The sequence below is a fragment of the Antechinus flavipes genome, chromosome 2, assembly GCF_016432865.1.
Source record: "Antechinus flavipes isolate AdamAnt ecotype Samford, QLD, Australia chromosome 2, AdamAnt_v2, whole genome shotgun sequence".
NCBI classification, from domain to species: Eukaryota; Metazoa; Chordata; class Mammalia; order Dasyuromorphia; family Dasyuridae; genus Antechinus; species Antechinus flavipes.
Genome location: NC_067399.1, coordinates 568,531,616 through 568,675,794, shown reverse-complemented (window position 1 = coordinate 568,675,794; position 144,179 = coordinate 568,531,616). Strand labels below are relative to the sequence as shown.

General features: G+C 35.7%; 2 protein-coding genes and 1 non-coding gene across 4 annotated transcripts; 1 reads left to right on the top strand and 2 right to left on the bottom strand.

Annotated features, from left to right (window-relative positions):
• Positions 1-48,717: 48,717 nt before the first annotated feature.
• Positions 48,718-48,790, bottom strand: TRNAR-UCG (transfer RNA arginine (anticodon UCG)). The gene has a single exon. It is a non-coding gene; the product is annotated as a tRNA-Arg (tRNA).
• Positions 48,791-48,886: 96 nt separating this feature from the next.
• On the top strand, positions 48,887-79,207 carry POLG (DNA polymerase gamma, catalytic subunit). 2 transcript variants are annotated; one of them, XM_051981082.1, is made up of 24 exons: positions 48,887-49,250; positions 50,123-50,176; positions 50,246-50,841; positions 51,624-51,819; positions 52,512-52,679; positions 52,857-53,003; positions 53,296-53,375; positions 53,908-54,090; positions 54,195-54,343; positions 54,569-54,695; positions 55,474-55,698; positions 58,024-58,141; positions 58,931-58,990; positions 59,806-59,913; positions 60,565-60,725; positions 62,455-62,508; positions 62,764-62,881; positions 63,255-63,390; positions 63,524-63,770; positions 68,135-68,254; positions 69,156-69,324; positions 69,564-69,772; positions 78,749-78,909; positions 79,109-79,207. In XM_051981082.1, the coding sequence occupies exons 3-24, from the start codon at positions 50,246-50,248 to the stop codon at positions 79,171-79,173; spliced, it is 3,597 nt and encodes a 1,198-aa protein (XP_051837042.1). In that variant the 5' UTR covers positions 48,887-49,250; positions 50,123-50,176; the 3' UTR covers positions 79,174-79,207. The 2 variants fall into 2 exon arrangements, with proteins under 2 accessions (XP_051837042.1, XP_051837043.1); XM_051981083.1 differs by having other exon boundaries at positions 50,123-50,841.
• A 93-nt stretch (positions 79,208-79,300) lies between these two features.
• On the bottom strand, positions 79,301-143,958 carry FANCI (FA complementation group I). Its single transcript, XM_051981084.1, has 38 exons — positions 143,824-143,958; positions 141,460-141,562; positions 140,349-140,421; positions 136,455-136,585; positions 135,883-136,039; positions 134,813-134,870; positions 132,971-133,012; positions 132,285-132,408; positions 131,730-131,815; positions 128,926-129,052; positions 127,850-127,942; positions 126,559-126,695; positions 117,946-118,126; positions 116,147-116,234; positions 113,085-113,215; positions 111,049-111,119; positions 110,431-110,545; positions 107,591-107,713; positions 106,442-106,510; positions 104,300-104,401; positions 103,127-103,294; positions 102,920-103,041; positions 102,258-102,422; positions 100,601-100,780; positions 100,108-100,274; positions 97,626-97,702; positions 95,154-95,270; positions 89,647-89,698; positions 89,222-89,349; positions 89,041-89,109; positions 88,805-88,898; positions 88,352-88,536; positions 82,027-82,080; positions 81,888-81,947; positions 81,266-81,340; positions 80,755-80,850; positions 80,224-80,346; positions 79,301-79,546 (listed from the first exon to the last, which is right to left on the bottom strand). Exons 2-38 carry the CDS (start codon positions 141,541-141,543, stop codon positions 79,475-79,477), a joined length of 3,996 nt encoding a protein of 1,331 aa, XP_051837044.1. The 5' UTR covers positions 141,544-141,562; positions 143,824-143,958; the 3' UTR covers positions 79,301-79,474.
• Between the last annotated feature and the right edge of the window lie 221 nt (positions 143,959-144,179).

Genomic DNA, 144,179 nt, shown 5'->3' with positions numbered 1-144,179 from the left:
TCTGAGAGCAGGGGTATCTTTTACCTTTATTTGTATTCTTAGAGTTTAGCACATAGCCTGGCATTTGATAAATTTAATTGAATAACTGACTGACATTTCTTTGTTGTTTTCCCCCTCAGAACTAAAGTTGGTCACAATCACATTTTTTCAATTATTCAAATTGTTATTTTATTTGATTAATTATTGTTCAGTTTTGTATTTCAGGTTTTGCAATTTTTATTATATATCAGTTTACACAAATCTACCCATGTTTTCTTGAATTTTTGCATTTACCATTTGTTAGAGTAAAATTACATTCCATTACATTCAGAAACTATTGTTTGTTAATTATTCCCAATAGAAGAGTGTTTTCTTGATTTGCAGTTCTGTGTTACCACAAAAAAAAAAAATGCTGCTATGAATATTTTAGTGTGTGAGAACTTTATGTTAATGATCTTCTTGTAGTATATGCAAGACACTAAGATCTTTGGGTCAAAGGCTACAAATAATTTTTTTTTGTCTGGTTGTAAAATGTTTTCTGGCATTGTTGGACCAATTTACAATATCATCAATAATAGCCACTTCAACTAGGACCATTTCCATATTTTGTTATGGCCAATTATTTTGAATTGAAACTTTGACATCATCTGTCTGCTCATATATTCTTTGAGCATTTATCAGTTGGGGAATGGCTCTTATTCTTACAAATTTGAATAATTTCTTGGTGCATTTTAGGAATGTAACTTATCAGAGAACTTTGCTACATATCTTCTCCCCCTGCTTTGGTACCTAAATTCTTTCTAGTTTTTTGTGCAAAAACTTTGATTTTATGTAATCAAAATTGTTCATTTTATTTTCTTTTGTTCTCTCTAGCTCTTGTTTGATCATGAATTATTCCACTATCTGTAGAACAGAAAGGAAACGACTTCTTTGTCTTTCTAATTTGTCACCTTTTATGTATCTTTCAATTTTTAAACATTTGCAGGTAATTTTGATGATTACTGTTTTAGAATATAATTTGAAGTCTCTAAAATCTTTTTATCCTGCATTCCTATTTTTCATTATTTCCCTTGAAAATCTGGATTTTTATTCCATAAATCATTTTTGCTATTTTTTTATTATGTAAAGTGATTTTTTGATGGTTTAATCAACATAACACTAAATCTGTAAGTTGATTTAGGTAGCATCATTATTTTTTATTATATTGGAGCAGCCCCACAATAAGGAATTACTTTCTAAATACTTAGGCCTTTATTTAAAAAGGATTTTTAAAACTATATGTTTATGGCATTTCTTAATTATTTTCTCCTATTACATAAAAATGCTGATAATTTTTGTGAATTTATTTTGTATACTTTTACTTTACTGAAGCTATACATTGTTCATTTGCAGATTCTTTGGGGTTTTCTAAGTAAATCATCATATAGTCAGTAAAGGGGGATTATTTATCATTGTTCATATCTTCCTTTCTATTTTATTTCTTTCTATAATCTTATTATAATTACTAGAATTTCCAAGACTATGCTAGATAGCAATGTGGGGGAAGGGGAAGCTTATTTTATTCTTTTGTTTAAACAGGAAAGATTCTAGTATTTCCTCATTGTAAATAATATGGTCTTGCTTTGAATATGTTTTTATCATATTAAAATTTGTCCTTCTGTGTTAATGTTTTGTAATTTTTTTTTTTTTTTAGCATACATGAGTTTTGGACTTTACTTAAGCATTTTCTGTATCTTTTGATATATAGTCATGTGATCTGGGGTTTTGAAATTTTTAATATGATTAATTATGTGGCTTGTTTTCATAACAGCTTTGCTTCTCTCATTTTTGGGACTTTACAGTCAGCCATTCTCTCTGCTTCAAGTTAGCTCTTAAGACTTCAGAAATATATAGCTCTTCCTCACTTCAAGATTAGCTGTTTTTGTCATAAATAGTAGTTGAAAGGTGGAAAGAGAAGGGTACAAGACACAGGCAAATGAACAACATCTGCATATCTGGGGATCAAGAATTGGAATTGTCTGTAGCAGCCACTGTTTCTAAGCAAAACGTTTCTCCTTTCTCAAACTTTCAAGTGCCTTTCTTTTGCTTGTTTTGCCAATTAATGGGCTAGAAGAGAGTTGTTTCTATTCATCTTCCACTTATCATTGACTTTTCCTACTTTTTGTCTGGTTTTTATTCAGTCACTAACTACTTCCTTTGGGAGAAAAAAAATAGTCTCCAAAAGATTCCTATGACCCCTAGATGAAACATAAAAATTGTGCTCCCTACAAGTTACTCTTCCCAGTAAGAGTTTTTTGTAGCCTATAAAACCTGACTTGTTGAAGAGTCATTTTTTCCATTATGTCCAATTCTCCGTACCCCGTTCTAGGATAATTTGGCAAAGATACTGAAGTAGTTTGCCACTTCCTTCTCCAGTGAGGAAACTGAGACAAACAGGATTAAATGACTTGCCTAGGATCACACAATATTAATGTCTGAGGCTGGATTAGAACCCAGAACCTCCTGACTTTAGGGTTAATCTCTATTCACCACATCACTAACTGCTCCATAACCTTAACAAAAGGTAAAGATTTATATGTCCTAAAAATGGAGTTTTCTGACATGAAAAATAAATGAATTTATAATGGACTTGCCCCTTTTCTTTAAAGAGGTGTTTATGAGATTTTTGTCTAGGAGTATAGCATATTGCATATACTATCAGAAATGATTGACTATATTTCTTGATATATATGTATTACTTGATTTTGTAAACTCCCCCCCTTTTTTAAGATATGTAAAAGAATCCTTTGAGATATGTTCAGAATTTAAATTGATATAAAATGAAATATGTAATTAAATAAGGTAAAAGTGTACACTAAAAAAAATTATACAATATCAAAGCATCTTGTGTTTCATGTCTCTACATGTCATGCAAAAAATTCTCCTATAAATATTTTGGAATCTTCCCCTCTGTCTTTGCTCTCCTTGTGTTAAATTCTTCACACTGGTATTAAATTTAGTTTTTTTTCACATAATTATAACTTTCTCTGAATTATTGGATCAATAAATGGCCTTACTAACAGTGTAGTAAGAATCATAATGATGCCTAAAAAGGGCAGTATTCCTAATCCTTGGAAAATGCTTGATTTCTTTAGGATATTTGAACTAAATACAATGAGCATGAGGCTACAAAGTGGGATTATTCATTGTCTAAAGCTATCTAAGTGTATTGTATAGAGAAATAATTATTAAAAAGGTAATTGCAGGACAATTGTGTGCAATTGAAAGAATATTGTATAAAGCTCTCTAGTGTTACCTCAGTCACTGAGCATTGCTAAATAAATTTTCTGAACAATCTGAATGACTCTGATTCTGGCTTCTGGAGGCAAGATGGTAGTCAAAAGGAATTTACTCACTCAAATTAAAATGAGTCTGGGAAAAGTCCCATTGTGGAAAAAGAAAAGTGAGACAAAAAATATTTGACTCAAAGGATGACTTCAATGCTGACTGGAAGTAGCTATGGATCTGACTCACAAAAGAACTGAAATAACCCTATGGCTATGTAGTAATTTATGAGTTGTTAAAACTCCCTTGTAAGAAACAGTCTACCTAGTAATTGCAATTCAGGGAAATGGCAACTAGTAGCAGCAGCTTATCAAAAAGTTGCTTATAGCAACAAGGGAGAAAGCACTTTAGCAGATGAATTTGTTAAAACAATGTTACATTGTTTTATCCAGGAAGACAGACAAGGATTTTGTTAAGCACATCTCTTTGCAACAGAAGCCATTGATTGCTACACCCCACTGTCTAGTGAGAACTTAAATTAATAAGTCACTCAGAACAAAGTGTGAACAAGGTCTGGAGACTTCTTTTGTCCAAAGGTAGAGTGGTGGTAAAGAGTAATTGCTGTTCTGCTTACAAAGTGGTTCCTTTTCAGTGGTTTGGCTGAACACTTTCTTCTCTCTGTATTTCAGCCACTCAGATCTCTTGGGTTCTGAACTAGCTTCTTAGTATATTGTCAAATTCCTCAAGTAAATAAGCAAGCTTTCAGTCATACCATATTAAAGTGTCTGTGATATATTCAGAGGTGGTCAGTCCTTGTTCACATCAACTTCTGTATGATTGATTCAATTAAGATCATCCTCACTTTTAAAATGAATGTAATAAAGGCCCTCTTCCCCAATTTTACATTTTAAAAATTCATTTTGACTTGGTTTATTCCTCTGTTTTTAACACAGAGGCTATGTTGCATTTTTTTAAATAAGAAAAATTGGTGCATTTCCTATGAGACAAAATCCATGTTAGGTTGTCCTCAATTTTTATTCAGAGTTTTCCTCACTGAGAAGCCTGTGAATGAATACATCTCTGAATGGGACCTGGCTTTTGAGTTTTAGATTTATTGGATAGTCTTTTGGATGATATGGGAGAAAAGATTTTTGTTCCTTTATGATGAAAATAATGGTATTTGGGAAAAATTAATGTCTTAATGGATTGGGGGTTGGCAGGCTTGTATCCATAAAGTACAACCCAGATCCCCATCAGCTTTAGTGAGAGCATGTTGTCTTCAACATCTGGTTCTGGTTGCCCCAAAGAGCCAATGAGAGTTTGATGATATGATAATATTCCTGTAATGTATGCAACTATAAGACTCCATCCACAGATATGTGAAGTCCTGAGAATGATGAGAGAGTTGGAAGTTTAGAAAAAAATGAGCTAGAATTGTTTAGATTTTTGTGAAAATATCAGCATCGGGTCATTTTGGGAGCAGGAAATCCCTAGCCCTACTATAGCTACTGGCATGTGTTGTCTTGGAGGCAAGGAGATTCCCCTCCCCTAGAAGAATTTAGAACATCTGCCTGCTTACCTGATGATAGATACTAAAAGGATCAATAAAAAATATTCCATTCTTTGCAAATTGTCATTAGCACATTTTTTGTTACTGAGGCTGTCTACATTTGCACTATAATTTGGTTGCCAGGACTACAGATAATGAAGAACACCCTGCAGCTAGCTATGGTGACCTGCTGCTCATTGTGTGAGCATCTAACTCAGAATCACAATTTTCAGCCAGTGGTTAAAGATAGAGTTGTCTTGTCCATATCTCTTAGACAAAGGAAGTATTATGAGTTGTGGGTTAATAATAATAATATATCATATTCATATTAATACTATCTAGCACTTATGTAACACTAAGATTTACAAAGCACTTTATAAATGTTATCTCATTTGATTCTCACAACAACACTATGAGGTAGATGTTATCATTATCCCCATTTAGTAGATGAGAAAAGTGAGGCTGAGAAAAGTAAGTAGCTTGCCAAGGCTTACTCAGCTAGTGAAAATCTGAGTTAGAATTTAAATTCAGTTTTTCTTCATTTCTAATATAGTGTACTATCTATTCTGCCAAGATGTTTCTATTTCAAATCAAGCCAACAAGCATTTATTAAGTGCTTAATAAATACCAAGCATTGTGCTAATTGTTGGGGACTCAAAAAAAGACAAAAACCATCTTTACAATCAAGGAATTCACAATCTAATGGGAAGACAACATTCCATCAACTATATAAAAACAACATATGTACAGGATAACCACAGAGAGAAAGCATTAGTATTAATGGAGAGTAAGAAAGGCTTCTTGCAGAAGATGAAATTTTATTTAAGATTTGAAGGAAGCTAGGAAGCAAGCATGCAGAGACATAGAGGGAAAGCATTTCAGGCAGAGGAGAAATCAATGAAAATGCCTGAAGACAGAAGATGGAGAGTCTTGTTCCACAAAGAGCAAGGAGACCAGTGTCACTGGATCATAGAATAGATTTTTTTTTTACAGAGTACTCAATGATTTATGATGTAAAGTGTTTTTTAAAAATGTGTCACAAAACTCATGACAACCTTGCAAGTATTATTTACTTCATTTATAGATGAAGAACTTGAAACTCAGATCGACTAAATAATTTGCCTAGTCAATGAGATAGAAAGTATCACAGAAACAGAAAATATTAGATGTGTATATGTAGGTCCTCCAGTTCCATATTCAGTGTTCCTTCTTCTATACTACATCATATTTGTGAAGAAATCAGAAATATTTTCCACCACTGAAACTAGTCTGCTCCTGGAGGTTATTTCCCTTCCTATTTCCCATAGCTGCCCAGCAAAACTTCACTTTTGAAGAAATGTGCTTGTTGTTGTGAGTCCGGATTGAGTACTGCTGATCCTTTCTCCACTTAATTCACCTGAATCAAGGTTAGGGTTTCACACACACACACATACACATCACAAACATACACACACACACACACACACACACACACACACACACTCCTTTACTGATATATTAAAGCAAAAGGAAGCAAAATAAATATCACAAGTTTACAATCTCCAAATTACAAAGATATACTGATATTTTTCAATTTAACTGTCTCTAGAGTTATGTTTTTTTTTTTCTAATCTGCCTTTCCTTAAAGCCCAGCCTAAGTGTGGATAAGGAGAATTCTCTCTCTGAGGTAAAGCTCAGTTCTGCAGCTTTTTAAATGGCATCATAATGTAATTCAAGCCTACTTTTTGTGAGTCTAAATGTCTGTACTATTTGTATTATCTTTAAGGTCCTTTTAAGGGCTATTTCCTTTTTGAAAATGGATGCCCTGAACTAAGCCTAAAGCCCCTGTATCCCAAGGAAATCATAAAGGAGGAAAAAAAAAAACCCACATGTGCAAAAATATTTGTAGCAGCTCTTTTTTGTGGTAGCAATGAATTGGAAAATGAGTAAATGCTCATCAATTGGAGAATGACTGAATAAGTTATATTATATGAAAGGAACAATATTGTTCTATAAAAAATGAGGAACAAGTTGATTTTAGAAAAACCTGGAAAGATTTATATGAAAGCATGCAGAGTAAAACAAGCAGAATCAGGAATATATTGTATACAATAACAGCAAGAATTTGTGATGATTATGAAAGACATGGTTCTTCTCAGTGGTTCAGTAATCCAAAGCAATCCCGATAGACTTTGGACAGAAAATGCTATCTGCATCCAGAAAAAGAACTATGGAGATTGAATGTAAATCAATATATGCTATGTTCACTTCTTTTTTCTGTTTGTTTTTTTTTTTTTCCTTTCCAGGGTTTTTCCCTTTTGTTCTGATTTTTCTCTCCCAATATGATTCATAAAGCAATTTGTATTAAAAATAAATTAAGAAAAGAAAAAAATGGAGTTCCTCTATTATTTCCTATCAAGTGACAGCTATAGAGAACTTCTGGCAGAACTTTGTGCTGATAAGACTGATGGATCCAATTAAGATTTGAGATCTGGCTTTGGTCTAGTTGTTAATACTTCACCTATTTCATTATGCTATTAATTGATAACTCATTTTTGAGTTGCCTCTCAACCCTTCTCCACAAGAGAAACAAATTCTTGAATGGAATTGTTACACTTATGCAATATTTTATATAGTGGTTAACCTGAAATCCCATATTCTGAGTTAATCCAGACTTGGTTCAACCTGGATGTCTTTTTCACTCCCAGTCACATTGTTGACTAATTTTTCTACCACTCAAAAGTTTCTTCTGGCAACTTCAAATTATATCTCTTGTATAGATCTATCCTCGTGTCAGTAAAATGATCTCGGCTCCCATGTAACCCAATGTAGCAGTATACATGAGGTACGGGGCAGCTTTTATTTCATCCCACAGATGTCATTCAAAATGGACAATTGATGCAATTCTCCCCATTCCAGTAAATCCTGATTTCTTCACCAGGACATACAAGTCTCTCCCTAATTTTACAATACTAGTGTAAGGGATTGGACCCTCCAAAAAAGTAAATGAACATGAAGTTGTTTGAAACAGCCAGATACTCTGACAGACAGACAGGAAGTACCATGTCAAACCATTCTCCTGAGATCCCAATGGCGACAGCTCAAGACTCAGAAGTCTAAGTCCTTTGGAATAGCAGTTCTGTCGCTATTCTGTTCCCCCTAAATACCAGCCCTGCATCCAGCTTGGCTCTTGTAGCCATCACTGAGAACTATCATTCTTGTGAAGAGATCTGTCACTAATCCCTAACCAGCTGCTACTTTAAGGCAAGGAAACCCAAGAGCCACAGGAATACCAAGGCTCTTCCCTCCTCCCCTTTGCTGAACACTGGTTCTGCTTTCAGCTCAGCCCCCAAATCATCATCTCAGGAATCTGCCCTTCTGGAAATCTGATCTGCCAATTGTTTCTTACAGGTACTGAAGTCTTCACCTTCACAGCAGCCCCAGCTACTGAAGACCCAGAGAAGCTCTCAAAGTCAACTAATTCAAAACTAGAAACAGATGATTTTATCCATGGAAACAACATTAAAGAAGATACATTGCTCCTGCATCCTGAGGAGCATAAGACCTTTTGATGGGACACTTCTTGTATGGGTTGTCTTGCCCATTAAAATGTAAGTGCCTTAAGAACAAGGACTTTCTGCTCTTTTACTTGTATTTCCAGCACTTAGCTAAGATGCTCTTAGCTCTGCTATCATCCTCCTTTCTGAGCTCCGCTCTTTGAGAATCCTCAAGACTCCCTTTTATAGCCTAGTACAAAGTGGGTGGGCCCAGTCCATAATAGATCAACGAATGTTTAATAAATGCTTTTTAATTCATTTATTTAATTTATCTCTCCTATATATATGAATAACTAATAGTAGTAATAGTTTTTGCTCTTTCATGTTGTGGCTCAATCTCTTGCTGCCCCAGACTCACATACTGGTTCCTTATTCTAAGAACCTTTAGAATTTCTTCAGAAGATCGGGATTTAGTAGACACATTACTCAGACACATACTCCACTTCCTAGAGGTTGGTAAGTGGCACAGTGGGTAGAGCAGCAGGCCTGGAATCATTTAAATTTCAGCTTTCATTGAGAGTGGGAATGTTTAGAAAGTTCTGTTGTCTGGCTTATTGTTCCTACAAAGCAATTTGTGCTTCTTAGATAAGGTTGTTTCCTTCTTTCTTTTAGATATCCACTTCCTTAACCCCTGCTCCTTGTCTGAAAACCTCTGGAAACTATAGTATTTCATCCTTTTTCCACTTCTCTTTGAGGAGCTGAGAATTCTCTTGCTCTGCTCCCTTGCAGAATCTTCTCTCCCTTACACATCTTTTCTCAGATAATAAATGCTTTTAATTGGTGTTTTGAACTCTTGTTTCATTTCAGGTTCCTTTATGGACTTTGGGATGTGTGTCTTTAGTTCAAAGACTTCAGATTCAGCCCCAGACACTTACAAGCTGTGTCACTTAGACAAGTAACTTAAACTCTTTCTGATTTAGTAAAATAGTGATAAAACTAGCACCAACTTCACAGCGTTGTTGTGACGATCAAATGAAATTTGTATAAAGTGCTTAGCACCGTGCCTGGCACATAGTAGGTGCTTAATAAATGCTTGTTTCCTTCCTTCCTTCTCTATAGCAGCCATTGCAGAACGAAAAGTTACATAATTTCTGGGCTGTGCAGATGCATAGTCTCCCCCTCCCTTTCTGGGATCCAGGTCTGCTCTGGCTTTGCTATCATCCTCTCTATGCTCTGCTCTCTGAGAACCTCCAAGACTCCCTTTTATAGGCCCAGGACGAAGGGGGTGGTACCAGTCCATAATAGATCAAATTATCCACAATCACGGAGACTTACTTAATCACTCACCCTTAATGAGTTATGAATAGGTTGACAAGCACCCAAGCCCAGGAGATGTCTTCAACCATCTCAACAAGGTTTTAATGGGCATCCCCACACTCTTCATAGGGAAATGCAATCAAAGTCCCAAACAAAGGCTCACCCCCAGGAAACCACATCAGGCTGATGAGTATCCCCTGCTCAACCCCCTACAATTATGCATGCTGCAATAACACAGACAATTTACATTTCAACCAGAGAAGGATTACTTCGTCACATGGTGTCTTGTGGGTCCACCTGTGCTGTCAGGGGTAAGCAGAGATGAGACAAAGCAATTTGTACTTCTTAGACAAGGTTTTTTTCTCCTTCTAAAAATGTTTCATTTATTTTTATGAGCATTTTTTCCTCATTGCCTCAGCTCCAATGAAAATGTTACAAAATTAAAAATAAAATCCTTATAACAAACATGCATAATCCAAAAAACTAGATCACCGCATTAGCCATGCACAAAAATGTTTGTTTCATTCTACCGTTTAAATCTACTACCTCTTTAGTAGGAGATTGGTGATATATTTCATTTTCAGTTCTATGGACCCATGGTTTATCATTACACTGTTCAGAGCTCTAAAGTCTTTCAAAGTTGTTTTTTTTTTTTTTATACTTTGTTGTCACTGTCTGAATTATTCTCTTAGTTTTGATCACTTCATTCTATACCACTTCTTAAAAGTCTTCTCAGTTTCCTCTGAAAAGATCCATTTCATTATTTCTCATGGCACAATTAATATCCATGGGAAAGATTTAAATAATTTTGCTCTAACCAGTCAGAACTTTTGAACTTTTTTTCTGTTAAGACATACAATTTTACTTAGTTCAAAATAAATACTGATAAATGAATGGAAAAATAATTTATTAAGCTGTGATTATATACTAGATATTGTACTGACTGTTGAGGATATAAATAAAAAATGAGAAAGCTTCTTCTCAAGGAACTTAACTTTCTGATAAGTAAAGGAAAGAAATTTAGGAAAGTGGTGGTCAGCAATTGACATTTAATCCGGAAAGTTATGTCTTGTGCTTTTCCATTTTTTTCTTTGTATGATCCTCAAATTCAGTTCTTTAGATACTATGACATTCTATGACTCATAGTCATTCAAAATCATATAAAGAAAAGTTGGTATAAAAAAGATAAATCTCTGTTTCAAAAAGAAACATTTTTTGGCCATTTTTTTTTATCATGTCCAACTTTTCATGACTCCATTGGGGTTTTCTAGATACTGAAATAGTTTGACCTTTTTTTCTTCAGCTCATTTTATAGATGAGAAAACAAAGTTAAATAATTTGCCTAAGTTCACACAGCTAGTAATTGTCTTAAGGCCAGATTTGAACTTTCAGAGATAAGTCTTCCTGACTCCAGGTCCAGTACTCTATACATTTGTTGTTTATCCTTTGTTTTCAAAAAGGATCATGACTTCTGGGAGTGATAAGTGAATTGGATTTAAGTGAGGGAGGGCTATTCAAATCACCAGTCTCACTTTCTCCTCTGGAGTTATCTGAGTCTACTAGCCAGGACAAGATTTGGACAAGTGGAAATGGCCCTGGATGCAGTGGGAGACTTTGGTCTTTTTAAACTAAGGTCTTTCCCAAGTCTCATTTTGTCTGAGGAAACATCCATTCAGTGTTTAAGAATAAGTAAGAAATAAAGCAAAAAATGGCCTCTTTTACCTAATAAAAATAGTCTTTTGGATTTTTTCTGCAATGAGGTGATTTGAACCAGTTCAAATAGACTTGTGATGGAGAGAGCTAGAGAGAAGACCATAGGGATTGGATGTAGATCATAACATTGTATTTTCACCTTTGTTGTTGTTGCTTGCTTGCTTATTTTTTCTTTTTCATTCCCCCCCCCCCTTTTTAATCTGATTTTTCTTGTGCAGGATGATAAATGTGGAAATATGTTTAGAAGAATTGCACAAGTTTAACTTATATTGATTACTTGCTGTCTGAGGAAGGCGTAAAGGAGGGAGAGAGAAAATTTTGGAAAATGAGATTTTGCAAGGGTAAATGTTGAAAACTATCTTTACATTTATTTTGACAAAATAAAAAGCTATTACAAAAAAGTCTGAGAGGGGAAGAAACAATTGCTATGTATATATGTCACCAAGCCTCCCAAAAGAAACTTAAGAGTCGTCATAAGAAATGGAAATTATCTACAAGTAATCTAGCCTCTTCTCCTTTCCATTATCAAGCTTAGGCCTAATTCATCTTATATTTGCATAGTGTCTCTACCAAGTAGAGGCATTGTATAGGTTGGACATCCAAGTGCAAGGTCACTGTCTGGACAACAGTTATTCTTCATCCATTTGATTTTTCTGGGGTCTATAGTTAGGCAGAATTCCTTTGAACAACTCTGGATCTCATTTAGAAAATTCTGCAGTACTCCTTAAGACTTGATCAGTGCAAGATCATCCATAAATAGGAACACTTACAGGGACCTCATCAAGCTTGGGGAATGCTTCAATTTGGAATCTGCTCTGAACTTCCTCTATGACAATGGAAAATAGTTTTGGCAAACCCAGTTCTCTCTGTTTTATGATTAATTTTGATTAATATTGAAAATCAACTTGTTGAGGCAGATTATCTTTGGTGTTATAAATTTAAAATAAAATCAATTTTTCCTTCCTTAATGAGTCCAATGCAAAGGGAAGGGGCAACTAAAATCTTTCAGAAATAGGCTTCAGGAGCAAGGAATGAGATAAGCCAAAGCTTATACAATATATAGAAGTCTTATATCTATAAAACAGGATTACTTTCTTTAAGGAACTCAGTCAGCTTACATTCTTAAAAGCCATGCACGAGGGAAACAAACAAAACACTTTCTGCTCTTCAGGAGCTAACATTTTTTCCAGGGAAAACTATATATATATACATACACAGATGTGTGTATGTGTGTGTGTGTGTGTGTGTGTGTGTGTGTGTATACACACATATATATATGTATACATATATACATATATATACATATATATGTATATACACACACACATTATATATATATACACACATATATACATGGATGTATATAGGGGTGTGTATTTATACATGTATACATATACATATATACATACATATACATACAAATATGTATGTATATATAAAGCAGATACAAATTAACATGAGATAATTTAATGGTGGAAGGCACAGATAAAGAGAATCAAGAAAAGCCTCATGAACTTTAACGCAAGACAAGCAAAGGATACTGAGGAGCTGTCAAAGAGATTGTAGAAAACCAAGACAGAATACAATTATCTCTTCTACTTCTCAGAGGTTAGGTTGAGGCACTCTCAACATGTGAAAAATTCACATAAAATTTTTTGGCTTTCCCTTTGTACCAGAGAAGTCTGAATTATTTTGGTATTAAAAGATGCTAATATATTGGTCAATATTATGGTATAAAATATGTTAACAGACAATACAATACATATATTTTGTGCATTTCAGAGTTTCTAAATATTTTCTGTATTGTCTACTGGCCTTTGTATCATCTGTGGCTTCTGCAAAACTCCCCCCAAATTCCTATTTCTTATGCTGCCCTGTGATATATCAAAACCTCAGTGGGGAAAGTCTCAATGTGGAAGGCATAATTTTAGTATCATGAAAGCCAAAAAAGGAGAGAGTGATCAACAATGTCTGATTCTGCAGAAAAGTCATAAAGGATCAGCAATTAGAAGATCAAAGGATTTGATAATTAAGAGATCACTGTCAGCTTTGGGGAAAACAGTTTCAGTTGAGTGGTGAGGTCAGAAGCCAGGCAGCAAACATTTAAGAAGTAAACAAAAGAAGAGGGAATGGAGGCATTGAATGGAGAAAAATTGTTCCTCTGGGAAAAGGAGGGGGGATATGAGGGATAGGAAGATCAAGGGAAGCATTTGGACTTTTTATTTCCTTAAGGATAGCAGAGACATACATACATATATAGGCAGCAAGAAAGAAGCCAAGAGATGGGGAGAGACTGGGAATTAGGGGGGAAAAAGAGGGATAATTAAGGCAGCAATCTACTTGGGGAACTGAAATGGGTTGGGATTAGGGGTAGAAGTAGAAGGGTTGGATCTGACAAGGTTAAAAGTCACCTCTTCATCACAAGAGAATAAATGATAATATTAAAGAATTTTGAGGGTAATTCAATTGACATTCAATTAAGGAATAGAAAATGGATTGTTTTATGTCAATAAAGGCCCAATTGAGATTGTGATTATTGATCATGGAAATAGAACATAGTGGATGATGATGAGATCAAAAGTGTAACCATCTCTGTGAGACTGAGATGAAAGAAGGTATAGGTCAGGATGCCCACTTTGTTTTGGTCCTCACATCTCTTGGTTTTTTAGAAAACATTCTGTTACCCTGCCCTGTTACTGAATGGCCTCCATTCAGTAGAAAAAGAAATTAATCCTAGAGTTTCCATGCACATAAGAAATAAAATAAAGAGATTACTTTTTCTTCTCCAATAAATTATAAGGTTCTTAAGGACAGGTATTATTTTTTTTCTGCATTCCTAGCACTTGTGCTGTCCTTCTTGAGTAATGAATGACCAGTACATAATAGCTACTTAATAAATGATTGTTGACTTACTGGCTTGACTTGACCTGATTTAATTTTTCTAAGGGTACACCAAAATCATTGGAATTACATTGTTTAAAAAAATTCTCTATACTTCCTTGAGGAGCTTCTTATACTTCCTGGGTGTATGCATTCATACCTTAGGCTGGAAATCCCTGATATAGATCATGGAAAGTAAGGAGGCTGTTAAAGTGGAAAGTCAGGGTATTTGAGGGATAAATGGGGTAGGGGAGACTAATTAATACAACTGGTTAGGTGGAAAAGAGTTGAGAGATCCTTTTTCTGGAAAGGCACAGTAACTTGTCATGGAAGTGCTTTGCTTCTGTAGTTGAAGAATGTAAAATTCTTCTGTGAATTCTTTTGTGAATTGTTCCACACTATTCGCCACATGGTAAAGATATGCCTTTTTAATGACTGACGAGTTGGAACTAGAGCACATTCAAAAGACACTAGTTATGGGGCAGCTAGGTGATACAGTGAACAGAGCACCAGCCCTGAAGTCAGGAGGATCTGAGTTCAAATCCAGCCTTGGACACTTAATGCTGCCTAGCTGTGTGACCCTGGGCAAGTCACTTAAAACCCCAATTGCCTCAGCAAAAGGAGAGAAAAAAAGACACCAATTAGCTAGAGCCAATCATTTGGTCAGACTTATGTTGAGAGAAGAGGAAAAATGCTGTAAAGGGAGAGTCCTCATGTTCTCTCCATCAAATTTGACATGGTTCTATTCTTTGCTTCTGGATTTATTTCCCGGAAATTACTATGATCCCACAACCTTAAAACAGTCAGGAAGCAGAGTTTATGACAGATTTAGTGCAAACTAGTTTAGTACTATTGGCCGAGGAATTACTTTTGGGAGCCAGCCTCAGTCACAGTTGAGATGTGCACTTGTCTAGCTGCATCTGGACGTAAACTTTGTGGGACCAATTCTATTTAGTGACTGTTAAATCTGACCCTTATGCTCAGAAAGCTCTCAGATGTTAGAGCTATGCTTCTTTCTTTACTACAAATCAAATATCCCTTTATAAAAGCTAATCAGGCAGTTGTATGGATAGTGGATAGAGTGTCTGCCCTGAAGTCAAGATATCCTGAGTTTAAATCTGACCTCAGACACTGATTTAGCAAGTCACTTAATCCTGTTTACCTCAGTTTCCTCTGTTGTAAAATGAGTGGGAGAAGGGAATGTCAAACCACTCTAATATCTTTGCTAGGAAAACCCCAAATGGGGTGATGAGGTGTTGGTATGACTGATCAACCACAAAAGCTAATCAATGTTGATTGGATAAAGCTAACTGGGGGGCTAATCCTTGGAGATGGACAGAAGCACACAGAAATGAAGTTTAGGAAGATAACATTGTAGAAAGCCATTTCTTAACCTTATCCAGATGTCCTAAGAACTCTGAGAGGAAGATAGTCACTAACCTAGTTCTGTGTGAGTAAGAACAGAGAGCCCTTTTCTTGGGGAGAAGCACCAACATGTAGATTGAAGGCCATTTGTATTGGTGCAGAAGTTGAGGAAGAGAAGTACTCTCTGTGAAAGAAGGGAGAATGACCTAGCCACTGATAAATAGCTGTCTTGAGGTTCTGGTTAGAGTGAAATATCTGAATGGATTGAATCTTAGAAGAAAAGAGGATCTTGAGTGATGGCAACTCATGGAGGGTCTGGAGGAGTTTATTGAGCACAAGTTTTAAGCTCTCTACTCCTGGTTCAGTGAGCTTGAGAATACACGCGTTCAGTGCTAAAAAGATCAATAAGCACACAGTGTCTTCAAGGGGACTCCAGGTCTCCATGACTGTAGGCAGAGTAAGAAGGAAAGTTTGTTAATCAAATGGCTTTCTCAGAAAATACAGCAGAAGGCTCAGGGGCCCTGGGATTGGGACTTGAGTAGAGATGAATTGCATGAAGATGAAAGGTTAAAAATGGTGACAAGGGAGAAGGCAGTTTTTGCCTGGGAAATCAGTGATAAAGAAACACACTAATTGTGAGAGTAAGAAATAAGTATGCTAGTCACTAGTAAGTGTTTGAGGTCAGATTTAAACTCAGTTCTTCCTGATGCCAGGGCCTGTGCTCTATCCACTCCACCACCTAGGTGCCCCCTGGATATTGCACTTTTAAAATGTAGTGTCCACTCTCATAAAGTGATCTTCAAAAGCCAGAGGTCAGCAACAGTTCCCTTTCATGTATCAACAAGGAAGGAAGAAGTATTGGGCATGGAATTAGTGTAGATGAGGTCCTAGTAACAAGAGATTTGCCACCTGAGTCTGTGATTTATATAAGACTAAGTTTATAAATCCTAGTATTGAAGGCTCTGGTCCTAGGGTAAAAATGGGAGACATTGGACTTGACAAATACCAAGATAACATCACACACAAAAATAATACTGTGTACATTTTTACAAATAGGAAATGAGTACTGATCTGGGAATCATTCCTAAATCAGGTATCTGTAGAGTCAAGCTATTTGTTAGAGTAACAGCTAAAAACAATATAAAACTAGAAAAATAAAAACAAGAAAAAAGATGTGGAATGAAATTTTAAATAACTGCTACCCCCTTTTACTAATAAAATTATTGATGCTAAGAAAAGAGAAATGGATAGAGGGGAAGGACCACAATATTGAATATAACCATTTTCTCAAGCAGTTTAAGCCATATAAACCTATTGCCAAAAAAGCCTAGATACTGTTATGGTCAATAAATATGTACTTTATTTCATTGCTAAACACAGAAATAGGTTATCCAGAGTTAATACTGGTATAAAATATAAACTTTAAAAAAATAATAATAGCTTTTAATTTTCAAAATATATGTAAAAATAGTTTTCAGCATTCACCCTTGCAAAACTCTGTGTTCTGTTTTTTCCCTTCTCTTCGCCCCCATCTCTCCCTTAGACTGCAAGCAATCCAAATATGTTAAACATATGCAATTCTTCTAAATCTGTTCCCACATTTATCATGCTGCACAAGAAAAAAATCGCATCAAAAAGGAAATAAATGAGAAAGAAAGAAAAAAAAAAGCAAGCGAATAACCACAAAAACAGTGCAAATGCTATGTTGTGATCCCACATTCAGTCCCCATAGTCTTCATTCTGGATGGAGTTGGCCCTAAACCCTTTTTAAAAAAAAAAAACAAAAAATGGTGGAAACTTACAGGAAGCATAATTCGAAAAAACAAGAAACAAAAGCATAAGGGGACAAACAAGTTTTTAAAAAAGCTTAGTAAGAGACGCTACTAGAACACAGAGGAGAAATTAAGGATGAACTTGACTAGAGGACAACAAATGGTAAAGATCTGTCAAAATTTTTACTTAGCAAATAGATTTTCACCATCAATAATAATAAAGCCACTACATTTGGTGTCTAACATTAATGGCCCTTCCACGTGCAATACAAGACACACCAAAGACAACAAAGGTGGAGAATACTAGATGAGACATAAACAGAAAAGATCCATACTGGAAGAGGAGCTGATCCTCTTTAAAATATTTTTTCACTTGCCATGTTTTGATAATAAATAACTGATCAGACACTGTACTATTGAAATAGAAATGTGTCCATATTGCAGTGACTTTTGTATCTGGCAGTGGCAGAAATCCTTGGGAAGCACCAATAACATTATTCACAGCTTTTCCATGTAGATCTAATATATATCACAAAGATCTGAGGAAGCAGTTCATGTTTTGGTTAAAAATACACTGTATCTCTCATTACTATATTTTTCTGTGGTTTTCCCACTGGGAAAAGAAGAAATAGGAAATCTCTTGAAAGATATTCTTAACTTTTGGCAGTCGTTAGGCAGCGTGACTATAATATAGAAACAGTAACCCAAAGCAATATCACCCCCCACTCGACCCTACCTTACCTTGCCCTCACCCCAAACAGTATTTCAAGTAAACAGGTGCTGACCTAAATATCAATCCAGAGGGCAAATAATGATTTCTAATGTAACCATTTAATTCAGTGCAACAAGTATTTACTAGATGTCTACTTTGTGCAATGTTAATCATTGATGGAGATATAAAGATATAAAACTTCAAGGAGCTTATCGAATAGGAGGACTGACAGAAGGATGTGTATAACAACAGCACAAGTTCCAATATCATATGGAATATTATTGTCCTATAAGAAATGATGAACAGGCTGATTTCAGAAAAACCTGGAAAGACTTATATGAACTGATGCTTGTTTTGATTTTTCTTTCACAACATCATTACTATGGAAATATATTTAAAATGATTGTACATGTATAAGCTATATCAGATTGCTTGCTGTCTTAGGAAGGAGGGAGGGAGAGGAGGGAGAAAGAAAAAAAACTGGAACTCAAAATCTTAACAAAAATGGATGTTGATAACCACCTTTACATGTAACTGGAAAAAATAAATACTATTTGATCAAAAAAAAAAAAAAAAGAAAATTTGAGTCTAAATTCTCTCTTTCCCTCCAGTGCCCCCTTCACTCATTAAGAAGGTAAGCAATGTGATATTCATTATATGAGAAATCATATAAAATGTATTTCCATATGAGCAATGTTGGAAAAAAATCAAGAAAAATGAAGAAATATGTTTTCATCTACACTGAATTCCCTTGGAGATGGGTGGCGTTTTTTATCTTAAGATTTTTGGAATTGTCACAGATCATTGTATTGATCAGAAACAATAAAATTTTCACTGATGATCATCATTCCAATATTGCTGTTATTGTGCACAATGTTTTTTGGTCTCTGCTCATTTCACTTTGCATCAATTCATATGTCTTCCCAGGTTTTTCTGGGAAGTCTCTCCATTTCTTATATTGTGTGTGTTCCATACAATGATCATCCTTGAAAATATACTTTATGCACTTGTTAGGAGATAGTTGACTTAATTCTGGAAATGTGTTTAGTTACTGCTTTCATTATAGTTCTTAAATTTTTCAAAGTTGTTTTTCTTTACAATTTTTGTTATTGTTATATAAGTTATTCTTCTGGTTCTTTTTCCTTTACTCTGTATCAGTTTTTAGAATTCTTCTTTGAAGTCACTTCTTTTGTCATTTCTTATGCTGCAAGGATATTACATTATATTCTTGTATTGTGGTACAATCTGTTCAGCCATTCCCCAATTGATGGGCACCCCCATTGTTTAGATTTTGATTGCTAAAAATGAGAGTAAATAGCAATTGTTTTTTATTCTGGCCAGAAATTCTAAAAAGTTTCCCCACCCAGACTGATAGTTTTGTGAAAACAAATTGTGCCATCTTTTGTCTCAATTCTTATCTAGCCCTTTGTCATGGAATTGCTTCAAACAAACTGAGACCTGGGAAAGATCTTAATTTATAAAGGTCAAGACCATCCACTTCAGCCAAGGACATCTTAATGATAACTCTGGAGGAGAGAATAAGGTACTGCCTCACTTAAATCCAGTTCACAAACAAGGCACAGTATCATCCTCATAATGTCATTGGTCCTCTTCAAGAACAAAGATATGAACAACAGCCCAGTAGTTCCCAATTCTTTTCTTTTTTTTTTTTCCTTTTAATTTTCCAACCTCTGAAAGTGAAATTTGTCTTGCTTATGACAATTTCCTCCCCATGTTATTTCTCTCTTGACCTCACTTTTTTTCCTGTTAATTCCTGCCTATTAATTCTTTGGTTTAATATATTTCTATATCAAATTCAGTGTGTTTTCACTCTTCCTTTGTTGGTTGCAAGTTAGAGTAGGATTCATCTTGTGCTTACTCTCCTTATCCCTTCTTCTCTGGTTGTATTGTCTTCTCATGGACCCCAAGTCTGAAAAATAATGCGTTCTGCCCCTCTTTTTTTTTCTTTTCTCTCTTAAAATCTTCAGAACAGACACAATCTGTTAAGGACCATACTTAAGTGAAGGAACAGGTCAATTCTCTGAGAGCCTCCATGGCTGTGAATCATAACACTTGAAGGAGTTGCAAAGCAGCCTTTGCAGGTGTTCCTTGTGGATTGGGAATGAAATAAATTGGAGGCAGAGGGAAGAAGAGAGAAATCAGACAAAGCACCTGCCTCTCAGTCTCCTTGTATCATCATCATCCTCTCACATGAAGAGATCCATTCTACAGGTCTAAGTGAGACCTCCAGCAGCGACAGGCAGGTGCCTCCTCTATTGCAATAACAATCCACTCCCAAGTTCTTTGTTTGTCTCAATATTCTTTGAAGACATTAAGATTCTAAAGGGAAGTCATTTCTTCTTTATTAGAATGAAGGTATTTCACAGTTATAGAATCCTTTCCAATTGTTTAAATAAATTTCCCTTTTTAAAGTTTGAATCTCTTGATTCTTTTTGTTTACATTTTAAGCTTTCTATTCAGTTCCAGGCTTCTCTTTTCATCTTCATCTCACTTCCATTGCATATATATCTTCCCTCCCATAAGAATATACTCCCATAAGAATAATTGTAGGATGTTATTTGTGTTACGTCTAAATTTTTTACCTTTTGGAATATTATATTTCAAGATCTTTTCTTGTTTACAGTAGACGCTGCTGGATCTTATGTGATGCTGATTGTAGCTGGTACTTGAAATATTCCTTATTCAATTATTGCAATATTTTTCTTTGACGTGGGAATTCTGGATTGTGGCTCTGACTCTTCCAGGACATTGCCTTTTGAGATTCCTGTTAGCAGGTGATTTATGGGTCTTTTCTATATTTACCTTTACTTTTCTTCAATTATACAGGTATGGGTAATTTTTAAAATTAAATTTTGAAATGTAGTATCTAGGTGTTAAAGGGAAAAAAAAATCTTGGCTTTTAGGGAGCTTGGTGGATCCTTAAATTATCTCTCCTTAATGTATTTTCCAAGATATTTACTTTTGATTTCAGATAGCTTACATTTTGTTCTTTTGTAAATAATATTTTGATTTGATTCTAATATTTTTTGTCTCATGAAAATGCTTTGTGCTCTTAGTTGGAGAATTTGTAGACATTCTATAAATAACTCCATTGAACTAACCACATGATAAAAGAATGCTTTTTTAATGTTTATTCTACATGATTTATTCTAATTTTTAGGGAATTGAATTCTTGAGTAATGTTTATCACTTTGTTTTCCAAGATATTTGTTTTATTTTAATTCTTTCCTCTAGAGTTTTTGTTCTATTTTTAAATTTTCTTCATTTTTTTCCCCTAGATCTTCATATAATGCTTGTCAAAAAAGCTAATTTTTTTCTTTTGAGGTTTTCTTACAGTTGCCATGGAATTATACTCTCTTCTTTTAGCTTAGATTTTGAGATGTCTTTGGATCTATAATAATTTTATATAGTGGCCATTTTTTTTTTTTACTTATATCTCCATTCTGAGGAACTGATTGGGCTTTTGTGCCAGGACTTGGTTCCACCTCTTGCTGCCCTTTTGATTGGAGCAGTTATCCTTGCTTTTTCTTGACCTGCTGACCTTAACCTGCAAGGATAAAGGTAGGATTTAGGCTCACTTATAACTCTGACGTTCAATGTACTGATCTTTAGGACCTTCTAGGACCATTAGAGGTCATAGGTTTCCTGGTCTGAGTGCTATAACATGTCACTCCCAGTTTCTTCCAAAGTCCATGTTATTTATTTTTTACTACTGTGGGACTTTCTCGTGGGAGCTCTCTCTTCTTGCTGACTTTGGATTAATGTTGCAAGCTATAGCTATCTGTAGTCCATTCTAATCATATTAGTCTCCTAAGACTTACATTTTGTTTGTATACCCTGGCACTGGGTTTTTTTTGTTGGAACTACTTTACTATTGTTTGTGGACTTCTGTTTGATTTTGTATAGTTCTGGGGTTGGATTAAGTTACATACTATAGTTTCTCCTTGTATTTTTTGATCATCCTTAAGTTTTGTGCTATTTTTAAGTTTTTGCTGGAGTAGGAGAAAAAGAGACTTGAGGTATCTGTCTTTGTTCAAGAAACTATCTCGGCCAGAGGTTTCTGGGAGCAATCTTTTGTAGATAGGAACAAGTTGGGCAGTAAAGAAGAAATCAGGAAAGATGAGGTAGTACTCAAGTTGGGATCTGAAGGAAAGAAAGCATTTTGACACTCGTATTCCTGTTTCTAAAGATTAGTTTGTAGGTATGAGTCACTTGGAAATTATATAAAGAAATAGAGGGGAAAAAAGTATTTCCCCCATAGTAGGAACACTTCACAAAAGTCCTTCTTTGATGTCTACTGTGGAATAAAAGTAACTCTGAATTGCCTAAGACTGTGCTAACAGAAGCTAAACTTAGGAAGGTTTACTAAGCTGGAAAGGCCTCCCCAGCCAGATTACATACTGTCCAAAGACCATCCTAGCTTAGTCCAAAGCAGTTAATCACCTGCAGATTGTACACAAGATGATGGATTCTTAGTCTTGACAATCCATGAAACAAAGAAAAAATGCAAACAGCTTTCATTCTTGTGTGACCCATCCTTACCCCTCGCTTTTGCAGTGTTGGTAGTAAAATGGCAGAATAGGTAAGGAGGAGGTGCCAATATTTGCACAGTTTTAAGAGCATATATAAACAGTTAGATTAACTGTTGATATTTTAAATAAGAGTTACTTATCCAAGAATAAAGTTGTCAATATTCTATTGGAGGAAATGAAAACCAAATCCATAAGACATTCTTGTCATAAGTGATGGTTCACTTGTGTTTCTCAGAGAGATAAATACAATGTTCTTAATGAGCATAATAAAAAAAAAAGACCACCAAGAAGATAATTGCAGATTATGTGAAAATATCTGCTATAAAACACTGAGAGGAAAGGAATTCTCCTAAGAATTTGATAAGATTCTCAAAACCAAGTTGATACTGTCTCTCTGGTCAAGGTTTTTTGTTTGTTTGTTTGTTTACTGGTTTTCATTGCTCTTTGAGGGTTAAACTGAAGTGAAGAATTTCAGTTTTCCTCATCACTTCATTTTTCTTTGAAAAGATGAAATTATCAGTAAAATACGATATGAAACTAATAGTTTTTTTTTGTTTTGGGGAAAGAGAGATAAAGAAAAAGATGGATAGAAAGCTGTGATCATTTAAATCTCTCAATCTCAAATCTCCAGGTTTGTGATCTGCTTCCTAAATTCTTCATCTATTCATGATGTTTGTAACTCTATATAATCTACTCCCATGATAATATCACTTCTCTTTCTGTTAATCTTCATCAAATATCATTTATCATATTTTCTTCTTCTGGCACCTGAATTTCTTCACATGAAATTATTCTTTATATAGAATGTTTCTCTGATATTGTCTTCCTTTCCCTTTATCTAGTCTGTTTTCTTGTTTTTTGAGTTGTTTTGGAATAAAGTATATACCCTTCCAGATTCATATATGAATTATGGTTCCTGGTTCAGAGATATATCTATGAAGTCAAAATTACTTTGTAGTGTTAGGGTCTCTAAGTCTAGGGTCTTGAATGTGAATAAAAAGCACAAAAGCAGATGAGAAGATGCTAATGAGTGGTGAAGACTAACACAGATGAAAAAAAGATATAAATGGCTTATGATCCATAACATTGGTTGGAGTACCCACCTAAATGGGATCATGAATCCTTTGAGAATAAGTTGAGGACAAAGTAGAGAACTTTACTATAAAAACTTTTTAAAGCAGCTATAAATAACTATTTTTGGGAGACATAATGGATAATCTGTTTATAAGTCAGTCCATTATTAGTCTTCATTAAAGAAAAGGACAAAACCATCATATTCATCTAGGTCAGCAGACTGCCTCTCAATCACACACAACCCACATAATATTTTTCTCAATCTCCAAAGGAAAATTAGAACATACTGTAAATTCCTTGAAATTGAGGATATCTTTCTTTTCTTTTTCTCTTATTTTTCTCAATTACATGAAAAAGTTAATACTTGTTTTTTTTAATTTGAGTTCCACATTATTTCTCTTCCTCCCTCCCCTTCTTGACAAGGCAATCAATTTGATATAAATTATACACATGATGTCAAACATATTTCCTTATTCGCTATATTTTCCTTATTGCAAAAGGGAACACTGACCAAAATAATCCAAGAAAAAAAGAAATACTTTTAAAAGTGTGATTTGACCTGCATTCGAACCCCATTGTTCTTCCTTTGGATGTAGATAGCATTTTTCATCATTAATTCTTCTGAATTGTCTTGAATCATTATATAGCTCAGAATATCTAAGTCATTCATAGTTGATCATCTTATAATTACTATTCTCCTGCTTCTGCTCACTTCATTTTGCATCAGTTCATATAAGTCTTCCCAGATTTTTCTGAAAGCATTCTGCTTATTATTTTTAGTAACACAATTGTATTCTGTCAAAATCATATACCATAGTTTGTTTAGTCATTCCCTGATTTATGAGTATCCCCTTAATCTCCCATTTTTTGCCACCACAAAAGAACTGCTATCAATATTTTTGGTACTATAGATTCTTTTCCTTTTCTTTTGATATCTTTGGGATACAGACCAAATAGCTGGCTCAAAGGTTATATATAGTTTGATAGCCCTTTGGGTATAGTACCAAATTGTTCTCCAGAATGGTACATAATTCTACCAATAGTGCATTACTGTCCCAATTTTTCCACATCCTTCCCAAGAGTTGTCATTTTCCTTTTTTGTCATATTAACAAATCTAACAGGTATGAGATGGTACTTGAGAATTATTTTAATTTGCATTTTTCTAACTAATAATAATTTAGAACTTTTTTCCACATGGTTATGGGTACCTTTGATTTCTTTATTTGAAAACTGCCCATTCATATCCTTTGACCAGTTATCAATTAGGGAATGACTTGTATTCTTATAAATTTGACTCTGTTCTTTATATATTTGAGAAATAATTCTATACATATATAATTCTATATATATTTGAGAAATAAAATATTTTATTTTATTATGTTTTAGTTATTATTTTTTTTTTGCTGAGGCAATTGGGGTTAAGTGACACAGCTAAGAAGTGTTAAGTGTTTGAGGTCAGATTTGAACTCAGATCTTCCTGATTTCAGGGCTGTTGCTCTATCCACTGTACCACCTAGCTGCTCCTATAAGGCCTTTATTAAAAAAAAAAAAAACTTGATGTAAACTTTTTTTTTCCATTTCCTATTTTCCTTCTGATCTTGGGTACATTGTTTCTGTTTGTACAAACCCTTTTTAAGTTAATGTATTCAAAATTATTCATTTTATATCCCATAATGGTTTATCTCTTGTTTGATCATAAATTCTTTCATTATCCATATTTCTGATAGGTAAAATTTCCATGGTGCCCTAATTTGTTTATGAAGATGATTTCTTTCTTAGTTAATGTACCATGATAAAAGCAATATCTGCCGTATAAGCTTGACTAGTTTTTCCTTAAAAAATATCAAAACAATTTTTTACTGATGTCGGGGATTAGGGCTCTGGTCATTGACATGACTTCTTAGTGCCCTAAGAAAAATCAGCCTTAAAAAGGCAAGCATTGCTCTTTTCCCTCAGTTTTCTGACCTTTGGACCACCAATGCCAATCCAAAGGCAAAGAAGTCATGCCTAACTGAATGGACATTGTATCTTTGTTGAATATCCTTTCTTCACTATGGCTAAGTAAAACTCCTCTTGTTAATCATTAGGTAGCTTATGAATATCTTGTTTTGCACCAACTAGAAACTTCAAGCACCAGACTGTAATGAATCAGGCCTCGCCAGTAATATATGGTATTTCTTTCAAACTATCATAATAACTTATGTATGACAGATGCTTAATAAAGGAATAAATGAATTCTGATATTTAGCAATTCCAATAGCTCAGTTAATGCTACTGGAAGGCCCTTATGTGGGATGATCACAAGGTATTGTGCCAGTTCAGTAATTAATAAGTTAACACATTTATTAAACATCTACTTCAAGTTTAGGTTCTGGAAGGATACCACAGAGATAAATGTGTGGTTAAAAAACAAAATCATAGAAGAACTTCAGAACTTAAAGGAACCAAAGACATTATTTAGGCTTAACTTTTAAGGATAATGAACTTAGCCAAGGTTACAGACAATGCTTATAAAAATTCAGCAAAGGCAAAGATTGTTGTGAGCTGGGGAAGTCAGAGAAGGCACAATGGAATAAATTGGTTTTGAAATGGACCTTGAAGGAAGAATAGAGCTGATTTGGTGAAGAGGAATAGATCAGGTTTGGTTTTTTTAGTTAGGAAAGAATGCATTTGACACAATATATGGGAGAAGGGCACTGAGGAGGTTAGTTCAGCTGGAAAGATTTTGGGGTAGGAAGCATTAGGGGACAATTGGGATAATGGTGTAATCCTTTCCAAAAATATTTATTGAATATCTATTGTGCCTTAAGCTAATATAGAAGGATAAAATTAGAAGTAAAAATGTCCAGTTGATAGAAAGTAACATATATATATATGTACATATATTATATATGTTATATATAATTTATCATTTAATATGGTGCCTTCATATAATAGATGCTTAATAAATATCACAATAAAAGTCAATAAATATTATTTAAGCATCTATTATGTGCCAAGCACTATACCAGAGATACCCCCCAAAAAAAAAACATAAGATAGTCTCTGCTCTCAAGAAGTTCCTAATGTAATGGAGGAAGACAATACATAAGACGCAGTTAAAAGGCAATTTCTAGGGGTTTGTCAAATGCCGTCTCACATGCATGTTATAGAATATTCCACTACCCAAAGGAGCAAAATGTGTAGGCTGTTCACTTGGTTACTATAGAATTATAGAACCTTAGCATTGGAAGAGACCTTTGATATTACTTAACAACAAAGCAAGTGACTGGTACTGCTCAGTCATGGAAACTAGACTCTTCCCCATCCCCAAAGTCCTCGGCTTTCTTCTTTTTATTTCAACACTCCTCGCTTTTTACCTTCCTTTGATCTATTCTGTGCTCTCTCAGAAGCCCCTGGGAGAAAGTTGTCTTACCCTAAGATCCAATTCCTCTTTTCCCCTTTCATAATTATGCTAAATATTCTTCCTTTAGCTGGAGGAACTGTGCTCAGAAAATGGCCTGATGAATTTATTACTTTTTGTGTGTCAATAATAATAGATGACACTTTTATGCAAAAGCTTAATGTGCTTTCCTTACATTATCTTATTCGATCTTCATTCTAACCTCCAACTCTTTAAGATTTACAAAGTGCAAATATTATCATCATTTTACACATGTAGAAACTGAGGCACAACTGCATTACAATTCTCCAAATCAATCAACAAATAATTAATTTCCAAATGGCTGCTTTCTGGACTTAATAATCTTCAGAAGCCTTTCTGAAAGATGAAATTGATTTTGAAATTCATATCTCTTTGGTACTCCATACCCCTAAAGTCCCTCCCTCCCTCTGATTGGAGAGGGGGAAGAAGTGACATTAAAGAGTTCCTCCCAGGTTTTTTTCTATTTATTGAAGACTTTCCTTTCCCACTAGGCTTCTTTCTTAGACTTCATGATCTACAGATAGTCATCATTCTGCCAGATGGATTTAACTCTATAACTCACACCTCTTCAGATCATTTCCCATACAGGTCTTCTCTTGCTCTTCCCCACACCTTTCAGCTTCTTTTCATGTATGGTCTTCCTCTATTACATTCCTCTCCTTGAGAGCAGAGACTATCTTATGCTTTTCTTTGTATCTCTGGTATCTAGTATAGTGCCTGGAACACAATAGATGCTTAATTAATATTTACAAAAAATATTTGATTCTGATATTTATTAAGTGCCTATTATACAAAGGCACTCTATTAAAGAATGATCAATGATATATGAATCAGAATGTTGTGAATGAAGTGCTATGTGAGGCTGGAGACTGATGACTAGAGGATTTGGGAAAACTTCCTGAGGTAATATTTGAGTTGGATTTTAAACAATTCATGGAATAAAAAAACAATAACATTGAATTAATAAATAAAACTAAGAGTTGTAAAAAAAAAAAAGCTAAGAAAATATGTAAATCATTAACTAATAAAATTTTGTTTTGTGTGAGGCAATTGGGGTTAAGTGATCTGTCCAGGGTCACATGGCTGGTGCCTGTTTCGTGTTTGAGGTCAGATTTGAACTCAGGACCTCTTGATTATGCAGCTAGTGCTTTATCCACTACACCATATAGTTGCCCCACTGTGTATAATTTTTTTTAAAAGAATAAAACAAAATCACCAGTTGTACTAATGAAGATGAAATCAAAACAATCATAAGGAATAATTTTGCTCAATTATATGCCTACAAACTTAACAATTTAAGTGAAATGGAAGAATACTTACAAAAATTTTAAATGACTAAATTAACAAAAGAGGAAATAGAATATCTAAATAAGCCATTTTAGACAAAGAAATTGAAGAGGTTATAAATGAGCTTCTTAAGAAAAGAACATCAAGATCAAATAGATTTACAAGTGAATTTTACTAGACAGCTAACGATCAACTAATTCCAATATTAAATAAATATTTGGAATAATAGAAAGAGTCCTACCAATTTCCTTTTGTAAAATAAAATGATGCTAATACCTAAATTAAGAAAAGGAAAAACAGAGAAAGAAAATTATAGACCAGTTTGACTAATGAATTTGAATGCAAAAATCTCAAATAAAATACAAACTAGGAAACTACAACAATATATCACAAAGACTATACATTGTTATCAAGTGGGATTTATACCAGGAATGTAGGAATGATTTAACATAAGGAAAACTATTAACATAATTGATTATATCAATAAAAAATAACAAAATAATGTGATTCATGTCACTAGATGCAGAAAAAGCTTTTGACAAAATACAATACTTATTCCTACTTAAAAAAAAAACATTTGAAAGCATCGATACAAGTGAATTTTTCCTTAAAATAATAAGAAGCATCTACCTAACACCATTAGCAAGAATTATTTATAATAGGGATAAGCTCGAAGCCTTCCGAATAGAATCAGGAATGAAAAAAGAATGCCTATTATCATCAATGTGAACAATAGCAATAAGATAAGAAAAGGAAATTGAAGGGATCAGAAGAGATAATGAGTTAAAACTTTCTTTTTGCAGATAATATGATGATATTCTTGGAAGATCCTAAAGATTCAATTAAAAAGCTAGATGAAACTATTAATAATTTTATCAAAGTATAAGGATATACTATAAATCCATGTACATTATTAACACATCTACATGTCACTAACAAAACCCTCCATTTAAAATAATCATAAGGGCAGCTAGATGGAGCACCAGACCTAAAGTCAGGAGGACTTGACTTTAAAATTGACCTCAGATACTTGACATTTCCTAGTTGTCTAACCCAATTGCCTCACAATAAAATAAAATAATCATAGACAGCACACAATACTCAGGAGTGAACCTGACAAGACAAACCTAGGAACTAAGTGAACATAATTATAAAATGTTTTTATACAAATAAAGTAAGATATAATTAGAGAAATGTTGATTGTTCATGGATGGGCATTGCCAAAAATCAAGAGTTAATATCAAAGGAATTAATTTAAAAATGTAAAGGAAAGAGGTTTAATAGTACTAAATATTACTCTATATTATATGGCAGTAATTATCAAAATTTTCTGGTACTGACTAGGAAATAGAAAGGTAAATTAATGAAACAAAGTAGATATAGAATACACAGTAGTAAATGATTATAGTAGAGTTGTTTGACAAATGTGAACATTTAATCTTTGAGGATAAGAATTCAATATTTGTTTTTTAAAAATATTGTGAAAACTAGAAAGTAATCTGGCAGAAATTGGATATAGATCATTATCTTACACTATTTATCAAGATTAGGTTAAAGTGGATGTATGACCAAGATAAAAAGGGAGATATAAATAAATTAGAAGACATGGAACATATTACCTATCATACTTGTGTATAGGAGAAGAATTTCTGAATAAACAAGAAACAGAAAGCATGGTGAATATAAAATGGATAATCGTGATTACATTAAATTTAAAAAAAGTTTGTACAAGTAAAAGTAAGATAGCCTAGATTAGAAGGAAAGCAGAAAATTGGGGAAGGTAAGGAGATTTTATAGACAATTTTTCAGATGGAGGTGTCATATCTCACATATATAGAGAAGATTGTCAAATTTGTAAGAATATTATGTCATTCCCCAATTAATAAACAATGAAAGGATATGATCATTTTTTAAAAATTTTTTATTTAATAATTACTTTATATTGACACTCGTTTCTGTTCCGATTTTTTTTCCCCTCCCTCCCTCCACCCCCTCCCCTAGATGGCAAGCAGTCCTTTATATGTTGGATATGTTGCAGTATATCCTAGATACAATATATGTTTGCAGAACCGAACAGTTCTCTTGTTGCTTAGGGAGAATTGGATTCAGAAGGTATAAATAACCCGGGAAGAAAAACAAAAATGCAGATAGTTTACATTCGTTTCCCAGTGTTCTTTCTTTGGGTGTAGCTGCTTTTGTCCGTCATTTATCAATTGAAACTCAGGTCTCTTTGTCAAAGAAATCCACTTCCATCAAAATATGTCCTCATACAACATCGTTGTCGAAGTGTATAATGATCTCTTGGTTCTGCTCATTTCACTTAGCATCAGTTCATGTAAGTCTCGCCAGTCCTCTCTGTATTCATCCTGCTGGTCATTTCTTACAGAACAATAATATTCCATAACATTCATATACCACAATTTACCCAGCCATTCTCCAATTGATGGGCATCCATTCATTTTCCAGTTTCTAGACACTACAAACAGGGCTGCTACAAACATTTTGGCACATACAGGTCCCTTTCCCTTCTTTAGTATTTCTTTGGGATATAAGCCCAATAGAAACACTGCTGGATCAAAGGGTATGCACAATTTGATAATTTTTTGGGCATAATTCCAGATTGCTCTCCAGAATGGTTGGATTCGTTCACAACTCCACCAACAATGCATTAGTGTCCCAGTTTTCCCGCATCCCCTCCAACATTCATCATTATTTTTTCCTGTCATCTTAGCCAATCTGACAGGTGTGTAGTGGTATCTCAGAGTTGTCTTAATTTGCATTTCTCTGATCAATAATGATTTGGAACACTCTTTCCTATGAGTGGTAATAGTTTCAATTTCATCCTCTGAAAATTGTCTGTTCATATCCTTTGACCATTTATCAATTGGAGAATGGCTTGATTTCTTATAAATTTGAGTCAGTTCTCTATATATTTTGGAAATGAGGCCTTTATCAGAACCTTTAACTGTGAAAATGTTTTCCCAGTTTGTTGCTTCCCTTCTAATCTTGTTTGCATTAGTTTTATTTGTACAGAGGCTTTTTAATTTGATGTAATCGAAATTTTCTATTCTGTGATCAGTAATGGTCTCTAGTTCATCTTTGGTCACAAATTTCTTTCTCCTCCACAAGTCTGAGAGATAAACTATTCTATGTTCCTCTAATTTATTTATAATCTCGTTCTTTATGCCTAGGTCATAGACCCATTTTGATCTTATCTTGGTATATGGTGTTAAGTGTGGGTCCATGCCTAATTTCTGCCATACTAATTTCCAATTATCCCAGCAGTTTTTATCAAATAATGAATTCTTTTCCCAGAAGTTAGGGGCTTTGGGTTTGTCAAACACTAGATTGCTATAATTGACTATTCTGTCTTGTGAGCCTAGCCTTTTCCACTGATTCACTAATCTATTTCTTAGCCAATACCAAATGGTTTTGGTGACTGCTGCTTTATAATATAATTTTAGATCAGGTACAGCTAGGCCACCTTCATTTGATTTTTTTTTCATTAATTCCCTTGAGATTCTCGACTTTTTATTGTTCCATATGAATTTTGTTGTTATTTTTTCTAGATCAATAAAATATTTTCTTGGAAGTCTGATTGGTATAGCACTAAATAAATAGATTAGTTTAGGGAGTATTGTCATCTTTATTATGTTCGCTCGGCCGATCCAAGAGCACTTAATATTTTTCCAATTATTTAAGTCTGACTTTATTTGTGTGGAGACTTTTTTATAATTTTGCTCATATAGTTCCTGACTTTCCTTTGGTAGATAGATTCCCAAATATTTTATGGTATCAACAGTTATTCTGAATGGAATTTCTCTTTGTATCTCTTGCTGTTGGGTTTTGTTGGTGATGTATAAAAATGCTGAGGATTTATGGGGATTTATTTTGTAGCCAGCTACTTGCTAAAATTATGAATTATTTCCAATAGCTTTTTGGTAGAATCTCTGGGGTTCTCTAGGTATACCATCATATCATCTGCAAAGAGTGATAGTTTGGTTTCCTCATTGCCTACTCTAATTCCTTTAATATCTTTCTCGACTCTTATTGGATATGATCATTTTTAAAAATCACTTTTTTTAAAATAAAGAAATCAAAGCTACATGTAATCACATTAAAATGCTCTAAATTATTATTTATTAGAGAAATACAAAATAAAACTATGAGATATCTTCTCATATCTACAAGATTGTCTAAAATGATAGGAGAAAATGAAAAATGTTAGAGAATATGTGGAAAAATTAGGACAGTAATATACCATTGGTGGAACTGTGAATTGATGCAACTATTTTGGAGAGCAACCTGTAATTATGCCCAAAGAGTTACAAAACTGTACATGTTTTGACCTAGCAATACCACTATTAGATCTGTTTCTGAAAGTGATCAGGGAAAAGGAAAAGAACTTATATGTTTTAAAATACTTATAGCAGTTCTCTTTGTAATAGCCAAAAACTGGACTTTGAAGGGATGGCTATCAGCTGGGGATTGTCTAAACAAATTGTAGGTATATGGTTATGATGGAATGCTACTGTGTAGTAAGATATGATGAGTAAGTTGATTTTAGAAATACATGGAAAGACTTACATGAAATAATGCAGTTAAATGAGCAGAATCAAATAAAGTAATAGCAGCATTGTTGAAAGAATAACAGTTAATGCATGTATTGGTCAACCTGCCATCTGGGGGAGGGGATGGGTGGAAGGAGGGGAAAATTGGAACAAAAGGTTTGGCAATTGTCAGTGCTGTAAAATTACTCATGCATATAACTTGTAAATAAAAAGCTATATTTAAAAAAATACAAAAAAGAATAACAGTTAATGACTAAGTTATTCTTACTATTATATTCAAATCTACTATGAAGAACCAATGAAGGAAAATGCTATTCACCTCCAGAGAAAGGACCAACAAATAGAAGTATACAAAGCACATTTTATATACATATAGATATATATATCTATACTTCTCTCTCTCTCTCTCTTTCTATATATATATATGTATATATATATGTGCATATATATATATACACACATACATATCTTTCTCTCTCTCTGTCAAAGGATGACTTCTTTAGTGTATGGTAGAAATGGAGGGAGACAATTTGGAATTTAAAAATGTAACAAAAATTTAAATTAAAAAATCATCCAAACATTAAAAAAACACTCATGAGGAATTCTATAGGTTTTGGTAGAGATTAAATATAGAAGAGAGAATATTCTAGGCATAAAGAATTGTATGTAAATATGTGAAAGTTTAGCAAGTATATTGAATAGTGAATGGCCTAGTTTGGCTGGACTGCTGAGTACACAGAGAGGAATGGTATGAGATAAGGCTGGAGGAATAGGAGTATCAGATTATTGAAGAACTTGAATGCTCAGAAAATGAATTTGAACTTAGCTGGAGATAGAGAACCATTGAATATTGTTGAACCAAGGAGTTATATGACCAGACCTGTCTATAAAGTAAATAAATTAGGCCAGATAATGAAGAATTTTTTTTTTTTTTTGGCTTTTGTGGGGAAAGAGGGATTGGGAAATGCTAAAAGGAGAGTAGAAGCATGAAGAAGTTAGAAGGTTATTCCAGTTGTCTAGGCTAGTGGTCATGAGCGCCTGTGAAAATAAGAGTTGAGATTTATATACCATTTTACACACCTTATTTCATTTAATCCTCACAACTCTTTGAAATATATATTGCAGTTATTATTAGCCTCATTAAATAGATGAGGAAATTCAATGTTAAAGAGGATAAGTGACTCATTCATGGTATCATAGCCACTAGACAGAGACTGTAATTGAATCCTTGATTTCAAGTCCATCATGCTTTGTATGACACCACACTATCCTAAGTTCCATGACAGCCTCCTACTTCTAACATGGTGAAAGTAGGAGAGATTAGATATAATATCATGGACTAGAGTTGAGAATTGATAGCCAATTAAGTATGAGAAGTAAGGCAGAAGGAAAAGCAAAAAGACTAAGGTTTCAAACATGGGAGAGTATACAAATTCTGTTTGTTTTTTTTTTCACTATCAGAACTGGGCGAATAAGAAGGTTAAGTGAGAGAGGTCATATATATTTACTTTTGGGTGAGTTCAGTTTGAGGCATTGGGAAGTTGAAATTGCAGATTTTGAGTTCAGAACAGAGATCAGAGCTAGAATTACACATAGGAATCATCTGCCTAGAAATGGGAATTGAAGGCATGGGAGTGGACAAAATTGCGAGGGGAGAGAGCACAGAGTAAGAAGAGAAAGACATAATCCAACCTTAGAGTCAGAAAGGACAGCCAACAAAGATGGCAAAGCAGGAGTGTTTGGAGAATATGGTGTCCCAGAAATCAAAGGAAGAGTCTCCTCAAGAAAGTGGAAGTAGTCAGGTGTCAGAGGTTGCAATAATGTCAAAGAGAGTGGGAAGCCAGAAGAGGCCATTCGATTAGCCTTTCATTGGAGACTTCTAAACGGTGTCTTCTTAGAGTGAGGAAGATTACTAAAAAAGGGGAGAGGGGAGAAGGGGTTATGAGGAGGGGATTGGAGTTGGATTGTTTTTGGTTTGTCGAAAGGGAAAGGAGAGATCTGCTGCGAGCAGTATAGGGCAAGGCCTCCTGGATGAAACAGGACAAGCCCTGGCTTTGTTTTCAGGTGGACATTACCTCCTGCCTCAGCAACTCTCCCTAGCTGGGGAAGATGGAGAGTCAGTCACCAGGGAGGGAAGTGAAGAACGACTGACTTCAAGGTGGCAAATGGGGTTACACTGCCACCTGGTGTCCAGTCATCTCAGGCACCCTGAGGGATGATTTAGGTGACCAAAGGTGTCTGAGAAACAGCTGGATTTATCTCTGTAAATGTTCAGACTCAGGAAGACCCTCATTCATGCTGTCACCAAGGTCGCTACTAAACAAGAGGGTTCTTAGACATTATCCATTCCACTTCCTCTGAATTCCCATGAAGCAGCAGGTGTAGAAGAAATCACCAGATGACAATCAGGTGGCTTGAGCGTGAGTCCCGACTTTGCTAATAGCTTTCTGTGTGATCAGAGCAAGTCAGTTAACCTCTCTGGGTCTTGGTTTCCTTGTCAATAAAATATTGGATTATTGATTTTTGTGTAGCTTAAAATCGGACGATCATTGGAGTCTATGATTTCTAAAATCCTTTCTATTTTGAAAGTCTATGATTCTATTCTATACTTTCCCCATCCCATCCCCTTTCAAGAACAAAGAGGTGCTCAAAGTTTCATAGGGTCTTTTTGTTATGCAGGGCCTGCTCCTGATAAAATTATGATTGACAGCTTTGACCATTCTTACTATCACTTCTTCCCATCTTGTTTCACTTTTGTCATTCTTCCTTCCTCCCACTCCCAGGGGGAAGCCTTCATGTCCTTCCTCTTACTTTCCTAAAATATATTCTTGATCAATTCTTCATAGAAAATTTTACTGGAAGAGATATCAGAGATCATTGTCTAATACTCTAAGTTTACAAATGAGGAAACTGAGGCATAGAGAAATTGACTTGCCCAGAATCAAAAAAGTAGCAAGATTCTAGAACCTACAAACTCTGATGCCTATTAAGTATTTTTCAGATTAAATGATCTTAAATTCTTATAAAATTTCTGAGACTCCCAATTTCCCACCATCTAACCTTCAAATTGCTAATCCATGTGTTCCATGATCTGCAAGAAATCCAACTTTCCCATCATGTCAAAAATTCAGTCCAAAGGAACTCTTGCAAACTTAAATATCTTATAAATAAGACCATATCCTTCTTTGTCTCATTAGGATACAAATGACCAATATGAATCTATAGGACTTTCTCTGGGGAATTTGTATTTAACTAAATTAACTAATTAAGGAATTTTAAGCAAGAAAGGAAACTATTGTTTTGGGGAAGATAACCTCATTGTTCTTTGAAATTATTCCCAGTCAGGTAGTAGGCCTTTGGAATGATATGTAGTTAGCAAAAGACCTGCTTGAGAAGTTAGAGAGAGAAAAAAAAGAAAAACAAAACTCATCATTTCTTTTCCTTCCCAAGGCATTTGCTTTGGAAATATTCTGATGCTCTGATTTTCCCCTTTACCATTCTCCCTAAAGGAATACCTCCCTTCTATTGGATAGAGAATCTCAATATAATTAAATTTCTTCTCATTTCTACTTCAAATGCCAACTATTCCAGCTTCATGCTACTTTCATTCTATACTTTCAAAGAAAAAAATTAATATTTTCAGTGCAAAGATATTTGTGTATTCCCACCAATATTCGAAAAATTTTCCCTTATTCAATTTTCCTGACACCATTCCCCCTAATACTTGTTGCAGTCCATTAGAGACTTTGAATTTTGAGTCTTTACTGAAAAATAATTTAGCAAAAATGATAATAGCACCTTTGTGATATCAAGAGTGAAGTTTTCTGGTACTAAAAGTGTGGACAATTGTTGTTTTGCAACATGCCTAATTTGGAGATATGTTTTGCATGACTTCACATGTATAATTGATATATTGCTTTCCTTCTCAATGAGTGGGAGAGGAGAAGGAGGGAGTGAGAGAATTTGGAACTCAAATAAAAAACCGTTAAAAATAAACAAAAAATTTTAAGTGTATGCAATTAAAGGGGAAAAAATCCTAGCATCCCTACAATGTATTAATAGTACCTTAAGTAGCAGCCTGCTTTGCTTATGGTTAATCCTGGTTCTGTATGCTCATACAGGTAATTCATATCTAGCAAGTGCATTATTCAATAATATTCTTATAGGAGAGATATCTAACTCTTCCACAGTTGGTTCAAATATTTTATATTTATGAGTATAAGCACTATAATATAGGCAGGCTAGAAACTCAGAAACAAGGACCTTTGGCATTATAGGGTAAGAGGAGGTAGGAAGCAAGGTCTGCCTCAACATTGGCAATAGGAACTAATTTTTAAAAAAATTATAACTTTTTATTTACAAAACATAGGCATGGGTGATTTTTCAACACTGACACTTGCAAAACCTTCTGTTCCAAATTTTCCCCTCTCTCCTCCTTCCTTCCTCTAGATGGCAGGTATTTCAATACATTTTTGTTTTGTTTTGTTTTACTGTTTTTAAAAAAGATTTTATTTATTTATTTTTTATTATATTTGAAATTATGAGTTGTTTTCTCCCTTCCTTCCCTTCTGAACCCCACAGTTGATAAGGCTACCATTTGAAACAGTTCTCTATGTAGAATCACACAATACATTCTTCCAAATGTCAATTCTTTCTTTGGAGAAAGACCTTCCTAAGTCCTTCATAGTTGATTTGAATATTTTTCAGAAGAGCTTAGTCATTCTTTGAACAATATTGTTGTTATTATATACAATCTTCTCTTAGTTCTGCTCATTTCATTCTGCGTTATTTCATGCAAGTTTTTCCATGTGTTATTTTAAAAAATCAATCTGCTCATCATTTCTTATAGGACAGTAGGGTTCCATTATAATCATATGCAATAACTTGTTTAGTCATTTCCCATTTGTTGGGTATCCCCCTCAATTTCTACTTCTTTGCAATATCAAATAGTGCTGCTACAAATATTGCATAACATATTGTTCTTTTTGTTTTTCCCTAATTACCTTGGGAAACAGATCTAATAATGGTATTACTGAGTCAAAAGGTATATACAGTTTTATAACTCTTTGGGCATAATTCAAGAATGTTTTTAAAAAGAATCTTGTTTTGAAATACAATGCAATAAAATACAAAGGATTATGAAGGAACTAAAGATTAGTGAAAATAAAGATTTTTTTCCCAGCCACATTCATAATCCTTCTAGAATTTATTCCAAGGTTAAGAATCCCTATTTTAACAATTGCAAACGATTCATGATGAAATATGTTATGCACCTTCAAATGGAGAGGTTAAAGATTCAAGGATACAGATTGAAGTATTTTTCCCCTGTGTACAGGACCAAATTAGGAATAGTTTTTACCTGCATATGTATATTTGTAGTAGATTTTGCTTTATTGCTTTCTCAAAGAAATTTTGGAGGAAAAGAATATGGGCCAAAAATAAAGCACAATTTAAAATTAAAAAGTATTATTGTCATAGAACATCAGATTGCATCAAATAAGATGATATTTAATAGGGATAAATGTGAACTGCTTGAATTTAAAAATTCAATTTCACATGTAAAAGATAGGAGAAGTATGACTAGCTAGTTTATAGAAAAACCAAAAGAGAAAAAAATACAGGGGTTTTATTGGATTGCATAAGTCATATGAATCAACCATATACTATGGCCACCAAAAGAGCTCATCCAGCCTGAGACAGTATTAAGAAGGGAACATATTCCAATACATGGTAAAAATATATGTTAAATCCAATATATGTATACATATCCATACAGTTATCTTGCTGGACAAGAAAAATCAGATTTAGAAAGGGAAAAAAAACCTGAGAAGGAAAACAAAAATGCAAGCAAACAACAATAGAAGAGTGAAAATGCTATGTTGTGGTCCACACTCAGTTCTCACAGTCCTCTCCCTTGGTGCAGATGGCTCTCTTCATTAATGAACAGTTGGAACTGGTATGAACTAATTTTTTAAAACACCGGAATATTCTGATTCAAATGACTTCCATAAATTTTCTCTCTTATCCTATGTTTTCCTTCATGGCCCAAAGGATGAATGAGTAGAAAAAAGCAGGGGAGGGTAATACTAGCAAGAGTCTTTTTTGACTTGGAATCAAGAAACCTAGGTTCAAATCTTAGATTCAATGATAGCTGGGTGACCATGGTTAATATGTAGACTCAAAATCTATGTATCCTTATCTTCAAACCCAGGGTAATAATGTTTGCACTATTATGGGAAAATGATATACAAATGAGGGCTGTCATTATTATACTTGAAATTCCATCATTAGATATCCATTCCTTAGGCTCATTTGTCTTTAAAACTTCCCTATCATTCATTTATCCATTCAACATTTTTTTGAATAACTGCAAACAAAAGTGTGCTGGATCTAGCTCATAAAAACTCTCAAGAACTGACTGTTAAACTTCCAGTGTGGGTATTTACACCTAGGATATTGGTAAATGTTACAAATTAGAGTTGATATATTGTCTTATTAATTGTCTAGAATTAAAATGATAGAGAAAAAGTTAATAATGGAGATTAAACTTTGAAATGTGTTGTAAATATATTTCCCTTCCTCCCCCACCGAAAGCTTAGATATCCCTGTCTACAAATATGTAAGGGATTATGTTACTGACTGAGAATAATAATAATAATAATTTAGCAGGATAAATGAGCCATCTTTTAAAAATTAAAATAAAATAAATAAATTAAAATAGTTTAATATTTTATTTTCTCAGTTATATATAAAATCATCTTAACATTTGTTTTTAAAACTCTCTTCTTCCTTCACCTCTCACATTGAGAAGGCACATATGAAGTTATGCAAAACATTACCATAAAATTCATGTTGCAAAAGAAAACATAGATCTTTACTCACCCTACCCCCAAAAAAATTCCTCAAGAAAAATAAAGTTTAAAAAAATGTATGCTCCAGTCTGTATTCAGACACAACCAGTTCTTTCTCTGGGTATGGTTAGCATTTTTCATCATAAGTCCTTCAGAGTAGTCTTGGATCACATGTATTATTAAGAACAGCAAAGTCTGATCATTCTACAACATTGCTATTACTTTGTACACTTTACTCACTTTGCATGAGCTCATGGAAGACTTTCCAGGTTTTTTTCAATTCTTTGCTCTGACAAAAGAGCTGCTATAAATATTTTTGTACATATAAGTTCTTTTCCTTTTTAAAAAAATCTCTTTGGAATATATGCCTAGTTGCTTACGTTTGGTCAAAAGGCATGCATGATTTTATAGTCTTTGGGACACAGTTCCAAATTGCTGTACAGAATGGTTGAATTAGTTCATAATTTCACCAACAATGCATTAATGTCTCATTTTCACCACATTCCCTCCAACATTTGTCATTGTCCTTTTCTGGTACATTAGCCAATCTAATAGGGATGAGGTAATAGCTCAGAATCGTTTTAATTTGCATTTCTCCAATAATAAGTTCGTTTTTTTTTAATCTAGCCATAAATAGCTTGATTAATTCATCTGAAAACTGTTGATATTTTTTGACCATTTGTCTTTTGGGGAATGGCTCTCATTATTTTATACATTTGGATCAGTTCTCTATATATTTGAGAAATGAAGCCTTCATCAGAGAAGCTTGCTTCAAAGTTCTTTTCACAATTACTATTTTTAACTGTATTTCCCCACTTATTCTATTCTCTCTCTCCTTTTACCTTTTCCTTCCTCACAAGTATTTTGCTTCTGACTATCTCTTCCTCCAATATGCCCTCCTTTTTATGACACTCCTCCTTCTCATATCCTCTTCCCCTCCTACTTTCCTGCACAGTAAATTAGATTTCTATACTCATATTGAGTGTGTATGTAATTTCTTCTTCACTCACATCCCTTCCCCTTCTCTTTTTTCCTTCCATTGTAAAAAGCTTTTTCTTGCTTTTTTATGGCAGATAATTTATGAAATTCTAACTCTTCATTTCCCTTTCTCTCACTACATTTCTCTCTCATCCCTTAGTTTTATTTTTTTAGATATTATTTTTTCATATTCAACTCATACCTGTGTCCTCTTTATATTTATTCTTTTTAACTGCCTTAATAATGAGAAAGATCTTATGAGTTACAAGTATCATTCTCCCATGTAAAATCTAAACAGATTAACTTTATTAAAGCCCTTATAATTCCCTCTCCTGGTTACCCCTTTATGCTTCTCCTAAGAACTGTATTTGAAAGTCAAATTTTGTATTCAGCTCTGGTCTTTTTATCACAAATGCTTGAAAGTCTTCTATTTCATTGAATATCCATTTTTTCCTTGAAAGAGTCTACTCAGTTTTGCTGGGTAGGTGATTGTTGTTATAATCCTTGCTCTTTTGCTATCTGAAATATCACATTCCAAGCCCTCTGATCCTTTAATGAAGAAACTGCTAAACCCTATGCTATAGTGACTGTGGCTCCACTATACATGAATTGTTTCTTTCTGAATGCTCACAATATTTTCTCCTTCACCTTGGAGTTTCAGAATTTGGCTATAATATTCTGGGAGTTTTCATCTTGAGATCTCTTTCAAGAGGAGATTGGTGGCTATTTTGCCCTTTGATTTTAGAACATCAGGATAGTTTTCCTTGGTAATTTCTTGAACAATGATATATAGGCTCTTTTTTTTGATCATGGCTTTTAGGTAGACCAATACTTTTTAAATGATCTCTCTTGGATTGTTTCTTGGTGAGTTGTTTTTCTAATGAGATATTTCATATTATTTTTTTCTATTTTTCTGTTCTTTTGGTTTTGTTTTATTGTTTCTCAATTTCTCATAAAATCATTAGTTTCCATTTGCTCAAATCTAATTTTTAAGGAATTATTTTTCTTTGTGAGCTTTTGTATCTCCTTTCCCATTTGGCCAACTTGGCTTTTTAAAGCATTTGTCTCCTAATTACTTTTTATACTTCTTTTTGCATCACTTTCATTTCTCTTCCCAATTTTTCCTCTCCTTCTCTTCCTTGATTTTCAAAATCCTTTTTGAGCTCTTTCATGGCCTAAGACTAGTTATTTTTCTTGAAGGCTTTGGATGTAAGAACTTTGACTATTATCTTCTTCTGAGTACATTTTAATCTTTCTTGTCACCTTAGTAACTTTCTATGGTCAGAATTGTTTTCTATTGTTTGCTCATTTTCCCAGTCTATTATTTGATTTTTAATTCTTTGTTAAAATATGGCTCTGTTTCCAGGGTAGAAGGTGCAATATTCCAAACTTCAGGGGTTTTGTGCAGTTGTTTTCAGAGATCCTTCTAGGGACCTGTAAGTTTTCAGTTCTTCCAAGGTGATGTGATCCAAGCAGAAGTGTTTTTACTATTCTCCTAGTCTATGCTCTGATCTGTGAATGACCACAAGCAGTCTTTTCTGCTCTGGAACTGTGATGAAGGTCTCTGATTCATTCAGACTTTAAGTGGAGAAGTTTGGGAGAGAGTTTAAGTGAGTCCTGGCCTTTACTCTGCCATCTTGGCTCTACCCACCTACAAATGAGCCATCTTAACACAGACCTGTGAAGGCTTAGAATTTGGATCAAAGCTCTGATCTATTAACTAGTTACATGACAATTTCTTTATATATATCTGTGCCTCAGTTTTTTCATTTGTGACATAATCCTTTAAATTTAGATGATTTCTAATGTCCCTTCCAATGACAGAGTGGATCCAGCTCATACAGGCTCTTAAAAGCTGATTGTTATATTTTCAGTGTGAGTATTTAAATCTTGAAAATGAGAAAATACTATAAATCAGAGCCTGCTATCTTGTTCTGTGGATTATTTAGGCTTAAGAAAGATATGGAAACAAGGTTAATAATTTAAATTAAACTTAGGAGTTAGAATATTGAATATATAATTTTTTTAGAAGGCCATCTAATCATTAAATATTTATCAGTGCATACCTACCTCTTGCCATATGATTCTAATATGTATATATGTATATGTATATGTATATGCAGGCAAATGTTTGTGTATTTATATATATGTATACACACAATGTATATACACATACACATATGTGTGTATATGCACATGAGTATATGCACACATACATACATTCACCTACATGTATATGTAGGCAAATACTTAAGAAATAAATTATAGGTGTGCTAAGGAGAAAGAGACTATTTTTTGTTGGTACTTTATTGATAAATTCCAAAGTCTCCCTATTATTTTTTTTTAGATTGATAAAAGAGGTTTATTATTAGATAAGCAAAGTTAAAGTATAGGCGAAGGTAGAGATAAAGAGGGCACTGGACAGAGGGTCCAGTGGACAGAGGGTCCTCACATGGTAGCCATGTTTGGAATCTCTGCCTCCCTATTATCTTTGGGGTAAAATACATTCCTCTGTTTGGCATTTGAAATCCTTTACAATCCGGCTCCAATCTATCCTTTTGGACTTATTTAAATTTTTAGTTTGTGATCAAGGCACACAGACCTTCTTGCTGATATTCACATATGACATTATACTTCCTACAATGATTGATGCACTCACTCCCTCTCTTTGCCTCTCAGACTCCCTAGCTTTCTTTATATCTCATCTCCTTCTACATTAGATGGTATTGATATCCTTAACTGCCAGTGCTTTCCCCCTAAAATTACTTCTTATATTTTGATTTTAGTACATGTATGGCATTATATATGGCATAAGATGTATATCTATCTATATATGTATATACACACATATATAAACATCACCTTCCCCAATAAAATGTAAACTCCTCAAGGGCAGGGACTGTTTAATTTTTGTTTTTGTATCTCTAGAATTTAGCAAAATGCCTGGAATCTAGGAGAAGCTTAATAAATGCTTGTTGAATGATTGATCTCCTAACAACCCTGTGAGGAGAGGTACTATTGTTATCCCTGTTTTACAAATGAGGAAACTGAGGCAAGGAGCTGAAGTGACTTGCCCAAAGTTATGAAGCTATGAAGTATCTAAGGTAGCATTTGGACCCAGATCTTCCTCTGTTCCTGGGAACAAGTCCGGCACTCTATCTATTGAGCCAGCCTATGTACATGTTGCTGTCGAGTCAGATACCATTGAGAAAAGTAGGTATGACATGTGGAGAATTTAAGTAAGGGAAGCCAGTATTTCACAAGAGATGATGTTGAGGAAAAGGGCCAGGAGTAAAATTAGTGGTCTCTGATATTTATATATAAATGCACAAATTATAGGCAATAAACAAGATACATTTAGAACTCTAAATACATGTGGGCAAATTCAATCTCATCAGAAGCTCAGAGACTTGGGGGATGGAACTCCTCTGTGGAATATGACCACTATGGAACAGGTTACCTTATTCAAAATGAATACCATAAAAAAGGAATAGCAGAGCTGCATACGTAGTATTTTAAAAGAGAGGCTCATGAGAGGAAATCAAAGAACAGAATGAGGAATAGCTTTGTGGCTTTATTGTATGGTGTTAATAGGCTCTGAGAGGCAGTCTAGCACAGACGTGGTGCTCAAAACCAGGAAGTTCTGGATTCAAATAAAACCTTCTGACTAAATGATCCTGGGCAAATCTCAAACTCTCAGTTTTCCAGGCCGTTCTGTAGCATTACAAATTGCAAAGAAGAGACCAATTTGAATGGGTAACAGATGTTTCTTCTCCTGAGAATTTCACTATACTAATACAATCTCGGATACAGTTTCCATCCCTTGTAAGCAGGACCTACAATGAAGCTGGTCCAGAAAGGATTAAAAACTCTGAAAGATTTATGAAAATTTTGAATGGAAAAAAAAGGTGCTATTTTAAAAGTCCAGTGTAAACCAACCTCAGGAAACCTCAGTTTTTTTTTTTAATCCACAGAAGATTGAATAGAGATGAATACAAAAGAATGGTATAAGTCTTTAATTTCAGGAATAGTAGCAAAGAATGAGCTGAAGTTGACGAGGAAAGGGAAGAATAACAAAAAAGAGTTTTTTTGTTTTTAGTTATGTCAGGGGAAAGGAATAAAAGCATTTATTAAGCTTCTATAGTGTGCTATAAAACTTCACATTTTATCTTCACAACCACCCTGTGGGATAAATATTATGAGCCTAATTTTATTGAGGTGAGGGAACTGAGGCAGGCAGAGTATAAGTGAGTTGCCCAAGGTTATGAAGCTAGTAAAGTAGCATTTAGACCCAGGTCTTCCCAACTCCAGGCTCAATACTCCATCCATAGAGCTTCCCAACTGTCTCAAAAAAAGAAAAAACAAAGAAAGGATAGAACAAAAAAAGACAAAAGAAAGAGGTAGGACCACTGCTTGGGGCAGATGAGATGCTATCTGATGCTGAAAAGAAGACATAACTGCCCTATGTTTTCTTTGTTTTTGCTTCTTCTAAAAAACATCTTCTTAGGATTGGAAAGGACAGAATAAAGATGGCTAATAGGGAATTTATCCTGATGATAAGTAAGGAGAGAGTAGGGGAGCACTTGTCTGACTTTTATCATTTTGCCTTATCTGGCCTTGGGTTTGAAGAAACAGACATTTGCAGTTGTTGAGCCACTGGCAGTGATCCTTGAAAGAGGGAAGAAATTTCTACAGTGGGACTGGAAAAAGGAAAAAGGTTCAATTTTCCTAAAAGGAATGAAATCTACCAATAATCAGCCAGTGAACTTGACTTTGATTCTGAGCAAAATTCTAGAATATATTATTAAAGGAATGGCTAGTAACCATATCCAAGAACCAGTATGACTTCATCAGAAACAAATCATTCCAGATTAATCTATTTCCTTTTTTGAAAGCATTGTGAAACTGGTCGATTAAGAGAATGATATAGATATATCTAGATTTTAATGAAGCACTTGATAAAGTTTCTCATGATGTTCTTGTAGGAAGATGAGGAATGTATTCAGTTCAGGGCATCACATCCTTGAAAGGAGCTGATAAGATGTAGAACCAAAGAGATGGCATAATTACGAATTTTTTTATTTTTATTTTTTGTTTCCTCTACTAAAGAACATGTCTTTTGATGGTAAGGGGTCAGGAGTTCATGCATCATGAAGATGGTCAAATAATTCATGGTCAAATATGATCAATCTACAAACATTTATGTATTAAACATATACAACACATAGAGGGAAGGGTGACTGAGAAAGAGAGCTTCATTCTAACTAGTCATAGATGTAAATGAATGGAATTATAGAGCTAGATAGGATCTAACTTCCTTTTCTTTTAAAATTTTTTATTGATGCTTATTTATTTTTTTTTAAATAATAGCTTTTTATTTTCAAAATAAATGCAAAGATAGTTTTCAATATTCATCCCTGCAAAACCTTATGTCTCAAATTTTTCTCTCTCCCTTCCCTTCACCCCCTCCCCGAGACAATAAGTAATCAATATATGTTAAACATGTGCAATTCTTCTACACATATTTCCACAATTATTCTTATCATGCTGCACAAGAAAAATAGAACAAAAAGAGAAAAATGAGAAAGAAAACAAAATGCAAGCAAACAACAAAAAGATGAAAATACTACGTTGTAATCCACATTCTGTTCCCACAGTCCTCTCTCTGGTGAAGATGGCTCTCTTCATCACAAGTCTATTGGAATTGACCTGAATCACCTCATTGTTGAGAAAAACCATGTCCATCAGAATTAATCATCATATAATCTTGCTATTGCCATGTACAGTGATCTCCTGGTTCTGCTCATTTCACTGAGCATCAGTTCATGTAAGTCTCTCCAGGTCTTTCTAAAATCATCCTCCTAGTCATTTCTTATAGAACAATAATATTCCATAACATTCATATATCAAAACTTATTCAGCCATTCTCCAGCTGATGGAGAATGACTCAAGTTTCCAGTTCCTTGCCACTACAAAAAGGCCTGCTACAAATATATTTTCGCAATATTATTTTCCCTCTTTATGACTCCTTTAAGATACAGACTCAATAGAGACACTGCTGGGTCAAAAGGTATGCACAGGTTTTTTGTTTTGTTTTGTTTTATTTTATTAAAAATTATGATTATAGCTTTTTATTTACAAAACATAAGCATGGTTAATTTTTTCAGTACCTACCCTTGCAAAACCTTCTGTTCCAAATTTTCCCCTCCTTCCCCCCACTCCCTCCCCAAGATGGCATGTTAAATATGTTAAAATATATGTTAAATCCAATATATATATATACAGGGTATGCACAGTTTGATAACTTTTTGAGCATAGTTCCAAATTGCTCTCCAGAATGGCTGGATGTGTTCACAATTCCACCAACAATGCATCAGTGTCCCTGTTTCCCCACATCCTCTCCAACATTCCCCATTATCTTTTCCTGTCATTTTAGCCAATCTGACAGGTGTGTAGTGGTATCTCAGAGCTAATATTCTTTTGGAGGGAGAAAATATATACACAGAGAAGTAAATAGAAGGGAAACTAATAAAAGAAAAAACCCAAGAGAATCAGGAGGGCCCCCCAGAGAAGGTGTTTCAATTGAACCTACCGGAGGATGCTCCCCAAAGGGCAGAACTATGAGCAGTAAATGGGTAGGAGTTAACAAGCAGCAAATTAAGACTTGCTATTAAGGGGAAGACTTATTAACAATAAGCCTAGAGGTGATTTAGGACAGTTCCAATGGTCTTGTGATGGAGAAAGCTATCTGCTTGCTGTGTGGATGGGGGAAGGGAGGGAGAAAAAATTTGGAACACAAGATTTTACAAGAATGAATGATGAAAACTATCTATGATATATTTTGGAAATAAAAAGCTTTAAAAAAATTAAGTCTATACAAAGATTGGAAAAGAAGCTGCCTGGCTTCTCCTCCCAAACTTAACATAGTATTGCAGAACTGACAGGGATTTCAGTGACCACCTAAATCCTCTCTTTGGTAATTCGGACTCAAAGATATTAAGTGACTTAGTCAAATAATTCGACTCTGGCATCATAGATCAGACACAGAATTTGAACTCAAAACACTGGACTCCGGAAGTAATCATATATATTCTAGGGTACGTTATTAGTGTCTCTAAGCAGTGACTGAAAGATGACTCGACAGTCATGGATAAATGTAGAGAACCGATTTGGTCAGTTATGGATAGGACGAGATTGCCTCGGAACCCCTTTCCAACCAACGAACAGGCCAAGCGTTTAGGAAGCAATCGTTAGGGGTCAGTCACTTTGTTAGGCCCTAGAAACGCAAGAGCAAAAATGGGAGTCTCTGCCCTCCGAGAGCTTCGTGCCACTGGGAAGGGAATAGTACACATCCACAGACAAGTAAATCTAAGTCACGGACGTAACCATTAACCAACATTAACCTCTGGAAGGAGAAGGGATTTGGGCTGAGCTCTGAAGGGAGCTGGGTGTTTAGGAGGTAAGGCGGGAGGGCATCGCAAGCATGGACCGGCCCCTGCAAATGGGCCAATGGGGTGGAGTGAAATGGAACCAGCCTGGAAAGGGATGCCAGCTGGGAAAGGTCTGTTGGAGGGGCGGCTCAGTTTAATCTCGATGCCGTGGGACCGTCTCAAGCCGAGATGGGCCTATTTCCGGCTCGTCACTGTAGTAATTCTGCAGGACCGAGTTTGCTAAGAGCATTATCTGGGGCGGGAAGAATGTGATGAGGAAAGGATCGTTTTGTTTTCCTGGCTGCCAAAGAAGTGGCTCCATGAGGCTGTCTTTAAGATGTTCAAAATTGTCATTAATTTGTGTAAGTGAACGCAAAGACTACGTAGTAAATGGCATTGACCAGTTGTACAATGTTTGAGACGCATAGTTGGGTGCGGTCTGTTTGCAGGTATCAAAAATGTTTTCCTTTATCTTCTCTGGAACATTGGGAGGTGAAAAATTCTAGCCCCTTGGCTGCAGACGACCGCGGCAGGACTCGAACCTGCAATCTTCTGATCCGAAGTCAGACGCCTTATCCATTAGGCCACGCGGCCTCACGCAAGCCAGGCCTTTCGAGCTGATTTAGAAAGACACATCAGTGCCATGCGCCTCGTTCTAGACCAATCTCTGGGTTTTGCGGAGGGAGGGGGCGGGACGTAAACAGGTTCTTGAGGCTGCGCGCTGTGCGGGGAGGGTCCGGGCGGGGCGCGGGTCTTATCTTCTTCCCTTTCCTTTTCTTCCTTTCCTTTGCTGCTCGGTCCCTTCTTTCCCGCTGCCCACTCGGCCATTTGCGCCCTTCTCCAGTTCCCTCCTTCTGTCGTCTCGGCCCGGGGGAGCGGCGGGAGCTTGAGCTCTGAGGGGCGGCCGACCCGAGGCGGCGGCGCAGGCGGGGCCGGGCGGGGCTCGGTCCGGGGGAAGGTGCAGCACTCTAGCCCGAGGCTGTGCAGGCCGCTGGGCGAGTGAAGCAAGCCTAGCCTCCAGAGGTCGGAGAAGAGAAGGAGGAAGGCGCAAGAGGTGAGAATCCGAGCATTCCTGCTGTCCTCGCGAGGAAAGGGGGCAGGGGTGGAGCGGGGGGAGGGGCGGGGGGAACGTAAGGTGGGGGAGGGGCGGGGCTAGAGCGAGGGTAGCCCCCCCCACCCGCGGAGTTCAGGTGGTGGTAACAAACCTGGGGGCTCTCCCGTTGCGCGCCCTCGCCAGCTGTGCCCCCTTGCCCGGGGTGCCAGGACTGGGTGCTTGCCCCCTCAGTGGGGCGGGCGCTTAGGAAGCATGCCTCTGCGATGCCCACATGGTACTCGGAGGATTGGTGCGAGGCTTCTACTTTGCCTTTCATTGCTCCTGCAACCAAGTCCAGAACTATTCATTAACGTGCCGGGCCAAAAAAAAACGCCAACCCAATTCAGTTAATTAAAAAAAAAAAACCAGTCCCTACTCTCAAGTTGCTCCCAGTCTAATGGGAGACAGCAGCCAAACAGCCATGGAAAAGGAGACGGGTTATGTTAAAAACTAACATAAGAAAGGATGAGATTTACGGGAATCAGGAAAGTCTTCTTACGTAAGATGGGATTTTCAGTGAGACTTGAAGGAAAGAAGCCACAAAGCAAAGAGGGAAAGGAGATCATTCCAGGCATAAGGGAGAGCCAGCAAAAAGGCTTGGAATTAGGGGGCGTCTTGGGGAGGGCCCAGGATCTTGTATCACTGTGTGTAGAATACATAGAGGAGAGAAGAGGGTCTAAGAAGCTGGAAAGGGAGGAAGGGGCTAGGTGACGCCGTGATCAATTACACTGGTACATCACCTTGCCAGAAGTAGTCCAGGTGAGGGACAGGGATTAATTTATTCCTTTAAGGGTCACATCCCATTCTGCAATTCTTCTCTCTCCATTTTATAGATGAGGAAACAGCATCAGAGAGCTTAAAAAGGGTAACCCAGAGATCCAAAGCTGGTAAGTGGGGGAGCTGGGACTTGAACCCAGGGCTTTAGACTCCTAGTCCAGAGCTCTTTTCCACTACAGATGAGTCGCCTGATGTGGAGAGCGGTGGCAAATCGCCCAGTATGGTCATGGTGTTTTCGATGTTGGGCTTCTGGCTCCTCTGTTAGCCATCGGTCCTGTGAAAAGGAGGCTTCTTCAGTGGGAGTTGGAGAGGAGAGCCAAAGGAGAGAGAATGCATTGCATATTCAGATGCTCTCCAGGGGGCTTCATGAGCAGATCTTTGGGCAGTCAGAGGTACAGCCTTCTGAGGAAGCCATACGGCAAAGCATCGAACATCTGCAGAAGCATGGGCTTTGGGGCCAGGAGACCTCTGCTCTTCCTGATGTAGAGCTGCAGTTACCCCATCTTTATGGGAAAGACTTGGACCAGCACTTCCGCATCCTAGCCCAGAAGCAAAGTCTACCCTACCTGGAGGCTGCTCATGAACTGCTCCTGGCTACGTTGCCTCCTCTACCCAAGAAATGGGCCTGGAAGGAAGGCTGGACCAGATACGACCCAGATGGGAAGGGCCAACAGGTGGCGTTCCCTGAGGAACGTGCCCTGGTATTTGATGTGGAGGTCTGCATGGCAGAGGGCAATTGCCCCACGTTGGCTGTGGCTGTATCACCAAATTCTTGGTAAGTTAAAATCATGCTACCTTAGCTTTTACCTGTATATCCATTCTGTAGTATAATTGTCACCAGGTACAAGTTTTTTTTTTTTTAAACAACTGAATACTATTTCTCACATCTTCCTTCCTTTCTTTTTTTCTTTTTTTTTTAGTCTCTTTTTCCTTGCCAGGTTCTTTACTACTTTTTTCCATTTTCAATTTGTTCTGTTTAATTTAGTTGATAGTACACAGGATATAGGATGTTATTGAGTCCTAACCCCAGTTCATATACCCTGATCCATTCCATATACCGATATCCCCTGACTTGTATATTGAGTTCAGCATATGTTAAATATCATGTGTTTATGTACAGCCTTTGTGCTAAGTGCTAAGATACAGCTTTTGCTGTTATAGTTTAGATTCTTTCTGATCTATAGGTTATTTTAGGAGACTTATCATGACTATGGATTCTGGGAAAGCAAGGATATTTCTGCTTGCTTTGTCATTTCCTTGCCCTTTCATTTGTATCTGAGCTCTTTGTAAAATGACCCTTCTATATCTTTTCCCTTAGCCTCTCTAGAATCTTCTCTGTGGCATTTTTTTTTAACCTGTTCATACTCAAGCACACCAATTTCCATCTTACATTTAACCATTATTGGTTAAAAATGATATTGGGTGTTGGCTCTCACAGCATAAGGCAGGAAACTTATTAGACTAGTCACTTATCCAATACCACAGAAATTATTTGTGTGGTAGTCTGCAGCATTTGTATTCCTCTTGGTGACAGCCCCATTTTTGCATTGCCTCCAGGTATTCTTGGTGTAGCCGAAGGCTTTTAGAAGAACGCTATTCCTGGGCCAGACAGCTGTGTCTCTCTGACCTCATCCCTCTGGAGACCCCTCCCAGTGTCAGTAGTCCAGCCAAGCAGGATTGGTTGGAGCGTTTGATTGTAGGGCACAATGTTTGCTTTGATCGAGCCTACATAAAGGAGCAGTACTTGATTCAGGTGGGGACTGCGTAACTATCACTTGCTCTTTGCTTAGAATTCTGTTCTGATGTGCTTTCTAGCCATATGTGGGTAAAGAAGTTATTGCTTCTGTTTGTCCAGGATTCTGGTACTTGTATAGCCAAGAATCTGAGATGTTAAACCATTCTGGAACTGGAGAAAGTAAAGAATTACTTGGGATTTATGTGGCTTTCTTTGTAAAATTTAGTTGGAGGTGTTCATGCTTGAATCCCACAGTTAGGTTCAAGATGGCATTCCAGGCTAGTTGTGCTGAAGGGTTATCATTTCTCCCACCCTACAAAGATCAAGGATTGGAGGTCTGCTTGGGGGAGAAAAATATTAAATAACAGATAATAAAAAACAGGTTACATTAAGGTAGATGTTAGGCCATTCATGATTCATTGGCAAATGAGTGGTACAGGCCATACTGTGAGAATTCAGAGGAAATAGAGATCCCTTTCAACTGGGATGTTCAGAGAAGACTTTACAAAGAAGCCTAAATATGAGTGGTTATCATATTTGGTTATCAGGTATAGGTAGCTACAGCACTGCGGGATTATGCTGCTTGTTGTGAACAAAAATGTAGGCACATGTGCCAATTAATCAGGTGACTGCGAGTAGAACAATTGGACTGGGAGTTGAGCATTTGAAATGGAGTATTTTTGTCACCTCAGCAGTCATATGTTTTCCAGGGCTCTCGGATGCGCTTCTTGGACACCTTGAGTATGCACATGGCCATCTCTGGCTTGAGCAGCTTCCAGCGAAGCCTTTGGATGGCAGCCAAGCAGGGGAAGCAGAAAGGTCATCAGCAGGTCCAGAAGCATATCAAGAAAACCCAAAGTAAAGTCAAGGGCCCATTGGTGAGTGAGGAAATACTACAGGTGCCCATCTTTTCATTCCTCAGATCAGTAACATGGGGCATTTTGGTTCTCTGACTTATTCTTCCTTAGGGTACCCAGCCCCTTTTGTCTCCTTTAGAACTGGCTAGGGAAGGGTTCTCAGCAGGATAGTTCATCATTTGTTCTCTCCCCTTCTAGATCTCTGCCTGGGATTGGCTGGACATCAGCAGCATCAACAACCTAGCAGATGTACACAGTCTCTATGTTGGGGGACCCCCACTGGAGAAGGAAGCCAGGGAACTGTTTGTTAAGGGGACCATGAGGGACATCAGGGAAAACTTCCAGGTATCTCATAGTCATGTGGGGCATTGACTAATACTGGGGAAGACACAAACCTTTTTGACTTAGGGAGAAAGTGAGGATGTATGCATGACCTCTGTACTTTTTTGTAAGTGGCTTCCAGGATTCTATTTTTCTCTGTCTCTCTTACATGGTGAATTTCTTTGGAATATAAGACTAGTCTATGTTATATGAAGTTTTTTTTGGCAGATTGCAGAATCTGTTCCTACCTTGAGTGGGAGGAGAGGAGTTGTGATTCTGCAGGGTATCATTTTGTACCCCTTGTGTTTCTTAACAGGATCTGATGCAGTATTGTGCTTTGGATGTGCAGGCCACCTATGAGGTTTTTCAAGAACAGTTGCCACTCTTCATGGAGAGGTGAGTTAACCCTGGGGACAGAAGGAGCCTAGCAGTGTGCCTCTAGGGTTTCTTCATCAGGAACTTCTTGGCTATGAGAATCTCTGTTCTTGGTAGGAATCCTAGTGGACAATTCACTAAGAGACTTGGTTATTCAGCTACTGTCTTTGGTCCCTGATTATTTCCACAGAAACCCTGTAGGAAAAGCATAGGAAGGGATAGTAGAAGAGAAAACCATTTTTCAAATGTATTGTCTTGGAGGAAGGAGTGGTTTAGTTGGGTCTTGGCTGCAATTGTGAAATGCAGGGTGATTATGTTAATAGGTCCCATTTATATATCGCTAGTTTGTGAAGTGAGCAGTATAAATATCCTTATCCCCATTTTATAGGCAAGATAACAGGCTCAGAGGTGTTAAGTGACTGGTGCAAGATCACATGTCTAGTAAGTCTTAAAGCCAACACTTTGACCAAGTCTTTTGATTCCTAGTTTTGTGCTTCTCTTTCTTCTTTCCTTTCCTTCTCTGAAACTTGTTGTCCTATCTTCATCCCTGAAGGTGCCCTCACCCTGTAACACTAGCTGGGATGCTGGAAATGGGAGTCTCTTATCTTCCTGTCAACCAGAACTGGGATCGCTACCTAGTGGAAGCTCAGACTACTTATGAGGAGTTGCAAAAAGAGATGAAGAAGTCTCTGATGGACCTTGCCAATGATGCTTGTCAGCTGGTGTCTGGAGACAGGTAGTCCTGGGAGTGAGGGCCTTGAGTGTCTGCTAGTGGATCCTTGAGCACCCAGAGTGAGATCTCTTAGCTGAATATGACTGTTGAGTAGTTTTATTCCTCAGATACAAAGATAACCCCTGGCTTTGGGATCTGGAATGGGATCTACAGGAGTTTAAGATGAAGAAGAAAAAGATTCGGAAGAAGGATCAGAATATTTCCTGCAAGTCTTCATCTGAGGCTGAAAATTCCTCAGAAAGAAAAGTGCAAGAAGGTAGGACTAGAACAAGGAAAATTAGGAGGTGTGGAAAGTAGGGTTTAAGGATTGACATAGCTGAGCTGTTGGGATAGAACATGTCTAGGAAAGTCATTAGATTTTGGCAAAATACTCATAGAATCAAATAGGAGCTGCTTTGTTGGGTAGAACATGGAAATGCAGACTAGGTTCCTTTTGGGAAGTCCATTTGTGTTTTGAGTTGATTATCTTCTCCTGGGGAAGATCCTGGCCCTCCTAGTGAAGAGGAAGAGTTGCAGAATGATTCTGCCATCAGAACTCGAATGGAAGAGTTGAAAGAGACTTTATCATTGTTACCCAAGAGGACTCAACATTTGCCAGGACATCCAGGGTGAGCTTCTGGATCAAGGGGGTGGAGGAACACTTTGGGTATCACTTCCTTCATAGGCTAAATTTTTCTGACGTCTTCATCTTCTTCACCTGTCTCACTCCTATCTCTTTTCCAATTCCTCAGAAGAGGATAGATTTAATAGGAGAGAAATTAAGTCTCAGAGGCCAGGTCATTAAACCCAGTTGTGGAATTTTTAGATCTCATCTTTGCCATCTCCCCTAAAGAAGAGTCTTTCAATTTCCTAGAGTTTGTTCCCAGGAATTCAGGATTGAGGTAGGAATAATGTGAACTCCCAGCCTCAACTATATCAGTATAGGTATTTGTTTGCCCTCATTTAGGGCTTATCTGAAAAGGATGACTATATGGTTTTTATTACTTATTTGTTTTTCTTAGGATTCCAAATTATCTAAAAGAATCAATCCACAATTTATTTAGCCACTGATATATACCCAACACTTCTCAAGAAATAAAAGTATTTAAAGTGAAGGAACTTGCATTCTTATTAGGGAGATAATCTTATCTCCTAATAAGAATTAGGGAGATAATCTTAACATGATTGAAATATTTCCAGAACAGTTAAAAGCTGACTTTAAGTTCGTTAGGAGTGAAGAGGAGAGAGTGATTAATTTAGGCTTAAATAGTTTGGGAAAAGCTTCACAGAGAAAGTAAGACCTGAGCTGGACCTTAAGGAAGAATTTGGGTACTTGAGGCCAGGAGAAAGAAAGAATGGCTGTACTTGGAACACATTAATCTCTTATAATCTCTGTTTGTACCACAGGTGGTATCGGAAACTCTGTCCTCGGCTCAGTGATCCTGCCTGGGTGCCAGGGCCTAGCCTTATCAGCCTGCAGATGCGAGTGACCCCAAAGCTGATGATGTTAACATGGGATGGCTTCCCTGTACACTACTCAGAGAAGCATGGCTGGGGTTACTTAGTACCTGGACGGCGGGATAACCTCTTAGTTGGTTCCTCAAAGACAGATGATGCTAGCTGTCCCTATAGGTAGGACCCTATGTTGGATGCCTTTTAGAAAACTTATGTGATGAGCAAACAGTTTGGGGAAGTTAGGCTCCAGTTTCAGTGATGGGGAAAAGGGGTCCAGATACTTTGTATGATAAGGAGAGTTTTGGTGGGGCTATTCTGCAAAAAGTCGTCACAGTTGACACCATAATTTACAGGGTCTTACTCCCATAGCCAGTAATACTTCTCTGTTTTCTGATTTTTCTTTTCTCGTTTGGGGGGTATAAAGGTCAAATTAAAATTTGTGCTTCTTTGCTTTTTAGAAAAAATGTTTATCCTTTTTCCTTCTTCCTTCCTCACCTTGTGGACATAGGGCTAGGGCCTTTAGGGTAACTAGCATTATTAAAGATGCTTGAAGTTTTCAGAGATTACATTTGTAGTCTAGTAAGTCAGATTTATATGTTTATAGTTCTGGAATCCTCATACCTTCTCAATATTCTGCTGATACAGAAAGACCATTTAGTTGAGGTTTGTTTAAAGAAGTTTGGGACAAGGCTGAGATCTAGATCTCCTTGAATCACTCTCTGAGAGATGGATAGTGAAAAACCCAAACTCTTGGCAGTCATTTAACTAGCATTTATTAAGTACATACTGTGTATTAGGCATTGTGCTGGGTGTTGGGACTATAATTGCAAAGAATGAGGCAATACCTATTCTCAAATTCTGTCTTAGAGGATGAAGGGAAAATCCAAAGTTTCTGAGGTAGTTGGGTCCTAGCTCTAGCATAAGGTCCAATATTTCTTAATTTTGTTTCTCCTCTGCCAGTTTGGCCAGCAGTGAGAAATTTGGACTATAGCAATGGATAAGTGATATTTTGATTTGATTGCCTCAACATTAGTTGCATTTAAAGTTCAGAAGAACATTCATTATTACATTAGAGATGGAGATAAGAAAGATCCGTATGTCCAAAAAACTATCATAAAACTGGTACTTTCATTTGGAGAAGGGAGCTTTTAGAGAACTACATGTTCCTTGGGCAGAGCTTGGTCTGAAAAGAATTCCAAGTGAAATACCAAGTAACTTAGAACTCATTGACAAGTGAAAAATCCTCTCCCCAGTATCATCCATTTTACCATATTCCTGGAAATGTCTTTATGGATACTGGATATGAGCAATGGTGTGGTCTGAGCCTGGGGCTTGTACTACTCAGATTTCCCTTCTGCTCTTTATCACTTTCCTCTAATAAAACAAATTGTCCAAAAACTCTAAACAAGGAGAGAGAAAGCAGAGGAAAAAATGATTGTTCAACTTCACTAATGTATACTTACGCAATCTTATCAAATAAAAGATTATTATGCAATAATATATTCAAAGGATTGTTCACAATCAACAGATTAGAATTATACTAAGAGTTCAGAAATAGTTTAGCATTTAAGAACATATATGGACTAGATTATATTGAAAACAAAAATAGTAACATTAACATTATATTGATAGATAAACCTTTTCAGGTTTTGTTGCTAAAGCTGGAAGGATTTAAGGTAAAGCACTAGAACTTGCAATTGAAAAACCTTTATTCTAGTCTTAACTCTACTACTTTGTAGCTCTGTGGTCTTGATCTTTTTCATACCTGTTTTCTTGACTGTAGAATTACCATATTATTTTACATTTATTGAGCACCCATATAAACAGGATGTAAGGGGTTATGAGGATGTATAAAATATATCTAAATGCTCTCCAGGAGCATATATTTTATTAGGAAAGAGAATACTTATACATAAGAACTCTAGTTCTTAATAGTATGTGATAAAGGCCATAAATGGTAGAAAGTAAAATGTGAATTCAGAAGAACTCACTTCCAATGACAGTAATTAAGCAAGATTTTTTGATGGTAGCATTTTCTGAGATCAGGAAAATGGAGGGTAGGGTTTTAATAGGTAAAAATGAAAGATAAAGTATTCTGAGTGGAGTGGTGTCCTAAGTTTTTGGTTGTGAGGATAACATGACTGAATAGATTGAAAATTCTGTGTCATTTTAAAGTAGTTTCTGATCTTTGTCTTAGAAATAGTTGCTATAGAAACATCTTTGAATGTCAGGAGTGTTGCTGGAGGAAAGTAGAAATCAGCAAAAGTGGTTCTACCAAGTGGTTTTCTTCTTGAGATGTGTCGAACTTGGCCCTCCTTTGCAATACTGTCGCTGAGCCAAATTAAAATATAATGGGGAAATATTTAACCACGTAAATTAAAGTACAGTAAGCCTAGATCATGTTGCTGTGTGGTTTTCTAAGTCAGTGTACAGCCTTACATATGGCTTAGTGGCCATCTTTCTGAGTCTCATACATGTGCTCTTTTCAACCTGCCGCTGCAGAGCCATTGAAGCCCTCTATCAGAAATCCTGCAGGGAGCGGGGGAAGGAGCAGCCTGTGCTGAAGGGCCAGCCCTTGCCAGAGGAGTTCCTGCTTACTGACAGCACCACGTGGCAAACGGTAAGGGCAGCTTTAGCCACGAGAAGCACCTGCCCCGTAGCAACAGGGGAAGGTTGTCAGTTAGCTCTGGGGTCTGTGTCCTGTCACTGGCCCTGATCCCGGGGGCCTCCAAAGCATGGACAGGCAATGGAGGCCTTCCTCTTGGCTTTCTGTCTGGAGGTGTGTGTGGCAACTTCTTGAATGTAGGGGATCAGAGGGGAAGGGGAGAAGTCTGTGACCTCAAGTCGGGACCTTGAGTGAGGCTGTTGTTGCTGTCCTCTCAAGGCTGCTTTTTCAGGTTTTCCTCCCTGTGTCCTTGTAGTTGGATTGGGGTAATTGAGATAGCTGGTGAGGATGAAGTAGTAAAAAGGCCCTTGTAAATGGAAGCATTGTTCTTTGTCTTTCCTGGGGACTCCTCTTTTCAGGACCCTGCTGTGTCTGTGACTCTTTTAGAGGCTCTATGTGAACATGTAGTTTGGGGGAGTTATGGCGTCAAGGAAAGGACAATTTACTTGTCATTTCTTGTTGGGCTTAGTCTTTTTTTTCAGAGAAGGGCAGTGTGGTAAAGTAAAAAAAAGAGTTTGGGTGTTGGAATCCAAAGAACTGGGTTCAAAATCTGAGTCTTTGACACTTGCTTTGTGACTTTAGCCAAGTCACCTAGCCTTTCTGGACCTTATCTCTAAAATGAGCATAACAATATTTGTATTATCTACTTTACAAGGTTGTTGTGAGGGAAGTATGAATTTATAAGTGCTCTATAAATGAAATCATTTTAACATTGTTATTTACTTCTCTCCTTACCTCATTCAGGTAGAGGAGCTGAGCCACTTGGAACCTGATGCTGATTTTGAAAATGGTAGAGCAACCCAGGTACTGATTGAGATCTTGGAGGGCTCCTGATTGGGGATTTCTCTTTGTGAGACTTAACAGCAGGCAAACTGATCTTGTTTTCTAGTTTGTTTGTTTTTTTAATCAGTGAAATTCTGTAGATGACATTTGAGTTTAGAGTACTGCAAGAATTAGGAGATGAGAAGAGAGTTCTTTCTTGGAACAGCTTTTTAGAAGATCCTCTTCTTAAGATTATAATCTTTTTTTTTTTTTAATTTTTATTTAATAATTACTTTATATTGACAGAATCCATGCCAGAGTAATTTTTTTTACAACATTATCCCTTGCACTCGTTTCTGTTCCGATTTTTTTCCCCTCCCTCCCTCCACCCCCTCCCCTAGATGGCAAGCAGTCCTTTATATGTTGGATATGTTGCAGTATATCCTAGATACAATATATGTTTGCAGAACCGAACAGTTCTCTTGTTGCATAGGGAGAATTGGATTCAGAAGGTATAAATAACCCGGGAAGAAAATCAAAAATGCAGATAGTTCACATTCGTTTCCCAGTGTTCTTTCTTTGGGTGTAGCTGCTTTTGTCCGTCATTTATCAATTGAAACTCAGGTCTTTAAGATTATAATCTTGATTCCAAGTGTCACTGCAGGCCCACCTAGAGCACCTTTAAGACTTGAGAGGGAGATAGGGTTTGATATCTACCTTTATTCCTCAGTATCTAGGGATTGAGTATCTCATGGATGGCTTTATAGGATAAGGTCACTTTCCTAATTCCATTCTACCACAAATTGCTATATATGTATGGGGGGAAGGTTAATATAATGTATATGTCATACCCAAAGGAGGAGACTAATGGTTCGCAACTTAGTCAGCCGACCTATCACCATGGCAATGGACCTTACAATGATGTGAACATTCCTGGCTGCTGGTTTTTCAAGCTGCCACACAAGGTAAGTATGTGCCAGTTACATATTGTTGATTAGTATGATTCTCGTCTGTCTTCATAGAATGCCAGTAACATGACCATATTTCCCCCATGTGTCCTGTCTTTCAAAAAATAAGACTTAGTCCTAAAGGAAACTAGGTTAGGGGTCAGGTCTAATGTCTGAATTTAGAACTGGCCCTGCCATTGACATAGCAAGACTATTTGTTTGATATGAAATAGTCCGCTAGCTGCTCTCTGTCCTGGGCATGTTAGTTAATGCCTTGAAATTTCATTTCCCTTTCCTTATCTTAAGAATAAAGAAGTTGAACTAGAGTATCTCTCAGATCAAGTGTAGTTCTATCATTCCATTTGTTAGGGAAACAGAGTTGAAGTGAGAAGCCAAAGCATGAACTTTTCTAATGTTTTCTCCTGTTAAAGAAGAGGACTCGATAAAGGGAATCATAGGTGCTCTGGACACTGTATGGAGAATTAGCTATTGGACTATTTCTCTCCTCCCCAGTATTTTTGGGATTGTCTTTGACTCCTTTTTGCCCTTCGGCTCCAATAGTTTGGCTTAACTGGCCCAGACCAATAGGGAAGGAATTTTCTTGGTACTCAATGTATCTTCCTGACCCTTGGCTCTTTTCTACCATGGGTCTTTCCCCTACCAATAAAGGATGGCAATAATTGTAATGTGGGAAGCCCCTTTGCTAAGGATTTCCTGCCGAAGATGGAGGATGGTACACTGCAGGCTGGTCCAGGGGGTGCCAGTGGCCCAAGGGCTCTCGAAATCAACAAGATGGTCTCCTTCTGGAGGAATGCTCACAAGCGAATCAGGTAACCTAGTGCAAATACTGGAGAAGGGCTTCTTGTATGGATGGAAATAGCCTTTTTGTAGTTCCTGGGGTTAAATGGAAAGAAAAGAAACTATGTAGGGAAGAAAATAGTTTGGATTTCTCTTTCCTACAGAGATTGAATGGAGTCACAAGCTACTGGCAGTTTGTAGCAACTAACAGGGTAGGCCTAAGGTGACTCTTGTATTATTTTGACTGAGCCAAATCATTAATACCCTTTCTGGAAAAGGATCTAAATTGTCAGAACCAACTAAACTCAGAATAATCTAAAGCTGAGCCAGACTTCATGAGGAAAATTATTTGTGCCTCATTTTCCTCAACTGGTAAATGGGGATAATCCCTGTAGTAGTGAGACTCAAATGAGATGTTATGCAAAAGCTTGCTTGCAAAGCTTGAAGCTTAATATAAATGCAAATTATTTTGAAAATTCTCTTATTCTACATTAGAGCCCTTAAGGAAGAACATATAGCCTCAAACAGGTATAGTCCCAGGGAAATCCTTGCTTCGCCAAACTTTTATGTTATCTTATCGAAATGCCTTTATACTGATGGAGACCTCTTCCCCTCAACCTTTTAAATTGTCAGAGCCTGAGTCAGTGACAATTGGCCTAGGACTTAGATCTTAGTGTTTTTAATCTCAGCTTGGTTGTTAATGACCTGTAAGGGCTCAGAGGAGTTATTTAACCTGGTCTCCTCATCATTATCCTATATCTCATTACACTAATATCTTTATTCATCCTCCTAATCCCCAAAACATTAATACTCATTTTTGCTTTTTAAATTCTACTTTATTGTTACCTACTATATGCAATAAGTTATTAAATTGTTTATTTTAGTTAAAAACAAAACATTACTTTAAACCACTCCTTGAAAATTAGAATTGAGCAAAGGGAAGCCAGAAAAATTATGAGACCAAGAAATAATAAAATATAAAGAGTGAAAAAAATAGAAGAAAATGTGAGATCTCATAAGAAAAACAATTGATCTAAAAAATAGTTCAAGAAGAGAAAACATAAGAATAATTGGATTACACTTCCTAGCTATGTGATCCTGGGCAAGTCACTTAATCCCAATTACTTAAAAAAAAAAAAAAAAAATGCTTGTCAACCGCTTGACTGCCTGCCTGACTGAAAAGTCCCTTGGCGGTCCTCTGATCCAACTCCTCCATTTCACACATGAGGAAATAAAGTAAGTCTTACTGACCTCATTTTACAAACAATGGAATTGAATCAGATGATCTCTAAGGTTCTAGCTCTAAAGAATATTGTCTCATTCTATTCTTTGGTCTTCCAGCTGAACCCTGAGGGTGTGGGTCTTGGGATATTTCTTGGGTCATCCTGTATTCTGAGATGGCCTGGAGAAGGTCTTAGGAGATCTTTGTTGTGTGTCACACCCAAAAAGAAAGCTACTTGTCTTTGAATGGTATCTTGATGATGGAAAATCCCCAGAATGGGGCCAATTTCATGGCCAATATTGAGTCTGATTTCTGTTCCATCAAAGATCTATTCTTGAGAGTCCTAGACTGAAGAGGATCCAAAGCCCAGGGTGTTAAACTTGAACTTGTACTCTGACAGGAATAAAGTAAGGGCTGGGATCTGCACTTCAGATTGGACTAAACTCTTTGGAATCCAGATCAGATTTCCATAGAACAGGCAAAGGCAGGTCATCACTTGCTTCCTTTGGGTTTGGGGTGACTATGTTTTTTCTCCACAGTTCTCAAATGGTCGTGTGGCTGCAGAAAGGAGAGCTGCCACGAACAGTGATTAGGTAGGAGCTAAGTTGTTATTTGGGGGAAAAAGTGGGAGATGTGGGCGGTCCTTTCCCTCCTCCTTTACATAAGGCATTTGGATTCCTTTATGGAGTATGGACGCTTTCCATTTCAGACCTATTAACTGGCAAAGCGAGGTTGTTCTGTGATATGTGTGGCAAGAGGGTGGCGTGGGTTATCCGGTTTGAATGGATAGTTGTGTAGTTTTCAGTGTTCAAGATGTCTCTGAACATTGATTGCCCGTGTCCTTCCAGACACTCAGACTATGATGAAGAGAGCTGCTACGGGGCCATCCTGCCACAGGTGGTGACAGCCGGCACTATCACTCGCAGAGCCGTGGAGCCCACCTGGCTCACAGCCAGCAATGCCAGGGTACGTCGGGCTTTCCTGACTTCCTTCTTCCTATCTTGTGAATCTAGGAGATATTTTTGATCTCTGAAGGAAAGTTTGTGATATGTTCATTTTCTTTCTCATTTTCTTTCTTACCATCTCAAATTCTTTCTATATTTTAAAAGCCCAAAGCACCTTTATTACTGAGATTGTCTCAGGTGCCTAAGACACCAAGGTTTTTAGGACCCATCACCCACTCCCCCATTCCTTGGTGACCGTATAATTTCCTTTTCTACTTCAGAGCTAGTAGCTTGAGGTATTGTGACCAGGGTGAAGAGGGGGTTGGATGTCCATTTGTTCCTTTTCCCTCTCATATGCCACAGGTGTCTGAGGAATAGGACTCTGTGTTCCACAGGTGGACCGAGTAGGTAGTGAGCTGAAAGCCATGGTGCAGGCCCCGCCTGGCTATGTTCTGGTTGGGGCTGATGTGGATTCCCAGGAGCTCTGGATTGCTGCTGTGCTTGGAGATGCCCATTTTGCTGGAATCCATGGTGAGGAAGGAGTGGGGACAGGAACCCTTTGAGTGATGTTGGGAGAAGTGTGGGTCGATGCGGACATCGGATCCGTTGTCGCTCCTTGGCCTGGGCCACCCCAGTGACAGCTTCGAAGCCTTTGTGTTTGCAGGTTGTACTGCCTTTGGCTGGATGACTCTGCAGGGAAAGAAGAGCAGTGGGACTGACTTACACAGTAAGACGGCATCCACAGTGGGCATCAGTCGGGAGCACGCCAAGGTCTTCAACTACGGCCGAATTTATGGGGCTGGTCAGCCCTTCGCTGAGCGTCTGCTGATGCAGTTCAACCACCGCCTGACGCCGCAGCAAGCCCAAGAGAAGGCTCAGCAGATGTATGCTGTTACCAAAGGACTCCGCCAGTAAGGAGTGCCACCTTATTTTGACCATATCTATCTGCTTCTCACCCAATCCTCACCTCATCTCCCTCAAGCCTTGGAATTGAGAAGCCTGAAATAGGATGTCTGGTCTCTTTTTTTTGTTCTTGGCTTTCAGGTGGTCTGGTAATTTTTAAACATTTCTCTTTGGCTTATTTTTTAGAGCAGTTGTTTTTCCTTTGAAATAGTCTGCATTTTCTATTACTTTAAATCTTTTGGCATTGTTTTATTGTTTTCTGATGTCTCAGAGTCATTGGCTTCCACTTGGCCAGTTCTGTTCTTTAAAATAGTTTTGTTTTGTTTTATTTATTTATTTTTTTTAGTGAGGTCTTGTAACTCTTTTACTATTTAGCAATTCTGATTTTTGAGGAGCTGTTTTCTTCAGTATTTTTTTTGTTGTTGTTGTTGTTGTCATTTTACTTGTTGGTTGTGTTTAACTCTGTGACCCCTTTTGGAGTTTTCTTCTCAAAGATACTGGAATGGCTTGCCATTCCTTCTACAACTCATTTTAGGGTCGAGGAAACTAAGGCAAATTAAGTGACTTGGCCAGGGTCACACAGCTAGTAAATGTGTGAGGTCAGATTTGAATTCAGGTCTTCCTGATTCTGGATGTAACTCTCCATGTAACTCTATCCTTCATGCCACCTAGCTGTCCCACAAAAGCTCTGTTTGTCATTCAAAGTACTTTATAACCTAGCTCCTCTCCTACCTTTCCAATCTTCTTTTTATTCATTCACTTATTTATTTATTCACCCCCCAAGTTTATTTATTTATTGTTTTTTATTATGTCTTTTTATTTACAAAACATATGCATGGGTACTTTTACAAGGATCAAAACCTTCTATTCCAAATTTTCCCTTCCTTCTCCCATCCTCTCCCCTTGATGGCAGGTAGTCCAATACATGTTAAATATGTTAAATTATATGTTAAATCCAATATGTGTATACATATTTATACAGTTATTTTGCTGAACAAGAAAAATCGGATTTAGAGAGGGAAAAAAACACCTGAGAAGGAAAACAAAAATGCAAGCAAACAATAATAGAAAGAGTAAAAATGCTATGTTGTGGTCCACACTCAGTTCCTTACATACCTCTCTTTGGGTGTAGCTGATTCTCTTCATTACTGAATAATTGGAGCTGGTCTGAATCATCTCATTGTTGAAGAGAGCCATGTCCATCATATTGTCTTGTTCAGTTGCCATGTGTAATGATCTCCTAGTTCTACTCATTTTACTTAGCATCAGTTCATATAAGTCTCTCCAGACCTCTCTGAAATTATCCTGCTGGTCATTTCTTACAGAACAATAATATTCCATAACATTCATATATCATGATTTATTCAGCCATTCTCCAACTGATGGGCATCCCCTCAGTTTCCAGTTTCTTGTCACTACAAACAGGGCTGCCACAAACATTTTTGCACATGTGGGTCCCTTTCTCTTCTTTATTATCTCTTTGGGATATAAGCCCAGTAGTAACATTGCTGAGTCAAAGGGTATGCACAGTTTGAAAACTTTTTGAGCATAGTTCCACATTGCTCTCCAGAATTGTAGGATCTTTTCACAGTTCCACCAACAATGTGTCAGTGTCTCAGTTTTCCTATATCCCCTCCAACATTCATCATTATCTTTTTCTGTCATTTTAGCCAATCTGACAGGTGGGAAGTTGTATCTCATCATCGTCTTAATTTGCATTTCTCTGATCAATAGTGATTCCTTTCCAATCTTCTTACATCATTCATTCAGTTGTCTTAGTCGTGTTTGACTCTTCATGACCCTTTATGGGAGTTTTCTCGGCAAAGATACAGGAGTGGTTTGCTATTTCCTTCTCCAGCTAACTTATTTTACAGGTCACCAAACTATGAATTCTTTTGTCATAATTTTCTTGAATGGTTCTTATTTATTTTCCCGTTTTCTTCCATTGTTGTCATCTTATTTTTAAAATCATTGTTTTATTTTTAAAAAAAAATCACTTTAACTCTTCTAGAAATTCTTGCTGGGCTGTGTCTGATTTGCATTTTTCTGTGAGGTTTTTGCCTTATGTTTTCAAGTCATTATCTTTTTTGAAGTTTGTGTCTTAAGGGTCTTCTCTGTTACTATACTGGCTTTCTATGATCAGCTTTTTTTGTTTGCTCATTTTTCTGATCTACTTCTTGACTTTGAAATTTATGTTGCTCAATCCTGGAATGGTATCTAGCCTGAGCTTCTGTCTTTTATGTCCTTCTACTATTTTAACAATTCAGTCTGGGAAAATAAAAACTTCATTATCCTCGCTATCACCATGTATTAGGTTATTCCCTGCCCATAAAGCTGTCCATTTATCTTTCTAAGTTTTCCTGGAGTGGAAAACCACTCACTGTGATTTTTTCTTGTCTTTCTGGATCAGAATTTATTTGGTCTATTTTATAGAGGTATAGAGGAAATTTTGGGGAAATTAAGTCATATTTGCAATCTCTCACTCTACCATCTTGACTCCATATCTGCACAACATATTTTGAATAAGTGTTAAAGAAGGATTAAAATTTCTTTATTTTTCAGTTAGCAATAATTTGTTTTCTCTTTCCCTCAAAAAAAAAAAAAAAAAAAAAAAAAACACACCAAAAAACCCCAAAGTGAAAAACCTCAACCTTTGTAACAAATACAAATAATAGTCAAACAAAATAAATTTCCTTTACTGGCCATGTATAATTTCTCATTCTGTATCTTGAATCTGTCATCTGTTAAGAGGCAGTTAGCATATTTCACTCATTGGTTGTTTGGATTCTTTACTGGTCATTGTGTTGATCAGAGTTCCTAAGTTTTTCAAAGTCGTTTTTAGTGATATTATTGTATAAGTTGTTTTCCTCACTTTATTTTGCATCAGTTCATGCAAAACTTCCCAGATTTCACAGAAACCACTTGTAATTTCTTTCCTATTTTTGGGAGGGGGAGAGACAAGGCAATTGGGGTTAAGCAACTTGCCTAGGATCATACAGCCTAGTAAGTATTAAGTGTCTGATGCCAAATTTGAATTCAGGTCCTCCTGAATCCAGAGCTAGTGCTCTATCCACTGCATCATCTAGCTATCCCTCTACTGTCATTTTTTATGGCATAATAATATTCCATTACATTTATATACCATATTTTTTTTTTAGCCATTACCCAATTGATGAGTAACCTCTTAGTTTCCAGTTATTTGCCACTTTAATAAAAGTGTGCTGTGATTATTCTTGTATTTATATATCAAAATCTTGTGTTTTTCTTTTTTCAGGTATGGGCCTAGTAATGAAATATTGCTGGACCGATGATCGAGTTTAGTAACATAGCTTAGTAACTTTTGGGATATAGTTGCAAATTGCTTTCCAGAATAGCTAAGCCCAATTCATCTCTCCATCAGTAGTGCATCAAAATAACTTTTCCCCATAACCTCTCCAAAATTTGTCATTTTCCCTTTTTTGTCAACTTTGTCAACATAGTAAGAAGTGGAACCTTAGAATTGCTTTCACTTATTAGTGATTTGAAGCATTTCTGTTATGACTTTTGATAACTTGTAGTTTCTTTTGAAAACTGCCTGTCAGTATTCTTTGACAACTTATCCATTAGTGGGAATGGCTAGTATTATTGGTACAGCTAGGGGGTACAGTGAATAAAGTGCTGGACTTGAAGTCAAGAGGAACTATGTTCAATCCAACCTCAGATACTTACTAGCTGTGTGATCCTGGACCTATCATGTAACCTCTTTTTGCCTCAGTGTCCTCATCTGTAAAATGGGGCTAGTAATAGTACCCATTTTTTCAGAAGTGTTGGGAAGAGCAAATGAGATAATATTTGTAAGGTGTTTTACATAGTATCTGACACATACCTTCCAGTTATCATGCCTTTGCTCGTATTTCTCCTTTGTAAAATGCCTTTTTCCATGACCTGTCTCTTAAATTTTGATTTTTATGCTGTTTCCTCTAGGAAGCTTTCTTTGATCTTCTTAGTTTATTGCTTCCCTTCTAATCTTGTTTGCATTAGTTTTGTTTGTACAAAAGCTTTTTAATTTGATATAATCAAAATTTTCTATTTTGTGATCAATAGATCTCTAGTTCTTCTTTGGTCACAAATTCCATCCTTTTGTTCTTCTTAATTGATAATAAGTTGGTAAAATAATCAATTATCAGTTGATAATGATCCTTCCTCTCCTACTTACTTTGCAATTCTATATGTTGTTTTATTTGTATTAGATATTGTACATGTCTTATAACTCCATATCATCCTGAAAGTTACTAGGTGGAAGGAAGACCATTTATTTCTCACAGCTTTAATGACTACAGAGCAAGTGCTCAATAAACTCTTATGGACAGAGTCTCTTTCCTTTTTTTGTTAGGTATCAACTTTCAAAGGATGGCGAGTGGTTAGTGAAGGAGCTGGGAATTCAGCTGGATAGGACAGATGGTTGGGTCTCTCTTCAGGACCTTCGGAAGATCCAGAAAGAAGCTTCCAAAATGTAAGAAAAAGGCTTTATTTCTTGAGAATGTCTGACGTGGATTTTTTGATTTCAGAGTCTAGGATTGGTCTTCTTGTAATAGAGTACCATGGTGGGTTCTGAAAGTTATTTTAGGAAGTTTAATTTTTTGAATGAATTAAAAGAAAGTAGACAGGAATCTGAGTAAACTTCTAGGAGTCCCAGAAGTAGTGGACCATAGATGAAGTGACATTTTGAGGCATCACAAAACTCGCATGAGTCCTTGGACTTAATTAATGTTAAAGACACTGTGCTAGTTGCTATAGGGACACAAAACTAGGTGGACTCTAGACTTGTTCTCCAGCAACTCACAATCTGGGTGGGGAGGGGAGGGAAGAGACAGGTATGTAAATAATTAATGTAAGACAGCATAACTTAAGTACAAGGGAGCGGTCCAGAAAAAGTGCTCTGAAATATTTTAATGAGGGGAGGGCATCAAGAAAGCCTTTTATGGAAGAAATGGCATGGAGTTTATCCTTGAAGAAACTTCAGACAAATAGGAACATTCTTTGATACTATACCTAAAATTTCCCTTGCAGGGAGGGTTTGCTTAAGTTGATATTACAGTGTGAAGCCCTAGGAAGCCAGGAAACTACAGCAAGTCATTGTTGTGGACATTGTAAAATGGGTGATATTTCTCTTATCTACCTCACATGATTATTATAAAGATTAAATGAGATTATACATCTTAATATAATTTGTAACTAAAGACAATCTAAATTTGTTATGTTGGGCACCATAAATTTTGCCTTTCTTTTGATTTTGGCCTTTCCCAGGTCCTTTAATATTTTTTTCTTTAGCTGTGCCTGTTTCCCAGTGATGGTGGTATCTCTGTTATGTTTAGAAGACAAATTCAAGAATTTGGTTTCTTGTGACCTTTCAGGTCTCGTAGGAGAAAGTGGGATTTGGTAGCTGACCGAGCCTGGGCAGGAGGGACAGAGTCAGAGATGTTCAACAAATTGGAGAGCATTGCCATGTCAGATTCCCCAAGAACCCCTGTACTGGACTGCCAAATCTCCCGGGCCCTGGAGCCTGCAGTTGTCAGAGGGGAGGTAAGTTAGCTTCCATATGTGTGGGTGAAGTCAGCGAGACTCCCTCATACTGGTAAATGTACTAGAGACAGAGCACCCTAACTGGTAATGGGAGAGCTTCAGATCTCCTGCCATGACAGTCAGTCTACTTCAGGGGTCAGGAGTCTACCAGACTGTGACTTAGGATCTTGCATCTTGGCTCTTTACTTTTCTCTAGTTTCCATCACCTTATTTGTGACTCATCTTCCCTCTTTCTGCAGTTTGTGACCAGTCGAGTGAATTGGGTGGTACAGAGCTCAGCTGTGGATTATCTGCATCTGATGCTTGTAGCTATGAAATGGCTGTTTGAAGAATTTGACATCAGTGGCCGTTTCTGTATCAGCATTCATGATGAAGTCCGCTACCTGGTTCAAGAAAAAGATCGCTACCGTGCTGCCCTTGCCTTGCAGATCACGAACCTTCTGACAAGGTAAGATTCCAGGAGCCATGGAGCTAATTTGCTTTAAAGTTTATTGTTGCCCTTCTTCATTTCTTTTAAAAAAAAATGTAAATAGTGTTTTTCTTCCCAATTACATGTAAAGATAGTTTTCAGTGTTCATTTTTTATAAGATTTTGAGTTTGAGATTTTTCTCCTTCCTTCCCTTGTTTCTCTTTACCTCTCCAGGATGACAATAAATCTGATATAGGTTATACATATGTATGCAATCATGTGAAACATATTTCCACATTAGACATGTTGTGCAAAAAGAAACAGAACAAAAGGGGGGAAAACCCATAGTCCTCTCCCTCTCCCCCCCCCCCCCCCCCCCAAAGTGAAAATAAGGTTTCAATCTGCATTCAGACTCCACCTGTTCTTTCTTTGGATGTAGTTAGTGTTTTTCATTTTGGAATTGTCATAGATCATTGTATTGCTGCCAAGAATTTAATCTTTCATAGTTAATTATTGCACAATGTTCCTGTTAATTTTTACAATGTTCTGGTTCTGCTCACTTCACTCAGCAACAGTTCTTGTAAGTGTTTCTAGGTTTTTTCCAAAACTGTCTGCTCATCATTTCTTATAGCATTCATTTCTTTCTTTCTTTTTTAAACAGGAAACACTAGCATTTCTTTTTATTTTTTAAAAAATATGGTAGAAATATACATTGAATCCAATATATGCATACATATTTATACAATTATCGTGCTGCACAAGAAAAATCAAATCAAACCAGTAAAAAAAAAAAAAACCAAAAAAAAAAAGAAAAAGAAAAAGAGAACAAAAATAAAATACAAGCAAACAACAAAAAAGAGTGAAAATGCTATATTGTGAACCACACTCAGTTCCCACAGTCTTTTCTCTGGGTGTAGATGGCTCTCTTCATGATTGAACACTTGGAATTGGTCTGAATCATCTCATTGTTGATGAGAGTCACCATGTCCATCAGAATTGATCTTTGGATAATCTTGCAGTTGCCGTGTACAGTGACCTCCTGGTTCTTCTTGTTAAACTCAGCCTCAGTTCTTGTAAGTCTCTCTAGGCCTCTCTGAAATTGTCCTGCTGGTTATTTCTTACAGAATAATAATATTTCATAACATTCATATGCCATAATGTATTCAGCCATTCTCCAATTGATGGGCATCCTCTCAGTTTCCAGTTTCTGGCCACTACAAAAGGGCTGCCACAAACATTTTTGCACACACAGGTCCCTTTCCCTCCTTTAAGATCTTTTTGAGATACAGGCCCAGTAGAGACACTGCAGGATCAAAGGGGATACACAGTTGGATAACTTTTTGAGCATAGTTCCAAATTAGCATTCATTTCTTATAGCACAATAGTATTCCATTTCATTCATATACTACAACTTGTTTCAGCTATTCCCCAAATGATGGGCATTCCCTCAATTTCCAATTCTTTTTCACCACAAAAAGAAGTGCTATAAATATTTTTGTACATTTAGGTTCTTTTCTCTTTTTTATGATCTCTTTGGGGTATAGCCTTAGTAGTGATATTGCTGAATCAAAGGATATGCACAATTTGATTTCCCTTTGGGCATAGTTCCAAATTGCTTTGTAGAGTGGTTGATCATTTCACAACTCTTAATTGCATTAATGTCCAAATTTTCTCATATGTATTATTTTCCTTTTCTGTCATATTAGCCAATTTGTTATGTGTGAGGTGGTACTTCAGAGTTGTTTTAATTTGTGTTTCTTGTGAGTTTAATAGTGAGTTTTAGAGCATTTTTTCATATGACTTGATAACTTTAATTTCTTCATCTGAAAATTTCCTATTCATTTCCTTTGACTATCAATTGGAGAATGACTTGTATTCTTATAAATTTGACTCAGTTCTTTATATAGTTGAGAAAGGAGGCCTTTATCAGAGATATTTGCTAGTTTTCTGCTTTCCTTGTAATCTTGTTTGCATGGGTCTTGTTTGTGTAAAAATTTTTTTAATATAATCAAAACTATACATTTTGCATTTCGTGATGTCCTCCACCACTTGTTTGTTTGGTAATAAATTCTTCATTTCTCTGTAGATCTGACAGGTAAACTATTTCTTGCTCTTCTGATTTACTTATTGTATTACTAATGTCTAAGTCACATATGCATTTTTTACATTATTTTATTTTAGTAGATGATGTCAGATGTTGGTCTATGCCAAGTTTCTGCTGTTTTTCAGTTTTTCCTGCAATTTTTGGAAAATAGTGAATTCTTATCTCAGAAGCTGGAATCTTTGGGTTTGTCAAATAATATATTACCATATTCAATGACTATTGTATCTTGTGTAACTAACTGATTTCACTCATCCATCACTATATTTCTTAGCCAGTACCAAATAGTTTTTTTTTGTTGTTGTTGTTTTGCTGAGGCAATTGGGGTTACATGACTTGTTCAGGGTTACACAGCTAGGAAATGTTAAGTATCTGAGGCCAGATTTGAACTCAGATCCTTTTGATGTCAGGGCTGCTGCTCTATCCATTGCACCACCTAGGTGTTATTTTTTTTTTCCAACTCTATAATAAAGAATTTTTGATAATTTGGTATGGCACTGAATAAGTAGATTAAGTAGAATTGTCATTTATTATTATATTGGCTTGGCCAACCTATGATCATTTCATATTTTTTCTATTTTTTTAGATATGATTATTTGTATGAGAAGTGTTTGGTAATTTTGTTTGTATAGTTTTTGGATTTATCTCGGCAGATAGACTCCCAAGTCTACAGTTATTTTAAATGGAAATCAGCTATCATATTGATAGCTGGCACTGTTTGTAGTATTCCATATCTGTGGGATCACCTTTTCAGCACACCTTATTATCAGTTTAACAGTCATCCCATGCTTCGATTGGTTTAGGAAAAGTACAGCCAGAGAACACTTTTGCAGGTGCTTCCTATATGAATTAGTTTGTATGTTATGAGGAAAAACAAATTTAGGGACAACTTGTGATGATTTTTTTTTCCCTCAATTCATTATCTGCTGTCTTGGTTCCTTTTATATGTGGTGTACATTATGATGACAGTGTACATATAGCCATTTATATAAACATAAAAGAGCCTTCAGATTATAGGCCAGTGGGAAATCCCAGAAAGGACTATCAAAGAGCTGGTTGGCAAATATTTAGAAAGAGAAAAAAGAGCCAGTATAGTTTCATCAAGAATAGGTCATGCCAGATTAATTCATTTCCCTTTTTGAGAGGAATATTAAACTAGTAGATGCTAAAATAATGTGAATATAGTTTACTTAGATTTTAGCAAAGTTTTTGATAAAATATTCCATATTCTTTTTTGTGGAAAAGGATCAAGATAAAAGATCAGCTAGATCCAGAACTGGTTAGATGGCCAAAGAGTAATTGTTGTGTTTTATATCAGCATGGCAGGAGAGCTTCAGGGCAACATTACCCTTGGGATCTTTATTTGGCCCTTGTGCTTTTAAACATTTGTGATTGATTTGTGATTTATAATTGATAAAACATGCCAATCAGATTTGTAAAGGTGGGAGGAGTGACTATCAGTCATCTTGACAGTCTAGAGCAAGTATTCCTAACCCAGGATCTGTGAATTTATTATTATTTTTTAAAATAATAGCTTTTTATCTTCAAAATACATGCAAAGATAGTTTCCAACATTCACCCTTGCAAAATCTTGTTGTTCCAAATTTTTTCTTCCTCTCTTTCCCCCACTCCTTGCCCTAGACAGCAAATAATCCAATATAGGTTAAATGTGTGCAATTCTTCTATACATATTTCCACAATTATCATGCTGCACAAGAAAAATCAGATCAAAAAGGGAAAAAAAGATTTTTGAGTTGAGGACTAAAGTGATCACAGCTGTGCATGAGGAAGATTACTTGGGCAGCTATGTGAATGAATTAAAGAGAGGGAAAACTAGACAGGCTTCTTAATCTTTTTTGTGTCATGGACCTTTGGCAGCATCTCATAAAGCCTACGAGAAGTTCGTATTATTAAACACAAAATAGAATACATAGGATTACAAAAAACAATTCTATTAAAATAGTTTTCAAAATATTAAATTCATCCAATTCCAGGTAAATAACTTTTTGACTAGAGACAGGCAGATCAATTCATTAGGTTTTTATAGGAGCTAAGTTAGAAAGGAATAGGGCCCAGATTAGTGTGGTTTGAAGTGGAAGTGAGGAAGGGGCAGAAATAAGATATGGTGAAGATAGAAACTAGAAGAGTTGCTAATTTAATGTGTGAGGCAAGGTAGAATGACTGGGAGAACAGTGTCATTAGTAGAAGTAGAAAAGTGTGGGTGGGGTAAATTATACTCCCTCTTTTTCTTCCTCCCTTCTTTCTTTTATCTGTGTTTCTGTCTCTCTTAGACTGGAAATGAAGGAGCCACTTACAGGCTCAACTCCATAGCCGATTGGCATAGAAGTTTTGACTTTGTTTTCTAGCCTGGGCTGGTCCCCTTTACCTCAGACAGCCAGCTAGTTCCCTTTTTGCCCCCTACAGCTTCATCAGATTGGTGCTGCATTTGGTGGCAATACTCTTAGTGCACTTAACTTTAGTCCTTGTGTAGCTCAGAAGTCTTAAATTCAAGGAATCCATATTAACACTGGCAAAATTTCAATTTTCAAAATGAGTTTAAGATGCCAGAAGGACATAGAGATGGAGGTATCTAATAAAATTTAGAAATAATGGGCCTTGAGCCCTGGGGAGAAATGGAGGATAGTAATAAAGATTCAGAGTCATCTGTGTAGATGATAATTGAGGCCATGAGAATGGATGAGATCACTTAAAGATTATTATTATTTAGAAGAAAGCTTAGGATGGAACCTCGGAGTACGGCCATAGTAAAAGGCCCTAATAGAATGAAGAAACAGGGATGACTAGAGAGGTAAGAGGACCATGAATGTGCAGTTTTGTGGAAGCCAGAGTAGAGAAGGATCTTAAGTAGAGTAGTTTCCAGTGTTTTTATGCTGCAGAGAGAGCATAATATTGTTGGGGATTTAGTGGTAAGGTCATTATCTTAACTGGAAATTTTTCATTTAAAATGGTATGGACTGAAGACAGGGAAGACTTAAGCGTGATTGGAAGGAGCAAGAGGAGAATTTGAAAATGGATGCAGATGTGATTTATGGATTAAGGATATGTAAGAGATGGGAAGGAAGGATCAAGTATAGTGGTGGTACCTTTTCATCTGAGACTAGAGAAGTTTAAAGAAATGGAGGAGGGGAGGAAGAAAGATAGCTTGTCTCATACAGTTTCAATTTTAGTAAAACTGGAGTTTGTCATTTGTTAAGAGAAGAGGACAAGGGGAAAATTGGAGGCCCAAGGAGAAAATGTTAGGAAGAGTTCCTTTGTACCTTATAGACCTAGTCAAAATGATTTTCAAAAAATATTTTTCAATTCAACCCAATGTTTTTTAGCAAGATGTATTTCAGAAGGGGCCAGTTTTCCCTTTGCTGATGCCTTTGAAATAAAAGTTCTGTTTAGTCAAATCAGTCTAAAATTTGTTAAGGGTTCTGAAAAGGAAATTATATTACTAATTCTGGTATTTAGCTTAATGCCTGGCACATAGTAGGTATGGAATAAGTATTTGTTGACTGGTAGAATTCAGATAGATGTTATCATATGTGGTGACAACAATAATTTTATGGATCACTAAGATCAATCTGGGTAACTGTCATGTCCCGCTTTCTAGAGCCCCCAAGTAGGGATGACAAAATGTACCATTGCTTTCTAGAGCCTTCACACCAGGGTGATTAAAATATACCGTCTTAATGGAGAAGTGATGAGTCAGGACTCCTGAGCGTGGTGCAAATATGGAGTCCATTTATTTCAAGGACTTTCCCCTTTTATACCCTCATACCCTTAAGTAACAAAAACATTGGGTATGTGCTAAGTATATACTATGCACATGGGACCACATGAACAACCTGCTATTGTACATAGTTTGCCACCTGGTATCACTCTGCTTCAATCACAACACAGGTTGTCACCACCCCCTTACTTCTCAGGAAGTCCAAGAGCCTTTAGGGAAGATGGGGAGCCGAACCAGACATTGGCAGCAGGTTCCCTCTGGGCTGAAGGATCTTATATCTCACCCAGAGTTTCCCATTGTCTGTGACTCTTTACAAGTAACAATTTCTTAGAGGGAAATTTAAAAGTTAAAGAACAGAACTTGAAAGGAAGCACAGATAATTCAGACATTTGTAACTGAAATGCTGAGATGTTAGGATTGAGGAAATAACATGATTAGTCTTTCATAGGGGATTTAATTTCAGGTTAAAAATTTTTGAAGTGAATAGATCAAATTAGACATAGGCAAGTGATAGGGATATTTAAACAATCGAGTATGAGATTTATTTTATGTCCAGTTGTCATTGTTTTATTTCTCCTGCCTCAGACCCTCTTCATATTGCCATATAATTTCAGTACTGTAAGGGATCTGAGATCTCATCAAGTTGGATGTTCTCGCCAAAAGTGTAGATTTCCCAGGTAATATTTTTTTACATTGCTCCTCCCGTGTAATTCTGTTGGCAATATGACCTTCATGCACATCTACACTTCTCCATTTCCTCTTAATTTTTGAAACAGTATTCCGTGACTTATAGCCATAGAGAATAATTGGAAGGTTATCAGCATTAAAAATGATGGTTCTTTGTTTTTGTGCGGTTAGGATCATTATGTAGCACAATTTCCCAACAGTCAGCCAGTTCCACTTTTCCTTCTCATACTCCATCCTGAGCTCTTTTTGTTATGCATCTACATCATCTATCAAAAGATGCATGTGCTGACATACTAGTTGGCTCTGTGGGTTGTCTAAACTGTTTATCATAATCAGTTTGAACAATGGGTATTCTTTATTCAGTGAGTTTTTCCTATGGTTTCCAGACATAATCATGGAACTTAATCAGAAATTTTGTCCAGTCTTTGCCTGGGCAGTCTTCCATTCATTCCTAGAATGCTTCCCTTGCTCACATCCACCCCTTAGAAGCCTTAATTCCCTAATGCTACTACTACAGAAAAACCTTCCTATTAACTCCAGTGTTAGTGTTTCCACAAACACACACCAAAATTAATTTTTTTTTTGATTCCTTAAAATCTAGCAGAATGCCCAATACATGGTATATGCTTAATAAATGCTTTTTGGATTAGAACAAAACTTCTGATTTAGATCTTCTTGGCTGGAGAGGTCAATTGACCTGGATCCTTTTTACTTTTTCTTCCTTTATTTTCTCCAGTGATCTCATCAGTTTGCACGAATTTTAATTATCTTTAATGCTGCTGAATCTCAGATCTACATATTTAGCCCTAAATTTTTTCTTGAGTTCCAGGTCTGGCAGTTGACAGGACATCTCTACCTTGATTAAGCTCAACTTTTCAAACTACACCTTCACAGGAAAATGTTTTTTTCTATGGAAACCCATTTCTTTTTAACTTATGTCTGTTAAAAGGTGCTGCCTTCTTATTAACATTTATGTTTGCAAACTCCAAGTCCTCTTGAACTTCCTTCCCTTTCCCACTCTCCCCCAATACAATATTCACTCTTTTGACCAGTCATGTAATAAACTTTTTTTCCCCCCCAATCCCTTAGCCACCAGCCTAGTTCTGACCTTTAATTAGTATCTCTTACCTAAATTATTACAAATTTCCTAACTTTTCTTCTAGAATCGATATCATCTTTAAACTAGTATCCATATACATAACTTTCTGCATGTTATTGTTCCAGTCAAGTCTGCATTCTAGTGACTTCCCAGACTTTACCCATCCCACACCTTTTCTTGGGCATCCTATATATTGTTTCCCCTCCTTTTAGAAAGTGAGCTCCTGAGAACGCATATCACTTGTTCTTTGTATTCCTAGTACTTTGCTAATTTTTTAATTTGCCTATCAAGGATATTCTTTGTCATGGTCATCTAGTTTCATTTATAACAGAAGTTCTTAATTTATTTGTGTATCATGGACTCCAAACAATGTTTCTTAAATGCATAAAATTAAACACATAGTTATAAAATAACACATTATATTCAAAGAAGTATTTTTCCACCCACATTTGTGAACCTCTTTGAGTCAATGAAGTCAAGATTGATATGATTAAATTCTACCAATAACTTTCTATTGTCTTGATCATTGAATAAGGATCTCTCTGACCCTAAATTTTATAGATAAAAAATCAGTCTTGGAATTCTTCTTCCCATTCCCTCATCCCCAGAGTCTTTTATGCCACTCCACTAGTCAGTAAAGAAAGAGGGATGGTGGGACATTTTTTTTTTTTCTTGCTATGGCAACCTATGAATCAAAGAATTTATGAAGTGGTTAGCCTACTGGTGATCTTACTTTAAGTCTTTCAGGCATAGTACAACCTTCTAGACAGAACTTAGGCTATTTAGAACCCAGGGTCACCTCCATTCCATGAGGTGTCATTGGGTAACTAAATCGTTTCAGTCATCTTGCTAACTAAATTCTGGTTGAAGGACTCTTAGGAAAAGCATTTATCATTCTAATCCAAGAACAATAGTTGAATTTATATGTGATTTATAAAGAACACCACCAATCTGAACAAAATTAATTTATTTATATACTGATACATACTTCTGGTCTCAGCTGATGACAGATTAAAAAAAAAATTGTGCTGTGCTTTGAGTTTTTTGGTATTGATATCATGATTGTTTCTACCAAGATTAAAATAGTAGAGTGACAATTATTAAACAAGGATCAAATAATGCCCACTAATGTTGCGGTATTAAATTTGCTTTTTGCCCTTCTGTAAAAGCAAAAAATTTGTCATGTGTAAATGTTCATGCGAGGTGGGTTTCAGCCTAGCAGAAAAATGGAATTTAGGGTTAGGCCCTTTGGATGGTTGGTATAGGATTCTGTGGAAAATTTTAAATTTAACCTAATGGATTGAGAACAAAATAATTCAGTATGTGTTTTTATCTGTCAGTCTTTGACTCTGGGAGCTGTTCACTTAGCAAAATATATTTGGTCTATTTCAGATGCATGTTTGCCTATAAATTAGGTCTTAACGACTTGCCCCAGTCTGTGGCCTTTTTCAGTGCAGTCGATATTGACCAGTGCTTAAGGAAGGAAGTGACAATGGATTGTAAAACACCTTCCAACCCAACTGGACTAGAAAGGAGATATGGGATCCCACCAGGTGAGTACATTGTTTTATTTCTACCCATAGAATGCAGATAGTGGAATTAAAGCTAACTTAAAGAGTTATAGGGATTTTATAAAAATTATAGTCATAGAAGCCCTGCTGGATAGAATAACCTTGTTTCTGGGAATTAACATTCTCAATCATTACCCAGTCACAAGACAAGTCCCACTAATCAATTTTAATTGTCTTTCAGGTGAAGCATTGGATATTTATCAAATAATTAAACTCACCAAAGGATCCTTGGAGAAAAGAAGCTAATCCTGGAAGAATGTTGTGGTCTGAAAGCATCCCATTTGCTCCTATGGAGCATTAATACTGAGGAAGGCTCTTACCTCACAGTCTTAGTTCACCCTTTTCTGGGACAGAGTTTGCCTTGGGCCAGTCATTTCTCCAGAAAGAAGAATTTTTATAAAGTTTATGTGCTGCTATTTGATAAAGCATTCTACTGACATGCCAAGAAGAATGAATGTTCATTTCAGTAGGTTCAAAGGAAGTAAACAAAGGTGCTCTAGGTCCTGAAGCAGTTAAGAATTATGCTGTATGTAGCAACTCAGGGATTTCATTTTTTTTTTCTTTTCTTCTTGGCTGGTTCTTGACTATCATCATCTTTTCTCTCTTCAGATGCAACAGTCTGGAAAGAGAGTGAAATGTTTAAAAATAAATATTTTTATCAAAGTATGTTATTTCTACTTTTTGGAGGAAAGGTTCTTCTCTTTTCCCTATAGAGTACTTAATTTAGGGGAAAAGTATTTTATAGACGTGTGGGAAAGCCAAGTAGGACATAGATAGTCTAGTATCTACTATTACCTACATTTAATTTTTTTAAATGATCAGATCACACTTGGTAATCAGAATCATATAGAAGACAACTGAAATTCTTAAACCTCAATTTTATTTAGATAATTCAAACTCTTGCTTTTTTATAAGGCAGCCAGATACCTCAGTTTTCCAATTATGTCCCCAATTCATATCAGTGTTTATTTTCTTATAGCAATAGGTTCCCTTCCTTTTTCTACAATTAGTCATCTTTTCTTTCAGTCTCACATCTATTCCCACGTGGATGCCATTATCATTAACCTATAAAAAGCAGAGTATGATGGAAAGAGTACTTGGACTTGGGTCCATGACCAGAAATCTCTTTGAGGCCCAGTTTTCTCATCTGTAAATGATATCTGTATTACTTACCTCAAAGGATTATTGTGAGGAAAACATTTTGTAAACTGTAAAGTGTTCAATCAGTGTGAGTTATCCCCCTTTAGAGCTTATATCTGATTAAGTCTTTTGAAACAAAAAAAAAAGGGAACTGACCTGATCTGTCATTCTTTCATTCTCTTCATCTGTTTCTTGCTCTTGAAGAGCTGTATCCAGGATGTCTCCATTGATTCTGAAATCTCTGGAGGTGCTGAGTTTCATGTACTGCATTAGGTTTACCTAGGACAGTAGTGTATATATAAAGAAAAAGTATTTCATTATATGTGCAACCTCTCCTCTGAAGTATCTTAAATCATGTTGTATGTACGACGATACTGATCCTTCATTTCCTTCTTATGAAGAATGGAGTGCTGGACCTGCCAGGGATTCAGGAACACCTGAGTTCAAATTTAGTTTCAAGACACTTGAGAAAGCACTTGAAAGTTTTGTGAACCTGCTTGTGCAATTCTGCCTTTACTTATCTGTAAAATGGGCATAATAATAACACCCTCCAGGATTGTGAGGATAAAATGAGATATTATTTTTCAAATACTTTGCAAAATCTGAAAGTGCTATATAAACGCTAGCTATTATCTGCTCAATTTACTTTAAATGTTTTGTTTGAATTTAGTACTCATTGTGAATTACCTTGGACTTTTTAGAAAGATGGATGAGAAATTTCTCATATTGCTCAATGGCAAAGATCAGGTTAGGAATTGGTTTGGTCTCTCGAAGAACTCTAGCCTAGAAGGTAAAGAGAAGGCAAATGTTATAACCAAATTTCCTGGCTTAGGAATCCTATAGTCCATTATGAATCTGTGATTATATAGGAACAGTGGGGGTTGATATCTCAGATACCAGAACTAAATAAACTAAAACTTCTTTAACCAAATAGAATTGTTAATGAATTTAGGATTCATCAAGCCATCCTAGGCCTATATGTACCAGAATCAATTTTTCAAAATGTTACTCCAAAGTGATTTGCTTTTGAAGAACAGGTTGTAGTAGGTCCATTTTATCATTTGCAATTCACTTTGAGAATTGAAGCCTCTCTTTTGTTAAAACAAAAGTCTAAATACAAATCAGATCACTGCAAAATGCTTAAGTACTAAGTGAACTAATAAGTTGAGTCAAGATTTAAATCTCATGATAAGCTCACCATGGCTGTGGTAACTGCAGCAGTTTTCTCTTTTTTCTTCTCTCCTGCAAAGCTTAGGCTTTCATTCTGGATGTTCTAAAGGAATCGAAAGCAAGAGCTTCTTTAGATTGTCCCTCCAAGCCTCACTCCATGAGAATTCCAAGAGAACAGAGAAAGGGCTATCTATTCAACTGGACTGAGAGAAAAAGTCTATGTATGTTAGATTCAGTTTATTAGCAGAGATACCACCGTAACTTCTGTCCTCCCCAGCCTTTTGCTCATATTCCCAATAGGCTTCTTATGGCAGTTTTAGGATTACTAAGTCCCAAGTGCATATTCATTCCCTACTACAAATGCTAGACAGGAAATCAAAGGATTCTTGCTGAATACAAATTGTATGAATGGAGAAAAATGCAACTTTCTTCACAAGCTTTTAACCTAGAGTGTTCTGAGGACTACTAGATTGTTTAGTCGTAGACTGGAGACTTTTGTTGCAAACTTGGTAAAATCATTTGGTTTCTGTCAGTAGTGGTTCTATCATTCCTTCTGTGTACAGTGAAGTCTATTTTGGATATTTGATACACAGTCCCTGCTCTGCTCTGGTACATAGGAATTAATTACCCAAAATATTTGTTTTTCTTACCTGCACATAAGAGATGAAAGCATAGCATTGTGGCGTCAGATGGGAGCCTGAGAGCTTAACCTGCAAAGCAGAAATGTAATGATTGATTGCATTTCAAATAAAATCTCTTATTTCCCTCCCTCCAGAAAGGCAAACATACCAGTTTTTCCATACGGTTAGGAATTCCTCCTGAGGTACGGCAAACCTGGAGATACTGAGAGAAAAGAAAATCTTTGTTTCAGCTTTCCTCAGATAAGAGGGAAAATCACTGTGGTGGAAGGGAATAAGTGTTGAGCCCGAGGTCAAAGGATATAGGTTTGAATCCTAGCTATACGCAAGTCACTAAGTCACTAAGCATATATACCAACAAAAACAAAGTAAAAATATTATTCCTGTGATCCATTAGTTTACATTCTAAAGGAGAAGACAACATGTAAGTAACTATATAAAGGCAGAATCTATTTGTGATAAATGGAAGGATTTAACAACCGAGGGAACTAGGGAATGTCTTGGCAAAAGTCTGAGTCTTGAATGAAGTCAGAAAAGTAAGAGAGATGAGGAAGAAGGAAGAGTACTGGAGGCACAGAAGATGGGCAGTGCAAATGCCCAGAGTAAGGTGATGAAGGGATACAGGTGCCCATGGGAATGTCTGTAGGAGGGAGCATAATTGAATGGTGGAATCCTTGAAAGGGAGTAACGTGTAAGAAAATCAGGAAGGAACTGGGTTATATAAGATTTTAAATGCTCAAATGTAAAGATTTCCTATTTGGCCTATGAGATAATAGGGAGCCACTATTTTTGAGCAACTACTATGGTCACATCTTGAGTAAGCTGAGATTTGAGTTAAGATCAGTTGGCAGCTAAGTGGAGGATAAGTGAGAGTGGGGAGAGACAGGGAGACCAATTAGAAAAGTACTGATATAGCCTAGAAGAGATGATGAAGGCCAGCATCCAATGGGCAATTAAGTAATTTCCCCTCTTGAGCATCAGTTTCTTCATCTATAAAATGGAGATAATTCTTATGCTACCTATTTCCCAGGGTAGTTATGAGGCAAGCAGTTTATAAAGGGGAACTACTGTTGCTACTCCATTGAGAAATATTCCTGAATGGAATCTTTCAAGTCAAGTCAACAAGCATTTATTAAGCACTGTGATGTTCCAGGTACTGTGCTAAGCACCAGGGATTGGGGGGAAAAAAAAAGAACTATACAGTCCTTGTCAAGGAACTCACAATTTAATGGAGATAACCCACCAACAGCCATGTACAAGGAAGATAAAGACAGGATAAGCTGGAAATAATCAATGGGAAGGCATGAGCTTTAAGGAAGATTGGGTCTTTTGAAGAAAGTATGATTCTAGCTGAGACTTAAAAGAAGCTAAGAAATAGGAGGAGGAAGAGCATTCTAGGCCTGAAAATGCTCGGAGTTAGGAGACAGGAAGGCCTTGTGTGACAACAGCAAAGGAGTCAGGGTGACTGGATTGCAGATTATGTAGGAGTAAGATGTAAGAAAACCAGAAAGGCAAGAGAGGGCGTGGGCATAAGGGCTTTGAATGCCAAATAAAGGGTTTATATTAAACCCTGGAGATGACAGGAAGCCACTGGAGCTTATTTAATGGGGGATGGGTGCACTTTGGTAAGACACTGAGAAGAGGCTGGACTGCAATGGTGGAAGAGAAGTCAAGGAAACCACTCAGCGGGCTACTGCAATGGTCTAGATGTGAAGTGATAAAGGCCCACTCCAGGGTGGAGGCAGTGTCAGGAAAAAAAGAGGCATATATGGGAGAGTTTATGAAGGTGAAATCAATAAGACTCAGCAACAGATCAGATAGGGGCTGTTAGCCAAAGGGAAGGATAATAAGTTTGGGACATACTAAATTTAAAATATCTATAAGGTGCAACTAGGTGGCACAGTGCCCTGGAGTGTGGAGGACTCGAGTTCAAACCCAGCCTCAAACACTAGCTGCATGACTGAGCAAGTTACTAAGTTGTCTCAAAAAACAAACAAAAAAACACCAAAAAAACAAAAACATAAAAGTGTGAGACATCCTATTTGAGAAGTCTAATAGACAGTTGAAGGGAAGAATTTGGTGGTTGAGAGGTTGGGGCTAGATAGTTGAGAATCAGCAACATTGAGATAACCGAACCCAAGAGAACGATTGAAATCACCAATAAAAATAATACAGAGCAAGAGCCGGCAAAAACAGGTGGTGGATTAGATTCAGCCCCCCAGCCACTGTGGGCCAATCCCTCTTGTAGAGGGAGAAGAGAAGAGAGCTAAGCACGAAGTTTTGGAGGATGCTATTAGCTGTATATGTGACCTGGAGGAAGACACAGCTGAGAAAACTGAGATGCAGCAAAGAGAGATAGGAGAACTGGGACAGAGCAATGTCATGAAAGAAAGTATCAAGGAGAAGGGTGACTGAGTCAGAAGGCTACAGAGAGACCAAGAAAGATGAGGATTGGGAAAACACCATTAGATCTGGTATTTAAGAGATCATGGATAACTTTGGAGGGAGCAATTTCAGTTGGATGAATCTCACTGTATCACAAAAGTATAGGAGAAGGGAGAAGAATCTGTACACAATTGGGGAGATGAAGCTTTCTTTTCTTTTAGAAACACCAAAATCATTCCTTTTGGTGAGTGGGAGATAATAGAAGCCATTCTTTCCCATCTTATTTTACTACACAAAGGGATAGCTCAGTTTTGCCTAGAGGGGCTCTTTCCCTATCAAGTCAATTGTCCCTTTATCTGGGACACCAGGCTATCTCATTATTGTCCTCTGTAGGAACGCCAACACAGACATTGCCAAGACTACTGATGCTCCACTTCAAAAGCTCATTCCCCTGCCTCACCCTGACTGCCAACTGTCTAGGAACAGATTTCTATACTCGTTCTCAGGGATAACTGTCCAAATGTATTATGAGGATCTTTTCTATGTCTTTCTATGAGTGCTAATTTACTCTTGGGGATGAGATGTGATTAGCTGGTTTGAACTACTCTTTGTTTTCCTATTTTGGACGGAAACATCTGCAAAGTACAAAGCAGAGGATGCTTGCTATTGAATACCAAAAGATATTTGCCTTTTCTTAGGCAAGAATTGATGATAGTGTCAGGGTGATTATAATGACAATGATAGTTTACCCTTGCATAGTACTCTAAGGCTTTTAAAGCACTTCTTCACAACTCTACGAAGTAAAAAGATGAGTGCTATTCCATGAAGAAAAGGGGGTTCAGAGAAGTTGGCTTGTCTAGTGCTCCCATTTAAGATTCAAAATGAGTCCTTCTGATTCTTAATACTTTCTATTACATTATGATGCCTTCTAACCCTACCATTCCCACTTAAGCTGTTGTGTTATCTTTTTCATTACTTGAATAGCCAAACTTCTAGAGAAAACTATCCTATCAACTTTTCTTCTTATTTGCTCTTTTGCTTCTGTCCCCAACAATCGACTAAAAATGTTCTTTCCAAGGTTACCAAAAATCTCTTTATTTATTAGCCTTTCTCCAATATTTGGTACTGCTGACCACTTCCTCTTAGATACTCTCACCTTCTAGGTTTTTGTGCCATTGCTCCTTCAGAGTTTCAATTTCATATATTCAAATACCTGCTGAACATTTTCACCAAAATATCTTAGAGGCATCTCTGATACAACATGTCTAAAATATAATTAATGCCTCAGAAACTGCACCCAACTCCCCATCCCTATTCCTGTTAAGAAAGCATCACCTGCTCTTCTTCAGCGAGTTGGGACCATAACTTCAGTCCTTCTCAATTCTTCACTTAAGTGTCCACAACTGTTATCCAAAAAGCTGCTCAGAGTCTTGGCAACTCTACTTGCACATTCATTCTCTTCCTCCTGTTCTCTTTTTTCCATCCACATGGCCAGAGTTCTAGTTCAAGCCCTCATAATCTTCTGGCTAGACTACTGAATTAGCCTCCTAACTAATCTCCCTACATTTTGCCTCTTTTCACTCTAATCAATTCTCAATCAAGCTATCAAATGACTCCACAAATACTTAGAAGAAATGACGCAAGAGATAAATGAGATAAAAGCACTTGAGATAAGGATTGGAAGAGTAAGTAGCCTAAGAAAAAAGTGTTAAGTTATAAAAAGTTCTTATCTAAAAAATGGAGTCCCTAAAACCCCAAATAGATCAAACAGAAATAAATTACACAACATAATATGAAATATTAAAATAAAAACAAAAAAAATCCGAATATAAGATAACTGACATCAAAAACAAATGATCTGAAAAATAGATCAAGGACAGAAAGTCTGAGTTGTTGGATAGTCTGAAAATCATGTTTACAAAACAAAAGCCTGTATACTATATTTAAAATAAACACCAAAGGAAACTGCCAAGATCTACTAGAACCAGAGGGTAAAATAAAGATAGAAATAATTCACTGATCATCTTTTGAAAATTACCCCTCCATCCCCCAAAAAAACGTTCTAGGAATGTCTCACATAGTTAATATTCAGGACTTTCTACATGAAAGAAAAAATATTGGAAGCAACCAGAAAGCAATTCAACTACAGTAAAGGTCACACAAGACATTGAAGCTTCTACCAAAATCCAGGGGAGCTCTTGGAATATATTTCAAAAAGCAAAAGAGAAAGGCAAAAAAACCCAAAAAACTTTTTTTTTTTTAAACTTAGCAAAACTGAATATAATCCTATAGGGAAAAAAATGGACCTCAAGTAAATAGAACACTTTCACACATCTCTGAAGTAAAAACTAGAGCTTGTTGGGAATTCTGAAATATAAATACAAGAATCAAGAGCAACCTAGAAAGGAAAATTTATCTCAGCAATTGGAAGAAGTTATACGATGATGTTATTTCTAACATGGTAACATGAGAAGAAACAAGTATAGCTTCAGAACTTTTTTATCTTCCATAGATACTGAATATCTCAAACAAGAAAAAGAGGTCCTAGGAGTAAATTGTTTCTGTTCCAAAAGTCAGAGGAGGGGAAAAGGAAAAGAGGTTTAAAAAGTGGAAAGAAGGAAAGAGGAGAGTAGAATTTGTTATTTCTCATAATTGGAGCGCAAAATAATACACAGAGAGGATGGGATGAGATGAAGTAGGAATCAGAGAAACTTCCCTCTTATCTGAAACAGAGTTAAATACAGTTTACAGCAAAAATACACCCAACTCAACAAGGAAAAAAATAGGTATAGGTATGGAGGAAATTGTCACAAGTAATATAATTAACTCAACAGGGAAATAGAAAGGGAAGAGTAAGGAGGAATTAGAAGAAGGCTATATGAACAGAGATTATTTCTAAACTAACTGAGGATGTATAAAAATATATCTTTTTGAAATGGCAAAGAAGTAAATCTGAGGGAGTGCTCATAAAGTTGGGAACATGATAATTTGTTAACTGAACAAATATGGTACATGAATGTAATGGAGCACTACATTACTTTAAGAAATGATGGTTTCAGATAAACCTGGGAAGACTTATATGAATTGATATGTTGTGAACAGAACTAGGAGAAAAATTTACACAATGACAATATATACGCTAAAGTTAAACAACTTTGGAAGAATTAAGAAATCTGATCAGCATAGTAATCAACCATGATTCCAGAGGACTAATGATGAAACATGCTACCTATCTTCTGACAAAAAAGTGAAGAACAGGGAGTACTAGATGAGATACATTTATTTTTGGACATTAAAATTGGTTTTATTTGATTACATATGTGTAAACAAAGGTTTTGTTTTGTTTTCCATTTTCAATGGGAGGAACAGTTTAGGAGTAGAGAGAAAAGATAGATTTTTGCTGATTGAAAAAATTCAGAGAACAAAAAACTTCAAAAAGAAGCACATACAAGGAGAGTTTTGAAAGTAACAGAATTTATATTTTTAAAAAAATGCAAGTGGTGTGAAATAAAGGTTCAGAGTTATAGATATATCTCTTTTCATATTTTGCTGTGTTTGGAAATGCTTCTTTTTTGGTATTTAAATTTAGAAGGTAAAAAAATTAGTCTCCATTTGGCATTTAAAAGTTTTTCAAAATCTGGATCTGACCCATCCTTCCAGGCTAATTATACATCATTTCCTCTCACAACACTATATGGTACAGCTAAGTTGACCTACTTGCTGGTTCACTTACATGGTCCATCTCCCACCTCTGTGCATTTTTTACTCAGGTCCCCTACCTCCAGGCCCAATGCTCTCTTGATGTGTCACTAGCTGCCTCTTGCTTACTAGTTGTATGACCTTGGTCAAGTCACTTAACCACTCTAAGCCTTAGTTTCCTCACCTAAAAAAATGGGTAGACATGTACTTATCTAACAGGAGTATTAAGTAATACTGGAGAAGCCTCTCCTAACTAAGACCATATGAATGACAAATCTAAGACCTTGGAACAAGGCACACCTGGTTTGTCCAAGTTTTATGATGTGAATTTGGAAAATCTGACTCTAGTATTCTGGGCTGGTGGATATGGTGGTACAGAACCAATTACTCACATATTTAACAAGAGCTGTAAGGATAGTGTAGATCTTGCTGAGGTTCCTTAACAGGCTGTCCACACAGCTGCCGGATGGCAGTGCTGTCTGCACCAGTTCATGGAATGCTGTGAGCAGAGTCCCAAGCTGCAATATAGCTGCCTTCTCAAGAGTCTGGTTTAGTGAGACTTCCTGAGAAGCCTCCTCTGAAAGAAAAAAAATCAGCAAATGTAAATCAAATAGTTTTATTTTCTGGTCAGAGAAAAGAAGTTAGGTTAGAAATAACAGCTATGTATTAGAACCCTTCTACTTCAGTTGACAGTTTAGTAAAAATACATTTGTAGTTTACCAGAAATAAATATCACACAACATAAAGTTATATGAATGCTAGCTCATAAATTCCCATTCTATAAATAGTTCAATAGTGCTTTTCAGTCTCAATTCTGAATTGTTTTCATGTAATTGAGTGCTTACCTGACAGAGTCTCTTGGCCAAGATGACCCTTAAGTTTGGTAATCAGCCAGTCTACTTCTTCTAAAACCTTTTCAGCCTGACTGAGAACTTGTAACTACAAAAGAAAAAGGGACTTGGTGATGTGGTGTGTAGGACTCAGTTGAGGCAAAGATATAGGAGCCAGGCCCCTGGGTTACAATTACTGTAATTTGTTCTAGTATGTAGTACATTCATATGTCTCTGGCAGCAACACTTACACAAACAGTGGGAGCTGCTGTTTTTAGATTCACCATTGCAAAGTGGTTTGGTTTTTCTACCTCTATATCCTGGGGAAGGAAAAAAGAGTGAGAGTCATCATCACATAGGACATCTTCATTTCAGATCAGAAAAGGCTCTAGATGCCCAGGCGTCCAACTCTAGATCCGGAGAACATTCTACCTGGTCTAGATCTCCAAGCTGTCCATGGATATCTTGGGACAGGTCACGGAGTACGCTAACAGGACTCTTGCACAAAACATGGAGGCTGAAGAGAAGATTCATCAGGCCCTTGCAAAATGAGGCATCCTCTAGGAAAGGATCAATGATCAAGTTATAAGCCGGTAAGCCCATTTTGGCCTACTCCATGAAAAGCTGTTCAAATCACATTGTAGGCTGTCCAGCTACACACTAGCTTAATATATCTTTAAAAACCATTCTGTGTGGATCTGTCTTCCTATCTATCCATAAGCCAAATAAGTAAAAGTAATTGTCCACTATCATGACATAACAAATAGAAGAATAGTATAGTCCTAGTATCAAAAGAATATTTAATAAATGCTATCTGATGAGAATGATTAATGGCATTAAAAAAGAAAAGTACATACCTAAACTGTTTTCCTTGCACATCTTGACTGTCCAGGAGAGCATCTGCATAAGCTGTATCAAAGTGGAAGGATCAGTCACTCATATGATAGTAACAAACCAAAAAATGGGTTCCAAGAATTGAAAAAAAAAAATAAATGACTACTGGGCATTGCACGTAATCAAGGATTTCTTTCAGAAAGATTTTGTGCTTGATTTAAGATTCAAAATCTACCATCTTTTCAGGGATTAAAATTTACTAATATTCCTGTCATTTCCTGAAAGGAGCTATTAAATTTAAATACATATCAAATGCTAGTATGAGGTTCTGTGGGGAAGTTTCCCTTTGTATTCTAACTGCATTAATTTTGTTATTGGAAAGTATTTTCCATTTCATGTAATCAAAATTGTCCGGGAGGAAATGAAAAAGAATATGAAAAAAACAAAAAAACCAAAAAAAAAATTTAAAAAATTTTAAACATCTTTAAAATTTTTTACCAAATTCATCATAGCCTTTCCAAAACTGTTTTGCATTTGTCTACCTCACATGTAAAATTTAAAATACTGCACTGATTTCTCCCCCTCAGCATTCCCCTCTTCCCCAACTGCATTCCATAGCTCCTGCTTCAAAGCCCTCCTTTCTAACAAATAAAATGACAAAACAAACAAATACACAAAAAGAACCATGTTCCAGCTATGTCTGAAAATTTATGTCTTTTTTTGCACCTCTAATCTATCATCTTTGACAAGAGGTAGGAAACATGATGCAACATTAGTCTTCTTGAATTATGGTTTTCTATTATATTGATCAGAATTCTTAAGTCTTCTAAAGTTTTTCCCTTTAAACGTTATAATCATTGTATAAATTGTTATCCTTGCTTCATTTCATAAAAAATCTTTCTAGATTTCTGAGTCCATTCTTTTTTGTCATTTCTTCTGATGTAATATTCCATTATATTTATGTATCATAATTTTTTTCCAGACAATGCCAAGTCGTTTGCCAACCCTTTAGTTTCTAGTTCTTTGCCACAAAGCATAGTATTGCTATACATATTTTTGTACATATGAGTCCTCTCTGTGATCTTTTTGGGATACAAGTTTAGTAGTACAACTACTGGGTCAAAAAATATAGAAAGGTTAGTGTCTTTTTTGAGTGTATCTCAAAATTTTTCTAGAATGGTTACAACAACTTATGTGCATTAGGGGGTTCTCCCATATTTCCTTCAACAACTATCATTTTTCTTTTTTGTCATCTTTGTCAATTTGAAGGGTATGAGGTAGAACTATACCATTTTCATTTTTAATTTGCATTTCTCTTAATATTAGTGATTTGGAGTGTTTTAAAATATGATTTTTGATAGCTTATACTTCTTTTGAGAAATGCTGGTTCATATCCTCTGAAAACTTATCTACTGGGGAATGATTCTTGTTATTATATATCTGTATCATTTTCCCAAATCTTAGATATTAGACCTTCAGAGAAATTTGCTGCAAAGATTTCCACCCCCACTCTCCCTTTTAATTCTATGCATATTTTTGAGGGGGTAATCAAGGTATCTTGAGTGATAAAACAGAAGGGAAAAAAAACTTTTTTGTTCAGTAATCCCCTGCTTATTAATCTCAAGTAGTCCATAAAACAGGAAGACATTTATTACCAAAAGTGTCTGCCACTGCTATGGAGGATATCTATCAAGAGGCCAAAATAAAGGGATTTCCTGTAGCTTTTTAGTTGCTACAGATGCTCCAGTTTATGGATGACATTATGCTGACTGCATCAAATTCCTCAGCAATAAAATGGTCCTAAATGAGTTCCATAATCATGAAAAAAAACCAAAAACCAGAAAAACAAAATTTGGCTTAGCCAGTCACAGGAAAAAAACAAGTGGATAAAGAATAATAGACTATGATATATAATTGGTATGACATCCCAATGCGCTAGTTTGTTAGTATTTTTATTTGGAACAAATATTGTAGATGAATGACTTGGGCAATGAGCTGGGTCCAGATATGAAAAAGGGATAAGAGCAAGCTGGATTGTCTTTGAGGAAACTCTACATACTTTAAATGATCTCAAGCTTATCCCTGAAACAAAAGTTTGCCTTTTTAACCCCACTATGCTTCTGGTGATGTATATCAGTCTTCAAAGAATTAAAACTGCAGATCAATGAAACATGCTACCAATAAAGAATAGTGCAGAAATGGCATAAGAGATGCCAGAGAAATGCATGATCAAAAAAGGAGATACTGGCAGGTCATGTAGTGAAAGGAACAATTATGGACAGCCCAAATGCTTCACTAGTATTTATACGATTTATACTAACTGTGGGAAGGTACTCAGTTTCGTAAAAATTCTACTGAAAGTTGAAAGCGATAAGAAGATATGGAAGGGTTGAAATGTGGAACTAAGACAGTGCTATGCATCAAGTTGGTGTTTAATGATCATTGAACAAGATGTCAATTCCCAACATTCATTAATGTTCTTTCATTCTAGCAGTCTAGTTGCAGTACTGGTATGATTTTAGTAAAGATTTGATATAACAACTCATTTTTATTCTTGTGCAAAATTAGAAAATAGGCTAAATGACAGTACAATTAAATGGATATTGTCTGGTTGAAAGGTTGGACTCAACCTTAACTGTTCAATTCCCACATGACAGTAGGTCTCCAATGGAGTATTGAAAGGATTTGTGCTTTGCTATTTTCCCCCTGGATTTATCCCACTTGCAAATCTGATAAACGTGCCATTTATGAGATCCCTACTACACTACAACAGAGATCTTTCCAAGCTGACATGAAATCATTATTCATGACTGTGTCTGGGCATTTAACTAATTTTAAATCTTCTAAATGTATTATCATCTAGCCCATACATCTCCATCCCTCTTCCCCCAAACAGCCATGCAACTATGCTGACTGGGTCCACCACCAATTTGTTTTATCTAATTCTCTATCTCATTCTCCACAGCTGTTGCTCCAAACTTCTCTCCTCAAGCTTTCCCTTATTATCTTCTATCTCATATTTGAAGTCTTTGACCTTCTATCTTATTGAGAAAGTAGAGGCCATGTCCGAGAAGAACTCTCCTCCTCCTCTACTTTCATGACCACTAGACTTCATCATCTCCTCTCCCCAATCTCTCTCTTTCTTCACTCTGCTCTGAGGAAGAAAGGGCCCATCTCCACTCCAAAGCCAATGCCTTGATGGCCTCCTAGATCTCCTCCTCCCTTCTTGTCTCCTCTAGTTAACCGTCCTAACAAACAGCTCCTCTATCCCTCTTCAATCCCTCCCAAACTTCTGGTTTCTTCTTTGTTGCCTACACTCTTACCTCCTCCCCTCCCCCCCACCATTTTTGAAACATCTTCTCTGGATCTTGCTATTCCTTCAAGCTATCATCTCCATTTCCATTCCCTTTTTCAGCCATACTCTTAGAAGAAAGCAGCCACCTTAGGAGTTGGTTCTTAACTTTTAGCAGTCTGGGGAACTTAAGGATTCCTTCTCAGAATGAGCTTTAGAATCAGAAATGAAACCAATTACACTGAAACAGTTATCAAAATGTTACAATTTTTAAAAAGATCACAAATCCCAGGTTAATAACCTCTGTCTCTTTTCTTAACTTTCTCTCTTCTTGGTCTTCTCAGTCTTTTGTTATCCGCCTTCCTCTTAACTGATATTCTTTGCTCAATCCTCATCCTCTGTCAACCATTTTTCTCCTGGATATTGTTTTTATTATTTATTATCTTTAGGCTAATGATTTTCAGATCTATATGCCAAGCCCTAACCTCATCTACTGAGCTCTAGTTATGTATTAATAACTGCCTACTATACATTTCAAATTCAATATGTCCTCTGACAAGGGCAAAATAGTGAGACCATCACTTTCCTATTCCTGGAAGCTGTGCCCTTCTTCATGTGGTTCAAGATCGTATTAGCTTTTTTAGCTGCCACTTCAAGCTGCTGACTTGTAGTGACTTTGTAGTCCCTAGAACTTTTTCATAACAAATACTGTCTATCATGCTTTCTTTATCTTCATTTTTTTCACACTCAAGTACAAAACTTTACATTTATCCTTACTCAGTCTTGTCTTACCAGATTCGGCTCAATATTCTAGCCTGTCAAGATCCTTTAGAATTTTGACTCACATCCAGTATATTGGTTAGAGATTTTTTTCAGATCTTTTCTCATGGAAAGACATTCCTTGAGTATCTTCACCTCCTCTTTTAGGGAGACCAGCCTGTACTTTGAACATAGATAGCCAAGACAGAAATGTGAACATCATGCAGGTCACTGCAAAATTCACTCTACTTTCCAGAGAGCGTCAGGTTCCCAAACTGCTTTTGTGTTGGGTTTTTAATAGCTTAACTCCTTAGCATTTCATGAACACCTTTACACAGCTTTTAACAACTTGACAGCCACATTTAACTTTTCAGGCTTTTTTATATTTCATCTGGCCTTTACTTAGCAATGATTGATATGCCTTATCTTACCAATCACCTTCTTTAAGAGTCTTTTTTCCTCAGACCCCTCTCCTCCAGCTTTCCTTTCTTCATTTACAGTTGTTGGTCTTCAACAATTCTTCAAGTTCTACTTTCTTTCTTCCCCAAATTCAATTTCTAATCTTGTTCCTCAGTGCAAAAGTCTCTAAATTACTCCATAATTCATCCGTCATATTAAAGTTCTTTTCTCCCATTAGTCCCTTTGCATTCTCATGATTATTTCTTTCAGAAGTTAGAAATTACTGCAGTCTTTCTGCAAGTCCAGGGCTGGCCTGAAGTAACTCCCAACTCTCTATTATCTCCAAGTGAAAGAAAGGAATCTGGGAGCCTCTGGAGGGCACATCATCCTTGGATCTGGTAAAAACCTTTCCCCTCACCCTCCATTTCTGCATTTTTCAAGCAGACTGTCCCTTAATGAAAGAGACCAAGAAAAGAAAAACATTTCTGGTTCTCTCTGTTGCAGCACACACACAGACCCATCTGTTACCAGCCTTGCTTCTCTCTGCATTTTTCCTTCATGCATCCCTTCCCTTGATGCTCCTCTTTGCTTTCGGCTGACCTGGCAGAATATTTGGATCATATTTTTATCAGTCTGTAATATTATTCAGACAGACTCTAGGAGAAGAGGAATGGTCAACAGCACAGATAATTATATGTATCAGAAACCACAGTTGATAGGTCTAGAGCTGGAAGAAACTTTACAAAGTCATCTAGTTAAACGCCACCATTTTATAGAAGAAATGGACCAATCATACTAGTTCAAGGTCATAAAGGTTTTAAGTAACCTAAGCAGCAAAACCAGAATGCTTTCACATATACAGGTAGGAAGACTAGTTGAGACAGTATATAGCTTATAATAATGGGAGTTAACTTTAAGGCAAAAGCAAATACATGTTGACAATATGCAATATTGTACAACTGTACAAAAATATACAAAATTTACAATATGCTAAAACATGATATCCAATTATTTTCATGATCCAAAATTATTTTTTCCTGGGAAAAGTTGACTTGAAAATTCAAAACTTAGTACCAGTACCTGAGGTGAGGAGGGATCCAGTAATTTGGATAAACTGGAAAGAATTGTCACTAATATGAGAGCCTCCTTGCCATTGAAATCATCATCTTGGCAGCTGAGCAAATTCACTAGCGATCTCTGTGTAAAGAAAATTTACAGAATTATTAACAGATAAATCTACCTAGTAGAGAGAGATTGGGATCAGAGCTTCAATTTCACTGGCACAAGGAGTTCCTGGTCTTGGAGAAGGAAACAAGTTCCTCGACCAATGCAGACAGGTCCTTTCTCTACAACTTTAGAGTCCCAGAGAGCTACTTAGAATGCTGAAAGGTTAAATTTGCCCAGGTTCACTCAATCAGTATGTGTCAAAGATAGGATTTGAACCCAGACCTTCCTGGTTCCAAGGCCAATTGTAACCTCTCTTTCAGTATAAGAGAGAAATAATTTAGTCAGAGATTTTTATGGCAAGGTGAGGAACAATTAAAACCAAATGAAATCTTGATGGTTTCAACATCCCACAAGTATAATGCTTATTTGAGATATAACAAAATGTTATAGAAATGCCTAGTCTGGGGACTAAGAAATGGTTTTCCTCACCCAAGCTATAGCCAATGTGATAGAGATATTCTAACCATCTGATGGATTTGTCAACCACACCAGAACCTACTTCTAACCCAAAAAAAAAAGCAGGTCAGAAACAGTACAATCAGGACACAAAAGTTTAATCTATGGAAGTGACAAAAATAATACTTGCAGGAAGAAGTCCTCCCCTTCTAAGAAGGAAGGGCTTAAGGCTGCTAAGACTGGGGCCACTTATATACATGAAAGAGATGGGCTCACAACACAATCATTCTTAAATACTGAGATAGTTCTCATGGTTAGCATTTCTTGGGTCAATACAGATGTTCTTGAGTCCTGTGGGAACAGTCTTGTCTTAAATATGGTCATCCTGCCCAGAACTAGAGTTTTGTGACAGAAACAGGAGTGAAGTGACAAGGAACAGAAATTGTGAACATGTGATGGAAGCCTTGGGAAATAAGGGAAGCTAACCTAGGGTTGGTCCAAGCAATACCAACTGAAATGGTGAGATCATCCAAAGTGCAGAATACGATTGTAATGTCAATAACACAGTTTGCTTGCTGGGCCTTAGCTCTGGGAAACAGGGTATTGCCACAATATTTTGACAAATTCAAAGGAAAGGGATAATATTCTTTTCCTAATAGGTGAATAATTTTATTTTAAGGAAAAAATGACAGTTGTCTTTGTGAGACTGTAACTACCAGGCAGAACAATGCCTAGGTAGTAAAGAAAATAAGTCAATGTCCTTCTATGTGCCAGGCACTGAGCTAAAATGCTAGGGACCCAGAAAGAGGTAAAAGATAATTCTTGCTCTCAAGGAGCATTAACCTGATAGGGAAAGACAAGGCAGAGAAAAGCTGAAAAAGGAGGGGTGGAGGTGACCCTGATCTGGGGAATGATGATTGGGAGAGAAATGATCAGAGGCAAAAATTTCAGACTTACAGACTGGAAAAGTAGAAGCGGGCTGGGTTATGTAGGGCTTTGAATATAATACAGTGTTTTGTATTTGCTCTTAGAGGCAATGAGAAGCTAATGGAGTTTCCTGAGCTGGAAGGTGACTTGATCAGATCTGCACTTTAGAAAAATCACTTCAGTAAAGTGGCTGGATGGAGAACATTTTGAAGAGAGACTTGAAGCAGGCAGACCCACTAGAAAGCTATTGCAGTAATCAAGGCATGAGGAGGTGATGAGGGCCTGCACCAGGGTAGTGGCAGTGTCAAGAGGAGAGAAAGGAGCGTTTTCAAGAAATTTGCAAGGATGAAATTGGTAAAACTTAGCCCCACCTTGCATATGGGGTGTGAGCGTGAATCTAGGATCAGTCCAAGGCTTCAAGTCTGAAGTTCTAGAGGATGGTAGAGCTCTTTACAGTAATAGGGAAAGGGAGGTAGGAGGGGAAAGTTTTGGGGAGAAAATAATGAGTTGTTTTAGATATAGTGAATTTAAGATGTCTACTGGACATCTAGTTGGAGATGTCTGAAAGGCACTTCAAGATGCAAGATAAGTTATCAGAGAAATTGGGGCCAGAAAGGTAGATATAAGCATTTTCAGCATATAGAAGGTAATTAAATCCATGGGAGCTGATGAGACTACAAAGTGAAATAGTATAGAAAGTGAAGAGAGCCCAGGACAGAAGCCCAAGGGACACCAAGACACTGAGTCAATCCTAAGAGTTCTGCTGTGCTGCTCATTATCTGATCTAGAAAAAAAATTTTCTGGTCTTTTTCCTCTATAAAAGGAAACATGTATCACAGTTTTTCTTCTTATCAGCTGTTTTTGCTATGAATTTCTCTCTCTCCTCCAAAGAATAATTTTTGGTGTTTAAGCCAAACCAATTCACTAACATTACTGCAGGAACTGATCCTTTTTTACTTGTATGTGTCAGACTGAAGATGACCAACCCAACCAACCACTCACCTGAAACTGCCTGATCTGGAAAGTTGCTTTTTGGGTAATATTAACATCTTCCTCTTCTTCATCTTCATTAGTGATATCTGGGAAAGGAAGCAAAATGTTTTAATATGTATTCTAATGTTGAAATCAAGCAGTGTTCAGTGGCAGACTTAAAGATTAATTTCCACCACACTCCTCACTCCATAGCACTTCTAGACTTCAAACTACATTGTAAAGCAGTAGTCATCAAAATAGTGGATACTAATTTAAAAAATAGAAATGTAGTTCAGCAGAATAGACTAGACAAGAATCAGAAAAATTACTGGTTCAATAGCCTCACATAAAACAAATATGAAGACATAAATTACTCCAGGCCAGAATCCTGTTTGGAGAGAACTGCTGGGAAAACTGGAAAGCAGTCTGCAGAAATTAAATCTTTCACCAATAAATATAAAATGGATGTATTGCTTTAAATAATATTAATTTCTTACTATTAAAAATTAGAAGAGAACAAGAGCAGGCACCTTTTACAACTATGGTTAAGGGATGAATACTTAACTATAAAGGTGTTCATAAAAGTGATTTTTAAAAATTTCAATTACATGAAATTCAAAAGCTTGTGCATAAACAAAATTAGTGCAATGAAGAAAAGAAGAAAAATGGCTGCATAGGGAAAAGTCTTTGTATCAAATAATATCTCATAAGGTTCTGATATTTAAGACCAAATGTTATCCCCTAAGAGAGAAGTAGTCAAATGAGAGAAAGTTTTAAAAAGAAAAATTATAAACTATTAACAGCCAAACAAAAGAATGATTCAAATAATTAATAAAAGAAATGCAAATCAAGATAACTCTGTGGTTCCCCAAATTGGCAAAAATGACAAAAGATGGGAAAAGTGAATGTTAGAGGGATTGTAGAAAGACAGACACATTTCTACATTGTTGGTCAAGTTGTAAATTGGCCCTTAGTCTGAAAAACAATTTAGAATTACACAAAGTGTCTATTATCCAGAGCCAGAGATGCCACTACTAGATACCTACCCCAAGGAAACCAATAAATTAAAGACTCTATATATTAAAAAAAAAAAAAAAAACTACAGCAAGAGTTTTTTTTTTATAAAAACCAAGCTATGGTATATGACTATAATGCACCTGTGTTGACCCCATAGAAGAGATGATAGAATAATATTTAGAGTGCTAGGTGGCATAATATTTAGAGTGCTGACGTTGGAGTAAGGGAGTCAATCTGAGCTACAATCTGGAATTAGACATTTAACCCAGTTTGCCTCCGTTTCCTCATCTATAAAATGGAGAAGGAAATGGTAGATCACTTCAGTTATCTTTGCCAAGAAGACCCCAAATTGGATCATAAAGTCAGACGTGACTGAAAAAAATGACCCAACAACAACAAAGAAGACCTTTTGGTAATTTTTTTAAAAATTCATTTTTAACACACATTGCTTTATGAATCATATTGGGAAAGAAAAATCAGAGCAAGAAGGAAAAAAACATGGGAAAGATTTAAAAATAAAACCAGAAAAAAAGGAAGTGAATGTATTTGTTTATATTCAGTCTCCTTAGTTCTTTTTTTGGATGCAGATGGCATTTTCTGTCCAAAATCTATTGGGATTGCTTTGAATCACTGAACCTCTGAGAAGAACCAAGTCTTTCATAGTTGATCATCACACATTCTTGCTGTTATTGTATTCAATGTATTCCTGGTTCTGTTTGTTTTGTTCAGCATCAGTTCATGTAAATCTTCCTAGGCCTTTCTATAATCAGCTTGTTCATCGTTTTTTATAGAATAATAACATTCCATTACCTCCATATACCACAACTTCTTCAATCATTCCCCAACCGATGGGCATGTATTCATTTTCCAATTCTTAACTACCACAAAAAGAGCTGCTATAAACATTTTTGCACATGTGGGCCCTTTTCCCCCTTTTTCCTCCTTTATGATGTTCTTGGGATATAGATTAAGTAACAGCACTGCTGAGTCACAGATTTATAGCCTTTTGAGCATAACTCCAGATTGCTCTCTGGAATGGTTGGATCCACTCACAATTCCACCAACAATGCATTAATATCCCAATTTTCCCACGTTCCCCTCCAATATTTATCATCATCTTTTCCTGTCATCTTAGCCAATCTGAGAGATGTGAGGTGGTCTATCAGAATTGTTTTAATTTGTATTTCTCTAATCAATAGTGATTTAGATCATTTTTTCATATAAATATGTCATCTTTCAGTAATAATTTTTTAAAAATTATCTCATATCTTGAAGACTTGTAAAATACTAAATTTTTTAATGACTATTCCTAATTATATGTAGTTATGTAGCAGCTTAATGACCACTAGATGTCACTCATTAGCAAATCAAAACTCTCCTCACCATTTCAAAATATCATTTTCTAAGTTTTCTAAGGTTTCAAGCAAAAGATTGGCAGTAAAGAGAAGTAAAATCCAAATGTGAAGAAAAATGTCTTCACATTTCAAATACCTACCAAGAGCCCTAAGGAACTGATGGATCTTGGAAGGAAAGAACTGTTGTACTGTGTGGAAGATCCTCTGCAAGCCCTCTAAGCACAGGAGAGAGATGGTCTTGCCCTTCTCCTTCTTTCCTGACTCCTCCACAGAAGTGGGAATGGAAGTATATCTCCACAGCAGGACCCTGCAGAGAAGATCATTTGTATATATGTCAGCTGATTCAGATGACAGTGGCACCGCATAAAGGCTTCTCTTGTCACAGCCAGTTCAATCATGCTCTTTGTTCACATTCTTTTCTCCCTTCTTCTTCTTCTGTGCCCTAACTCCAAGTATAACCTCTCAAGAACAGGAATTATTCTTCTGGTTTTCATGTCCCTTATACTCAACATAGCACCTTATTTATAGCAAGTATTTATCTTATGCTTGTTGAAATGAATCAAAATCTTTTCCTTCTCGGGTCCTTTTCCATAAAAGATGGAAAGCAGGGATTTAGAAGGATCAGTGACTCACCGAGTGATTTCACAGAGATTCTGGAAAATCCTATCTAGATTCTGCCCATCTGGACCATCCACTTGTCCTGTCTCCTCCAGCTGCTGCACCTTCTGGAGGGCAACATTCACAGCATATCGCATGAACTCATTGCTGGACCGCAGGACAGATAAACTTTCTTCATGGCTTTGGGAACTATCTCTAAGGTAGAAAAAAAGAAGCATCTTACTAACATTTAAAATTTTTCTCTACCACTTAGAATCACCTATATTCAACTTTAAAAATCATCGGGGAAAAAAGAAAACAAACAAAAAAAAAGAATTGGACTGATGATCAGTTTTTTCTTGAATATAAGTAATTCTAAGAAATAGAATACTTCTGAAAAGTGATGCAACAAAGAAAAAAGAATGGAAATAATGTACATAAGGAAAAAACTTGTACATTAAAGACAGCAATATAAATGACAATTTTTAACAACCATAAAACTCAGATAAAATACAACTGACACTAGTGTTAATTTAGTAAAATTAAGCATATTATTTTAATAAAAGATAACCTATTTTTAAAGAGGTACAAATAAAGCTATTAATTGGAAAAACTGAAAACTACTTTAGTAATAATTTTTTAAAAATCATCTCATATCTTGCCGGCTTTTAAAATACTGTATCAAATTATTTGTATTATGGCACTTATTATTTAACCATGTATTATTAATCACAACCATTTTTTGATGATGTTAGCTTGTGTGCCATATCAAAACAAAATTTATCAATTAAAGAAAAATAGAAAAATAACTAGACTGTAAGGGAAATCTGGATACTGCTGAGACTGGACTTTGCAATCAACTTTCCTTCTGGTTGCTCTAAATCCGATTTCTCAGGTCACCTCCACTTTCTTAATACTTACTATACTACACTTAATATACGTCCCATCTTTGCCCTTTTAATTTGCTCTTTAAATTTTGTCTTTATCTACTTCTAGTTCTTTTATTGCCTATGCAGATTTCCTTTGTCATACTTTTCTTATCTTCCGTTATATGTTCATATCACTTAAGATTTTTAAAATATTGTTTGTATTACAGAATATCAGTTTTAGATGGGTTTTTAGAAGTCATTTGGTAAAATACCTTTATTTTATAGATGAGAAGGAAACTAAGGTTAGAGGATCAACGGCAAAGATGACACTTGAATGTAGGTCCCCTGACTCTTACAAATCAATGTTTTTTCCCCCACTTACCCAGTTTTTTTTCCACTATATAACTGCCTCTGACAATGGTCTTGGTTGGAATTCATTTCTACTTTATTGCTCCTATCTTTTTATGTTTCTGAGATATCTCCTTTCAACTGCTATTATTTCATTGGGGTCTATTTGGCATTGTTTTCTACAAAGTAAATGTTTGTGTGTTGTGCATGTATAAACAATGATTAAGAAATTTGGGGAATTAGCAGACACGCTGGTGTTGATGTGAGACAGGTTGGTGAATCTAAGCATGAGCAGGAGTACTTCTCTGAAGAGCTATAAGCTTTTAAAGAAATTTATTGCTTCATACATGCTGATGTGCAAAAATTATACTGCTCTTCTGGGGGGACTGCTGTCCAGTTCACAGAATTTAGAACCTATCTGAAAACAAATAAACACCCAACAACTCTCCCAAATGATAACATAGAGAGATCTTTACCTGAATAGAGCCACAAGCAGAGCAGACACAAATTTCATAGACAGGAAACTACGAACTGTTTTGTTAGCCATTGTAGACTTGCCTTTCCCAGCTTTCTCCTTGAGGATATCAGAAAGTCTGTTGTAACACTTAAATAGGCTCAGTACCTCTTCAAACTTATTTTTACTGTGCAAAGGGAAAAAGCAGTAATGGTAATCATCAAACTACTGTGTTTTGCCCTTGCTTGCACTTATTGTCATAAGGCTGTCAAGGCCACAAAAATTTTCTATTATCATATGATCATATGAAAAGACCAATAATACTTCGTTTTCATCTTCATTAGACAAATCACATAAATCTGCCTAGGACACTATCAATATAAACAAAATTTCTCTATTAAAATCAAAGAAAGCTCTTGAATTCAGGGCTTGGGGAGCCTGTTACCAGCTTACAAGGGGAAAACTAAACATTCATACACCCATTTGGCACATTTTGTTGCTCTTTGGAATAAAGAATTAAAGTGAAAATTTTTATATTGTGAATCTATCTGAAAAAGACACATTCTATGGTCTGCAGAGTGAGTACTACTTACTGGTAAGAGTTAAACAGATGCCAAAAATTAAGATCCTTATTTATCAACATACCCTATTATTAATAAATGGATAGGCATAGTTGTTCTTTACCTGAAATTGCCTATAGTGAAATTATATTCAATCAGGACCTCACACACTCCCATCACTAGGAGAGCATAGATATTATTCTTGATGCCAACACTAGTAGCCTGAGAGAAATCTGCTGATTTGTCCTAAAAAGACAAATTGAATAAATTAACAAATTGTTGAAAATTTCTATCAGCCAAGTCATAGCACTTGTGAAGAAACATCAATTACCAACTCAAAGTCCTCTAGCTCACTCTTGATCATACGAAGGGTAATTGACTCCAACATGTCTTCTAAGTCTTGCTGGAATCCTTCTTCCTCCTCTTCCTCTTCTTCTTCGGGCATTACTTTATTCCTGTACCATGCCAAACAATGCTGGATACAGCACAACAGGTGAGCCTGCAGAAGAAGGGGGAAAACCATTCAATCTAATTCTTGGGTATTACACTAGGCTTATCTGAGTAATGTCTAGAAAGCAAATTGTTAGCAACAACACCTAAAAAGCAGTCAAATCAACACGAATTATTAGAATTTTAAACAAACATATTTAAATAGACAGCAGGATGGTGCTTCTGTCATAACCAGCACTGGATCCAAACCTATGAGTACAAGAAAACCATAGTATAATATTAAATGTCCTCTGTGGCTTGATACAAATGTCACTCTCTCTTAGTTCTTTAGAGATATTATTTTTCATTCTATGGACACAAATTTAGGCCCAAATGAAGTTTGAAAGATCAATACTAAAAAGCTGGTTTTTAAAGATCCTGGATCAACATGGGGTACATTAAGAAAGGTTATCAATATGGAGTAAAATGCCAAGCAGATATATGTCTTTTGGTGGGCTCTAGACAATTTCTGAAGAGCTTGTTTCAATTTTTCTTTTGATTTCTGATCTCCATGGCTATGATTAGCACCTGAGAAAGCTAAGATGACAGTTCATACATAAAATCAACATTTGGAGACAGAAATAACACCAGAGACATGATCTAATATAATTGTAGTGCTATGGTGAAACTTTTGTAGGAAAATGAGTCCTCAGTTGATGAAAGATCCTAGACTTAAAATGAAAACAATGATGACAAAAAATAATAAAGACCAATGTTAAGACAAACACCTGTGAAAGACTTTAAGTACTCTGGTCAATGCAATGACTATGAATACAGAGGTCTGGTGAGGAAGTGTATTTATTCACCGGCTGACAGAGAAATGAAGGATTTAAAATGCAGAATGAAACATGTTTTTAGGCAGGGCCAATGCAGGAATGTACCACTAGACTACATTTTTAAAAACTAGGATTTTTTATTTTGTTTTTTAATTTGGAGGGGAGACATTTGAGTGAGAAAAAATTCATATTTGTTAATTTTTTTTTAAGTCATATCCCCAAAAGGTAAAAGATCTTACCAGAGGTTCCTGAAGAAAAATCTGATCTCCCTGGGCCAGAATGCATGCTTCTAGTTTCAGTGGAGGTAGCAGGTCATGTTTTGGTTCATAATACTGTTTTAACTGCTCAGCCGAAAAACAAAGATCTGTGACTTACATTTATTTGTTAAAGTTATAATAGACTAATAGTAATATGGGTGTTTAATATTATCTATTGATATCATTAACAAACATGGTTAAATTTTCAGATATGTATGGAATCAGGTTGGTATGTTATACAAAGTCAGTTAAAAAGCTCTGGATCTCTTAGAGGATTACTTCTGGATAATCTAGAGGATTATTTTACCAAGGGAGAAAGAAAATATGTAAATATTCAGAGGCATTCTAATATAATTTTTCTGGTGCCAATTCTTAAAAATCATGGATTTTTTTTCCAAATAAGTTTTTATGGATATATTTGATTTTTATATCATTATCATTTTCCCCACTATATTCCCCTCCCCAAGAATTATCCTAGATAACATAATATTTTTTATGAAAATAAAAATCAGCACAAGTGATAAATACATTTTAAAAAATTTTAACCTCCCATTATCCTCAAAAAAGTAGGTTGAGAATATCCTCTTATCTCACAGAACTTGGTTTCAGTGTGGCTTCCTTATTTGAATTTCCTTGGTGACTATTGGAAATAAAAGTAAAATCCATATCCAAAAAGGATTCTTAACCTTTTTTGTATTCTGAACCCCTTTAGACTGGCAAAACTAAGAACTTCCCAGAACAATGCTTTTAAATGTATAAAATTTGATAGTTATTTCAAATAATTCCTTTGTAATCCTATCAACATTCTTTATAATAATAATAATAATAATTGTTGTTATTATTAGTATTATTATATGTTTTTATTTATAAAACATATGCATGGGTAATTTTTTCAACACTGACCCTTTCAAAAACCTTCCGTTCCCAATTTTTCCTTCCTTCCCCTCCCCCCTCCCATCCCCTTCCCTAAATGGCAGGTAGTCTAATACATCAACATTCTTTTTAAAAAAAATTCAAAGAACACAGGAAAAAATAAATAAACAAATAAAAAGGGGGGGAGGTGTGGCAGCTAGGTGACACAGTGGATAGAGCCCCAGCCCGCAAGTCAGAAGTACCCAAGTTCAAATCTGGTCTCAGACACTTAATACTTCCTGGCTGTGTGACCCTGGGCAAGTCACTTAATCCCAATTGCCTCAGCAAAAATAAAATAAAATAAAATAAATCAAAGAACTCTCAGTTAAGAATCCCTCCTAAATGGAGGACAGCAATCTTCTCTCAATAACAGCAGATTTAGATACTAAATCTTAAGAGATATTCTTGTCTAAACCCCTTACTTTATAGAGAAAGAGAGATACAAAATATAAATTTAACAAAATTCTCCAAAAAAAGAGGCTGATCAACCATCTTCTCATAAGGGAGTTATGGTTTAAATAAAGTAAGAGTGGCATGACCTCTATGATCCAGTCCAACTCAAAGATTCTAATTAATCTGAAAACATGAATGCTAACTATCACATTTGTAAATTATCACTGTTTTATTGGATCTACAAAATAATAAGTTCAAAAATAAATTGTATTTTCAAAGTAAATTTTGTTTTCCAAATTCACAATCCATTTCAGAAAATTCTTAGATTTTGGAAATTCAAAACCATAGTCTAAAAATAAAGTTAAAGTAATTTATTCAAAGTCATACAAGCACTAGATGGCAAAACTAGGATCAAATCCAGGTTTCCTGACTGTGAGGCCATCATTTTTCCTATTACTTCGTCCAGCTACTTCTATTATTAAATGAAATGTTTTTTCTTATCTGAGTCATTTTCCACTCAATCTTGGTGATACTATTTACTTTTAAGAGGGACTTCTGAGCTTTTATATTTAAGATTATTCAAGATCTGTGGGCAGTGATTATTAGATGTTTTGCAATATGGATGGCTTTGCCATATTTCAATAGTTAATAGGGGAAGGAAACTCAGGACATTTATTGTGCTTCCAGATTAATAACATGGGACTGAGAAGCATTGATTGGAAGTAGTTGTTTTGGACTTGGACAAGCCTAAAAAAGGTCAAAATCCATATGAATAATTTCCTTTAAACACTGGCTTTTGTTTCACCAAATATACTTTACCTGAATAAGAAGAGTGTGCATTATTGAATTAGCCAATTGAGAGTTCCTTCGAAGGACATCATAAAAACCCTGAAGAAAGTCAAATATATACACATGAACTTTCATCACAGAACTAACTAATGATTAAGATGATAATTTAACATAACTTTTCTTTGAAAAGCTTGAAGTATGCCAAGTATTTTTTTCCTGTATCCCCATATTATTCTCTAGAGGAAGTTAAGAGATGTCCATTTGTCTAATTTTAAAACTCTTAATGCACAGTTGTTGTTTGTCCTTCATTTCAAAGAACCAATGACATTACAGGGTAAGGTCTTAACTTGTGGGTAAATGAGATTTAAATTAGGCAGAGTTGCACAAAGTCATCAGTCTCACTCTCTCTTCTAAAGTCACTGAAGCCCAGAGCAAGAAAAAGTGAGTCTGGGATTCAATGGATGTTTTTGGAGTCTTAATGTCTGACTACTATGTAAGAGCTCCACTTCAACTACTTTGTCACTGCTCCCACTCATTCATTCCATTGCAGAAGTCTTCACATGTGTGGGGCAGACAATCCATAATGCACCAAAGGGTTTGAAGCCTGATGGTTACATTTAAGCTGGTTTAGACTCTCTGCTAAGATGACTTGCCAGGGTGTGGCAGACACCAAAAGTGGATGAACAAATCTGAAAAGGGCTCAGTAAGCTACCACAAATTAGTCCTCCTTGAATATTCCATATATCTCAATGCACAGATAATGAATATACAAAGAGACCACAGGCCAAATGACTGAAAAAATAAAGCTCTAATTCTCTAAAACTAGTTTCCAAATTTAGGCTTAAGCATAGAAATACTTCTGACAATGGGGTGCATTTTCTTAATAAAGTCACATTTCTTTAACATTCACAATAAATATCTCTTGGCCTTCAGTCTCTGCCTCCATGTCTTCACTAGTAATGGGAATTCCTGTTCTTTTTCCTTTGATACATTCTTCATACTTCATTCCAAGAGGTTCCAAGGACCCATTTTCGTTCTAAGTACCTAATGATGAATGTCAATGATCTTTCTGTCAACCCTTCTGAAATTCCCTGGGATAGATTAGAGATGGATTTAATCTAGCTAAATAAGTTTATCAAGTAAGGGAAAAATTTAAGCTCTATCATTAAATCTACTTACCTCATAAAGCATGAGACGCACATCAGCCTGTTGACCTAAGCATCTCCTAAGGCTATCTAAAATCTCAAGACAAAAAGCCTCATTGGCAACAGAGTTGTAACGACTATGAACATCCACTTGGACCTGAAAAAAAAATGAGAATAATTCATGTCCATCCTATTTTATCAAGGTAGTAATCAATAAGAAGAAAAATGTATATATGTTCCTATGCCAAGAATTTCAAACCTAGCTCTCCTTGCCTGTCAAATGCAATCATTCTAACAATAAAATACAGATAATACTATGTAAAATAATGGAAGGGTTAGTGCTGAGCTGCTATGCTCCTCAAACTCAGCTCAGAAACCAGGATCTATACATTAAATCATTCACTAGAGGATCTGAAGCATTTTTATTGAAATTAACTCAATGAACACTGTTCTCCTCAGTAGCTAGTTGCTCTCTGGCAGCAAGTATTATGTTTAGGAAGGCACATTAATTACCAAATGCCACAAGAGGCTGTAATAATAAAATACTAAATGGTACTAAAATTTAGTGATCTGAAAGAATGAACGTGCCTCCTAAAATATGTTGCTTATTTCCAAGTCATCTCTTAGAAATCAAGGAGAATGGTTCTTTCATTGACCTTTTCCATTTCATGATCCTGTAGTATTAGTGCGATCTTTAATTCTCTTATTTTTCTATATTCTTTGCTAGTTAGGATAAATTCAGTCATTTAGATGGCTTCAAATATAATTTCTACACAAATGATTCTCAAATGACTCAGACTAGCCTTCACTACTATTCTGAGCACCAGACCTTCAATTATAATTGCTCACTGGGTATCGTCACCTGTTTTTTCATCGGCACTTTAAACTCATTAAGTTTTCTCCCGAAATTTGCTGCCCTTTCTGACTTCCCTGACAATGGCACCATTCATTCTCTAGTCAACTATTGATTCAGCAATAATCACTAACTAGTCTAAATCCCAAAGAGATCATAAAAAAGGGAAAGATCTACATGAGGAAAAACATTTACTGCATCCTTTTTGTGGTGGCAAAATAATGGAAATTTAGGGATCCCAATCAATTGGGAAATGGCTGAACAAGCAATGGTTCACAAAATTAATGAAAAACTACTGTGCAAAAAGAAATAAAAAGAATAATTTTAGAAAAACTTGGACTTGTACAAATAGAGGCAAAGTGAAATGAGCAGAACCATGAAAATATTGGACACAGTATCAGTAACACTGTGTGATGATTAGCTGTAAATAACTTGGCCCTTCTTAGCAACACAATGATCCAAAAATAAGTAAAAAGGAGGCATGAAGGAAAATGCTATTCAAATCTAGATTAAAAAAAAATTGATGGACCCTGAATGCAGATTGAAGCATACTTTTTTCATGTTATTTTTGTGTCTGTGTGTGTTTTTTTCCCCTTTTGATTTGTTTCTTCTTTCACAACTGTGACTAAAATGCAAATGTTTTAAATGACAGCACATGGATAACCTATATTAAAATGCTTACTATTTTAGGAAAAGAAGGGGAAGGAGGGAGGGAAAGAAGAAGAAAAATTTAGAATTCAAAATTTTGTAAAAATGAATGCTAAAAGCCCTGTTTGTAGTGGCTAGAAACTGGAAAATGAATGGATGCCCATCAATTGGAGAATGGCTGGGTAAATTGTGGTATATGACTGTTATGGAATATTATTGCTCTGTAAGGAATGACCAGCAGGATGAATACAGAGAGGCTTGGAGAGACCTACATGGACTGATGCTAAGTGAGATGAGCAGAACCAGGAGATCATTATGCACTTCGACAACGATATTGTATGAGGATGTATTCTGATGGAAGTGGATTTCTATGACAAAGAGACTTAACTCAGTTTCAATGGATAAATAATGGACAGAAACAACTACACCCAAAGAAGGAACACTGGGAAATGAATGTGAACTATTTGCATTTTTGATTTTCTTCCCGAGTTATTTTTACCTTCTGAATCCAATTCTCCCTGTGCAGCGGGAGAACTGTTCGGTTCTGCAAATATGTATTGTATCTAGGATATACTGCAACATATTTAACATATATAGGACTGCTTGCCATCTTGGGGGGGAGGGGGGATGGAGGGAGGAAGGGGAAAAAAACGAAACATAAGCGAGTGCAAGGGATAATGTTGTAAAAAAATTATCCTGGCATGGATTCTGTCAATACAAAGTTATTATTAAATAAAATAAAATTAAAAAAAAATGAATGCTAAAATTATCTTGAAGAAAAAAGTAAATACTATCACAAAAAACCAAAAATGAAAGACTAACAACAATTTTAAAAAGACTGCACTTTTTTCAATATATGTGAAATGTATAATTTTGTATTATGGTTATTTGTGTGTGTGTGTGTGTGTGTGTGTGTGTGTGTGTGTATATATATATTACAGGTTCCTAATAAATTTTATGAAGTGAGAGACTTCCTTGTACTTAACCAATGCATCAATTCAATAAGTATTTATTAAGCATCAACTAAGAAGGCTCTGTACTAGGAATAGGAGATCCAAAGATAAAGCAAAAAGCCCTCAGAAAAGCTATTGGGGGAGGGGAAGATGTGGTTCTCTCATATTTGTTGACGTTTAATTCACCCTCAAATCTTTGGCTGTTCAATATGTATGGGGAGCAAGGGGGAGGGAAGAGCCTAAATATGCCATATAGATGAACTCAGAGCAGTAAAGTTCTTTACAGAATAAATCGGAGAATTCAGAACTAATGGGGCTTATTTTGGGGTTAGTCCATTAATCAATTGGGATTTCAAGATCTGGATTAAAAAGGAAAGAAAACCGCTATATATTCTTTCTGCTACTATGAGTCATCCTTACCTGAGTGGCACCAATACTCTGACTGCACTGAGATGAAGACAAACTGCCCAGAATCTTAAAATTCTTCAATAAGAGCAAAAACCCAGCAACAGCAGATTTCCGTGCATCAAGGTGACTAGCTCAAGAAATAAAAAAAAGGAAATTAACAAATGCCACCAACTTTACTGCATATAGGTTTCTGAGAAAAATCTAAATCTATTCTGTACAAACAGGGAATCGATACAAGCATGCAAGCATAGAAGAATACAAATTAAATTTAAATAATTGAGGTTGCCCAAAATAATTAATGCTTCCAAATAGAGTTTATTTTTTAAATTGGCTATTTAAACGCATGACAACATCTGTACTTCCATCTACCTTTTTGACAAAATGATACAAGAAATAATCAGAATAAGATTTTTCAAGAATGATACAGTGAAATAATAGGACTATCTGTAAGGTATATGTTTGTACACATGCATGTACACAAGCATATAGCTAAATAGGACTTATCTTTTGCATTGTAAACCTTTCAAAGAATGCTATGCATAGATGGAAGTAGGAAATGCTAAGAGATGAATTTCAAGATTATTCTAATAATTTAACATTTTTCTCCCTAGAATCCCAAAGGTTACTCACTTGGCAAACATGGCTTTTCGGAGAACAAGTATAAGGGAATCTCTCATTGACATGCTGACTTTTAAAAGGGGCTAAAAGAGAAAAACGAATCAATGGGTGAAAATGCAGCAGTTACTGAGCATATGCTGAGTTTAGCTTGGTTTTTGTTGTTATATAGTTATTGAAGTTTCAATCCCTACACTTAGGTTGTGTTTATATTTACTATTTATGATCAGTATTTTCTTTGACTGAGCTAAAATAAAGAAGTCATTATCAGATGTGACAATAAGGAAATAGGATCCTTTGAAATACTGTAGAAAATAGCTCTTAAAGAGATGATAAAAGAAAGCAAAAATGTTTTTGCAATAGCAAAAAACTGGAAAGTGAGTGGATGCCCATCAACTGGGAATGGCTGAATAAGTTATGGTATATCAACGTAATGGAATATTATTGTTCTATAAGAAATGATGAGCAGGCTGACTTCAGAAAAGCCTGGAAACACTTACATGAACTGATTCTGAGTGAAGTGGGATGAACCAAGAGAACATTGTACACAGTAATGGCAAGATTATGTGATAATCTGATGGACTTGGCTCTTCTCAGCAATATGGTGTTTCAAGACAATTCCAACAGATTTGGGATAGAAAATGACATCCACATCCAGAAAAAGAACTATGGAAACTTAATGTGAAATAAAGCATAATATTTTTACCTTTTTTTTGTTTGTTTGCTTTTTCTTTCTCGTTCTTTTCCTCTTTAGTCTGATTTTTCTTGTACAACATGACAAATATGGAAATATGTTTAAAAGGATTGTATATGTTTAATTTGTATCAGATTACTTGTGGTCTTGGAGAGAAGAGATTTAAGGAAAGGAGGGAAAAAAAGTTGGAACATAAAATTTTATTTATTTTTTTTAATAATAGCTTTGAATTTTCAAAATACATGCAAAGATAGTTTTCAACATTCACCTTTGCATAACTTTGTGTTCCAAATTTTCTCCCTTCTTCCCCACTTCTTCCTTTCCCTAGACAGTAATACAAGTTAAATGTGCAATTTTTCTAAACATATTTCCATATTTATCACGCTGCACAAGAAAAATCAGGTCAAAAGGGAAAAAAATGAGAAAGAAAAAAAAAAAAAGCAAGCCAGCCAATAACAACAAAAAGAGTGAAAATACTATGTTGTGCTCCACATTCAGTTCCCATAGTCCTCTCTCTTGATGAAGATGACTCTCTTCATCAACTCTACTGGAATTGCCTTGAATAACCTCATTGTTGAAAATAGCCAAGTCCATCACAGTTGATCATCACGTAATTTGGTGCTGCATAATGTTCTCTTGGTTCTATTCACTTCACTTAGCATCAGTTCATGCAAGTCTCTCTAAAATCATCCTGCTGATCGTTTCTTATAAAACAATAATATTTCATTACATTCATATATCATAACTTATTTAGCCACTTCCCAACTGATGAGCATCCACTTGGTTTCCAGTTCCTTGCCAGTACAAAAAAGGTTGCTACAAACATTTTTGCATATGTCGGTGTTTTGGAATACAAAATCTTATAAAAATGAATGTTAGAAACTATCTACTACTGAGGGAAAAAAAGAAAATAAGCGACTTGAGAGCAAAGAAGCTGTTTCTTCATATTCAGTGAGTGAAAAATACATAGGAGGCATTTTAAAAACAGGGTTTAATGATGTAAACTCATCAACATTAGACTACAATTGCTAATAATTTAAAAAAAAGAAAAATAATACCTCAAACTAAATGAGCAAAAAAAAAAAAAAAAAGCTTCAAAGTCCACTGTGAATATATGGTCCATAGTCAATAATCTTCCAAGAAGCTCAAAGTGGTTTATAGATAGTATGTCACTGATTTTAAATTATGCTTAAGGAGATGAAATAGAATTTTGGTGACAAGGATAGAGAAATAGACTATAGCTCCTCCCAATTCAAAATTTTAGGTTTTTAGAATAGAGCAGATAGATTTTCTCTCATACATATATTTATGACCAAATACAAGAGCTATACCAGTTTCCTTGAAATTGAGGTCTCACCTGCACTGCCTTGAGCAGTCCTTGTACAGTGTGAAGAGGCAGAAAGGACAAATAGTCAAAGGCTTCAGTGACTTTTGAAGAACAACTCTGAAGAACCAAAGGTGCATATATGATGATATTCGATAGCAGATCTGAAAAACAGAATATTCTATAAGTCACCCGAAATAACTGACAACTGATAACAAGTACTGCAATTTGACTGGGACTAGATGGAAAATGAATAGAGGAGAGAGGAGTCACCTGAGATAACTGACAACTGATAACAAGTACTGCAATTTGACTGGGACTAGATGGAAAATGAATAGAGAGAGGGAAAAAAAATTTTTACCTTTTCCTTCATTTGTCATCAGTATTTGGGAAGGCGCCTACTTCAATGAATGAATGAAAGAAAATTTGTTTATTAAGCAATTAGCATGTACCAAGCATTGTGCAAAGTACTGGTGATCAAGAATGAAAAGCAAGATGGAGTTCCATTTTCTCTAAACTATAGAAATCTGGAGGCCAGCAAGGTAGTACATGCCTGTAATCCCTGCCACTAGGGGAGACTGAAGCTGGTGGATCCTTTGAGTTTTGAAATTCAGAACTACAATAAGATTGACCAGCACCAATCTGGTGAATTGGGGAAGACCACTAGACTGCCCATGGAGGGGCAAACAAGATACAACTCCAAAATTAAAACAAGAACAAGTTAAAGCTTCCAAAAAATAAGAATCAGGATCAGGCTTATAAGTGTTTATTACTAAACCAGCCCCCAAAAGGTAGGATACATTAGTTTCTAGTGTCATTGCCACTGAAAGGAATACATTTTGGAGGCATAAGTAACATTTAAACAATCATTGTAAATACCCCTGTTTTCTCAGAATTTTCTGAAATAGTCATAGATAATATCTAATCTCTGTTAATGCTTATTTGAAATATTACATCTTAGCTGTACTCAGCTATTTACAGGGAAGAACATAAACAGGAATTTCTGGAAAGAAAATCTATAACTTGTTGCAGCTTTCAAATATGTAAAAAAATTATTTTATTTCTTTTCTACAATAAAATACTATATAAGAAATGATGTAGATGTAATATAATTTAAGTTAAAATAACTTTATACTGGGTTTATACTGGGTTAATTCTTGGTAAAACTGATAATATCTGATCTAATACTTCACTAACTAGGAAACAAAATGTACTTTTTTCAAACTTAAAAAAAAAAGACTGAAAAGCAAAGTAATTCCTGTTCTCAAGGAGTTCCCATTCAGGGAGAAAGACAGTATGTATAGAAGAGTTCAGCTGTAGAACAGGTGGAAAAGGCCATTTGTGCAGTAGTAAACATACAGTAATGTGTATCATCTTCAGCCATTTCCATTGATACCCACTATATCTCTTTCTAACACTAAACCATGTGAGAGTGCCAGGACTCTTTTTTCCAGGCTTCAGTAGCCAGTGGATGTGGAAGCAGGGTTCCAGAATCTGCAAATGCAATTGCCAAGTCACCCATAGCACACATTTCATCTGATATCCCCTTCTAATGCCTTTCTGTAGCATGGAGGTCAGCACAGATTACATGGATAAAGAAGCTCTGATGTCCAGATGAGGGAAGTGACAGTCTTATACTTTGCCCTGCTCAGACAGTACTGTCACTTTAGGGAGCCATCTTTTAGGAAAAATAGTGATGATCTAGAAAGTATACAGAGAAACTAGCTAGATGTTAAAAATTTATTTTGATTTCATGACATCTGAAGATCAACTGAAAGAACTGGAAAAGGCTTTCAATTCTAGGCTAAAGTGTTGAGTTTTGTATATATCCTTTAATCCAGCAGTGTTTCCACTGGGTCTGTACCCCAAAGAGATCACAAAAGAGGGAAAAGGACCCATATGTACAAAAATTTTTGTAGTGGAAAGAAACTGGAAACTGAATGGAATATATATAAATGTAATGCATTATTATTTTTCTATAAGAAATGATGAGTAGACTGATTTCAGAAAAGCCTGGACATACATGAACTGATACTAAATGAAGTAAGCACAACCAAGAGAACATTGTACACACAGTAACAACAAATATGTGATGATCAATTATGAAGGACTTGGCTCTTTTCAACAATGAGGTGATTCAAGGCAATTCCAATAGACTTGTGATGTAAAGTGCCATCCACAGCTAGAGAAAGAATCATGAAGACTGAATGTGGATCAAAGCATAACATTTTCACTTTTGGGGGAATTGTTTGCTTTTTTTTTTTTTTTTATGTGCAGCATGACAAATATGGATATGTGTTCAGAAGAATTAATTGCACATATTTAACCTATGTTGGATTGCTTGCTGTCTTGAGGAGGGGGAAAGAAGAGGAGAGGGAGAAAAAATTGGAACACAAAGTTTTATGAAGGTGAATGTTGAAAACTGTCTTAAAAAACAGGAGGTCACTGAAGGTTTTTAAGAAGGGGAAAAAAAACATGAAAAATGGAGTTTTACAAAATTAGTCTAACGTCAGCGTGCAAAATGAACAGGGAAATTCATCTGTTGTTGTTCAATCACTTTAGTAATATCTGTTTTTCATGAACCTACTTGGGGTTTTCTTCATAAAGATATTGAAGTAGTTTGCCATTTCCTTCTCTAGCCCATTTTACAGATTAAGAAAACCAGAGGCAAACAGAGTTAAAATGATTTGTCCAGAGTTACACAGTTGTGTGAGACCAGATTTGAACTCAGGAAACTTCCTAACTCCAAAGTCAGTGCTCTATCCACTGTGCTACCTATCTACCTCTAATGAAAATTAAAACAACACTAAAAGCCTTAAGAATTCAGATTATTTGTAATGTATAAACTGGCTTTCAGAAGACCAGTGATAAGAAGATTTGTAGTGAAAAGGAGAAAAATAGGACAAATTTTCCAACAAGAGAGTCATACATCAAATGTTAGTTCTTGGTAAAACTTCATAAACATAGTCAAAATAGCATAGTACAAAAAACTACAACTATACTCTTATTCTTTTTGAACTTTAAAGATATAATATCTGAGTTAAGAATTCATTTTTCCAGAAAGTTGCCCCAGTGCTTTCTGACTCATTCATTACCTAAGAAATGACTGATGGGAGAGGATGCCTTGGAAACAACCCTGTTGAGGACCTGCTCGACAATCTCTTTTCTGATCATCTCATGGATCTGGAAAGAATAGAAGAACTAAATGTTGATTATCCCTAGGTAAAGTGATAATAAACTCACATTTTTATAGCACAGACCCTTTAACATTCTTTACCAAAAGACTACCCAGTGCTTGTATACATTATCATTGCATCAGAATGTTTGAAAGACTAAAGTAGTGTAAGGTATAGAAGTAGCAGCATAATAGAGTATAAAAAAATACTGGATTTGCAATCTGAAGACCTGAATGTAAATTCTAGGTCTGTCACTTGCTGGCTATATGACTTGAGTGAAGTAGCTCTGTTAAAAAAATAAAAGGATATTAACAGTATATTATCTTAATCTCAGAAACTTGCTTTGAGACTCAAATAAAGGTAAAGCGTTTTTTAAGACTATAATATACTATACAAATATGCTTTACTATATGGGTAGAAATTGACTACTGACATGAAAGACAACTAGATAAAAGTCCGGATCATCCTAAAATACAAAAACTACTCAATTCTACCCACTATAAGCAGGTGACAGACTTATTAACTAACAAGAGGTACAAATTTGTTTATCTAAGTATAAAAATAATAAAGAGAATAAATGCCAAGTGAAAATTTTTAAACCAGAAGTCAGTAATTCTTAGTAGTACTTACTCAATACTGACTTCTTTCATTCTGCACACATGCACACACACGTGTGTACCCGCACACACACACACACACACACAAATACACATCCCCCAAACAGATATCATATAAGTCTACGACAATTTTGTCAACTATGAAAATCATTAGCTTTCCCCAATTCCTAGGAGGTAACAATTTCACATCTAGATGGCTGTGGCCTACTCCAGTAGCTCAGAAACTCTAGCTTCATTTTGTATTTGTATTTATATCCCCTTAGTAGTATGCCTAATTCAGTTCAGTCCTTAGAATGATGAAAGTGTGGCTAATTTATATGAATAAACTAGTAGCAAGTTATGCCAAGTTAATATCCATATAAAAATGTCAGTGGGATCACTAGCAAGATAAAATAAATTAGACCTCAAAGATGATATACCTTAATTTGTTTCTCATTTCAAAGAAATTTATGTTTTAAATCTTACGAAGTTGAAGTGACCCTGGGCAAGTCACTTAATCTCAATTGCTTCGGGGTGGGAGGGGAGAAGAATCTTACAAGGTCTTTAAAAAGATTCAGTTGGGATTTATCAATTGTTTGTGATGTTTAAGAGTTCAAATTATATACTTCAGGGCTTCAAAAATAGCAATTAACCATAATTCCTAGAATTATCTAGTTTCTTCTGATCTAGAATAACATCTCTATGCAAAAGGAGTAGTACAAAAAAAGTCCAGAAATGAATAATCATTTGAGAGAAAAGTACATAGTATGAAAGATTTTAAGTACAAGCTTCCAAAGAAAGGCTAGAAATAGTGGAAATCAGTAGAATAAGTTAAAGACATGGTAAATGAAAGTTTTGGGTTTTTTTTAAAGAAAATCCATTAAGATGGATTTCTAAATACTAAGGATCCATCAGGTTGTTACTGAAAGATTAGTGGTATTCTAAAACAATCTCATTTCCTGTCCTCCTCCAGACTGAAACTACATTTTTGCATATTTGTTTAATTTCAACTTCCAGAGCACACATTCCTTGTTCAGAACATTTCATTTTATTATTGTTGAGAAATATGCCAAAATGAGTTATTTTCCAAGGACTGACATAGAGGATAATACATAGTCTCACCTTAAAAGTTTCCAAGAGAATATTAGCTCCCAGTCTGCATGCTTGTTGAGATGGCGTTTTGGAAGGAACTAAACTGGCTTCAGTAATTTTTCCTCCAAGTATTTTCTTTGGTCCATATGAGTCCATCAGAATGAAACCAAGTTCTACCAGGCCCTGAGTGACATGATCCCAGCTATGAACACTAAAGGAACAAATCTTAGTGTAACTACTTCAATTCAATGAATACATATCAAATGTCTATTGTGTATAGAAAATTATGCTAGACATTGGAGAGAGAGATGAACTTTAGATAGAAATGAAATTAAAGTTTGCAAAATGCCCCCTGCTCTCAATGAAGTTTTGCAGTCTGGCAAAGGGATAAGCCACACACATAACTTTAGTAAATATTAATACTTGTTAAATGAACTATAGATAAAAATGTTACATGAAGTCTAAGAGGAAGATTAATACTGCCCAGGAATCAGCAAAGAAGAGATGGCATGTAATCTCAATCAGATGGACAGTAATTCAAAGAGCTAAGAAGGTTCTATGCATGAAAAATAGTTAATTAACAACAAACTTATGAAGGTGGAAAAACCTAAGACACAGTCACTGGTCAGAATGGTCCAGTTTTACTAAAGCACACAAAGTGTCTAGAATGAGACAGAATGTCATAAAAAATGGAAAAATTTGTTGTACAAACAAAATCAATGCAGTTAGAAAAGGAAGAAAAACGATTAATTGGGGGGGAAAAACCTTTAGCAAACTTCTTTGATAATTATCTGGTGTTTGAAATAAATAAGGAATTGATAAAATATAAAACAAAAGTCATTTTCCAATAGATGAATGATAAAAGATAATTTTTAAAAGAACTGCAAACTATCAAAAACCAAATGAAAAAATTCTCCAAATCATTAGAGAAATGCAAATTAAAATAACTCTGAAGTTATACTTTATACTTATCAAACTGACAAAGATGGCAAAAGAAGAAAATGGCAATTATGAAAGGTGATATGAAAATGTAGGCATACTTACACCCTATTGATCAAGCTATGAAGTGTTCTGATCATTATGGAAAACGATTTGGAATTATACTCAACAAAAGTCACTAATCCAATTTGGAATTATACCTAAAAAAGTCATTAGTCAGAAGACACTAAAAGTCACTAAACTGTATATTCTTTGATGCAGAAATTTCACTAGTAGGCTATACCTTAAAGAAATCTAAGGAAAAAAAATCTCAAATTTTGTAGGAAAAGAGAGAAGACTTTGAGTTGAATTAGGAAAAGGAAATCATGTAAGTGACTTGGAGGGATCTGGACAAGTGAAGAAAGAAGTTGAATTTGGAAAGGAAAAATTTGGCAAAACTGTGAAGAAATTGAAGAAAATTTGAAAGAGAACAATTTTTAGGCCCAGATCCAGATTCTTCTGTAAGAGAAGCAGAATCAAGGACAATTAAGAAAGCTATAAAAGGACTAAAAATAATAGAGAATTAGGGAATGGAACCTGGAGAGACTCAAGAAGGCTAAGGAAGAAGGTAATTAGAAAAATCAGATGAGAAAGTAAGAAAAGCAAAGTGAAACAAGAGTTAAGCTGATAGTGTGGTTTGGTGAGGGTAATTTAGTTATAAAAAGCTAGCTTTATAAACTATAAAAAGTTTTAATTAGGTAGTTAAGGTTGAGATATAAACACTCATAAGTAGTTTTAAGAAAAAAAGCCAGGGGAGGAGGCAAAATGGCAGAGAGAAGCTAGGAAGTTGCCTGAGCCCTCCCCAGTTTTTCTTGCAAACAATGTAAAAATCAAGCCTTTAAAAGAATTCTAAAGTGACAAAATCCACAAAAAGATGGAATGAAACAATTTTCCAGACCTAGATAACTTGGAAGGAGTTCAAGAAAGATTTATCTCATTTAAGTAAAAGGGGAGCAAAGTCCAGCATAGGCTTGCCCCCGGCAAGCTAGTGGGAGGCTCTTAGCCACAGCACAGATCGGAAACTAAGGCCTCACAGTCCCAGCTCAACAGGCCTGGCCAAGAGACAGACTATTAACCCAGAAGCCCCAGCACAAAAAGCCAATGACCAGATCCCTGGCTTTCTTTGGAAGAAGCTTGGGAGAGTGCTCTCTCTTCTCCAAGAGTCAAGCTCAACTTTTTAAAAAATGAGCAAAAAAACAAAAAAGAGCCCTGACCATAGTAGAAAGTTACTATGACAACAAGGAAAATAAAAACTTGAGTTTTGACACACTCAAAAAGAACAACAATGTCACAATGCCTATATGCAAAGCCTTAAAGGAATATGAACTGCTCTCAAGCCCCAAATATCCTCTTGAAAGAAGAGTTCAAAAAGAATTTTAAAAATCAAGTAAGAAAGGTGAAAGAAAAATTGGGAAAAGTAATGAGTTATGCAAGGGAATTATGAAAAAAAAAAGTCAACAGTTTACAGAAGGAAGTACAAAAATTGAATGAAGAAAACAACTCCTTAAAAAACAGAACAGGCCAAATTGGGGAAAAAAAAATGCACTGAAGAAAACAATTCCTTAAAAAGTATAATTCCTTAAAAAGGATAACTGGCCAAATGGAAAAGGAGGTACAAAAGCTAACTGAGGAAAATAATGATTTAAAAATTAGTATTGGGCAAGTGAAAGCTAAGAATTCTATGTGACATCAAGAAACAGTCAAACAAAATCAAAAGAAAGAACAAGTACAAGAAAATGTAAAATATCTTATCAGAAAAACAACTAACCTGAAAAACAGATCCAGGAGAGATAATTTAAGAATTATTGGACTATCTAAAAGCCATGATCAAAAAAAGAAGCAACTTTGAAGAAATTCTCAAAGAAAATTATCTTGAATCCCAGAATCTAAATATTATTGAAAGAATCTACAGCATCTTTGAAGAAATTCTCAAAGATATCTCAGACCTAAATATTAGTGAAACAATCTACCTCCTGAAAGGGATGCTAAAATGAAAATTCCAAGAAATTTCAGACCTACCATATCCAGGAGAAAATACTGTAAACAGCCAGAAAAAAACAATTCAAATATCAAGGAGTTATAATAAGGATTACACAGAACTTAGCAGCTTCTTGGAATGGGTTGAAGCTCAAGCTGATGCACTGAGATCCCAAGCATGTAAGGCTAAATAGCAATTGGGCGATACTCTATTAATATATGCTTGGAAAAAGAATGGCCCCGCCCACTCTCTGTGCAAGTTTTGATGTGTTATATAGGAAATAACATAAAGACGATTTTGGTGGGTGGAGGGAGAGAGGCAGAGTCACTGCTGGCCAGGTTTGTGTCGCGACTGCTCTCACTTCCTATCGCCATACCTCTTCACCTCCGCAAAGAATAAAGATCGAGGATTTTCCCTTAACCTGAATTCCTGACTCTGGCTGATTTTAAAATACGCGGTCATCACAGCTTCTATATTAAAGTATCAGAGGACTTAGAATATGATGTCCCAGAAAGCAAAAAGAGTCTAGATTAGACTCAAGTCAACTACCCAGTAAAAGAGAAAAAAAAAAAAAAACACCACTACATCTTACTAAGATGTATCAATAATAATGAAGTGATATCAATACTAAACATGTAGGCAAATAAGTATTATAGTATCTAAATTTTTAGAGAAGTTAAGCAAATTACAAGAAGAAATGGATAGCAAACTTATACTATATTATAACAATAAAACTAAACTCAACAGCAAACTCAATCTCCTCCTCTCAGAACTAAATAAATACAACCAGAAAATAAACAACAAAGAAGTTAAGGATATGAACAAAATTTTAGAAAATATGATAAAACTCTGGAGAAAACTGAATGGGAATAGAAAGGAAATACTTTTTTTTTTTTTTTCCAGCAGCACCTACAACAAAAACTGATCATATATTAGGTCATAAAAATCTCAATCAGATGTATGAAGGCAGAAATATTAAGTGCATCTTTTTCATATGATGCTATTAAAATTACATGTAATAATAAAGGACACAAAAATTAATTAGAAATTAATTAGAAATGGATCCTAAAGAATAAGTCAAACAAAAAATCATAAGAGATCAATAATTTCATCAAAAAGAATGAAACTGGTGAAACAGCATATCAAAATTTATGGAATGCAGTCAAAGCACTATTTAGGAGAAATTATTTTATCTCCAAATGCTTACATGAATAAAATAGAGAAAGAGCAAATTAATGAATTTTAGAAATGCAATTTGAAAAAGCTAGAAAAAGAACAAAATTTTAAAACCCCAATTTAACAACTAAATTAGAAATTCTGAAAATCAAAGGAGAAGAAAATCTGACATTCTAAGTGAAATAAATGAATATTTACAAAAATACAAATTGCCAAGATTAATATAAGAGGACTAAAATACTTCAAAAAATTCCATTTTACAAAAGAAATTAAACAACCATCAATGAACTTTCTAAGAAAAAAATCTCCAGGGCTAGATGGATTTAAAAATAAATTCTACCAAACATGGAAAAACAAATTAATCCTAATACTATATAAACTATTTGGAAAAATATGTGAAGAATTCCTACAAATTCCTTTTATGGCACAAATATTGTGCTGATCCCAGGAAGAGCTAAAACAGAAAGAAAATTATAAACCAATTTCTTTTAATAAATATTTATGTAAAAATTTTAAATAAAATAGTAGCAAAGGGATTACAGCAATTTATCATCAGGATAATATGTTATGATCATGTGGGATTTATACCAGGAATGCAGTGCTGATTCATTATTAGAAAAATTATAAGCATAACTGACCACATCAATAACAAAACCAAAAGAAATCATGATATCTCAATAGATGCAGAAAAAGCCATTGGTACTTGGTAATAGCTAAGAAACATAGTGGTGAATCAATGGAACACAGGAAGTACAAAATATATAGTAGTAAATGACTATAGTAATCTATTAGTTGATAAACTCAAAGACTCCAGCTTCTGGAATAACAAGTAACTATTGGACAAAAATTGCTGGAAAAACTGGAAATTAGTATAGCAGAAACTAGGCATAAATTAAGATCTCACATATACCAAGATAATGTAAAAATGAATATGTGACTTAGACATAAACAATGCAATAAGCAAATTAGGAGAGCAAGGAACAGTTTATCTATCAATTTTATGGAAAAGTGAAGTTTGTGACCAAACAAGAGATTGAGGACATTATGAAATACAAAATGCATAATTTTGATTACATGATTAGGAGAAAAGTAGAAAACTGGGAAACAATTTTTACAGCAAGTGTCTGATAAAGGCCTCATTTCTTAAATATATAAAGAACTGAGTCAAATTTATAAGACGACCAGTCATTCCCCAGTTGATAAATGGTCAAAGCATATAAATAGGCAGTTTTCAGATGAAAAAATTAAAGTTATCAATAGTCATATGAAAAAATGCTCTAAATCACTAATTAGAGAAACACGAATTAAAACAGCTCTGAGATATCACCTCACACATATCAGATTGGAAAATATGACAGAAAATGAAAATGATATATATTGGAGAAGATGTGAGAAAATTGGGATGTTAACGCATTGCTGATGGAGTTGTGAACTGATCCAACCATTCTGGACAGCAACTTGGAACTATACCTAAAGGGCTATAAAATTATGTAGATTTTATCCAGCAATATCACTACTAATTGGAAAGGCCTTACATGTACAAATACATTTATTGCAGCTTTTTGTGATGGAAAAAAGTTGGAAATTGAAGGAATGCCCATCAATTGGAAAATGGCTAAACAAGTTGAGGCATACAAATATAATGAAATATTGTTCTATAAGAAATGATGAGAAGTTGGTTTCAGAAAAACCTAGAAAGACTTACATGAACTGATGCTGAGTGAAGTGAGCAGAACTAGGAGAACTTTGTACACAGTAACAGCAATATTGTGCAATGATCAACTATGAAAGACTTAGGTCTTCAGAGCAATACAATGATCCAAGATAATTCCAAAAGACTTATGATGGGAAATGCTTAGAACACACGGAGAAAAAGAACTATGGAATTTGAATGCAGATGAAATCATTATTTTCACTTTTTTTTTGGTGGCTTTTCCCTTTTGTTCTATTTCTTCTTGCACAATATGACTAATGTGTAAATATGTTTATATGACTGCATATGTATAACCTATATCAGATTTTCTGCTGTCACAGGGAAGGAGAAAAAATTCAGAACTCAAAATCTTATAAAAAATGAATGTTAAAAACTATTTTTACATGTAATTAGAAAAAAAATATTATTTACCTCCCTAAAAGGTCAAAAATCATAACCATCAAAAAGAACAGAAATTGCAGTGACTTGCGTCATGTAGAATGTTAGTATCTGTATTAAATCAAGTCAATAGATGACTGATCTGTGATCTAAGTATAGGATGATTTTTCTGGAGAAGGTAAAGGAACTAGAAGATTGCCTTTTTATATAGGAAGGATAAAGGGTTCTTATAGGAAACAGAAGCAAGTTTTCAAAAGAAAAAAAAGAATTTTGAGGTAAAGAAGGTAGCTGATCTTTATCAGAATGAGGATGAAGAGAAAGGGTATGAAAAGGTTAAAAACAGTTGAGGTTCTCTCTAAAAAAGAGAGAGCTGGATGTTCTGAAGAGGAAAAAGTTACTTGTTCATCCAAGAACAATACATAGTAGAACTAATCACTGGATGAGAGCTCATAGGGATGGTGATTGGGAAGAGCTGATAATTCTCTGATCAAGGATTCTTGCAATCCTTGCAAGAGTACAGATTATCTTGCAAGAGTAATCTGTTGTCTTTTGCAGGGTTGTATACAAAACATGGCAGAGAACCTTTGGACTTAGAAAAACAGCTGCCCATGAATGACTCTTTAAGAAGGAAGCTAAAATATATTATCCATGATTATAAAACCATGGGCAAAAACAAGGTTCAGGTTGCACCTTTCTTATTTGTCCACGAATGCAAAGGGATATCAGAAAAAAAATTATTTGGGAAATGAAAAGCTAACTAGGATGATAGTATCTGAACAGAATTTGGATTTCTGAACCCTGGAATATGGGATTGACAATTCTTGGCCACAGATGGAGTAGATTTAACAAAAGCTACTAAGTCTGCATTTTTTATAGGTTTCTTAAAAAATGCAATCAAAAGGCCTTAAACTAAAAAGAATAAAGGAGGGAGAAGACTGCTTATGAATATTCCCCAAATTATATAATATATAATTAGAAGAATAGCATCTGTGATACAAAATCATAAGAGAAACTCATACAAACTCATTTAAGCAAGGAAGTAATAAAACTCATAGCTTCAAATGTGTACATACAAATGTCCAAAGTTTTTAGGCAATAAAAAATAAGAACTAGTGGTGAAATTTTACCTCCTGGTTATCCTGAAATTTGATGGAATGAAAATCATGACTGAATTTTGGATCAGGAGAGGTATATTTTATTTAAAAGAAACAAAGTAGGTAAAAGAGAAGTGTAAAGTAACATTTTATATATTAAGAAGGCATACTTAGGTCAGAAAATACATGAACGAGAGTGAAAGAAACATAAGAAGAGACTATTTGGGTAAGGGTCAAAAGAGTGAGAAACAAAAGTGATTTTGTCTTTAGAGTATATAATAGACCACCTAGAAAGAGGAAATCAATGAAGAGTTTGGGAAATAGATAGCAAGAGACACTGAGCAATGAAAGAAAACATAAATTATCCAAATATCTGAAAGAAAAACAGCTTATAACTTCTTGCCTTGTTTTACAATTTTTTATTTCAAAAGATAGAGCAAATAGCGAAGGGAAAATTTATTCTGCATCTGATTGTCACTAATTAGTTTTTGAGATGAAAATGACTACTCCATCCTAGAGTATATGAAAAAAGAGAAAATCCGGGTAGAGTAGGATATGGGAAAGCACTTTTCAAAGGAAGAAAGAAAAGGTAGGATTCCATGGCAAAAATACTTAGGATGAATTCATCCCAGGCATATAGGAGTGGTTTGAGAATAAAATTATTAAATAGTATAATTTCTATCTCCCTATCTCTAATATCCAACCTCTTCTTTCTATTCAAACAGCCACTACTCTCATTCAGACCTTGATTACTTCTTGCCTGTAATACTGAATAGCTTCCTAATTGATCTCCCTTGTCTCAAATTTCTCTCCTTTTAAATCTATCTTTGAGACATGAGTGAGACAGTTTGAGACAAAAAGAGGATTTGACAGTTATCTCTCACCTGCTTAATTAATAAATTCTAATGGCTCCTGACTGCCTCTTGGATCAAACTTAAGTATCTGTGTTTAGTTCTAAAGCCCTTTATATCTTATTTCCAACTTTCCAACCATATCATATCTACTATTTTCTTCTGAAGTCTACAATCTAACTGAACTGCTGTTCTTGTGGTTGTTTATACACAATGCCAAATTTCCCTTCACTAGCTTTTTAACCTCATGCTGAAATGTACTGTCACCTCTTCTCTACCTTTTAGAATCCCTGTTTTGTTCAAAATTCTGTTAGTCTCGCTTGAGAAACTCGGCTGTTTCTGCCTCACCTCCTATATTTACCTCACATTTATTCTGCTTATACTCATTTATGAACACATTTCCCCAGATACTAACAGGTATATACATATTCCCAAGTAACAATGGCAAATAAGAAGCATTGTTTGTTAACTCACCTATTCTTAACCACTTCTAGGATCATGGTGGAGATACACGATTTTTGAGGGACAAGGTTCTGCAGAAACTTTGAACTGTGGAGAAGCTGGAGGTCCCTGAAGCTTTTGAGAATTGATGTTTTCAGAAGGTCAAATACCTAATACAATTAGAGGAAAAAGATATCAAACCAAAAAAATATAGCAGCTTTCATAACCTTTTTATAACATTGTTAAATGTTTATCAGAGCACAGCCACATGAATCGAGGAGATTTGATTCTGTTACTTGTCAGCATACTGTCTTATTCTTGGTATAAGTTTTGAAAAAAGATACTTACACATCATGGTCAGCCTTCAAAAAAAAATTATATATATATGTGTGTGTGTGTGTGTGTATATGTATGTGTGTGTATGTATTTTGCTTTAGATTTGACTGAGAATAGGGCTAAGAATTCTAACTCAGAGGGATAAATTGTTATAAACAGAATTAAAATCTGATGATGTATTTACTAAGAAGGGATAGGAAGGGCACATCCAAAGATTTTGTAACTTCAATGACCAGAAATCACTTCAGAATTTTTGGTTACTGTGGAGATCAAGCAGTTGATCTTTAATTGTTTCACTGTAACTAAATTTTTTTTTAGGACAGTACAAAACTTGTTTGAAATCCAAACCTCATTTAGTGTTGTGATCAGAAGTAATCAATTTTTCAGAAGTATTATAACACTCCTTCCCTTTCTTAGGCTGATCCTTCTCCTTGAAAATCCTTTTAAATTTATAAATGTTTTCACTAACATTACTACTTACTTTTTTGAATATTTAGTAGGCTAATGTAATTATTTACTAAATATTGCCTGTATCCTTTTGATAAGTTTCATGTACTCCTGTAAGAAACTCCTGACCTTTAAAACCTTCCCCTTGAGAGAATAAATTTCAAATAATCAATTCTACTGTTTTAGGACACTCGGCTGCTTGTACATCTTCCTGACCAATCTACCCTGATGAACTAATTTTTATTCAACCAGAAGCAATTTCTTAAAAATCAACGTATAAGAAACATGTCCAAAAATTCTATTAAGGTTCTTATCTTTGCTCTTTTAGGCTCACTTCTTTATTTCTATTCTTACTTCTCTCTCTTGTACAAAAAACAAAGACATGAGAAGGCAACATATAAAAGGTACCCTGGCCTCTAAAGAATGGCTGTAAACTATATAAGCACAGGCAGAAACCAGTGCCTCCAAGAACTGTTCCCCCAAGGAAATGTTCATTAACTACATGGAGTTACTGAGGAATCTCACCCTTCCACATAAATACCTGTTCCTCAAATCTTTGTATTCTTGCTACTGAGAGTAGGAGTGCAATGCTGAAGGGACATATAGTTTTGTTGGCATCTCCTTGCTGCCCAGCCTAGGATAAACATATCAAAAAAAAAGTTATTACTTACAACTTAAAGGTACAGCACAGCAAATAATACAATAAAACAGATCTTGGAATTTTTAAAGTTCCTTTCTCTGTAGGGATTCAAAAAAATGAATATATTATTATATTACGCTAATCAGTAGCTATTCAACAGGCATCAATATTGATGATTCCCTTTCACAGCAATTCTATGAAGCTGATGGTCTGTTCTTTTTCTAGAGTAGTTAGGTTAGTGACATATATCTGAACCAGTATCTGCCTTGTTAGGAAACAAAGTACTTTTCCTGTCAAGTATTTCTTCTCCTTCAAAACAAAGTAGAAGAGTCAGTAACTGAGTTTAAAAAGCTCTGTACTTGCAAACAGCAGCATCTGTACAGAGTTTTTAAGCTAACTAAATATTAAATGCCTTATTCCTAGTCCTCTATCCATTACACAAGACTGCCTATCACAAAGCATTGATAAGAGACAGAAACTTGTTATAAATTATTAACTGCTAAAAATCTAAATACTTTAATATTCAGAGTTTCTAAACTTATTACACTGATCAACAAGAGATATAAGTGAATATTATAAAAAACTGTTAAGAACAAACAGTATTATCATCATTTTTTAGAGTAGAAAACTGAAGCCAAGGTTTAAGGTCATATAAGATAACCAAGAAAGGGCCATTTCTCTTGTACAAAAAACATGTAATTATTTACTAAATATTGCCTTATTTATCACATATATCAGGGTTTTTTTCATTAAATCATATTACAGTAAAATTCTAAATGGAACCTGTTGGTTCGTTTAGTGATATATTGATGATCATTTAGTCTTAACTATAGAAGGATGACCTACTTTTAAAGTAATTTCATATTATAATAGCCTCACTTGATTCCTGATATTAATGACCAACATAAAAAAATTTCTAGTTCTAAATCTCTGCCCATTTCACCGAAATACTGAATTATTTTCAGGTTTTGCTGTACCTTTAAGTGTTTCATGAGCTCTCTACCTAGGTCCCGATCCAACTTGATGGCAAACACAATGTGCAGGATAATGGTGCCTTCCACATGACGCAGTTCACCAGATGGCACTGTGACAAGGTCCAACAAGCTAAAGGAATAGAAAGATGGGCCTGGGATATGTCACAGAATATAAACAATTGGTTGAAGCACTCAGCTGTGCCACTGGACCTAATCATAGTGAATTCAAAATAGAAATTGATTCATTCAATAAAAAATTTTGAGTGTCCATAATGTTCAAGGCGGTGTAGGACAAGAAGCTGTCTGTCTTCTAAAACCTTAAAATCAAGCAGAGAAGAGAGCCAAAGATAGTTGAAACTAAGTATTTGAAGAATTCTAAGAAAGGAGAAATCACTGACCATGAAAAGCTTCATTTGGACATGGTACTTAAGCTTGGCTTTGAAAAATGGGTAGGAATGGAGATGTAAAAGGCACTGCTGATAGAAAAAAAATGGCATAAGATAACATCTGTGCAAAAAGTCAAAGAAATAAAGAGTATATACTAAAACATTTATAGCAGCATTATGAGTAGCATAGAGTTGGAACGTATGAGAAGCCGGATTATCGAGAAATAGCTAAACACATTTTGGTGCGTGACTGTTATGGAATATTACTATATATAATAAACAATGAACATGAAGAATACAGAGAATCACAGGAAAACTTATAGAAACTAACACTATAAACAGAACCAGAAAAGCAACATATATAATGACCAAGATTGTTGCTTATTGCTAAAGAAGAGAGAAGTTACATTTCCTTTTTTTTTTTTTTACTGGAAAAGTAGAAGACTATAAATGTGGAATTTTGCATATATAGTCAATATTCATGTGCTTTTTGCTAATTTTGCTTAATTTTGCTAAACATCTTCCCCTCCCCCCCCCTTTTCACTCTCTTGTAACAAGGGATGGTTCACTGGGTGTTTGAGAAAGGATATGTGTATTTGGAAACTAAGACGATATAAAACAAAAGATAAAAATTAAAATTGTTTTTAAAAAGAAAGAACAACAAATGTTTTATCAAGAACAGATTCAAGGTCTCTTGAACAAACTATTACAATGTGAAATGAGTAAAAGCAGGACAACAATTTATAGTTACAATGCCAGCATTTTAAGAAAAAAATCAAACTACTTTGAAAGACTTAAGAACTCTCATCAGTGAAATTATTAACCATAACTGTAGAGGAAAATGAGGAAAACTGCTTTTTATACTCTGACAGAGGGATATAGACTCAAAGTTTCAAATAAAATACACATTCTTGTATGTGGCAAATAACTGGATTGTTTTTGCTTGACTGTATGTTAAAAAGATTTTTGTTTTAAATTTTTCAATTGAGGGGAAGGATTTTGGAGAGGACGAAAAGATACATAGTGTTGTCATACAAAAAAGGGAGACAAAAAGTCATTGAAGCATTTTAAAAATCACAAAGAACAAAAGGAAGTTCAGAAGGAGATACATAAGTAGGCTAGGTTTAAACTAATATGGTTGGGGCAGCTAGATAGTGCTAAGGACAATGCACTGGCTCCAAAGTCAGGACCTTAATTCTAATCCAGCTATGTGATCCTAAGCAAGCCACTTAACCTCAACTGCCCCCCCCCCTCCCTAAGATGTTGAATTTACTGTATTTTTTTAAAAGTAATCTATATCTAAGAAGTTCGTGGTTTCACATAGAACCCTTTTTTTTTTTTCTGTTTAAATTTGCATATAAAACTGTTTATTGGGGAGCTGGTTGTTAAGTACACACAAAAAAAGAAACTGAACATCTTTAAGTCATTACTGATGACTATAAATTAGGCAAATTGTCACCTGGATTATCTACAACTGAGCAGGAATACAATTCTTCATAGTTCTTTTCAATACAGACAGTTCTCACTTGAGGTAAATTTGTATTATATAGATTGCTTTGGCTCCTATTGGTACAACTCTGTGCCAAGAATCTTCAGCTTTGGTTAGGGGAGAAAGAGAGGTCTGTGGAAGAATTAACATAGCTTAAGCAAGAATAATCTGTCCTTGAAACTAGGAAATGGTACACTTCCAGTTCAACAACGCAGGAAATAGCTCAATCCTCAATTATTTAGTGTAGGTTACATCAATAATAAGTAATCATGGACGTGGCTCTCTTCAGCAGTGAGATTAACCAAATCAGTTCCAATTGTTCAATAGTGAGGGGAGCCAGTTACATCCAGCAAAAGAACTATGGGAAATTAGTCTGGACCACAACATAGCATTTCCACTCCTTCTGTTTTTGTCTGCTTATATTTTTGTTTCCTTTCTCAGGTTATTTTTATCTTATTTCTAAGTCCAATTTTTCTTGTGCAGCAAAATAACTGTATGGATATGTGTACATATATTTTGCTTAACATATACTTTGACATATTTAACATGTATTGATTAACCTGCCATCTAGGGGAGAGGGTGGAGGGAAGGAAGGGAAAAGTTGGAACAGAAGGTTTTGCAAGGGTCAACGCTGAAAAATTACCCATGCATATATCTTGTAAGTAAAAAGCTATAATAAAAAAAAATAAAATTTTAAAAAAGAATAAGTAATCATGAGTATTTTTATATAAAATATCCAGATCCTGAAACTAACCACATGGCTTATCAGAAAATGATAGAAAAGAGTGAAGGTTAAGTGTTCTCAAACTCCACAGCTTCATGTGGAGACTAGGAGGGTTCTGGGTAGGGTAAGCCAAAAGAGTAGACAAAAAAAATGTAATTATGTACAGATAAAAACTATTGTTTTACAAAAGAATGACTTTATTACTCACTCATCACCACACTGCTCCTCATGGTGTGATTTATCCATCTGACTGAAGAAGGCTATAATTCCTTCCAGAACTTTTGTTCTACTTCCCTGGAAGTTATGGAGAAAAAAACAAAAAAACAAACAAAAAAATGAACCAAACTATTCAAGATTAACAGTATCTTTCAATCCAAAGGCTTCTTAAAGCATAAAGCTAAATGGACCAAAACTATATCCTAGAACCACATATTGAATGCAGAATATTTTCACATGGGTCTGGAGTGGCTCTGAGGAACTAGATAATGGGAAACACTGCACTGTGATTTATGTACCACAGCCACTAATTTTGCTGCTACACACAAAATGTAATCTGCCACTATACGAATGTTTTTCTCAGTATGAAAGTGTGAGATGCAATCAAATGTACCTGTATGCTGAAATACAGAGTCTATACACTAGGATATTTCTGGAGTTCTCTCTAAACCTGAAAGAACAACAGGCTGGATCATTCTGAATGACTAATTTCAATTTGGCTGGTTCAATTTTGGAATTTAAAAATAAAAATCTTTTTTGCTCCTACCTTAGAGGAAAGCAGCAGAAGCTGGTAGACCAAAGGAGGTATCTCTTGGAGGTCCAATTTGGAGAGCAGCCTCAGGACCTTTTCTACCACAAACTCCAACTCCTCTATGCTTAGAGGGACATCCCTGTGGATCAGACATTTTTATAATCTGTGGACATACCCTAGATGCCCAAATGCTATCTAATTCTATCTTAATGCTTCCTAGCATTTACAATTCCAAGAAAGAAAATCCTAGGAGATTATTGGAATAATCCACCTTCTGATTTCTGACTAAAGCCCTTTAGAAGAACCAATAAACTCATCCAAACAAGGACCAAAAATCTGAAAAAATCCGTAACATTATGAGATGTAGAGATGGAAGGGACCCCACAGACACTCCAATTCAAGTCACTTATTTCACAGATGATGAAAGGACAGCCTACAAACATGAAACGACTTGCCCACAACCACACACAGGGGGTTTGACTCCAGGCCATCTGCTTCTTCTGGCTTCTTTCACTAAATCATTTTCCTCACATGCTTATACTTTGGAGCCAAGGAGAAAAAGAACTTCTCTGACATACAAGAGTAAGAGGCTACTGGCCCAGGCAGTTCAGAGAATAGCCAGAGGCATGTGCAAGAGTTTTGTCAAACAAATTTCTAAAAGGACAAGTTAGGAAAATAAAGAACGAAGACTACAATTTTACCTGAACATAGACGTAAGTTGGATTACAAACTGCTGGTCCCATCTGATTAAACAAAATGCCAAAATAAGAAAAGTTATTTATTTTAATTTGCAGAAATTAGTCAAGAGAAAAAAAATTTTAGCTGATTTAAGCTTGCTTCAACCCTATTAGAAAGCAGCATAATCTAGATAAGAAATGGTAAGCTTTTGAAACTCTCAGTTTGGCATTTCTGCAATTGAGTAAAATCTGGTTTTTAGGAAATTTTATTTAACAATTTTTTATTTCCTCTTTATTACCATATCAGTGCTCATTACAGTAGATACAAAGAAGTAAAATTGCTCCACTGTGGGCACCAAACGATATTAAAAAAATCAAATAAATAAACAAGGCCACATCCGAGGATACTTCCATGAGCTTCGAATCATTTATTCAACAGCTTTTGAGTTCAGTATATTACAATGTACGGAATTAAACTAAAAAACAAAAAACAAAAATCCAGGATTTGAATAAAGACAAAAGACCAAAACTGCATGAAAGAGAACTAAGAAGCAATGGTTTTTTATTGTTTTTATTCTGTAGATTTGTACTATGGAATAATTTTTTTTTTAATTGGCTCATAACCTTCATTGTCCATGACAATCTGTAGCTTGATAGGGACTTCTCTAAACAATTTGCAGCTTTTTAATTACAAAAAAGTTTCTCACCTTTGACTTACCTTGGCTCAAGAGTCTGTAAAATTATATTAGGAAGCAGGAATTCAATTCTTTTCTTGACAAACTCTGACTATAAGGCATATAATCTCTCCTCAAGGTTATCTCTTGTCACCTTTTCAATGTGACTATTGATATATACAACGTTACAGATGGAAAGAGCCTTCAAAATGATCTGGGTCCAATAGCCTCATTTTAGGATGAAGAGGCCCAAGGTCATTTAGATAACAAGTGACAGAACAGGGCCTCAAATCCAAGTTAAGTATCATAACTTCAATTCCAGTGTCCTTTCCATTTTATTTTTTATATTTTATTTATTTATCATATTATATTTATCATATTATATTTTATCATATTAAATGCCCCTCCAGAAAAGCAATTTGCCAACTAATGCTTAGAAATCTTTTTTGTCATAAAAATATTTTAATTGTAAAATATCTGTTGCAATCATACCTCTCAAAACACTTATGTTTCCATTCCTTTTCCCAATTTCACTTCAAATTTCATTTGAAAACAACTTTTAATTCTCCTAACACAGCAGAAAAAAACTCAAGGTTATGTTAGCACAAAGGAAATAAATCCCAAGTATCTGGACTCCACAGCTTGTAGTGATTCTTTATTGTGTGTAAAAGATTAGTGCTGTCCTTTCTGTTATATGGGTGCCAAAACCCCTAAATCCCAAGTAGCTAAGATGTCTTCCTTCTCTTAGTAAGTCATGCCAAAAGGCAAAGACAGAAAGAAAGTGAATAAAGTATGTCATAATGAATTCCATAGAGGTTAAAGGTATGCTTTTTCTTTTCTTTAAGAAATTGATCATCAGAAAAAGATGGGAGTGAAGGGTAATAACTCTACTAGCTTGAGAAATTGAGAATACTTGACACTCTAAGAAGTTCCTAAAGTGGTATCTAATGAGTCAAATCTCTATCCTGAAAGGAGTTATTCAAATAAATAGAAAATGCTTTGCTGAGAACATGAATGTAACATTTAAAATTCTTCATTAACTAAAATAATTCAATACAAAATAAATGATTCTCTAATGGTACAACATATGACAAGAGTGCAAATAGAAGCTTGTTGTTCAAAGAAACAAGTTCCTGCTCTTTATGGCCATGTATAGCTCTTAAAAAAATCACAAGATGATTAAGAGACTTACCGGCTAGAACACAGTGTGTTAATCAGCTGCTTCTTATATTCTTCGCCATTCAGCTCACCTGAAAAATACAAACAGCACAACTGCTCCACTTTCCTTTACTCATTCCCCACAAGAGCTGTTCAAAAACAATTTCCTTCTCAACTTCTCAACCCCCACCCTCACAATACACAATTCAGCTTCCAACACTTCCTTGAGAAGACTGAAAATATCCAATAGGAACAAAGGAGGGGGAGACTTCAGGTCCCCATCTCTGTTCTTTAAAATATACAAGGATCATTAGCCATTTTCTTCTTCTTCTCTCTGATCTGTGATTTTTCTCCATGACAGTGTTTCTAGACATATGTCTGTCCCCAGACATTCTTGCTTCCTAAAGGAACATTATTCGCTCCCATGCTTCTTTAATTTTTCCCTCCCCATTGATTCCTTCCCAAAAACATTAGTTCCATACAACTATCATTTCTTCCTTCTCCCTCACAACCAAACTTTTATGAAAGTGATTTATGTCTGGCACCTCTTCCCTCAACACCAATTCTCTTCAACTCTTTGTAATATGGCTTTTTAAGTTACTAAAAGAACTTAAGACACTAGAGAAAATGTCACCCCCAAACAATTTATTCCAAGAATTTATTTAATCTGGGCCTACTGTTTTTGAATTGGATTAAACAAAGACATTTCCTCTACTAGTTTGGTTAGTACAAACAATATAAAGTCTCTCAGGAAGAGATCAAGATCCATTCCTAAACTGTTTTGTCTTCTAGTCAAGGAAGATGCATTAGATGATACTGAGTATTATTTCTTAATATTTTCTAAAACAAAAAGAGATCTTATTGCTTCAGATTTTCATACTTCCCTAGGGACTGCACAGAACATTTTGTTAGGGATCTCACTTATTCTTCAATATTCTGTATTAAAGTTGTTTGTATTTATGTTTTACTTCCCTATAAGACTGCAAGCTCTTTCAGTGCTCACCTAAACTTCATATTTTCCTTAGCATCAAATGCAATACTTTGTACACAGTAGGTTTTCAAATCTTTATTGAACTGAACTTCTGAAAAGTGGAAAGAAATTACCTTTTCCATAAGCCAGGTTTTCTTTTTTGGTAGCTAGGGCAGTAAGAATAATGGGTAGTAACTCCAGAGACTTCCCATTCACCAAGCTGCCTTCCCTGACAACATCAACAAATCCATTGGCTAACTCAACCAAGGAGGAGCCAGGCAAACTGTGAGCCTAAAAGTTCAAAGGTCAAAGAAATCAAATAAGGGCCAGAAGATGATACGTCTAAAAAAACAGCACTTTTTCTTGAATTAATAAATTAGTATTACCTAGAGATGAATTATCCCCAAAAGGTACAGACCTGAAAAGGAATTGTTCTAAAAACTAGAAGTGGCTATATAAAGGGTATAAATCCCCTGCAAATTACCCTATTTTTTGAACCACAAACATGTCACATTTTCATAAGCATGAAATTCAATGTAATTAATTAATGTTGTATGGTCCAAAAGCAAGACTTTAAAAAATTGCTGCTTAAAATAAAAGCTGGCACTGCACTGAGCTTAATACCATGAAATTTCCCTAATTCTTCTTTTTACAAACAGCAAACCTAGGAAAGTCATCCCAAGAAATCCTTAAGCTTTCATTTTACCTCAAGCATCAGTAGCCCTGTGATTTCAGATGCTACTTCTCTATGCAGATCTCCTGATTCCACCAACTGGATACAATATTTGTATACTTTGAGTCTCCTAAGCGATCCAGCCTCCTCAGAACATGGAGAACCTAATTGTTTTAGAAGAAGAGATGGAAAAACAAAGCAGAAAACAAAAAATGCTATTATTACTATTATAACAGAACATAGAGAAAACAGACAGATTGAAAAAGACAAAAGATTAATCATGCATCCCTCTAAAACTAATCACAATAGTATCCAAGAATAGTGACCAAAAGGCAAATTCATAGTATTTAATGTATTAAATTACTTGTTTGCTATAACAAAGGCACAGAAAATTTTCTTTTAAATATATAACTAGATACAGCAAAGAAAAAAAAAGAGACTCTGAGAGGATATTTCTCACTGATTATAACAACAGCTTGTCAGATAACTAATATAAGACCTCTTCAAAATACATTATATTGTCAGTCATGTACACATAGGGGTTGAAAGACTTCTCAGCAATGCAATGATCTTAACATAAGTGCAAAGGACTTATGAGGAAAAAATGTTATCCATATCCACATAAAAAACTGATGGACTCAGAAGGTAGATTGAAGTATTTTTTCCCAGTTACTTTATTCTCTCATGGTTTTTTTCCCCTTTTGATCTGTTTCTTCTTTCACAACTGTGACTAATATGGCAATGTTTTACATGATAGTACATGTGTAAACTATATCAAATTGTTCACCATCTTTGGAAGAGGGGAGGAATTTTGTCAATATGAATATTAAAAATTTTCTTGGCATGTTTAACTGGGGAAAAAATAAAATACTTCATAAAAAAAAAAAAAAGAAGCAGTAGCTTCTGACCATACAAAGTTACTAAGGTGATAAGGAAGATCAAAACACATACTCAGAAGATAAAATCAAAACCTCCAAGAAAAATATGGATTGGTCTCAGGCTGTGAAAGAGATCAAAAAAGATTTTTAAGATCAAGTAAAAGAGGTAGAGGAAAAATTGGGAAGAAAAATAAGAGAAACACAAGAAAACAAGTCAACATCTTAGTAAAAGGAGACAAAAAATACTGAAGAAAATAATTCCTCAAAAAACATACTAAATCAAATGGTAAAGGAAGTACAAAAATCCAATGAGGAAGAAAATGCTTTTAAGCAAAATTGGCCAAGTGAATAAAAAGGTACAAAAGCTCAAGAAAATAATGCCTTCAAAATCAGAAATGAGCAAATGGAAGTTAATGACTTACCAAAAGAATAAAAAAAAACAAAAAAAACAGAAAAACAATGTGAACTATCTAAACAAGTGATCTGGAAAACAGATCCAGGAGAGATAATTTTAAAATTATCAAACTACCTGAAAGTCATGATGGGAAAAAAAAAAAAAAAAAAAAAAGAGCTTGGACAGCATCTTTCAAGAAATTATCAAGGAAAACTGCCCTGATATTCTAGAATCACAGGGTAAAACAAATCAAAAGAAGTCATCTCCTACAGAAGATCCCAAAATTAAAACTCCAGGAACATTACTGTCAAATTCTAAGGCTTTCAGGTCAAGGATAAAATATTGTAAGCAGCCAGAAACTAGTTAGGATAAAACACATTCTAATAGCTTCTACATTTAAAATTTTTTCTTTTTCTTTTCTTTTTTCTTTTTTTTTTTTTTTTTTGGGGGGGGGGGAAGAATTAGAAGGGGACCCAACCTTGCTTCCACAATATGAGTTTTGTGGAAATGCTTTCCATGACTTCACTTATATAACCTATGTCAAATTGCTGGCCTTCTCATTGAGGGGTTTTAGGAGGAACAAAAGATCTGGAATTCAACGTTTTAAAGACAAATGTTTAAAAAAATATTTTTACATGTAACTGAGGAAAAATAAAATGCTAAATAAAAAAAAGGAGGAGGAAGATATGAGAATAAAGAGGAATTGTTTTAATCATGAGTGTGACTTATCATAGGCCAATCAGTGGGAAATATCCAATAAGCAGCCAGATATGCAAAATCTCAGGAGAAAGACTGAGTTTAGTTTTGGGAATGACATACCCAAAGATGATAAACCCACTAGAGCCAACAAGATAGCTGACAAGGAATATGTACAAATAGAATTAGGTCTAGGAAAGAATCCTGGACTATACTCTTAACTAGGAACATAATATGGAGAAACCAGACAGAAATTATAGAAGTAATCAGATAGGTAGGAGGAAAATGTCACGAAAATCTAAAGGAGAGAATACCCAGGAAGACAATGTAATCAATAAAATAAAATATTAGAGCTCAAGGAAAACAAGATCTGAGAAAAAGACCACTAACTCTGGCTAATAAGAAATCACTAGCAATGTTGGAGAGACTAGTTTCAATTAAGAGATGGGATTAGAAACTAGACTTCAAGGGACTGAGAAATAAGTGTAACAAACATAGACAGTTTTTTCTAAGAGTCTGGCTGTGAAAGGGAGTTATGTAGGATGATAACTTAAGGAGTCAAGTTTTTTGTTTGTTTGTAAAGAATGAGAGAGATCAAAGTATCAAGGAGCAGAAAGGGATCCAGAGATAGAAATTTAAGATAAAAAAGATGGATAAAATAGTTGTACAGGCAATATGCTCCAATAAATGCTATGTGATCTAAGGTGTAAGTATTTAGTTAGGTTTTGAGAGAAGGGCCACTCTTTCACTACTAGAGGAGAGAATGGGGAAGGGGAAGAGAGAGGTAGGGAGGTTATTATGGAATTTTAAGATGTAGGGGAGAAAGTTCACAGAAAAATAGTCTCTGATTTCTCAGTAAAGTATTTTTTAAGATTTGCAATTAAAGGAAGGAGACAAAAAGATCTTTCATAGGCTTAAGGAAAAAAGAAATGTTTGAAACAATCCCTGCAGATAGTATAATAAAAAGAGTATTAAGGAAAAGCAAACGTATTGCTCTGCAGTAATGAGGGGCCAGTTGAGCACATAAAACACAAATTTGTAAAGGACTTAGTCAGCATGATCATGTGGTTTCCTTAGCAATACATGAGTAAGCAGACAAATGTCAAACAGTGAGAGCACTCTTAGGTGAGATTTAGCATGGGATAAACAGTGATAAAAGAAGTGATCAAGGACAGTTCAAGTTTCCATAAATGTAGATTCAAGCAATTTTAAAAATGTTTAAATCTGTCTCATGAAAAGTGGGAGACTGCTGCCTTGTAGTAAAAAATGGTTTTACTGACAAAGAAAGAAAGAAAACAACTAAATAATTACTTGTCAAAAGCCCAAAACCATTTTTCACTTTCACCGTTATATCTCATGTCAATGTACCATTTTCCAGTACACATGCCCACCTCGAAGAGTGTGAGACAGACTTCTGCCATTATAGAACTAGCACCTGTTCAAGAAGTAGAAATAAAAGAGCTCTACCTGCTTTTAAGAAAAGAACTGGATAAAGTATTTTATTAAATGACAGGGCTCCTTAACTTCAAATTAAGACATAGATTAGGTAGCAATTACAGCTATTGCCTTAAACACACTTTTAAAGACACCAAATCAAGGGGAATGATAGGTAAAAAGCTTCCCCTAATCACCAATAAACCAACATCATTCAAATCTTATTCAATAAAATTCTTTTTAAACCAACAACAACAATAACAACAAACCTCAGCTGTCCTTTCATTTTGTTCAGTGGCCTAGTTGATTTTACAAAACCATACCTGGGTATACAAAATGCCCTTTGGGTATGATCATTTAGGAGAGTGGAGACAGAAAGGTAAGCAGTTAAAGAAACAGTTAAGTTTTATATATCCTCACCATAAACAAATTCAATGACTAACAATTAGCCAGAGAAATAAGGCAGTTCTTTAAGCCACTTTTAAGACAAAGCAATGTTAACAACCACATTATCCTCATTATTACCCTTGAAGATGCCTTTCAAAAGTGCTCCAGGTGATTTTCCTTTTACTGCATGCTTCTGAAGGAGACCAGTCAGCTGTAACCATAGAAAGAATAGTTTCAAATTTTAATTTATTTAATTTAATTAATAGTAAGAAACATCATTGGCCAGTAAAAATAATTTTTTATATATATATATATGTCCTTCTTAGGGACAGATCTCTAATTGACACCAATAACTACAAGTCAAATTTTTTTTTAAAAATAGGGCAGTGAGGTAACTTTAAAAGTTAATCCAATTTTTAAATTTTATTTTTGAAAACAAAACAATCATAATCCTTGCAAATAAGTAATATGATACAAATAAGTATGCAAATAACTACAAAATTAGTTTAACATGTTTAACTAATTAAGAGTGAAAAGTCTTATGTTCAATTAGTGTTGCCATAATGTAGTACATAGGATAGGCTTATGCCATTTTCAATTACTGTAGCAAGAATACATTAAGAACTTTTATTCTCATTCACTCAACCATAACTGCAATAGTAAAAGAATGACAGAGAAAGTGCTAAGAATCAGTTTTCAAACTATCTCTACACACTATCTTAATTGTTAATACTCAGAATGTAAGCCTGGCTGATGAACAAGCGTGGACAATATTGAAAGAACTGAATCGTATCAAACGACAAATAAAACAAGTCAAGAAATGGCATAAAAGACTTTATCCAAGAAATCTATGAAGTGTTAAGAGGTAGACCACTCAGGAAGCAAGGGCAAGAGATCCCAAGGGCAAGGCTAATTGTGCATGCAGGTGCCAACCCTGATCACATTGAAAGTCCAGAGGAAGCCCCTTAATCTGCTGAGGAGCCTCCCAGGGAAGGGTTCATGAACAGGAGATCAAAGAGGAAAAGGTACTACTGCAGCAAACATTCACATTGATGACATAATAGAACAAAGAACTTTTCATTCAGATATAATTACTTACATTCCTGTCCTCTCATATTTCAGGAAAACCAAAATTTGATGATCAAAGATTAGTTGTCCTTTCACTGTCATTTTGCATTTACATAATGTAGCATTTTAGTACTAAAAACTTTTAGTAAGAGTTTCCTCAGCAATAATAAATCATACTCACCTCATCATCTTTCAGGCATTGTAGAAATTCTTGCAGTTTCTCTGCTGTTTTTTCTGTTGCTAGAGAGAGAATTTTTTGGTCCATTGTAGCTCATCTCATGGAACTGTAGAAAAAGTACATTACATGAGGGCTTGATTTTCAAAGAATCCTAGAGCTGAAAGATGTTGGCAGGTTACTATATCTATTTCTCTTTCCTCTCCTCCAGAAAAACAAAGGATTCTAATTTTTAATCCATTGAAAGGTCTTTAGATTTCCCCCAATATCTTCCCTTTCTTAAGATCTCTATTGTCCTCAAAGTGACTTTCGTGGCTATTATTAAGGATAAAGAACTGCTAAAAATGAATGATCAGCTTCACAATAACACAACAGAAACTGTGCTGGATCTGAAATCAGGAAAACCTAAATTCAAAACCAGCTTCAGATACTTACTAGCTTTGTGGTCTTGATTAAATCTCACTGTTTGCCTCAGTTTTTTCATCTACAAAATGGAGATAAGAATATCTACCTCCCAAGAAAGCTATGAGAAGAAAATGAAATATTTGCAAAGTACTTTGCAAACCTTAAAGAACTATAAATGCTAGCAATTATTATTACTGAGCTGCCACTTAGTATGAATGTAAAGTGGGGATTTACAAATTCATAATTTCATCCTAAAGTCTAATTTTTTTCTTAGGGACATCAGTTTTGACATATCTTTATCTTATCTTACTGGCACAAAAAACATTTGTTAAAAGACACAGATCACCTTTGAAGAGGAACATACAGCAACAACATGAACAAAAGCATAGGGATAGGACTTCACAAATTGCATCTGTGAAGGAAAAGTAGAGCTGGAAAAGAAATTTCAAGATAAGGAGTAATGGGAGATAAAGTTGGAAGGGTAGGGACAAATCTCAAAAGCCAGAATCCTAAGGAGCTTATCCAATGGTTTTCAAAGTGTCCCTAAGTACAGGGATTTCCTAATTTTGTGAGACAAAATCCCTGGCACCATGCTGAGTGCAGTTTGATCTCTGCACAATCTGGCTTGGCACTGGGAAGGTCACAACTGCAGGTTTATCCAATAACAAGCCACCTTCTGTTGTGAAATCTAAGAGGATAAAGAAGAGAAAATGTTGGAGGAGAGAGGCAGTGGAATTCAAAACCCCAGATGTATTGCCTGAAAACCCTCTTCTCTTTCAAATTTAAATGTCCTGGATGCTATACCATCATAGCAAAGAAATTGTGCCTTGAGAAAAAAAAGAGAGAGAGAGAACTATCAGCACTTTAGCCATTGGCAAACTTCTGGGTTTTAGGGCAGAGGAGTGACAAGATAAAAGCAATGTTTTACAAAGATAAATCTATTGAGATGGTGGTGGGGGTGAATGTGAATAAAACCAGAGGAAATGAGACTCAGCTAAGCAATTTACTGAAATCCACAGTAAATGAAGTACCAAGATAATAGTTGGAAAGCAAGAGACAAATCTGAGAAGTAATAGGAAGTTAAGCTATGGCATGGATACTGACTGGATTTGGGAAAACAGGGTAGAATCAAAGATGACTCCAAAGTTTCTAGTCAAGATGTGGGGGGAAGGGGGGGAGGGGAGAAAGACATCTTAAGAAACAATGTGAGAAGCCAATAAATTCAATATAAATCAACAAGTACTTATGAAGTATCTACTACACATTTAACCACATAACAGATAAATGATCTGCCCAAGTTTATGGACATCCATAACTGGCATCAGAGAACTCAACTAGCAAGTTGCTGAGGTTCTCAATCCACCTGGAAGACCTGTCAGGGATTTCCACACTCTTATTCAGGTGAGGATATTCTGATCAATCTGGAGCCCAGGGTTAGGGAGCAGGCGAGCTGGACGACGTGGGACTACCTAGAGCTGGCTTCCAGGTCTAGTTCTTCTCTAAGAGTCCTCGACAAGCATGGGCCACTCACTTATTAGCCTCGCCGATTCTGTTTCCTCCTCTGTAAAATGAAAAGCTTAGACCAGATGAGAGTGCTTTCCATCTCTTAATTAAAAGGGAGGGGGGCGCTGTTTCTTGAAGTAGCTAGCTTCTGGTCTGAGGTGTCTCACTGTAAACATTTCTGGAGCATCTGCGTGCAGAACCGTACGTGGACAAAGGAGGGAGGAGGACGGGAGTGACAGCACGGTGAACAGCTCCTGACTTAAGCAGTTTATGGTCTGGATGGGAGTGGAAGTGGGGGTGGGGTGGAGCGCCGCAAACTCGGCGAACTGGACAAAATTCCTTCAAGGCCGGAGGGCCAGGATTAACCCACCCCCTCCCCTAACCCTTTTGCAGGCAGCACTAGAAGCACTAGGGGCCTGGAGACCCCACCTCAGCCCTACGCCCCGAGCCGTCCCCCATTACCGGGCTCCCGAACCACTGGACCTAATGAGCGTCGTGAAGTAGGACACCCAAAAGCACAGTTCCTGCTCGAATCCAGGACTCCAAAAGTTTCTTGAGGGGCACTTCCGCTTAACAGCCGCTAGCCCACTCCGAATCTCCCGCTAAATAGGAGAGCGCGCTGACCTCACTTCCGTTATCCGAGGCAACAACTCCCGCCCCCACTACCCTTGGGCGGCCGGTTTCCGTTCTTCCGGGTCCTGCAATTTAGAAGATACCAAAAGTCTTAAAAAGGGGGGGGAGGGAGAACAAGAAGGTAGGGAAATAGCGGGGCAATTTGGTATCATGGGAAAGGAGCTGGCCTTTGGTAAACGAATAAT

What these genes read in the sequence shown, in the direction of transcription:
- POLG (XM_051981082.1), top strand. Translation starts at nt 50,246, where the DNA reads ATGAGTCGCCTGATGTGGAGAGCGGTGGCAAATCGCCCAGTATGGTCA. An exon ending in TTTTCAAGCTGCCACACAAG is followed by an intron (nt 59,914 to 60,564) that starts GTAAGTATGTGC and finishes CTACCAATAAAG; the next exon opens with GATGGCAATAATTGTAATGT. An exon ending in GAGATATGGGATCCCACCAG is followed by an intron (nt 78,910 to 79,108) that starts GTGAGTACATTG and finishes ATTGTCTTTCAG; the next exon opens with GTGAAGCATTGGATATTTAT.
- FANCI (XM_051981084.1), bottom strand. Translation starts at nt 141,543, where the DNA reads ATGGACCAAAAAATTCTCTCTCTAGCAACAGAAAAAACAGCAGAGAAA. An exon ending in AATCTCTGTGAAATCACTCG is followed by an intron (nt 100,275 to 100,600) that starts GTGAGTCACTGA and finishes TCTTCTCTGCAG; the next exon opens with GGTCCTGCTGTGGAGATATA. An exon ending in CTGCAGTTACCACAGCCATG is followed by an intron (nt 80,851 to 81,265) that starts GTGAGCTTATCA and finishes TTTACCTTCTAG; the next exon opens with GCTAGAGTTCTTCGAGAGAC.